At 45.7% G+C, this 144,179-nt stretch overlaps 1 protein-coding gene across 1 annotated transcript; it reads left to right on the top strand.

The window, feature by feature from the left end:
• The first annotated feature begins 63,710 nt into the window (after positions 1-63,710).
• LOC138452555 (fucolectin-4-like) lies at positions 63,711-133,117 on the top strand. Its single transcript, XM_069604996.1, has 4 exons — positions 63,711-63,853; positions 67,216-67,280; positions 103,143-103,440; positions 132,722-133,117. The coding sequence occupies exons 2-4, from the start codon at positions 67,217-67,219 to the stop codon at positions 132,912-132,914; spliced, it is 555 nt and encodes a 184-aa protein (XP_069461097.1). The 5' UTR covers positions 63,711-63,853; position 67,216; the 3' UTR covers positions 132,915-133,117.
• The last annotated feature ends 11,062 nt before the right edge of the window (positions 133,118-144,179 follow it).

The raw sequence follows: 144,179 nt of genomic DNA, 5'->3' as shown, positions 1-144,179 counted from the left end.
CTTGCGCACATGTGTGTAAATTTGGGTTAATGTCCGAAATTGCAAAATCAGTTAAAAAGTGCAAATATTGCCATTTGTGAATGCAAGCCCCCAGGAAGAGCAGATTTGGACAGGGTATACCTCCTGTGATATGTGATGGGTGCATGTAATTTTAAACAAATGTGTACCTGTGCAAATATGTCTTTTTGATCAAATATAGATTGTGTGCAATTTGACACGGGAGTGTCCTCTCTGCAAGCCATTAAATGACATCGCTCTGACACTCCACTCCTTTTCCCCAATCAAGAGAGAAAGGAAAGCTTGACCAATGGGCAATTGAGAGAGGGGCTAGCTAGTGATGCTGCACACACACCCACTTTCAAAACACATAAAAGCAGACAGTCAAGACAGATAGGGACATTCAATTCCATTTGCTGCAACGCGCTCTGCCGGACCACACAACATCCAGAAGATACTAGATTCAACACTTAGACTTTAAAACTCCAAAGAACTTGATTCAGAACTCAAAGCAAGGGCCTAAACCCAGAAACTGAGAACTCTTCTCAGTGGGCCTCAGTATCCAGCAAACCTAACAGCGATAGCAGCATCCAAGAGCCGGGCAGATCAGCGCTGGGTCCAGAGAAAGCTGTGCAGAGAGATCCAGAACCAGAGGCAGAGCAGAGCTGACCCAGACCGCTGTTTGCAGAACCAGAGAGCTGACCCAGACCGCTGTTTGCAGAACCAGAGAGCTGACCCAGACCACTGTGCGCAGAGACCGTCCGTGGCGAGTGAAGAAAACCTGACCAGATCCGTGGCGAGGCCCATTCTATTTCTAAATATATTGTGAGTACCTAGCAGAACTGTGCAGAACCAATCTCTTAGTTAAAATAATATAATTCAATCTATTTTAATCTAACCAGAACTGTCTCCTAGAAGTTGTACCTTGTCATTTTGCAAAACTGTCACTTGTCACTTTGAATTTTAACATTCCAAATCCGAAAAAACTACCTTTATTTAATCGCTCATATCTCCGTGACCGTTTGTCTTAGAGACTTGCAGTAACGTTCCTCTGAAAGCTGGGAATCTTGGCTTTTCAACGAACCTAGAACCGCATTCCTACTCCCTATAGTTCTGCCGCAATCGCAAAAAACGCACTCGCGAATTTGCCACGATTTGCAAATTTCTCCACGTGTGAAAACCGCAGCTTCCTTGCTTTCATTTCCCAAAAATTTGTTTAACCTGCCAATCATTCCTAGAACATTGCTAAAGTAAGCCTGAACTAATTTAAACCAACTAATCATCAACCTGAACCTCCAGAGGGAATTAAAATCAGTTTAGCATATTTTCACTTCATTGCCAGCACATATAAAAGCATTTTGGGCCTGTGTTTTAAACTTCTGTAGTCTAAGCTGCTGGGGTGAACTGAATTACATTTGATTGCATTTCTGAGAACTGTGTGCTTTTCTTCTATTTCCTTGCATTGCATCAAGGGGGGGAGTGCATTGCCAGAGAAAAGTGATTCCATTGTTTTGTTGAAATCATATTGAGTATTTTCTGTATTGCATTTCATTCAACATTGCATCCATCTGAACTTATATAAAGCATTCTCTACCACCTTATTCTTCTGTTCCTATTCACAAGTGTGCTAGTGCCAGACTATCCATTATTGATTACTGATCAGATTAAGTGTGATATCCAATTATTAATTTATTATAAAGTGTGATATATATCTATATTGTTTAAATTCTCAAATAAACCTTTTAACTTGCAAAACAGAACTACTTCTTGGCTCAGTGGGGTCAGGGGGATTCCAAGAGAGGGGTGTTATATAGGGGTAGTCATCCAGAACGCATGAACTGGACATAAAGATATATCAATAAGGGTTTCCATTCAGTATCCCAGACTAGGCATTGACTTAGCTGTAGTGTTGAATTGAATCCTCTTACACTGTCTGGACTGGCCCGCCCAGTCTTGTCTGCTGGACCCGAAGAAGTATTTTCCTGCAAGTGGAGACAGGGATTAACCACCTGTGGGTTTTAGTGATGGCCTCCCAACTGTTCTCGCTCTCCCCCACTAATCACCTCCGATATCCCCTTAGTAAACTCACCTTATGTTTGTAAAAGATGAGCTCTCCATCCTGCGTTTCTTGCAGGGGCGCATAGATACCAATTACTTCACTGGTTTGAAGGCGTTGGGAGAGTTCCGGTAAGTATTGACTCTGAAGTCCCTGGCGGGATTGGTAAGTATCAAGCTCAAAGAGTTCAATGTGCCAGATGTTCACTCTTGTCCCCTTCCTTCCTTAAATTCCAACTGAGTTTGTGAGAAGAAGGTCTCGTAGCTGCTGCTGGCGTTCAGGTAAGAGTCTGTGTTACCCAACGCTGTCCGGTAACTATTGCATGCGTTAACGTGTTGTTTTTCTCCCTCTTTACAGATGTGGCATATGAAAATGTGGAGAGTTATGGAATAATACCGCCGGTGGTAAATCAGGTAAGTCTATGGTGGTAAGAGGTTGTATTTGTTGATTCCCTTGGCTCACCTTGTTTTTTCTTGTGTCCCCTAGGTGCCGGATTACGGCGAAGAAATGATGGAGACAGTGCCGGATCGAAAGATGCTGTGAGAACTGGTGAGTATTGCGCCGTGCTGGAGCTGGTGAAGCAACGCGTGCAGGACTGATGTACTTTCCAGGTCTGGAGATTAAATGGTTCCGGAATTAGGTGAGGAATTTGAAATAAGTTCGTTTTCTAACCGTGTCCTTTTCTTCTTCTTTATTCTAGGAGCTCCGGATTCGAGGCGGGCGTGGCAGAAGACTGGATGCTGGCTGCAGGCACGCGGGCGTGGCAGAAGACTGGATGCTGGCTGCAGGCACTGTGAGCGTCACGCTGCTGGATGCAGAATAACGCGAAGCATGTGCTGCTGTTCGAGTGTGGTTTAAATAGCCTCCAAAGTAGTTCCAGGTAAGAAGTTCCCTAGAGCCCGAGTAAAAAATAGTCCCTGTAACAAAATAGTCCCATCCAGGCCTCATGTAGGCTTGGACTCTTTTGCAGCATGGTCTGCATCAGGTAAGTAAAGTCTATGAGCATGGCGCCTATGGCGCCAGGACTGATTTCTATAATGAGCCTGGCGCCTAAGGCGCGAGGACTGAACCCAGACAGCCCCTAGCCAGGGCTGCTGAGGTTTAAACAAATGTCTGGATGCCTGCTCCCAGAGCTGAGGGCCTTGGTCCTGATGCCCGGGGGTAGGCATCATGACAGCACTCCCCCCCCAGGGCCCCTCCTAAAGTTGTTCTTCCCCCTGGCCCCGGTTTGTCTGGGAAGTTCCGATGGACTCTTTTCACCAACCGAGGTGCATGAACGTGGTCGCTAGGCTCCCATGATCTTTCTTGTGGTCCATAGCCCTTCCAATCGATCAAATAAAAAAGTTTTGATTTAATCATCTTGGAGTCCAGGATATTTTTTACCTCGAATTCAGGTTCTCCATCTATCAAGATGGGGTCAGGTGGTTTGGTTAATCTTGCCCCTGGTTGAACTGGTTTTAGAAGTGAAACATGAAAGACAGGATGAATTCGCATATTAGAGGGTAATTCCAATTTGACGGCCACCGGGTTGATAATGGCCTTAATGGTGTAAGGTCCCAAATATCTAGGATTAAAAGTCTGAGTTCCCTTCAGAGGTATATGTTTTGTAGCCAGCCAAACTTGATCCCCAATCTGGTATTGTGGAGTTTCACTTCTATGTTGATCAGCATTTTTCTTGTATTTCTCTTTTGCTTGTTTCAAATGTTCTGTGGCTTCCTTAAAGGCTTGTGTAATAGTAGAGTGTAAATGACTAACTGCGGGTATTTCTAAGTGCTGAGGCGAATCGAGTTCTGAGGTTCGAGGGTGATGTCCATATATGGTATAAAAAGGGCTTTGTCCGGTTCCTGAATGTACAGAGTTATTGTATGCGTACTCGGAAATCCATAAGATATCTTTCCAATTGCTTTCGGTTTGGTGTAGCTTGCAGCGTAAGTACTGTTCAAGGGTCTGGTTGGTCCTTTCCGTCTGACCATCGTTCTGGGGATGGTGACTTGTTGATAGCCTCATGTCGATTTGTGCCAGTTGACAATATTTCTTCCAAAAATGCGAGATAAATTGACTACCTCGGTCAGAAACCAATACGGAAGGGAATCCGTGTAATCGAACAATGTTTTCGAGGAACTCCTTGGCCAGAATCGAAGCAGAAGGTAACCCCTTTAAAGGAATAAAGTGGGCCATCTTGGAAAAAAGATCCACAATAACTAGGATGGTGCTAAATCCATTACATGGAGGTAGATCTGTAATAAAGTCTAAAGACAAGGTGTGCCATGGTGTAGGTGGAATATCCAAAGGTTGTAAAAGGCCAGTGGGTTTTTTCTTCTGGCTTTTGTTTTTGGCGCAAATGCCACAAGACATCACAAATGACTTTACATCTTTTCGCCAAGTGGGCCACCAGAACTGTCTCTTAATTTTCGCTTCAGTTTTTGCGATACCTGGTTGCCCTTCCATCAGGGTGTCATGGTAATTGGAGATGACTAGTTCTTGTATTTCCTTGTGTGGTAGAAATAGTCGTCCTTGATAGTAAGGTAGGTCATTGACGACTGAGTAGTCCGGGCCTTTCTTTACCCAGTCCTGCAGGGTTGCTGGATCGAAGAGTTGTTGGATTTTTGAATGAATAACTTCTAGTGTCTGTAGAGTAGTTATGCCAAGAATTCTTTGCTCGGGAATTATTGGCACTGGTTTTGGGTTTGCATATGCTTCTCCCATCCCTATTCAGGATAAGGCATCTGCTTTGCCATTTTTGCAGCCTGGTCGATAAGTGATCACGAAATTGAATTCGGCAAAGAACAATGCCCATTGAAGTTGTCGCGATGATTGGGCTTTGGCTGTTTTTAAATACTGCAGGTTCCGGTGATCGGTGATTACGGTAATAGTATGCCTGGCACCAAGAAGATAGTGCCGCCAAGCCTTAAAGGCGGATTTGATGGCTAATAGCTCTTTATCGGTAACCGCATAGTTTAACTCAGGTGCTGAGAACTTTCTGGACCAAAACACTACTGGGTGAAGTTGACCGGTTTTAGGATTCTTCTGGGACAGGACAGCTTCCATGGCTAAACTGGATGCATCAGTTTCTACTATCTATGGAAGCTCAGGGCGTGGATGCTTTAAGACAGGTGCTGATGTGAATTTCGCTTTCAGCTCTTGGATGGCCTTTTCAGCCTCTTTGGTCCACAAGAAGCGTTTGTTTTTTCGCAAAAGTGCTGTGATGGGGTGTACAACATGGGAGAAGTCCGGAATGAATCTGCGGTAGAAATTAGCATATCCGAGCATGCTTTGTACCCCTTTGACTGAACTCGGTGATGGCCACTTGAGAATTGCGTCCACCTTTCGAGAGTCCATTCGGACTCCTTTTGGAGTCAGGATAAATCCAAGAAATTCAACTTCCGTAGCATGAAAAACACATTTTTCCAATTTTGCATATAACTTGTGCTGGCATAGTTTCTCAAGGACTGCACGCACGTGCTTAACATGGTCTGATTCTGAGGAGGAGTACACTAGAATATCATCTATGTATACGACAACACAGACGTCAATGAGTTCACGAAGGACATCGTTCATAAAATACTGGAAGGCTGCTGGTGCATTGCACAACCCGAAGGGCATCACCTGATATTCGAATAATCCGTACTTGATGCGAAAGGCAGTCTTCCATTCGTCGCCTTTCTTGGCACGTACCAGATGATACGCCCCTCGGAGATCTAACTTAGTGTAGATACAAGCATCCTTTACTTGGTCTAGTAATTCGGGGATCAGAGGCAATGAGTATCGGTTTTTTACCGTAATCTGATTTAATGCGCGGTATTCTATGCACGTTCTAAGGTCACCTTTCTTTTTTGGCACTAAGAATAAAGCTGAGGATGCAGGAGACTTGGAAGGACGAATAAAGCCATTAGCAAGGTATTGGTCCAAGTATTGCCGTAGGTGACGATTTTCAGGTTCCGTGAGGGCGTAGATTCTACTGCATGAAGGTTTTGCACCAGGTAGGAGGTTGATTTGACAATCGTATGATCTGTGAGGAGGTCATGTATTGGCCTGTTCTTTTTGAAAAACATCCTGAAATTCTTGGTATTCCTTAGGTAACTGCACGATTGGGTTAACGACTGTAGCCAGGCCTTTGTTCAAAGTTTTCTCCGGGTAACAGGTGTGTGCGCAATCCGGGAAGGTTATTCTCTTCTCTCGCCAATCTATACAAGGATTATGTGTTTCCAACCATGGCATCCCCAGAATTATCTGGAACTGTGGGGCTTTGATTAGATCAAACACAATAGTCTCTCGATGCCCATCTTGACTCAACAGTGTCATCTCTGCAGTGGAATGAGTTACAGGCCCCGAGGCAATCTCAGTTCCATCAACTGTGGTGATGACATACGAAGTGGTCTTTTTGCAAAGAGGTAGATTCATCCTTGACACCAATTCGTGGTCCATACAGTTTCCTACGGCCCCGCTATCTGTGTATGCCCTTACTGCGTGCATACGTGATGGCTGCCTGGGATCAAGTAGGACCATTGGGATGATCAGATGCGAGGTCTGAGTGTCCTTCTTTAAGCTCGGCAAGCTGACCTCTACGCTTGTCGGGCGAGGTTTGTTTCCCGAATCAGACTCTATGTGGCTATCAGCAACTCCTACCACCTTCTTGAGTGGTTTTGTAGGGCAATCCCTTAGAAAATGTCCTGAGGTTCCACAGTACAGACACAACTGCATCTGTCGTCTTCTTTCTCTTTCCTTTTGAGTTAAGGGTCCTTTAACCCCCCCGATCTGCATAGGTTCAGATGCATCTGTTCCTTTGGGGGCAACGTTGGGTTTAACCAATACCCGGATCTCGAACTTAGCTCGATCAGTCTTTCGGTTCTGAAGTCGGTGGTCTAGCTGGACCACTAAGTCTATAAATTCTGTGCAATCCTGAGGTGGGTTCACAACTTGAGCCAAGACATCTTTGAGTTCTCCCCGAAGTCCACGATGAAACAATGTAATTTGTTTTTCCTCCGGCCACCCGGTTTCTACCACCAACCTATTGAAGGTTGCAATATAGGTTAGCAGATCCTGGTTACCTTGTCGTAAGGATAAAAGTTCGTTGTCCAGGGCTTGACCCTGTGAGTGTCTGGCGAATAGTTTTTCCATGCTCCTTCGAAAACCCTGAAAATCCCAGAGAAGAGGATCATCCTGGTTGACTAATGGAATGGACCAATCCGCTGCGCTGCCACTAAGATATGACAATACAAAGGCTACTTTGGCTTGGTCATTTGGAAAGGCTCCCGGTCTGCATAAAAAGTGCAATTGGTTCATAAATACGGCGAACCTTTTGGGGTCCCCAGCAAAGCGTTCGGGTGGAGCTAACGGAATATTTCCTTGTAAAACCACTTGCACAGGATTGCTTGATGAAACGGGGATTGGGTTTCCCCCATATCCAGGTAGGGGCGTTTGCCCAGCTTGGTTTTGCAGTAGTTGCCTAGCCAGATCATCAGTGCGCTCCTTTGAGACAATCAGTTCTCTCCTGAGGGCATTAGTCTCTTGGCGAGCGGCATGTACTTCCGCCCTAAGTTCCCCCAATAATTGGGCCAGTTGGTCGGTTTCTGAGGTTTCCATAACACCCGGGTGGGTATTTGTAGAGAGGCTTCGCGTTCTGTTACGCTCACCTGGACCCCACAGGGGTGTCGATCGGACCCGGACAGCTGCGGTCTCCTTCAACGTGATGCGTAGTGCAAAGATGACTGTCTGGACTGGCCCACCTAGTCTTGTCTGCTGGACCCGAAGAAGTATTTTCCTGCAAGTGGAGACAGGGATTAACCACCTGTGGGTTTTAGTGATGGCCTCCCAACTGTTCTCACTCTCCCCCACTAATCACCTCCGATATCCCCTTAGTAACCTCACCTTTATGTTTGTAAAAGATGAGCTCTCCATCCTGCGTGTCTTGCAGGGGCGCATAGATACCAGTTACTTCACTGGTTTGAAGGCGTTGGGAGAGTTCCGGTAAGTATTGACTCTGAAGTCCCTGGCGGGATTGGTAAGTATCAAGGTCAAAGAGTTCAATGTGCCCGATGTTCACTCTTGTCCCCTTCCTTCCTTAAGTTGCAACTGAGTTTGTGAGAAGAAGGTCTCGTAGCTGCTGCTGGCGTTCAGGTGAGAGTCTGTGTTACCCAACGCTGTCCGGTAACTATTGCATGCGTTAACGTGTTGTTTTTCTCCCTCTTTACAGATGCGGCATATGAAAATGTGGAGAGTTATGGAATAATACCGCCGGTGGTAAATCAGGTAAGTCTATGGTGGTAAGAGGTTGTATTTGTTGATTCCCTTGGCTCACCTTGTTTTTTCTTGTGTCCCCTAGGTGCCGGATTACGGCGAAGAAATGATGGAGACAGTGCAGGATCGAAAGATGCTGTGAGAACTGGTGAGTATGGCGCTGTGCTAGAGCTGGTGAAGCGACGCGTGCAGGACTGATGTACTTTCCAGGTCCGGAGATGAAATGGTTCCGGAATTAGGTGAGGAATTTGAAATAAGTTAGTTTTCTAACCTTGTCCTTTTCTTCTTCTTTATTCTAGGAGCTCCGGATTCGAGGCGGGCGTGGCAGAAGACTGGATGCTGGCTGCAGGCACGGTGAGCGTCACGCTGCTGGATGCAGAATAACGCGAAGCATGTGCTGCTGTTCGAGTGTGGTTTAAATAGCCTCCAAAGTAGTTCCAGGTAAGAAGTTCCCTAGAGCCACGCCCGAGTAAAAAATAGTCCCTGTAACAAAATAGTACCATCCAGGCCTCATGTAGGCTTGGACTCTTTTGCAGCATGGTCTGCAACAGGTAAGTAAAGTCTAAGAGCCTGGCGCCTAAGGCACCAGGACTGAACCCAGACAGCCCCTAGCCGGGGCTGCTGAGGTTTAAACAAATGTCTGGATGCCTGCTCCCAGAGCTGAGGGCCTTGGTCCAGATGCCCGGGGGTAGGCATCATGACACTTGTTTAGTCTCCTTTTGACGGCCTCACATCGGGTTGTAGCTAAACCGAATTCCCCGAAAAAGCGTGGATGGTTTTTTCAATTATTTTCAGTCAAATGGCATTGTTATACAAGGGGCACATTTACAAGAGAGTTCTGTGTAAATGTTGCTTGCCCGTAATAATATACAGGATATTGTTTAGTTTAGCATTACTAGAGCGGAGAAGTGTGGCCAGTCGTTTTTTGACTTTACTGCGGCGTACTTCCATGTTGGTTCAAAGTGTATTGCATTTTAAACCATCTGTTTAATTTGCATAAAACTAGTCACCAAAAAGTGGGAGCGTGTCCAATTGAGCCTTAGATTCGCAAAAAGTGCATGTGGCATGTTTTTTAAAATGATACGCCTTTGTACGGGGCTGGAAGCCGTGTTGCACCTTGAATAGTAGTTTGCAGTGTTCAATTCTTAATGCAAGGTTATTCCTCTGCATGCCGAGCCCAATTTTTCTTTTTCTTTTGTTTTCTTCCTGCACAGACATACCCTGTCAGCTGCCTTAAACCCAGCCCTTGCCACGTGCTGTCTGAACTACCACTGTTTATTGCCTTTATTGTCTATTAAGTATTTATTTCTTATTATTTATGTTTTTCCTTTGCTCCGCACTTTCCACTTCTCCCCCCTTTCCATGCACATTTCCCCTTCCCCTCTCCCACGCACTTGCTCATTCTCAGTGTCATTGGGCCTAGTAAGATCGTTGTTTTTTGTTCTCCCTTGTTCCCCTCCCTTGCCTTGTCGCGCTCTGAAACACTTGTGTACGAGGCCGATGTACATAATTTATCAATATCAATATAGCCTCTCACTGTTAGTCATGAGCTGTTTTCCAAATATCTCAAAAAGGAACCTTCCTTACCATCAGAGTGGAGTGCTTGTCCTATGAGGATTCCTGCGGCGGTCCAAGTCGCGCATGCAGGCAAGCAAAATGGTTGCTAGGCAACGTGCTTTTGTACCCCTCAAAGACCCGGAAGTGTGGTGCTGGGTTTTGAAGAGTGGGGCGCCTGGAGATGTCTGAGCGGCGGCCATCTTTAGGGGTGTGGCGTGCAGGGTGTATATATATAGATGGGGTGGAGTGCAGGAGGTACAAGCCGTTCCTGAAGCCCCTGGACAAAGCCTGATAGCTCAGCGACCACGATACCAGGAATTATGAAGAGCTACAGCTACTACTCTAAGAATAATACAGAGGCCGATGACCTGAACACCCCTCAAAAATACTACAGCCCTGAAAGTCCGCCGGGACCGACGATAGCCGTCGACGGGGAACCTGATGACGCATAGGCTATGGATAAGACATGTGAAAGCCAGCCTGGGATCATGGGCGCTGGTGTAGATGACCCCTACACAGATGCAGACTACGTAGATATGGATGAGAGGAGTCCCAGTATGAGGATCTGGATGTTTTAGACCATCTGTTTGCAGAGGCTGCAATGACCACGGTGTTAGAACTGCCTTTGATGAAGACAAGTTGTTTATGGACATCACTAGCGCCTCTTTGCTCGAAGATGCTGGTTCAGAAACGTGTACTATGGTAAGTAATAAAGTATGACGGAGTGTGGGTGTGTGAAAAACCTGTGAAAACATATGTTCAAGAGTTAAACTTCTTTCTTTTTTGAATTGCAGAAAACGCCAGATAAGCGTGATGGCGTGGTGGGCCTGACCAACGCATTTAACGCTGTCAATTATTATTGCGTGTGCTGTTCAGAAAGGATCGAAAGTTCAGCATTCCCAGACAGTGATATGTGTAAGAAATGCAACATTTTGAAACGTTTTGAAAGTTCTGATGAGGAAGATGATGAAAATATGACCCTTTTGGAGACTGTAATGGTTCAAGCTTTTGCGGCGTCTGTTCTGAAAACATGTTTGAAGCATGACTATTACTAATGGTGTGAAGGGCATACATGTGGACACCCTCAGTAGGATGCTCATGATTGTTTACTCCCGAATTATCAATCTGTAGCAATACGGGCAATATGTCAGATGTTGAAGTCATATAACGTTTATCAGATGCTTAAATGTGTTTATAAAACCATGGGTATGCGTGTACATGCTAGTATGGAGGGGCTACTAACAAAAACAATCCTGGAAATATACACGTGTCGCAAGCCTGAGAAAAAAAATGAAATCTTTACCACTGGCAGGACCTGTGATTTTTAGAAACTATATAGCCCGTTTAATGCAGTGAGACTTTTCTAACCTGTACAGTGTTAGGAGGAGCCATACGGGGTGTCCGGTACTGCAACAGCTTTTTTTTTAAAGTTAAAAATACAATAAACCGGCTCCTTATACGTTTACCTTTGTTTCTAGGGTAACGTTTCCGGAGGACAAGCCGGGCATGTGGAGTGCTACCTGACGCCTGGACGTTTGTGTGGAAAAACTTTTATACACTATGCTGAAAGCGAGAATAGCTGTAAACAGCCCACACCTGTTGTGGCTGTTTGTTATACCGACACTCCGATATGCGCAGGCTTGTGAAAGTGCAATCTGTATAAGGGATATCTGTAACATCAAGATGCCGGCGTGTGATGAATACAGTTCTGTATTCTGATACAATGTGAGATCTTTATACCTGGGTCCTAGAACTGTGTTGCATCACCACGTGGCTGAAATGCATGCAAGATATCTCTGCCTTAAAGGTCGTATTTTACAAGCCTGCAATCTGTATAAGGGATATCTGTAACATCAAGATGCCGGCGTGTGATGAATACAGTTCTGTATTCTGATACATGTGAGATCTTTATACCTGGGTCCTAGAACTGTGTTGCATCACCACGTGGCTGAAATGTATGCAAGATATCTCTGCCTTAGAGGTCGTATTTTACAAGCCTCTGAACTATCTGAACTGTTAAATTCTACGAGTATCTGGTGTCTACAGAGTTGCAGACGGGGCAACCACGTCGATGTGTTTAGCTTGTTTTATAATGCGTCCAATAAAATATCAGCATTTGTAACGGTTCGTCATCCCATACATGTATACTAACCAGTATAAATAAAATAAAACGTCATACACCAACCCTGTGTCTGGTTATTTTTTTGTAGTGCTTCAATGGATAACAACACACGGTCAAGATTGCATAAAAGCTATTATGATAAAAGCAGTGTTGGGATTTATGGGGGTGTTGGTGGTCTTTATCGAAAATTACAGCGTGATAAACACGCCATCACACGTGGATCTGTTAAGACCTGTCTATCTGGTCAGTTGATGTACACTCTCCATAAAAATGCTAGAAAACATTTTAAAAGAAGAATGACCATTCTAGCCCCCAAAGACAATCATTGGCAAGCTGACCTTGTGGATGTTTGTCCTGTTGAAAAGCAGAACGGCGGTCGACGGTACATCCTGACTGTGATTGATGTTTTATCAAAATACGCTTTTGCAGAGGTCTTGAGGGATAAGACTGGTGGCCGCAGTCTTCAAGCATATCTTCAGCAAGGGCCGAGTACCTGTAAAATTACAAACTGATGCTGGTAAGGAGTTTTTAAATAGACCCCTCCAAAACCTTCTGAAACAACACGGCTTGCATCATTTTATAAGACACACACACACACACAGAGGTTAAAGGAGCAGTTGTTGAGCGTTTTAATAGAACCCTGAAAACTAAACTATGGAGATATTTCACAGCCTATAATACGCAACGCTATGTCGATATATTAGACTTGTATCGATGTGTATAATGACAGCTACCACCTGTCTATTAAAATACCTCCCAAGTCTGTAACGTCGAAAAACTCATTATCATTGTGGAGAAACCTGTATGCTGGAAGGCTATCGGAGAAGATCAAGAAAACAACCTTACGCGTCGGGGACCACGTCCGAGTATCCAAGTTAAAAGGTGTCTTTACAAAAGGTTACCATCAATCCTTTACCAATGAAATTTTCAAAGTGGCAAAAGCATCCGTGAAAAATGGGGTATACCAGTTGAATGATTATGCTGGTGAAGTTGTAAGCAGTAATTTCTACACTGAGGAGTTACAAAAGGTGGTTGATGTTCCTCAGCGTCTTCATAGGGTTGACAAAATTATTCATAGTGAAGGTAAGGGGTCTAAGAAGCAGCACCTGGTAAAATGGCACGGATGGCCTGAGAAATTCAACAGTTGGGTCAACGCGGCATCTCTAGAGGATCTAAAAAGCAGAGGCGGTCCCTGAGAAGAAGATGATAATGGAAAACACTGGATTTTATATCACCTTGCCCAGTAACGCCTTTTTTGATATATGCCCCAAAAACGAAATATCGGATTATTCTGTTAAACTGGCTAAACCCGTTAATTTACAAAGTCAGAGGGAAGCGGGGCTGATAGAGATTCAGTATCCCCAGATACTATCAACAAATCGATCACAAGTCTCGAGCGCAATGCAGATATACACCTGTTTCTAAATAACTCCCGACGGAAAGTATTTGTAAGATCGCCCGATCTGACTGTGGAGTTTATATGTAGCGGGAAACTTTCGATGGTGTTGGGGAACGTTCAACATATGAAAAATAATACAAAAAATACGGACAAAACTTGTGCAGATATTGATGGTGGATTTTACAGCCTCATGATCTACAGCGATATAGTACAATACCAAAGGGTTGGTGACTCATACACCCCACTGATGTGAACCGCACAAGTCAAGGGTGAAAATGACGGCATTATTAATATACAATACATGAAGCCTGATTATATTCCTGTTTCTAAGTGTCATTTTGACACCATCAACATACAGATAAGGGACGATCAGGGTGATCTGGTCTCATTTAAATACGGGAAGGTCCTAGTGAAACTACATATGCGCCCTAGATGGGAGAGAGACAATTAGAACATGGTAATCATGAATAATTACGGGGAGCCGTACGCTTATAGGGATTATTACCGCAGACAGGCCGGTTATGGAAATCAGCCCTACTTCCAAGGAGCACCTGTGATGGATGGTGAGGGTCTAGGCAGTATTTTCAGAAGTCTTTTTCGGAGAGCCATGCCCTTCCTGCGCAAAGGGTTTGAATTAGCCCAGCCGCATATGAAATCAGCTGCTACAAACATTGCTAAGGATGTGGTGTCTACTGCAACAATTTCCATCGCAAAAACGTTTCAACCAACCAGCACAAGAGGGTTCTGGCCGGGTTTACGTGGGTGAAAGCCCGGCAAAAAGAAAAAGACGAGCTTCGCTCAGGCGGGGCCCTCCTGAAGCTGCATAAAAAACAAAGATCAACAACTAGATCCGCTCAGAAGAGAAAACGCACGACAAAGAACAGACAGAGCAAGCAAAATAAAAACCGTTCCAGCATCAATATTTTCTAAAAGATGGCCTTTATCCATTGTGCCTCGGGTGAATGTGTGAAATCAGAACTAGACCTGTTTGTCGTACCCCCGACACAGACTAGCATCAAACAGTTTTTTCATGGAAGTTGCGCCCCTAACGGCACTATCGCCATTAGCCCATCGAGTTTTACATATCGCGCTCAACAGAGACGTACCTGGATCTGAATGACACCTTACTCTACCTAACCTGTAGAATAACAAAAGAGGATGGGACAGCTATCTGAGCGGCTGCAAAGGTGGCAACGATTGCCTACCCGGTGGCCACCCTTTTCAACCAGGCGGACATTACTCTAGGTGATCGCATGATTACACAGAGTGACAATATGTACACCTATAGAGCGTGCATAGAAAGCATTCTGAACTATAGCAGTGACACTTTGGATACCCAGCTCACTGCAGGGCTTTTTTTAAAAAGGACACGGCGGGGCATATGGAGGATTATGCTCTAGATGGAAACAACAAGGGCTTTATAAAGAGAGCATTGTATGCGACAGGAAGCAGAAATTTTGATTTACTAGGGCGTCTACACCCGGGTCTGTTTTTCCAGGAGAAACTTATGGTGAATGGTGTTGATCTGAAAATTAAACTCTCTCGAAATAAAGACGCTTTCTGTCTTAACAGTGATGATGCAGAAGCCTACAAGCTGGTAATAGTATCAGCAAGTTTATTCATTAAAAGGGTCAACGTGTCGCCTACGGTCACACTCGCTCATGCTGACGCTCTCCAAGTATCTAACCTGAAATACCCGGTGGAGAGGACATCCTTGAAAATCTTCAGTGTACCAGCGGGCAGTCGTTTTCGCCAGTCACGATAACTTATTCTTGGACAGCTACCTAAAATAATCGTTATTGGTTTTGTGGATAACACCGCTTTTTCAGGGGATTACGCGAGCAATCCTTTTAATTTTAAACATTACAGCATTAACTACGCTGCTCTTTTTAAGGATGGGGTCATCATACCTGCCAAAGCCTACAGCCCAAGTTTTCAACACAAAAATACGATTAGGGAGTATCTTGGACTAGTCTCCATCAGCGGCAAGTAATAAAGAAAATTACTCTGGGTAGTGACTGGCACCCAAGCATCAGACCATGGGCAGCAAAGCAAGTGCACATGCAAGGCCGCCACAAGCTCCAACAATGATTAGAGCCTGGAAGCTGGGGCACAGTGCGACTTCTCCCCAAACTCAAATAATCCTTCTCTGGGTAGGTGTTCCTGAGGGTCACCCTCAAGTGACCAGAGCAAACAAGAGCTAGGGAGGAAACACTCAACAGCGAAATAAGGAGGCACTAACACACACATTCAGTGAAGAGAAGGATGGATTTTGGGCTAATACATTTCATGGTATCTCAAGTACAGTCTTCTTAATATGCCAGACAAGGAGTGCAGCCGCTCTCACTGCCCATGTTGTTAGACATACAATTAATACTTTATGAGCTAGATTTCCCAAAAGGTAGCACACATGGAAGGAGCACAGAGAAGCCAGATTCTCAAAATATAGCACAAATATAAGGAGCACAGAGAATGTGCTCTTTTCGTTTGCAATTTCAAAATGTGCAGGTCACCTTATTCTCAAAGGTGGCTCGCACATTTCTTGGGGGCTAGTCGGAAGCACAAAAGATGCACTGGCCGGCTCCTGTCCATACATCAGTGGAAGAAGAATGCTGCTGACACTAATGGAGGACAGGATTCCATCACCCATTTGGGTGCTGGGCATAAGAATCTGTCGCTATGAAATGTAAACCAAAAATAAAAGCATTTACCTCCCTATTTGGTGACGGGAAATGCAAATATGACAGCCACTGTTTAAACCCTGGCTGTCACACTTGAAGAAAAATGCATGACAGGGTGACAAATGACGAGTGAATAAGCAGTTACAAAGCTATCTACATCATTAAAACAGTTGCCACGAATTTCAAAGCTGCAAACATCATTGGCAGGTTTTCCCAAATTAAAAACAGGTTCCACCATTCTTCCATTGTTTAAGTTTTAAACTGATTTCCAAAGTCAGCCAAATGCTTAATTCTCAATAGGATCAGTTTGGGACATTCTATCATAAGGTGTTTTATTGATTCGATTACCACATTAATCTTGCAGTATCTACATATTGGCCCCATTGCGTCACACTGTCCTCTATTGTTTAGTACCTCTTTTATTGGTAAAATGTTTAACCTCAATCTCATGAATAAATCACTGTACTTGGGGTTTGGAAATTTCGAAAAGGTACATTGGAGCTTGGTTAATAGATCTATGATCCAACTCTAGCTAGAGGGCAGTTTTACATGTTAATCTTTGGGATTGGGTCCCAATCCAATCTAACCTCCTAATCTGAATGTATACTTTTTCTGGATTTGTCACTAGAATGTCCCATGTTGTGTCTAAATTATTCAGCACCTCTCTATAGTCTTGTTTCCAACTATCCAGAAGAGGCTCTCTGTTATTTAAATCTCTATTCTTCAAGATTTCCCAGGGCAAAAGAATATGTGGTTCTGTGCATTTCCAATAGAGTGCCAATGATTTCCTTCTAATGATCGACTCAATGGATTGCAATCCTAGTTTACATTTGATGAACGGGATAGGCACACTATTTGGGAGTCAGAGTACCCTTTTCCAGTAGAAACATTCCATCCTCTCCCAAAATCTACAAGCGACTTCCACTCCATATGTGAGGAATGGAATCACCTTGTGCTTATAGAAGGTAATACTTGGTGGTAGTGAGTACCTCCCATATCTCTTGTGAAAGATTTGCACTTGTGTAGTCAATCGTTTACACATGTTTTATCACTTCTACCCAGTGTTTTTCAACTGCACTAGGATTGATGGAGACTCCCAGATAAGTCATTGATTCTACACACTCCAAGCTTTCCTCACCCACACACCACCTATACTTAGGCCTTCTTATTCCTGACATATTAGATAGTATCATTATTTTGGTTTTCTTAACATTGATCTTAAGACAGTTTTCCTCTAGGTAAAATAGTAGCTGATTCAGCCATCATTGCAGGCCAATTGGTGTTTGGTCAATCAAGATCAAATCATCCACGCACATTATCCACGGGAGCTGTTAACCTTATATCTTTGTTATCCCCATTTGGTTAGCCGCAAGATCTGACAAGTAGAGGTTAAACAGAACAGGGACCAGAGGGCATCCCTGTTTGAGTCATCTTGAGGTTGGAATTTTTTCTGATAGGATACCTTCCATTGACAATTTCACCTGCACTGTTGAGTGGTATACAAGTCCTTGATTGCATCTAGAAGATCTCCTGAGCAATCCCAAGATATTCATTTATCCCAGAGACGTTCGCTGGAGACACTATCAAAGGCCTTTTCAAGGTCTATAAATGCAAGGTATATTTTGGTCTTTGTCTTCATTGCCCTTAATTTCAGAATGTTTAATAAGAAAAGATTAAAGTTGGTACCTACTCCTTTAACAAAGCCAGCTTGCCTATCATCAACATGGCCAGCTCTTTTAGCCCAATAAATTAAGATGTTGCAGTAAGATTGAGGCAAAGATTTTACTCAATGAAGGGCGATCGGGTGATAGTTATTTGGATCACTTCGATCGCCATTCTTGAATACTGGTACAATTATAGCTGTCTTCCATTAGGCTGGGATTTCTCTGGCTAGCAAGTTACAGTTGAATAATGTATAACAGAATTCTGCCCAGTCTTCTGGGTTTTGTTTCAGTATATTAAGACCATACGGGCCAGCTGCTTGTGACACATTCTGTTTTTTATCAGCATTACTATAGCATCCCTATCAAAAAGTCAATAGACCACTTTCTAGATTCGTGCAGTGATTTTCCCTTCGATACTTTTTCTGCTTCTGTAAATAAGGTAGAGAAATGGGCCCCCCACGTATCCTCTCGTATCATCACAGCCTTACTCGCAGGTTTATAAGTGATGTTCTTATTAAGCAATGTCCATAAATCTCTCGTGTTTCTCTTGGCAATTATTTTTAGCAGTAGTTCAGCATCTAACTGCCGTCTCATAGCACTGGTAGAGAGGAGCCAATTGTTATACTGTTGTCTCCTTTTTTTTCATGAGAATCTATTGCCCAACTGTAGATAATTAAGTTTCCTTAATTCAGCTCGATAGGCCCTCTTCATGTCTCTCGGTTATTTATCATAGCAGTGTATTTTTTCTTTTGCTCCTTGTCTAGGCCCCCCATTTCACAAAATCTGAAATCTCATTAGCAACCCACAATACTCCAGACGCTAGTTTTCACTTTATGGATCCTGTTTATAGTGGTCCACCAATTTAGCTACCGATCTGGAAGGAATTCTTAGGCGAGTTCCCATTTGATTTACCTCCACTTGTTGCTTCATTGTATTCTCAGCCCGGTCGAACTTCGCCTACCAAGAAAGGGTCAAAAGATCGTCATCAGTTTTTACCATTGCTGTTACCGTCAAGCGAGTACGTACTATAGCCCGACACAAAAGTAGTCCAAACCCGCTTTCTGATCCCCTCTAGCCCAAGATGGTCTAGCTGGAGTTTCCCCCTCCACCTGGCCATTCATCATATTTATACTTCGGTCATTTAATTCAGTCCCCCAAAGTTTTGCTTACTTAGCCAAGGCATCATGCATTACTGGCACCTCCTTTTTATCTAGACAAGTAATGTTAAGATCCCCACAGATCATGATCCATGGGTCATTTCTTTCAATATATAATTCATCAATTAACTTCATAACAATGTTTACAAATTGCTCATCTCCGATCCTGGCAGGGTTCCAATATGCATAAAATACAATTGTTACCGAGTGGAGGGAAACTGTCATGTCCCTTTAAAGGACAGTCATTTGTGTAAGTGCGTTTGGGTTTTCTTATGTAAGTACTTTTAACCCTTGCCCTATTTTTATCAGGGTTAGTAAGCCAGCAGAGGGTTTTACCAATTTTCCTTTAATAGTGTAGTTGCTGTAAACCTCATATCCGTCAAATATTGGATCAGTGGTTATTAATGGTTATGCACTTCTTTTAGCTGTTACTTAATATGAGCTTGCGCTAATGATCCAGCCAGCCAAGACCGGTCCTGGTTTAAATATGTCTGGCTTTGTTTCCATGGTCTTTTATGACCTTTCTCGGACTGTCATTCTTTCACATGACTGTGATTTTTAATAGTGGTAGTTGGTATTCCTTAGTAGCAGCGAATTCTGGGTTCCTAGTAGGTATAGGCAGGTGGTCCTTTTCAGCAACTGATAGATTTTGGACTTCCTGGGACATCTGAGCAGTATAGGCATATTGTTCTTGGTGCTTAATATACTCTCCCAACACTTGTTTTTGTGGGGGGTCAAGGTTATCTGTAATCTCAAACCCTAGAGGCAAGAGATTCAGTGATGCATCCATGAGGGTATTTTTAATCGGCATTGAAGATAGATGGAGAATCACCCATTCCAATCTGGTTTCATTCTCAAATTGTACGATCTTAATGTTCTCCGACTCGATATTGCGCAATATTGGGGCGTAATGCAACAGCTTTAAGATGTTCTTCTGGTTTAAGATTAACCCATCCTTGGAGGGGAGTATTCTGTCAATTATCACCAATGCCTTGTATATAGGTCTCGAATCCAGAGCCATTCCCATAGCTGATCACAGTGTTAATTCTTTCTTTAACACAAAGGGTAGAGTCTGTCTTTGAAACTATGAATTGCAAGATGGACTTTTAGTGCAGGATGGACGTTCAGTGCAAGATCTTGTCTCTTTTCCTCCATTGTTGGAAGGCATGAGTCGTTTCAATCAGGACTGTATCTCCCCTAGGGCCGTCGGCCCCTCCATACGTGGGCTTTGCTCATCCAGACATATCAGCAGATAGATAGTATCATCATCTGCTTCAAATAGTTTTGACTTCCAAGGACGCAAGTCCATCTTCAAAACCCTCAGAATAGATTGATAGGTCTAGTAGCTGGAATAAGTCTCTATCTTCCATTTCTTGTTCCTGCTGATGGTCTTGGGCAGTTAAAAAAAGGGTAATTGGAGTCTTGGTCACGGTTTTTTGGAGCGCCAATTGTGTCTTTTTCATGGGCTGGGGCATCATTAAATTACAGAGGAATGCACGTGATCCGTTAGATTTGGATGAAGAGATGAATTTATTGCCTCATTCAATTCTATGAAGTGTTGTGAGGCGTCTGGTTTCTTTTTCTCTCCTCTTATCGCTAGGCCATTAGATTCCAGGTCAAGTTTCCCAGTCTCAAACTTCCTATTCTCATTTGTCTGTACTGTTATTGAACTGAGCTTCGGAGCACTTTTCTGTCTAGTTATTTGGATGGTCATCAGGGTAAGTTTCATCAGCCCTGTAGGATGGTTACCGTCCCTTGAATTTAAATTATGTCCTTTCATGGCTCGATCATTTATCTAGGAGTCTCTTTGCTGGTGGGCCCTTGTCCATTTCAATGCTTCGAGGACCGAGGACATCAGAGTAGATTTATCTGTCTCTTCGCCTTGAGTGCGGTCATACAACCAGTTTTGTCACTGGACTGTCAATTCTGCTTCTCTATCAATTCTTTTCTGCGTCACTTCTGAGAATGACTCTAAATATATTAGTTTGGTATGGATCATTGCAAGCAGTCTTGATTGATCCTTTATCGTGTTATTCATTGTTTCACACAATTTAACGTATGGGTTCAGAGTTCAGAGGCCTGCCATTATTCCATTTTGTGTTTGACTTAAGGTAGGAGGCAACATTTGGGGTTCCTTTATCTCCCTGGTAGAGGAAGAACACAGCCTTTTTTGTAGAAATGAAGACGACTGCGACGTTGATGACTGAGAAGTCTGTAAAATATTAGGTCTTCCTGCTCATTGATCATGCTCTTCATCTATCGAGCCCTACCAAGACACATTAGGGTGGTTTAGATCGGGGAGGTAGCTTGGTTGCTCCACATTAGGGAGTACTGGCAAATCTGTCTTTTCCGCATGATAAATTATTTTCGCAGAGGTTGTCATAAGCCCTGGAGGTTGTGATCTTTTCTTTAGCCATGAGCCACTCATCCTTCTTTGCCAGTCCATTGTGGATTTCATGTCCACAATATATCGGATGAGAGCCGGGCCACAATGACAGAATGCTGATCTTCGTGAATAATAAGTGTAGGTGGTTGCACATGCAGTTTTTGGAAGGCTTTATGATCCCGTCCAAAAACTGAATGATAGGGAATCCCTATCTGAGTTGATCCTGATGGTTCCCGGATGTTTATAGTTTCAGTAATCTGAGGAGCCGGATTTACTGCTATTTCCGACAAGATCACTGTTTTTCGAGAGTTGCTAGGTGCCGGCCCATCAGGGTTTGTATCTAGATTAGTCCCGGACGCCGTAATCAGCTTGGTGTTGTTAATCGGCTATTCTGATTTAGCCACCTCTTCAGTATTCCCTATACAGACTACTGGGGGGGAATCATATCCCTCCTGTCTTCAACGGGATTCTTATACTGATGATGTTCAACTATTGTGGAGATAACTATCATATTGGTCTCTAGATGTTGAAAATTGTCTGGCACCTCTCCTCTGTGTGATTTTGTGGACCGACTGTAACTGTAGGAATGGTAAATTCTGTCTGCAATGTCTTGCCTTTCAACAAACAGAATCACAAATTGATTGTTCCCACGTATGTCCAGTGTCTGTACAACTGGTTGTACATTGTAGTGTGTTTTAGACTTATATACCAATCGACCAGGTGTTTCCATCAATGGGTGGCATGCACATGGCAAATTCGATTGAAAAAAATTAACTTTTGGATTTAGGTTGATCAACTTTGCTTAGTCCTTCTTTCCCGGACATTAGCACCATGTCGAAATCACATCCCACCTCACCTTTCTGGAAGGTGCATTTCGTAAACGCCCCCCCCCCTCTCTTCTCATCATCAGCAAAACAAGCCCTTTCCACTTTTTTTTTTAAACTTCTTTTTATTCATTATTGCGTTAACAAAGAATCAAAAAAAAAAAAAAAGGAAGAAAGCAGCAAGTACGAGTCAACACTAACGGCAACATCAACATAAAACTAATACCCTACTCCGACCCCCCCCTGTGGTACAGCACCCAAGGGCCACCTCCTGCGCCCGCCTCCCCCAACCATACTCCTAGCCGTATATGTCCAGTAGTTTAAGTCTCTGCGGGCACCATTGTTCTCTGAAGTCCCCTTTTAAGTATTCCATGGTCTCCCCCCAGTCTGCGTAGAAAGACTCCAATTTGTTATCCGCAGCATAAGAGGCCCACTCCAATGACACAATATCCCACATTTTCCTGCCCTTTCCACTTTTGACGTTGTACCAGCAAATCATGTTGACATCAGCTGGATCCATTGCTTGGGTTGTCGTGGGCTTCCAGTTCCTAATATCAGACACATCAGGAACATTTTTGGTCGAGTCCATTCTTTTAAAGAAATTCTGGGTTTTTCAGTTGGTCCTCGCCATGAAACATGTTCTGCAATTAAAAGGAAGGAAAGAAAGGTAATACACCAATTAAAACTGTATAATTGGAAACATAGTTCTTTTAAAAACAGAAATGTATGCTTACTCAATGTTATCTCCATTCTCAGGAGTTGCTACTTGACCTTCTAATGCATCGTAAAATTGACAGTCATGCTGCCCAGCCAGTGCACCACGCTGCTTCTTTTTTGGTGGGTTCCCTCTGGCTGTCACTGGAAGTGCCTCTATTCTTAATGATCTTAATAAAATGGTTAACACAAAAAAAAAAAGTCAAAGTAAGCGATCAGATAGGGGGCTGTTTAATTCCTCAAGGTCCACTTTGGGCGTTGATTGCTGATCAAATGCCTTGTAAAAAATGAGTAGTAATTATCAGGACATGCACTCATTGACGGGTTAGCAGGTCATGAGCAACTATTTATCTATTGTTACAGTTCATTACAAACTTTACACAAACATACTAAATCCAATACATTAACATAATATTCATAAAATACCTAAAATACATAAAAAGAAGAAAAAGAAAAATATTAAGCAGAGCAAGAAAGATTGAGGCGACTTAATCACAACTGCATTCCGTTTTAGTTCCATACAAATGTCTGCTTTGCTATCCCCAAAGTGTGTTTCAACGCTTTGCCATATACGAAACAAGGCAAGATGTGCCGTGACAGATCAAGGGCCTTATTCACAGAAGCATTTAGAATGGCGCAATCCCATTGGAAAACGCTCTGTGAATTCGGCTCTCAGTGTTTAAGCAGTAAATCCAGAATTCAATCGTCTTAATTGACTTATAATTATACACAACATTTCCAAGAGTGTTCATGTATAACGGTCCCAACCGAGGGCACTCAGTAAAGACATGCCTTGCTGACTCTGCATTTTAATGGCATTTGCAAATCCAGCAATATTTTGCTTCCATAGCGAGAAGCCACCTCGTACCCCATGTCGTTCGCAAAGGTAATTGATTTGCTCTCATCAGGAGGCGTAATGTATTCATTGCTGGGTGAGGACACTGCAAGATATTTAGCGGTTTCAGGAATAAATGGGAGCCCATAGAGACCAGTGGATAATTGCTTAATGTCCTCCAGTGGGAGTAATTATTAATCCAGTCCCATTTTATTAATCTTCGCACAAAGCACCCTTTACAGCTTCAAATGGTTACTCCTGTGAAAAGTATGGAGCACTTATTTCTGAGGGGTTCCACTCCAAGGCCTTCATTGATGGCTGCTTATAACGGACATTTCGGATTAATCTGTGACTTAATAAACAGGATGCCACGTCTCCTCAGTGCAAGTTCCCTTAATGAAGTAACGAAGGCAGATATATTCCATGAAGACTGATCTAGAGAGGCCTGGCATTTTCTGCCAAAAGGCTCCCTCAAGTTTATTGAGCCAACAGAAGTCATGCATTGCTAAAGCTTCCGGCCCATATAGGATACAGGGGCATCAGCATTGTTAGTATAAGCACAGAATCCCATATACAGAGTTAGAGAATTTACATAAAGCTGTCAGTTGCGTAGCTTTCCTTACTTTGGCAGCAATGATCGTAGCATAGTAACTTCCACTGGAAATCTCTAAACCCAGGTATCTATAGTTTTCAGTATATTCAATTACTTCCAATTTTGTCGCCATAACAGGCCTATTCATCTTTTTAGATGTAATCAACATTACTTTTGTTTTGCCCAAATGAATCTTTAGCTTGTTTTCACTAGCATAGCTTTCAAGTTCATTTAACATGCCCTTCATATGTGCAAAAGTCTGACTAAACATAATCAGAACATCTGCATAAAGCATCGAGGAATCCACAGTGGGGCCAATTTTTGGGGGGTGTTTGGCACAAGAGTTGAGGTGCACTAGTCAGTATGCTATGAAGTGATTGAAAAGCAGGGGGGCAAAAAAAATCCCTGCCTTACTCCCCTGTTCACTGAGAAAGAGTCAGAGAGCAAGCCCCCGTTCCCCAATCGAATGCGAGCTGAGGTGTTACTGTGAGAGCAATAACAATGTCTAACAATGTCTAACAACCAGGGTGGGCGACCCATTGTAACCATCTTCCTCCATAAAATGTCCCGATCTATCAAGTCGAATGCGGCTACATAAGTGATGTAGAGTGATATGTTTTGCTTATTGGTGGCTCTCAAAATGAGGGCGTCCAGCATCCTTATGTTATTACTGCTGGTGCCCGGGCGGAAGCCTGTCTGGAAAGGGTGCAACAGATTATGCATTGCCACCTGTGCCTGCAATTCAGCAAGTACATAGGATGCAAACACTTTGCCCGTTCTGTCTAACATAGGAGCCTATAGTTCCCTCGAGAGAGACTGTCCCCTGCCTTGCCCACCGGGACCAGCAAATAGTCTGGTAGTTTACGCTCACTGCACACTTTTGCGAACAGATGTTGTGATAGTTAATACAACCACCGTCAAGCCGTTAGGGCCAGGCGCTCTGGAATTCTTGTGATTTCTAATGCATTCACAGAGGTGTTGCCAATCAAAAGTCATCATGGCCCTTGGTTTCTCATCCTTACTACAATATTCCCTATCTGACAGTGCAGCTTCCGCACAATACATTTTACCCTCAACATAACACTAACAGTCCTGCTCAGCAATTGGATTAATTACATGTATGGCCATGTTACCCCTTGCTAGTGTTAAAATCTGCCAAAGTGTTTTCATTGCATAATGCCTCCATCATTTGTTGCCAATTCAGATTTTGCTTATTAGCTTTATACTTTTTCAGCCAATTTCTGTACCCATTTTTTAGTTTTTTTTAATCGCTGCTACAATATGATTAAATTGACTGATAGCGTTACTCGCTCCCCCTCACCCCCTTATATACCTGTTGAGTTTTCGTTTAGCAGTCTGGATCTCCAGATCATACTGGCGATTCCCTGCTTTTTCGAGGACCCAATTTGGCGGCCATTAATAACTCCTACTTGGAGACAGATTAGTGAGCCAGACTTCCATTTCCACGGCTGCAGATTCAGTCAGATTTAATGGGGCAACAGAGGTAGGTGCATATCGAATGACTGAGCATGCCTTTTGGAAGTTTGCATTCGACCAGATGACGCGATTTCCTGTCTGGTTTAAGTTTGCATCCCCTATTCCCAAATCTCTCCTTCAATACATGTTTTACATGTTTAGGTGTAGGCTAAGCAAGGCGTGATCACTATATTGGTTATCCAACACCTCAAAGTCACACACACTTTCTAGCAAATAATTATTTCCACAGAAGTAGTCTACGTTTGCACACTTAGAGCCCATCTGCCATGTGCATTTGCCAGGAGAGTTGCTTAGTGTTCTGCCATTTAAAAATGTTAGTTCCCAGTCAGATGTAAAGCGGGCCCAATGTATACCCTGTTGATTTCGCTTCTTAGAAGTCATTGTGCTGTTCTGGGCCACGCTCTGGTAATGGCTGATAGCAGAAGTCACACCACAACGTGCGTTAAGGTCCCCAAGGAGCAATAATATGTTATGTTCTTAATACGGGCCCCAATCAGTAATAATCTCATTGACACAGTCGAAAACCTTGCTCTTACTGGCACCTCCCACATGATCATAGATGTTCAGGATTAGCATACAACACTGTGAAACTGCATCACCAGCTATTATCACAGTTTGCAACACATTCCTACAATCCACCTTGGGGTGACCACTCTGAAGCACAAATCCAGACTCACACCAATGATCAGCCCCCCCCCCCCGATGTTCGACCTATTGGTCCCTTTTCTGCCAATTGTTGATATATTGCATATCCGTCCAGACAGTAAGGGGCACACAGCCAAGTTCCGTGCAGTATGACGATTTTAAATTGCAGAAGCCAAGATAAGGAGGGGTCTGTTATAAAATTTCATGTTCACTGGTTCTGTTACTTTGCCCAGTACCCCGCTTGCCCTCTCAAGTATTCCCATAGGGTTCAAGGTTGCAGAGATTATATTTCTTCGTATTTGATGTGGGTTTACCTGCCGTTCTTGCCAATTTGATACTGGGGATACTTTTCACGGGTACACAGTGGGGATAATAGCAAGGGCGTACTTTAGGTAGGAATGACTCGCTTACCTTTTCAGTCGGGCTGAAAGCACCCTGCTCATGAAGATGCACCCCCTTCGGGACCACTGCAGGACCACCTTTGCACCTTGTTCCACGGGTCCATGGGCTTTTAAAGCCCTTTACTGCTGGTAGCAGTCACACGCCCCTCCTCCAAAGTGTGGTAACTGAAAAAGAGTTATTGCATTTTCTAGAACAAAGGAATGTGAAACCGCTGATGTTTCTGAACTAAGTAAAACACTTCATTCCATAGATAATGCAGCATGAACCAAATAACATACCATTTATGTCCAGCAGCAGATGTTTTTCCCTTACTATCACGCACTTGATTGTCAATGCTACAAATAAATAAGAACAACATTAATGTTTACAAAAAATAAATGTCAATTGTTGCTAATTGTTGTTAAGCAGTTATTGTTGCAAAAAACAATGTTTGTCTTACCTTGGCTCAGCTCTTGATATCTTAGCTAGGATCTTTGTTAGAGCACATATATTCTCTTCTGTGAGCATTCGATGATGTTTCTCTGCAGTTGGGAGTGGAGTGTGCGAGGTAGTCTGCAACAATACTCTTCTGTGCAACATTGCAATCTTTTTTGGTTGCCATCTGATACACTTTCCCGGCTTGTTGGCTGGTTACAGATGGTAAATTGTACCTACAAGAATTGTTATCACACTTAAATGACTTCCTCATACTATGACTAATAGATCATGTTGTAATATCACATAATACGCATACATTTAGTGCCAAACTTACTGGTACATACAGTAGACGTCCAAACAGTGGCATACATAAAGTGTTAGTGATCCTGATGAAAACAGGATGTGAAAACACCCCATTTTAACCAGTGATACTTGGAGATCAAGGTGAAATGTGGAGGCTTGGTGGCAGCCACAATATATGGGTTTGCAGTCAACTCCTTTTTTCATGCAACCAATTCAGAAGTCATCCTAGAACTTGTGACTGCCTGTCACTCCAAACAATGGGAGAGATAAAAACATTCTGATATGTATTGGATGATGCTGGTCTGTCTTTTAAGGGGTGTGGGTCTATTTGACCTAAAACATTTGACCTAATCACATTTGATCTAATTTATTTGAACTTTTTTTTTCGGTCTAGAATGCGGGGGTGACCCCCTGCAGCACACGCCGCCCACTTCCCCTCAACCTATTTATTTATTTATTTTTATTTATTTGTTTAGTTTCATAAACATTTTACAAAATAACTGCACTTAAACCAGCTTAACAGTTAAATTGCACATTTTACATGTTTTCACATTATCACACCAATTGCACCTCACATCTCATTGGAAAATCAATCAAATCAAAACAAATTGAAATCAAAACCATTTGACTCATGTCAAATTTTGAATAGTCAATTTCATCACCCAATTCTAAAATTAATTAACACTTTACCTCATATTGAATAATTTAACAATAACTCTCTATAAAACCGTTAAAACTCATAAAATGCATGTTATAACCATTTCAACCTTCGGTTGTTTCATCTCACTTTACACATCGATAATATATGGACTTTATATATTTGGTCTCCACCTTTAATGCCTTAATAGCCGAGGGTAAAGTCTTTTTGATTCTTACCCACAATTGATACAGGGCTATATGTACCCCTTGACACTCTGCATTCAATCAGTATATCCAAAAGGTGTCACCTTTGATCGCCTCATATTCATGTAGAAAAGAGCCCAGGATAGTCATATATTCGACTCCCAAAACAGAACATTCTGTAAGTATGTGTCGGGGAATCTCTAGAATATCAGGCTTCTTGCAGATTCGATAATATCTTTCATTCCGTGGCAATTTATTTGGGCACCAGTCAGCGCCAGCACCGGCAACTGGTTGGTGCGCAATCTCAATCGAAAGAATCTGACTGCCAAATTTGGGCACTTTCTTAAATATTGCTGGGGTTGCAAATACTTATGTGTTACTCCAGCAACATCAATATAGCTGCAAAGTTTTTCCAAATGCACATAATTGTGGCCCCAATCCCAGATTTTAATTATCTTTATAAATATACACCTGAATATCTCATAGGGGGTCTTTTTTAGGATAATCAGGATACCATCCAACAGTCTTGAGTAAAGACTCATCTAGTCTCTCAAAACTATCATTATTACAGGTGTTATTTTCCAATAGTCGAAGTAGTTGACATTGTGGGGTAGAATGTATTTTAGTTGTAAAAGCCCACGCTTCTTCAACATATCACCTTTCAAAGACATCAACCCCCAATTCCAGTTGTATATATTGAACTGGACTAGACAAGTTGAGTCTCCGAATCCTTTTCCAAAATGCCCTTCTACTATGTCTAACCACATGCCCTTCTACTATGCTTCCAGTCCATACAATATAGTAGGACAGAAGCATTGTTTGTAGAGTATTATAATTCCATCAAACCTAAAACCAGCAGGTTCTCTTGCAGATTTTACAATTAGTTGTGTCAATCATATGGCTTTTGCTTTCTTAGCATCTACAATATGTTTGTAGGTTATACTACCACTCACATCAAGCCCAAGGTAAGGATAAGTGTCAACATATTCTACTTTTCCTAGGTAAGTATCAAAACCAGGGCATTTCACCTTTTTTGAGGATATGGCCATTATCTTGGTTTTTCCCATGTTCATTTTAAGTTTGTTCTCAAATGCATAACTGCACAAAGTAGAGAACATACTTTTTGCACCTAAGTCTGTATAATTTAACATGACTAAATCGTCTGCATAAAGTAGACACGGCACAGGAAGCACACCACGTTTTGGGCAGCATCCAATGCTGGGTATTAACTGTTCTGCAATGTCGGCCGTATACAGATTATATAGAAGTGCTGCCAAGGTGCAACCCTGTCGCACTCCTCTATATATCGGTATCAGAGCTGTAGTAGTGCCATCTTCAGATAGTCGCACTTGCGCCTGTGTATCTTGATGCAGGCACTTCAAGATGTTAACCAGCCAGGGGGTACATCCCCATTTTCTGAGTTTACTCCAAAGTCTCTGGCGATCAACACTATCAAACGCAGCTGAAAAGTCAACCTAATCTATACCCTTACCCACCCCCATATTTATAAATTTGACCCAAAAAAGGTCAAACAATTTCATCAAATGTTTTAGGTCAATTATGCTAATACCTTTTAAGGTGCTGCTACATATTGACCACTTACCCCATACATACATACAGACACATGTCACATGCCTGAACTGGGGTTACTCAAACACAAGAGATCCTGATATTGGTACTTACCACTCATGAAACCTGCAGAGATGATTTGATGGATTCTAGAAAGCTTCACTCATTGACAAAATTAAAAAAGTCTCTCTCTCAACACAATCCAATGCTGCTTTTTTTACTCTTTCATCATGCTTGGTCTTAATTTCAGGAAATATTCCTGAAACCAGAAAAGATGAAGGCTCCATCATATCCCTTTCAAATGCCATCAACAATTTCTAACATTATTCAGAGGCCTTTGAATTGCCTGGTGCCCAGCTCTTTAAATCTATAAGAGCTGATGCTGTGTTTATCGTGGCTTTTGCAAACACATTAGTTTATACGTACATGCTTCTCTTCTGAACATAGACAAAATGAAGCCCTCTGTTGTGTTGCCGTTGTGTGCTCCTTCACAGCAGCAATTGCAAACTATGTGCCATCTTCGTCATGATGAGCTCTTCGTTCCATCCATTCTTCAGCCTGCAAAAGTCAGATATGTATAAGGTGTACATGCATTCTTTCATTACTGTGTGCAGCTGGTTCTTTGAGAAATATTTCTGTATGTTCTCCATTCATAGTCCAGATGAGAGTAAGGCATTACGTTTCCAAACATACTGGCTTTTTGTTGCATCACTTTTTTTAAACATATACAACATATAAACTTACTGAGAGGTTCTTCACAACACCTGGTCTCTGTAAATGCCTAAGAAGCAAAATTGCCTCCAAGTAATACAATACCAAGAACTGCTCCTGATAAGTCAAGCCCACGTTGTTGGAGATCTTTTCCTTCACACCCAGTAAGTCGTCCTTCGCTTTATCCAAAACATCGATCCATTCACTGGGGATCGTCTCTTCTCTAAATTCTTTATACCTTACACATATTACAAAATAATATGTCATGAAACAGTGAATTTGTACATAGAAAAATTAATATAAACATTGAATCAGCATCCACTTTGCTATCAAACATTTGAAGATGTCAGTATTTCAAGGCTACAACAGGTCATCTTCTTGGGCCTACACTCATATATATTGTTAACATTCTTTTTCTGATACGCTTCTTATCCGTTATTTTTGCCCTCTTACCTCCTTTGAGTAACTTCTTTTGAAACTCCTTTACTGACTTTCTTTTGCATGCCTTGTAGCACGCATTTGAAATGTTGCACTGAATTGAACATATGTCTGTCTATTTCCTGCACAAACTGCGTTATATTTTTAGTGTCATTTTGACGGTCTGTTGTGATAAACCAGTATCTCTGAGCAGGTTGAAAAAGGCACATGGTCGATCATCACAAAATTAAATGATTATGAAGATTTTCTGGAAAGCCTGTGCAACATTTATGCAGGTATTCAGGTTGATAGGAAATGCTTAGCAAAAGGTAGTTATCTGGATTATCTGGGGTGGGGTCATGAATGTTTATAATTAACCCCTCCTTAAAATGTCTTATACATTGCTGTGCCAAAGCTGGACAAATAACACCTCCACCCATGCATGTGTGACTATTCTGCCCTTCCATAAATCATCTGACTGCCAGGTGTATGAGAGGGAATATTACCTAATTGCAAGAATTTACAAAAAGGTTTGCCAAGCGTGTTTGAAATTATTTTTAAATGTATGTTGTATACATTGTTCTGCTTCTGTGGGGATTTTATTGTAATTGTTAAAGTTCACTAAAATTGATAGTAAAATGTTGCATTACCTTTACAATTGTTGAAAGCCAGATCTTCCTTTAAGTATCTATGGAACCCAATAAGATCACAGTCCAATGGATGTATGTTATAAACCCCAGCTTCTGCAACCCTTTTCCATATGGTGCTCTGCCATTTCTGCTTACTTGGTCTGTTGAATTTAATAATAACTTGCTTAATCATAGTTAGATATTTGTTTAGCATGCATGAATCAGGACAGATTAAAAAGACTGTATGCATACCACATGTGATAACTTACTGTACAGACAAATCGTCAAGGTCCTTTCTGTCTTCTTCTTCTTCAAGATTTCCTGTCTGCATTATTGTGGCAGCAGAATGTTGCACATGTCTGAAATGAATACATACAATAATTAAAGCATTAATTGAGGAATGATCATGGAATATATGAGGCATTTTGCTCATAGGCAAGAGTGGATGCATCAAATGTGCTTCAGGCCAGTGCTCTGTTATGGGCAAATGGCGTATAAAGTAATAGAAACATGACAAATAGAAAAACAGATGGAATAAATGGTGCATGTGAAGATGCAATAGACTGCAAATACAGTTTGGACAGATCAAGCAGTCTAATTGCCAGGCACATTTAATAATCAAATAGTAAGCATATCATCAAGAGCAATTGTGCCTAAGCAGGTTCATTAAACTTACATTGGAAGTGGATCCACAGGTTTTACAGAAATAAAAGATCCATGCATTTCTAGCAAAGAAATAACCTTCCTTCGGTTTTCATCATCAAACAGCCCTCCAAGTGTTTCATATGTATAGATTGGTGTGTGTAAGGACAGCTGTGTAAGGGTCCTAGTTTGTGCTATACCTTCGCTCCCTATTATGCTGGAGATTCGAGTGCGGGCCTTATCTGCTTTCAGCAGGTTAGCCAGTGTGCGCCCCGCCTTGTTTCCCTCCCCATACCGACGTGCTCTGACCGGAGTGATCATGTACAACAATTCCCTGTCCGCTAATTTATTAAATTCTTGTAAGTGGCTATTAATCTCTGCAAGAGTATTGTCCTCGTGCAGGGACGCATATTGGTGTTCCAAATCCCCCAGCCGCTTCTCAACCTCCTCAAGTTCTTTCCGGACCGCCCTCAGTATCTCCGTGGACTTGGAAATCAGGATACCCCTCACCCACACCTTGAATGTTTCCCATAACATTGAGGGACTATCCACCGACCCCCCATTGGTCTCAAAGAAGAATTCAACTTCGGTGTGTAGTTCCCCCGCCACCCCAGGGTCCTTAAATATGTCGGAAGGCATTCTCCATCTCTTGGCCGGGGGTTTAAGGTTCCTTAACGTCATGTCTAACTCTATGGGAGAGTGATCGGATAAGGTGCGTGGAAATATGTCACTCCCAGTAATTTGGTGCAGGAGGGATGCCGACACCAACCAATAGTCAATTCGAGATTCGGAATCATGCACCGAGGAGTAAAATGAATACTGTCGTTTTAGGGGGTGGAGTGTTCTCCAGGCGTCTACCAGCTGTAGCTGTGAGATGATTTGCAGCAGAGTGTTGGCTGCCCTTGAGGGGTTCCTATGTGTGGAGGCTGAACGGTCTAGTTCTGCATCTAGAATAGTATTAAAGTCTCCCCCCCACACTATTCGCTCGCCCCCACACGCACCAAGTTCATGAAGTACATTTATATAATATTCAGGGTCATCTATGTTTGGACCATATGTATTAATGAAAATCATTTCTACCCCATTAATGCTGCCCCAGAGTATAACATAGCGACCCAACAGGTCTATTTTGCTCTTCTCAAGCCGGAACCGAACAGACGGGTGTATCAGGGTCAATACCCCTCTCGCCTGTGAGGAGTATTCCGTGCCATATCTGTGGGTACCCCACCCTTTCAGGAGCTCGGCGTTGACCTTTTGGAGCGCATGTGTTTCGCATATGTGTAGCATAACTATGTGGGGTTGATGGCGAGTAACATAAGCTCCTACTTTCCTTAATTTGATACTATTGTTCAAGCCCTGGACGTTCCAAGTGAATAATTTCAGTCGGAGCCCCCGGGCTGCCTTGACAGAGTTAGCCATATCTGTATTCCCAACGTATATATCTGGCCTCGTTGCCATTCAGGGTTTTTCCATGTGCTGCAATGTCACCACGTTTTTTAATTTGCGAGACTACTTCAAATGAGTCCCAGTTCCCAACTTTTCCCCCCTCCCTCCCATCCCATTCTGACATATGCCATTTTAAACCCCCACCCTTATCATCAACCCCAACTTGACAATGCTGCCCCACAATAAACTGTCCCCGTAACATGTGGAACTTTCCTGAGGGTCGCTGTTTGCAGCAATCTGGCCCGCTCCAGGTCGAGGCTGCCCGCCTAGAAAGCCAATTTTTAAGCTCAGCTCGTCCCCATTACATATCTTCAACTGCAAATAATTTCTCACCACATTGTAGGTGATCAAGTCCTAGACCAGCCTGATCCCACCATTCATCACACAGTCATGAATTCGCATTTTGGCTTGCCCCTCGATCTCCAGTTGGTAATGGAATGGAAGACTCCACATATGACATAGCGTCCGTGGGATTCTCAAAGAAATGCGAACGTCCCCCATGCTGTATTCTCATTTTTGCCATTTCAGATTCGCAGCTGTTTTTTCACCCCTTCATACGATCTCCTCTGCATTTGCACGTTGGTGGAGAAGTCCGGATATATGTGGATTGTGTTCTCCTCATGACGTAGGGTACCTTTTTCTCTCGAAAGCCAGAGTATAGTGTCCCTGTCTCGGTAGTTTAGGAGGCGCGCGATTATGGTTCGGGGCGGGGCGTCTGGTTTCGGGAGCGGTGCTAGGGTACGGTGGGCCCTTTCGATCAGGAAATGATCTGAGAAGGAGTCTGCGCCAAGGATGCCTTTCAACAAGGCCTCAACTTGTCTCTCCATGGAGCCCTTCCCGAACTTTTCTGACACTCCGGATATTGTTTCTCCGGGACCTTGATTCGAGAACCTCGCACTTGGTTTGCGTCTTATGTAGCTCCGTTTGGAGGTGGGCTATATCTCGTCCATGCTTTTGTATTGTGTCTTCATTTACACTTAATCTGTTTTCCGTCTCCGTAATTGTCACGATGCCCGCGCCCGGGGAGCCGGCTCAGGCCCTGCGTCCCCGAAAGCGGACATCAAGTCCCCGGGGAAGGTCCCTGCAACCCCTTATAGGGGCCCTTTGGACAGCGTCCTGGCACCTATGGCGCCAGGCTCATAGAAAACGTCAGTCCTGGCGCCATAGGCGCCAGGCTCATTATGAAAGTGTTTGGGTGCACTTACCTGATGCAGACCATGCTGCAGAACCCCGGCCTCCTTGAGGCCTGAAAGGAACTACTTTACCTGTGGGACTAATTTACCACCCGGGCGTGGTCGGGGAAGGATACATACCTGATTGGAGGAAGGACACATTCTAGGAACTTCTTCCAAGGCTATTTAAACCACACCCGATCAGCCACACGTGCTTCGCGTTGTTCTGCATCTAGCAGCTGGACGCTCACCGTGTCTGCTCCTGCATCTTGACTTCTGCCACACCTGCCAGCATCCTGAATCACCTTCAAAGGAAGGGAACAAGAGAACAGAAGAAGGAAAAGGCCTCACCTGCTAAATCTGCATCCCAGAGACATTTCGCCGACGGTCCTGAAAAGGAAGACATTTATTTTTAAAAGCACATCGCATCGATCGCTGCAGCGCCGCATTCTACTCACCTTTACAGGGCCCCTCCATGTTCAGCAGCGACCATCCGGATTCGCAGTCGCGCCCCCGCGCCTAGGGAGAAAAAGACAAGAACAAAGGTGAGAGAAAGAAGGGAAAAGGGAAGCTAAAACTCCATGTTGGGTCATTCCCTTTTCATTTCGGGTCCGCGCCGCATCCAGGCATTTTCGGACCCCGGCCCCTAAGGGGAAAACAGACATCAGCGTTAATGAGTGAATGAAAAGACATTACCAAAACACTCATTAAAGACTTACCTGATTTCCACAAGGATTTCACTGCTCACCTCGGGTCGGTGCCTGTTCCCCGGCATTCCGTACCCCGGCCCCTATGGGGAAAAAGACACTAGCATTAGAACATTAATGCATGGACACAAGGGGAACCACTTATAGAAAAACTTACCTGGAAGCCAAGCAAGATTGGTTCTCACCCATCCGAAAATCCAGTGACGTAACTGGATACCAACGCGCCCCTGCATCAGAAGCAGGATGGAGAGCTCGTCCTTCCAGACCCTAAGGTGAGACGCTACGGGGAAGCACAGAAGGGTTTTGAGGAGGGTGAGAGGGGTAAGTGGGAGGCCGATTGCATTACCCCGCAGACAGTTAACCCCCTACTATTCTCACCTACAGAAGGATACTTCTGCGAGTCAGACAAGCCAGATCTGGGGCCCGGTCCAGTCCGTCTTCCGAACCCTGCGCATCACCTTAGATGAGGTCACAGCAGCGCAAACCAGGCCAGCGCCTCCGTGGGAGTCAGGTGAGCGTTACAGTAATACGTGAGCTCTCCTTCTCCACTCGTGCTTTAAGGGATCCTATTGTCGCCACTATATCATCTAGTTTAACGTTCACCGCTACGAATCCGTTCTGCACCAGCGTTGTCAGGCGATCAATTGAGTCGTCCCCCTGCCCCACGGATGGTGATGGTTCCCCTCCAGTTGCCCCTTGTGTCTGCGAGCTGGTAAATGTATCCATGGGGCCGATCTTTTTCCCACCTGTCCCCTTCCTCTCGTTGCGGCCCATAGGTCGCGGTTGACCGTTGGGAGCGACTTGCGTTCTCCCACTTGTTATCTCCCCCCGTGCCTTCTCGCTGGGGCTCCGAGATGTCTCCGCTATTACACTTGTACTGGTTTGGACATTGAGGCGTTGATTTTCTATAAATGCTCACACCGTCCCATGCAAATTTCTCATCTCGGCAGGAGTGGGGTTCTGTGTGTGCCTGCGGTTTGCTCCATATGTCATGTCCTAGGCGTGTATTGGCACGAATGGACTGTGTCCTTCCACGTATATAATGTTTATTTATATTATCTAATGGCCCTAGGTACTGCCGTGTTCTATTTCCCGTGATGGTGGGCCGTGGGGGCTGCTCTTGCGTGTTAGGGGTCGTGATACATCAGGCGTGGAGCAGTGTTGTGATTTCCATGCAGCAAGTATTTGCCGTTGCAGCAGCCCAAGCAGTTATAGTGCACCTCTCCACCCGTCCCACACTGTCCCACGGGGCCAGCCGCGTTGCGTGTGTGCTCCAAAGGGGTCAGCGCATCCCAGGGAAGTGAGTTGTTGCACTATTTTTGGCGTTCAAGGCGTTGATTTTCTATAAGTGCTCACACCATCCCGTGCAACTTTCTTGTCTCGGCAGGAGTGGGGTTCTGTGTGTGCCTCTGGTTTATTCTTTATTTTATGTCTCCAGAGTTTATTGGCACGAATGGACTGTGCCCTTTCACGTATATAATGTTTGGTTATAGTATTCCGTGGTCCTAGGTGCAATGTTCTGTTTCCAGTTGCAGTGGGCCGTGTGGGCGGTTTCTGCGTGTCTCTGGGCAGTTAGGAGCTGTGATGCATCAGGTGCGGAGCAATGTTGTGGCGTCCGCACTGCAAGTATTCGCCGATGCAGCAGCGCTATAGCGTACCTCCCCACCCGGCTCGCACTGTTTCTCAGGGCCTGCCGCGTTGCGCGCTTCCTTCACGGGGGCCAGCGTATTCAAGGCAGTGTGTTGTTGCCCTCGCCAGTGCTCGGTGGCCCCGCCGCGCCCGGAGCCCAGAATCCGCAGTACCGGCAACCAGTGCAAGGCCGAGCCGCGGCTCCGGGCGACGACTCCCGGCACAGCAGGGCCGGGCCCGCCGCGTAGTGCTCCTCCCCTGCCCCGCGCCCTCGGCACCTGAGTAAAGATGAGTATGGGTGTCACATTGTGGCTGGGAGCCGAAGCGCTCGTCGCGTAGTGGAGGATCGATGGTGTGCGTCCTATCGCACACCGGAGAGTGAAGAGCGCCTTCTCCTCCTCCGCGTTCTTCAGTCGGAGTATCCGGCGGGCCCCAGGGATCTCCGACTCACGGCCAGGCGCCGTAGCAATCGTAGCTTGAGCTAGTCTAAGCTGGCGCTTCAGCCCAGGCGCGTATTGCAGTCACAGGCTTCTCCCATCTGCGGCCCACAGCGCCACTGCATCCCCGGCGAATGGGTGGATCCGTACGGTCCCGTCGGTCGGATCGGGTCCGCACCAGGAGTCGGCCAATGTTCCCACTGCCTTTTCTCAGCGGATTTAGGTCGTAGCTGACCAGAATTTCTTCTCGTTATGCCCCGGCACCTGGGTGATGTGCAGCGTGGCTTTCCGGCTTTCCATGCAGCCTTAGAACGGATGAATTGTCAAGGATATTTGCGGTGGAGCGGGAGCTCCCAAATTAGGCAGCCATTTTCCTTTTGCGCAACAGCGCCCCCATATTTCATTTTCTTTTTATATAACTTTCTTTCCTTTGATCTCCGCTTGTCACATCTTTCAAAAGTTGATAGCATTTCACAGCAACTTTTGAATGTCGAGTTCCTCTCGCAGGACCATTCTGCTACTCTGTATCCTCTTCTTTTAACATTTGCTCTCTTCATTCGAATTTTATCGGCACCCGCGCAGCCTTCACCTTTCAAATCAGTCACTTTCCCTTGAACATCAACCGGATTTTTGTTGTGCTCGATAACTCACTGGTTGTGCTTTTATCTTTCTTTCGCAGCTCAAGGCCAGTAGCAACGCCTCCTCTGCTCCTCATCAATCTGCCATTCACCTAGGAGGGTTGGGGGCTGTTTCCTGGCACCTTGAAGGTTTCTTTCCTCTGCTTGCTCGGCTCTGCCTTTCGAACACTCACAGCTACCCGAAAGCTTGGCAATCTTGCCTGGCTTTCTCTCAATCCTCTCCGTTGCTGTCAGCCTGCTGGCCTTCCAACTCCCACATCCTGGTTTGCTTCAGACTCAGAAGAGCTGTTCCTTCTCATACCCAGCCTCACACAAAGGGTGTCTGTGCGTGGCACCTTTTATTTTCACAGGGATACTTAATAAATGGCAGGTGTATAATATTAGAGCAAATTGCCTGGCCTCATTACAGGGACAGGGCCAATGCAAGTCAGGGGAGGTAATCCTTCTGTCCTCATTGCTCATCTTCCTTGGTGCAGTACCTTTGTCAAGACAAGGTGCTGAAGAATAATGGGAGTTGTAGTTTCCCATAAAGTAAACAGAGATGGGGGTTAGATGGCTTGTGGAAAAAGGGGATACCATGCCTCACCATAGGATGCTTCTCCCCCACTACCCGAGGACCCTCTACCCAGGTGATTCGCCTTCGCTTGTCCACCCCCAGGGTCGGGATACAAAAGTGATTGCCTTTCCCTGACCACTTGAGTAGGGGATTCCCGGGGACTAGGTTTGCCAAACACCCTCTGGTTTTTCACATTGGTGTATTAATATTACACTTGCATGTTAGTTGTAGGCCTTGTGCATTCTTGCTATTGTGATGAATCTTGTGGAGACCTCACAGAAACCCTGCCTAAAGTCTCCTCCCAGGTGGCCTGGGGAAGGCAGTTGCTACCTGATCCTAGCCTTGGGGGTGGGATTAGCCCGGAGGATCACCTGGGAGGAGAAGGACCCCAGTGGAATGGGATAGCTCAGTTAGGAGGGACGCAGTATTTATCTTCCTCAGTAGGAGAGATTACTATGATGACAGAATATTTAATGGCTTGCTACCTGAGAAAGACTTCTCATTCTTAACCGACCCACTTTGTTGGTAGTGAAAACCATTGTGATCAGCATGAGAAGAATAGATATAGAAAGCGGAGCATTAAAAACCATGTTCACAATAAATATAATTCTTCCTTAAGTCTAAACCAATCATTAATCCTTCCCAAATCCTTCCCTAGAAGTGGGTTTACTAAAAAGAGTGAATTGAGTAAAGTGGAAGACGGTACTTGTGAAATAAATAGAGATCAGAACATTGGGGACTTCAAGTCCCACAATGCCTGAAGTACTGGGACGAGGAAGAGGAACCTAGAGGCCCTAAGCTACAAATTCCAGTCTAGTGTTTCTGATGACCCACACCTATGCTGGACTTTTGAATATATAAGGCCCCCTTAGGTGCAGGCCATTAGAACTAATGGGTGGAGCAGCAGTAGGAGTTGTGAGCAGCAGTTGCAGCGAAGTGAAGACGCTGGAGCCGCTGCCGCTATTATGGAAGCGGAATACGGTCCTCAGAGGGTCTTCAGGGTGGAAACTCTGAAATGCAGAGGTCGCAGCGGGAACCAGTAAACTGACAAGCCGTCTCATAAGAGAGAGAGAGGTAAGTGCAGGAGGAGAAAGGTAGGCTCCTTTCTCAAGCGGTGCGGTAATGTGACCGAGGCTGGCTGGAGTGCTGAAGTCCACAGAAGAAGCAGAGGCAGCGGTTTGAGCGGGCGCATATGGAAGGCACAGTAAGTTTGCCTGAGTTAGGAAACCCTGAAACCCTCCGTAGTCGAACGCTGACCGATAGTGATCATTTTGAATACCAACTGATGAAAGAAGGTTACGTGGGTGATATACTCACTTTGATGGAAACCAAGGTTACAATGTCTGTCGAAGCGAAAAGGGAGCAATATTGCAGCAAGCTAAAACTCTGCATTGCCAAAGTAAACAGGGCAATATTGAAGAAGACCAATAACTACCATTGCCAAAGTAAAGAGGGGGCATTACTTTGGCAAACCTATAGCCCGCATTGGCAATATAATAAGAGAACGTTATTGCTGCAGAATTGTAGCCATTGTTCCCAGAGTGAGGAAGAGGCAATAGATGAGCCACCCACCAACACGCATTGCCTAAGCCATAGAAAGGCAAGTGTGATAAAGAGACCTTGTCATCAGTTGTTTGATGTGGAAGTGGGAGATAAAAAGTGGCAGGAGAGAAGCTTTCCTTGTAAGAAATATCAAGGAAGAGAGGAGTATAACCTGCATTGCCTGGGGCAAGCCAGTTTGTGGAATGAACAGCACCAATGTGTATTGTGATTTTGCAGAAGGAATTGTGAATCTTACATGTTGTTGAGATTAAAAGACTTTACTGAAAGTTGTTAAGCCGACCAAACCACAATGTGCTGTAGAAGTGTTAGGAGTTTTTGTCCTGGCAGGGGAGTATACCAGGACAGGGAACACTAGTGGTAATCCTGGCTGGGTTAGTGGACCAGGAAGAAGATGAAGTTCTGCATTGTGGTTGAAGGTTGAGAAGGAAAGAAAGTGTCAAGACCACTGTTGTGTTTTCTGATTAATGATAAAAATCATCCTGACAAAGACATTTTTATGAATCAAGAAGAATTGTTGAATTGCTCACATTCCAAGAAGTGTTATTTCAGTGTTGATTATCAGTCTGAAGATTGAGACTTTTCTTTTTATGTTGTGGATAATTTGTCAAAAGCTGATTGAAAGACTTTTCGAGCAAGGCGACCTTTAACGAATAGGACTTGGCTACACAAAGAAGGAACTTCCTTGTTTAGAACCTTGAAAATCATGTCTTTGAACCTGGGGAAGTGGAATATATAGGATATAAGTATACAAAGTTATTATGTTCATTTTGAACATAATTGTTATTTCTGGTAAACTTGAAATGCCATATTTCACCTTTATAAGTTTTATATAAATACAAGTGTGAGGGACATATTCCTTTTTATTAGTGTTCTTTTAGTCTTGTTTTGATAGGCAGGGACATCTTCTTTAGGTTAGGGATAATAAGGCTTTAGTTAATAATATGACTTCTTGTGAAAAACCTTTACCGAGTTGTCTGCCTCACATTTCTGACCCCTCACACTACTCGATTTTGCCCAATAACATGTCGATATTTAATAACTGATGTTTTGTAAAGCATAACCCAGTATAAAATGGTTTCAAAATGCCCATTCTTCACTATCAACCACTTGCACATCTGGTAGCTTCTTTATCACCCTGACCGCCTCTGTCCCCATGCAACACATGAGGGTTGAGAATTGTCTTTCATCAGAGAATCTCTCGAAAACCTGCTGTCACATAATAGAACTTAAAGGGATATTCCCAATCCTCCCATGGAACAGGGTGTTCCCCAGGTGTTGCCAGAAACTTGGAAGGTGGTTCAAAATTCTGCATGGTCATATACGTTAGTTAAAACAATCAAAGTGTTAAATGCACCCCAAAAATGTAATAGACAAATACCACCCCACTCCCAGGGCACTCTCCCACAGTCCCCCAGTCTTTACCACCCATGGTGCATAACGGAACAACCTCCCACTGCCACCAAAGGTCCCCAAAAAATAATGTCAACCACAACGCAGAAGGGAGATAGAAAACAACAAGTAAAAAGTACCTGGAGGGAAGATGTCCCGCTGCCACCTTAAGTAAAAGCTGTTGAAATAACACTTTTTCCCAAAGTCCTCCCCACCCCCCAAAAATGCCATCCACACAGCAGGAGGGAGAGGGGAAACAACAATTAACAATGGCTGAAAAGATTTGTGAGACTAAGTCCTAAAAGTACTAGGCAGGACGATGTCCCAAAGCCACCTAAATTTAAAGCTGTTGAAATACACTTCGGGGAAATAATGAATGCCATTGAAAGTCACGCCACAATAGTTCACCTGCGCTCAGTCTAAATGTCTTGCCTGAAGCCAATATGCCTGCTGTGCTTAAATGTTCCGCCTGACCTGAAGGTGTCACTGCAGCTTCCCGACAAAAGGACGTCAGCTGGCAGGGCGTGGTTGTGGTTGTACAATGTATACACGGCCCTGCTGCTATGACACAGCCCTCCTCCACCTCCTTTAGGCCGATAGCTTAATGCACATAACACAATGCGTCCTCTCCCCTGTGAAGCTGACGCACCAATTCCTATTGCCCACACCTTCCGGGATCCGATTTGGGCCTAAGCAATAAAGTGCTGCAGCCCACCTACCAACCCTTGAAGAATATCCAGAAAACTAGGAGGCAGACTGCATTGCTGGCCCTCACCGCACTCGGCTACAACAATCTGGCACAGTAATCTCTCACAGAAGGACACAATCCGGAGCAGCACCACCCCTGCCTTGGTGCCTGCAGGAGATGTGCTTATCAGCCTCAGGGGTCCGCCAGTGGCGAGGTACGCCCACCTCCCGAACCCCGACCCAGGCTCTGACAAAGGGAGGCCTTGAATTGTGGAGGGCTCAACCATGTGTGTTCACCAGCACAAATGCAGAAGCCATGCTGCACCTGAAAACTCACTGCCGGACTGGACCGAAAGTGCGACGGGCACCCTGCACTACACCCACATTGGAACTCCCGGCCACAGTGTCTGACATAGGCCCAACCACGCACCCACAGACCAGATAATACGGTGGGCAGACCGGAGTGAAACGGGACAGTGGAGCTATCCCCGGCCAATGCTCTGATTTCACACTAGTCCTGGTAATCCTCTTTTGTGATGCGGTCTTCCTTCTCCTCCTCACCTTCGTCACCACAAAATTCCATAATGAGGAGGCCGACCATGTAGCTATATATATACGGCCGCTATGGTTAAGTTACTAAACTCATAGGAAGAACACTTTTTCGGTGGCTTATAACTTCGCTCCCCCTGGACGAATCCTCATCAAACTTTGCAGAAAAAGTATATGGGCGGCTCTGAATTTTGGGCGAGGTTCCGTGTGGGAGGGTTACAGGGGGGGTCCCAAACATTTTTTTTCCCCATAGACTGAATGGGGAAAAACTTTGCACATGGCTACAGGTCGAACGGCTGGATGGATTGTCAGCAAATTTGCGCCAGGAGCAGGGACTTGTGCCAGAAAGCAGGCTTTTGTGTGGTCGGTGGAAATCCGACTGGTAAATATTTTGCAAAACACTGAAATGTACGTCCCAAAAAACTTGTGATATCTGGTTTCGCTCCGCGGACCCATTTCCCTTTTTGCTCCGCGGACCAAATTCTCGTTGGCCGGCAGCACGCCGTGCTGTTGGTGAACGTTGGACAAGCCCGGTGGTTGGCTCGACGGAAGCGTGTTGTGCGTCAAAGATGTTGCAAAATGCCGCCATGGTGTATCGGAGGACAGTGGCGTGCCGAAAGGAGTTGAAAAACATAGTGTGCTTGAGTGGCTGGATGGAAGAGGGCGAATCGAAGATATTGGCAATGTTTTCAGCTGCAGGCTATGGCTGCCAGTGGTTATGCCAGTTGTTATGTTGAGTTAGTGCGTTTGCGTCGTATGCTTGTTTGGCTTGGCTTGTTGTGGTTGTGGGTAAGGTGTAGCCTTTTTAGTGCATGGGCACAGGTTGCTACCTTTACCTTGTAGGGAAGAGCCTAGGGTTTGGCCCACAACGGCGCATTGTAATGCGTCTCATGCATGGGAGAGCTGTGAGGTACTTAGCGGTTAGATGTGCGGGCGACTACCTTCAGTGGCGACGCTGTGCCCGCTGACGTAATTATGGATAGTGCATTGGAAATGGCAGAAACAAAATGAGCATGGTGAACCTTTGTACCGGGAAGATATTTTGTGTATCACATGTTTGTGACAAGGACGTTTTATGCCGGTACTGACAGATGCTGCATTGGTGGGTAGCAGTTGCAAAGGGCCTAGCCTGTTGGGGTTATGGGCGGAGGCTGTAGGCCTCCATTTGTACCCAAGAGCATACATGTTGGCCACAACACCTCATACTCAATGTAGTAATGTATGGGAGTACTGTGATAATGGTGTTGCGAATTGCAGACATATGTAGAAAGAGTGGATTGAGTGCAGGTAGACTGCTTTGGGGATGGGCAGTGAGTAGGTGGTAATATGAGGGTATTAGTAGGGAATGTAATTTGGTGTGTTTTGCCTGCAGAGGCGATGTGCTCTGTGTGCATGGATATGGCCGTTGGATGCAACAGTGTGGACACTTGTTGAAAGTAGGTTGCAGAATTTAGCATTGCGTGCGTCCGTTAGTGTACCCACACGTAACGGTAGTTAGGAAAGGTACGTGCACACATAGAAGCATGCACGCGTCTACTATCTTTCAGTGGGTGTGTTGAAGGACTACACTATTGGTTGCATGGGGGAGGCTGCATCCTCGGCCTATGTAGCCTAGAGCCTATGCCTTGGCCATAGGTTTCCTTTTGGGAGGGCAGTTATGTGCAAATATATTGTAGTGGTGGGCCATTGTACAGAGGACTAGTAATTGTTTTGTAATGCAGACAGCCTCCATTGGCGATGGGGGGGCGCATTGGAGATAATATAAGGATATTTGTAGGCACAGTGCTATCTTGTGTTGTGCCTGCAAAACCCCTAATGACTTGTGTGCATGGCTGGGGCTCTTGGACATACAAGATTGACACTGGTTGGAAGTAGGTAATCGACTGTTGCCTTGATTGGATTCATTACTGTACCAATATGTATCTGTGGACAGGAAAGGTAAGCAGTAAGAAAATGTAGATGAGTGACTCCATTGGTTTGCACTGGGTGTGGCAAAGGTGTAGGCTGTTGGCAAGAAAACGGTATGCTGCTACATATGAGAGTACTGAAATGTTGGTATGTGGATTGGGTGTGGTGAAAGACTAGGCTGTTGGGTGCATGGGCGGAGGGCATAGGCCTCCGCCCTTGTACCCAACAGCCTAGGGCTTTGGCATAGCCTTACTTTGGGGAGGGCAGTGAGACATAGGCACATGAATGGAATTTCAACACAGGTACTCACATATACTTTACTGGTGGGCAGTTGTGGAGGCGATTATACATTTTTGGTTAGTGCATTGAGACTGTATTGGGGATGGGGAGTGCATTGGAGACAAGATGAGGAGATTTGCTGTTGGAGTGCTGTGTTGTGTTGTGCCTGTGAAGCCCTTAAAGGCTTCTCGGCATGGCTGGGGAGATGACAGAGTGGCCACTGGTTGGAGAAAGGTCACAGAATGTTGTGATTGGGTTCATTACTGCACCAATATGTACCTGTGGACAGGAACGGTAAGTGCTCACCTGCTGTGCCTGCAACACCCATATTGACTTTTGTGCATGGCTGGGGACCGAGCACATAACAGGGTGGGCACTGGTTGGAATTATGTAACAGAATGGTGCCTTCATTGGGTGCATTACTATAGTAATATGTAACTGTAGACAGGAAAGGTAAGTGGTCATATGGTTCCATGCATGGCTCTATTGTTTTGCATTGGGTGTGGCGAAGGAGTAGGGTGTTGGCAACAAAATCGCAATGCATTGCTACTATGTATGGGAGTACAATCAGATTGGTATGTGGAATGTTATGTTATGTCAGTATATGTTACTTGGCATTTATATAGCGCCTTATGTGTCATTGGTATGACCTCAAAGTGCTGGTTGGTTGAACGCCATCGGGAACCGCAGTTCGAGTCAGTAGAGGGAGCGAGTGTCGTATGGTGCGTGGGCGCACCGGATATGTGTGCAGCTGGTGTGGTTGTAGTATGAGAGCTGCTTCTTAGCGGTAGGTCTGGTGCTGAGGAAATCAGTTGGATGTGTTCAGTCTGGAGGGTGGACACCCAGACCGAGTTCTGGCTGCGTTAGGCCTGAGGCGACGCCTAACCTGGCCGGAATGTGCTCCGCTAGCTGTGTTTTATTAGGATGAGGTGTTCGTGGGGTCGTGTTAGTATGAGAATAGCTAGGCCGAATGTGTCATAGTATAGCTGTGTTCTAGTTGAATGATGGTGTATAGGACAGAGTAAGCGTAGTAGTGTGATATGGTGGTTATCAGTAACATCAGTAACCGTTCCGTCTGCTCCATCCGATCCGTCTGCTCCATCCGTTCCATCCAATCCATCTACTCCATCCCCTCCATCCGTTCCTTCTACTCGATCTGTTCCATCCACTCGGTCCACTCCAGCCACTCCATCCGTTCCATCAGTTCTATCCTTTGCAGTCTCACATCCATTCCACCAACTTCATCCGTTCCATCCATTCCATCCTTTCCATCCACTCCATCCACTCTGTCCGTTCTATCCACTTCATCCGTTCTATCCCCTCGTCTGTTCCATCTCTTATCTGTTCTATCCCCTCGTCTGTTCCATCTCTTATCCGTTCTATCCCCTCGTCTGTTCCATCTCTTATCCGTTCTATTCACTCTGTCCGTTCCATCCCCTTCGTCCATTTCAGCCACTTCGTCCGTTCCGCCCACTCCGTCCGTTCCGCCCACTCCGTCCATTCCACCCTCTCTGTCCCATCCACTTCGTCTGTCTCATCCACTGCAACCGTTCTATCTGTTCCATCCGTTCCAACCTTCATCCGTTCCAACCTTCATCCATTCCACCCACTTCATCTGTTCCACCCCACATTCGACACACCGAAGACTACCTGTCTTTCCACAAATTACTGAAAACGTGGCTCTTCCCTTAAAGAATGGACGCTTAGAGCAAATGAAAGAAACAGCCACAATAAACAGAAATCCAAAGGGACTCGATGGAACTGATAGAAATACTAAAACCGATAGTGTACCTAAAACGGATTGGCGAGTTCCAGTGGGGGCTAAGGCTGAGAATGATGATCCTCCTAACCTGATTGAGTGGGTGTTTGGTATCACTAAAAGGAGGGCAGAGCTTGATCTTAGAGTGTGCAGTGGGTGGTAGGGTTTTAGCTTGTCCTGTAGGTATAGGAGGCCAGTTGCACTGCTCGGTGGGAGATGCATAAGGTTTTGAAAGACACCCTTTGTCCAACTGGGAGAGTTCTGAGAGCTGGAGAGGTGTGGTCTCGTGGGCCAAGTGCTAGAAGCAGTTTGTCTGCAGCGTTTTGTGCTCTTTGTAGTTTAATGAGGTGGTATACTTGGACCCCGAGGTAGAGGGAGTTGGCATAGTCAAGTATCGATATTACAATAGATTGGACAGCAGCGAGTCTGTTGGGAAAGGAGAGGTACGGAAAAATGCGTATCAGAATTTTGGGGTGGTAATTGCAGGATTTAGCGATGGTGTTGATTTGGGAAGAGAGGGTTAGGTCAGAGTCGAGAGTGTATTCAAGGTTTTTTACTGTGGTCAATGTGGTGACTGGACAGCCCAAGGATGATGGCCATGGTAGAGGTTGCGGGAGAAGTGTGGTGTTGCCGCACACCATGATTTTGGTTTTAGTGGTGTTTAATAGGAGGTGGTTTTTGGTCATCCAGCAATCAATGTCAAGGAGGCAGGCTGCGAGGTCGGGCTGACAGTTGGGGTTTGAGTTGAGGATTTTTAGGAGTAATTGGGTGTCATCGGCGTAGTTATAGCACAGGATATTGTGCGGGCAGATTATTCCTGGGAGGGTGGACATATAGAGGTTGAACAGGAGGGCTGATAGGCATGCTCCTTGTGGAACTCCAGTATTGACTAGTTGGGCGGCGGATGCAAAGCTGGAGGGGAGGGTTATTTGTTTCCTATTGTTGAGGAAGGATGCTATCCACTTGAGAGTGGAGGCAGTCGAGGAGGATTGAGTGGTTGATTGTGTTGAAGGCAGCAGAGAGGTCTAGAAGTATTAGTGCAGCGCATCCTGCAGAGTCAGCAGTGATCTTAAGGTCATCCCAGATTGAGGTCAGGGTGGTTTCGGTTCCGTGTCGAGGTCTGAAGCCTGATTGTGCAGGGTCTATGAGATTGTTGGATTCGACAAAGGCATTTAGTTGGGAGCATGCAGTTTGATCGATGAGTTTAGCAAGGAACCTGGTGTTTGAGATGGGGCGGTAGTTTTTGGGGTCCAGTGGGTCGAGGGAATATTTTTTCAGAAGAGGTTTGACATGAGCAGTTTTGAAGGCGTCAGGGAAGACTCCCGAGGAGTCATTTATGATGGTTCTTGCCTACTCTCCTTTGCAGGTGGATAAGAATATTTCTTTGACGATTGAGGCGGGCAGGGGTCTAGGGGGGAGCCAGATGGTTTCAGGGCAGAGAGAAGTTTGAGAAATTGGTCTCTTGATATTGGTGTGAACGAGTCGAAGGTGGGTTGGGTTATAGTTGCTGTGGCAGGTGGTGGGGTGACTGATGTGGCGGGTGGATTACGTGGCGGGGACTTGAGGGCCAGTTTGTTGCTGAGAAAATGTGTTCTATCGAGAGCAGTGCTGTAGAAGTGGAGAGAGAGTGAGTCGCAGAGTGACTGAGATGGGGTCGATTGGGTGGTGGTACAGGTTGGTTTGGTAAATTCAGAAATGATTTTGTGGAGTTCCTTGCTGGGGTTTTCACAGTTGAGAATTTGAGAGCTGTAGTGGACTTTTTTTGCTTTCCAGATTTCGGCTCTGTAGTGGCGATGGTTCTGGGCCAGGGTAGATCTATTCAGGTTAGTTTTATCTTTCTGCCATTTATGTTCGAGGGATTTATACAGTTGTTTTGCAGTCTTCAGTTCAGGTGTAAACCATCTGGAATAAGGGCCACGGCGAGCAGAGGATTGGCAAATGGGGGTGAGCGGGATTAATGAGGAATTGAGCCACGAGTCAAAGGAATCAGTGGTTAAGGGTTCATTACGTGGGGTGGTTGAGGGAGGAGTTTGAAGCAGCGCATTGGCTAGGTCGGGGAGGAATGCACACATATGAAGAAAGAGTACTTTCAGTGTGATGTAGGTCATTTGCAAAATGTATTGGACGCATGCCTTGTGCCGTATTATACTCTTGTAAATATGTAAGTGTACTAAGATCTGCGCCTTTGCAGAATCACTGTGGAGGACATGGTGCAGTTTTCACAGCTGCATTGGTGAGAAAACACACCATTTGCATTAGGAGTGGTGTGTCTGTCAAGAGTCTTTGGCCCATGCAATCAGATGTAAACATATGAAACAGTGTGCGGCAGGTGCGCAGGCGACTACCTTCAGAGGATGGAATTGCATTGGAGTTCATGTAGGCATTTTTGGAAATGCTGTACCATGTTGTGTTGGGAGTGGCATGCGCCTACTGGCGTACATGGATGGCTACGGGGCATTGAGGTAGGAATGTGGACATTGTGTGGAAGTAGGTTTCACAATGTTGCCTTCTATGCTTCAGTTGTGATAGTGATATGTACCTCAAGCGTACACTGTTGGAATTAAGTATGTGTACTGTGGCTGCTCACTGACACAGAATTGTGGAGCACATGTTGCACTTGGTACACCAGTAGAGGGGGCCTGAAGTGACTGCACTTGAATATGGAGTATGTTATTGGCTTTATTGGCGTTCTGTAAGAGGATCCAATTAAATACTACAGCTAAGTCAATGCCTAGTCTGGGGTACGGAATGGAAACCCTTATTGATATATCTTTATGTCCAGTTCATGAAATCTGGACGACTACCCCTATATAACACCCCTCTCTTAGAATCCCCCTGACCCCACTGAGCCAAGAAGTAGTTCTGTTTTGCAAGTTTAAAAGGTTTATTTAAGAAAAATTCAGCAAAATATAGATACCGCACTTTTATAATAAATTAATAATTGATATCGCCCTTAATAAGATAAGCAGTAATCAACAATGGGTAATCTGACACTAATAAACTGATTTGGTTACCCAGGAGTAGTATAGAGGATAAGGTAGCACACTTGTGAATAGGAACAGAAGAATAAGGTGGTAGAGAATGCTTTATATGGTTTCAAATGCAAGGTGGAATCAATGCAATACAGAAAATACTCAATATGATTTCAACAAAACAATGTAATCACTTTTCTCTGGCAATCCACTCCCCCCCCTTATGCAATGCAAGGAAATGGAAGGAAAGCACACGGTTCTCAGAAATGCAATCAAATGTAATTCAGTTCACCCCAGCAAACTTAGAGAAAACAGAAGTTTGAAACACAGGCCCAAAAATGCTTTCAGAGGTGGCAATGAAGTGACAGATGCTAACAATGGTTTTAATTCCCTTTAGGAGGTTCAGGGTGAGTGGTAGCTACTTGGGATGAGTTCAGGATCACTTTAACAATGCTCTAGGAGTAACTAGCAGGTTAAACGAATTTTTAGCAAAGTAAAGCAAGGAAGCTGCTGTTTTCACACGTGGCTGGATTTTTAACCAAATCGCGAATCGCGGCAAAATTCGCGAATGCGTGAATCGCAATTACGGCCAAAGTATAAGGAGTAGCAAGTCGGTTCTAGGTTCGCTGAAAAGCCAAGATTCTAAGCTTTCAGAGAAAAGTTAAAGCCCAAACGGTTCCCGAGATATGAGCGATTTTGTAAAGGTCGTTTTTCGGATTTAAAGTTAAAAGCTCAGAGTGACAAGTGACAGCTTTGCAAATGCAGAATTGACAAGTGACAGTGGTGCAGCTTTGCAAATGACAGGTGGCAGCTAGGAGGCAGTTCTACTTAGGTTAAATAAATTGAATTATATTATTTTAAACTAAGAGCTTTGGTTTTGCCCCATCCTAGCTGTACTCACAATGTATTTGGGAAGATTTGGACCTCGTCACGGATCTGTCAATCAGGCTAGCGGCACTTCACAGCGATCTGGTCTCTGGTTCCGGGTACACGGTCTGCTTCCTGGGTCTCTGGCACTGCTCCTGGATCTCGGGTTCTGTTGATCTGGATACAGCGGCCTCTGGTTCTAGGTCATCTCCCTGGATACAGCGGCCTAGGAATTCAAACAGCTCGCCCGGCTGTGAGTAGCTTGCAATGATCTGAGGCCTGCTGAGAAGAGTTCTCAGTTTGTGGGTTCAGGCCCTTGCTTTAATTTCTAAAGTATAAGTTCTAAGTTCTAGAGTATGTAGCTGGAGTCAGTCTGGATGTTGTGTTGTCCGGCAAAGCGCTCTGCAGCAAATGGATTTTGAAGGTCCTCTCTAGATTTCAGTGGTCCTTTTTATGTGACTTGAAAGTGGGTGTGTGCGCAGCATCACTAGGCCAGCCCCTCTCTCAGCTGAACATTGGTCAAGCTTTTCTCTCTTCATGGATTGGGGGAAGGAAATGTGTGTCATGGTGATGCTGTAGGTTTTATGGTCAGAGGGTGCCTCCCCTGTCAACTTGCACACAAATCTATATTTGACCCAAATACATATTTTCACAGGTACACATTTGTTTAAAATTACATGCACCCATCACACATCACATGAGGTATATTCTGTCCCAAATCTGCTCTTCCTGAGAGCTTGCATTCAAAAATGGCAACTTATTTTCGATTTTAGTGGGCTATGCAACATTGGTTTTCCATCAAAATGTATACACATATACCCAGTCTGTCCATACCTATCTCAGTAAATTCCCATATCCCTAGCTTAAACACATAGTCTGTGGTGTAAATAAATAGCGGGGTTTTGACCCAGAACATCACACAAATTCGAATTTTGACTTCAATTGTAGGCAGAAAAATCACAAGAATTATGGTATCATTTAGATAATTTTGACAAGTCCGCCCCATGAGTTATTCATTTTTCTTACAATTATATTCTGGCCAACAGGGGTGTGTCTTTTCTGGTCACATGGTACAGAAACCAATCTTTCCGCTTTCCTGCCAAGCCAGCTTGTCCTGCCCCTCCCAGCTTCTGCCAAGAGGAAACTATTTTACGGCTCCCGCAATAAACCATCTGCCTGGGTCCTGGAAGGCCCATTGTTTAACCTCCTGCAGTCTGTAGGTGGTCCCCCTAATCCAATTATCAGATAGATGGCATATCCTTTTAGTGTGGGCAGCAGAAGGCAGCTAGGCCTGGGAATGCATCTGTGGATCCAGTTTCAGCCCCTGTCGGGGGTAGCTGTCAGGCAGAATCCAGTTCCTTAAGCCAGGCACCAGCTAATGTCACTTTTAGTTCCACAGTTTTCTGCATTCAAATAAAACTAACAATTTTTACACATGCAGCTAGAATGCTGATTCTAAGTTCAAAACTGTGACATTTCAACAGTGACAAACTATATGACACTCAAAAGTAGGTCACTCAGTCAATTTACATTTCGGTTTTGGTGGTTTTAAATCCAGTTTCAGTTAGGCTGCTGACATGCACAGCTCAGCCAGTTTTGTTATAAACCTTCAAGTCACTTCAGAATATAGCTTTACATTGTATCCACCTCTCAATAAGTCTTTCTTTGGCCTGCTTTGGGTTCATTTATTCAGTTTTACACAAATGTCTGGTGTTGTTCAGTGAGATTTTTGGATATGTTGCCATGTTTGAAAATAGGCATTTTAGCTGGCATTCAGGGAAACAAAGGGTGATTTTAAAGTGCTGTTTTTCCTTGGGCACACATTTCACTCATGGCACCCCGGCCCATCATGCCCGCACTGGTGGGTGGCAAGTTAGGCAACCATTTTGGTGTGTTCACAAACTGCGTGGTTCTCCTGGATTTCGGCGCACATGTAGGCTTTTTGGCCATCTTGGATTTTCTAAGCCCACAGCACCAAATATTGCAGCATGATAGCTTAAATGTGGGTCAGGACACCCAACAGTTCACAGACTGAGCCGATACAATTAATGTACAGTATGGTGTATAGGTCATAATATCGTGTACATTGAGAGCGAAGGAATGTCGTGCAAGATAACACAAGTTAATAATGATTGCACATGTAAAGTGTGCATACTGTACTGTGCAACACACATACATTTCCAGCCGACAACATTACTAATGCCCTTCAATGCAGTCATATACAGGAGGGCAGGCAATCTGACTGTTACCTTTGTGTGGAGTACTTGTTGACATGGGCCACGGAAGCGGTTCGAGCTGTTACTGTGAGCAATTACAATGGGTGCATCGCATCCGTTACCTATGCTTGTGTGTCGTATACACCATTGATGTAGTCATTGGCGTCTGTGACTGTAGTTGTGGACTGTCGTTCCTCACAGCATGCACTCCAGATATTTATTTTATGTGCACGACAAGCGCTGCGCACTTTGTCATATGAATACTTACCTCTGGAAAGGAGCAACATAAACAAAAGCTAAAGCGGAAATGTGCACACACAGTATAGGGCAGCAGAAGATTCCACAGTTTAGTAACACTACAGTGCATGGTTGGAAGTGCTTTATTTTGCCACACACAGTTGGCTGCTTTCACCGCTCTGTTATTTAGTGAAGAAGATCCAGTGAGCAATGGCATCTGGGCACTTTTGTACTTCTGCTTCAGTGTAGGAAAGTGCACACAGGAGTATGTAGTGGTGCTTGTTGGGCTGTGGGGTAGAACACATTTTCTTTCAAGGTAGCGAAGGTAGCATCTGGTTTCTCTGGGATGCCTCACAGAAGAAAGGTTTGCAGGTTGGTTCGTATAGCCGGAACCACAAATGGACAAACGGGCCCATATTGGTCGGCCCAGATAATAACAACAGTGAAGAAATCGCTTATGGGAAACTTCAAATGCTGCGTCCACCAGCCATCTACTGTTATGTGAAAGGTGTGGCTTGCGCAATAAGATGCAACGTATCTGAGCAGAAACAGGAATGAGAGTACATGTAAGTAGGAGGTATTAGTTGCAGCGTACCGGAAAAAAGTTTGCAGGAAGGATAATGTACTGCTAGCTGCCTTGCAGATGGACCATGACCTGTGTGTTAATGCTTAGCGTCATATGTTAACCCACTTGGTGTATGGTTTGTAGGTAGTATAATACCTCTGAACTGACCCTTATCTGGTGTGTGCCACCCGTCATAGACAGTGTTCTCTCATGCGCTAAACTCCATCCGTTCTCTTTAATGGATTCTGAACCCTTTAAACTGAACTATGTGTTCTCCCCCACCCCTGTGGCTTCAGAGTTTGAGAGCAATGTAATACTGTGATTGTACAGCTGCACACACGAAAATGTGTTGGAACCGTTGGAAATAGATGCTGTTTTCATGTGTTCCATTAGTACAAAACTTGACGGTGGTAGCGAGTGTTGTTCGACCCATGCCAATATGTGTCTGTAAAGAAAGTAAAACAACAAGGAACTTAATGGGGTTCACCTCGGATGGCTGCACAATGTAGAAGGTGCTTGGGTAAGAAGTGCATCAAGGAAATGTGAGCTCTACATGTTAGTGTGCAGGTTGACCTCTGCGTGCACCTGTGGCTGTTATAACGTTCAGTACACTGGGGGTGCGTAGACATGGTGAATATGTGAAAGGGCAGAACAGAGAATGTAGCAGTGTACGAGTGCGCAGAAAGTGTGCTGCTTTAGCGGACGGCTTGAGCTCCATTTTCATATTGGCTTGTAAGTCTGCATTTGGAGGGGGTGGGGAAGAATGCCAGGAAATAACAGTTGCAATTTACATAGAATGGTGGAGACATGGCACTGAAACAGCGCTTTTTTACTGTCGTCACAAAGCTCTGTCTAATGTACAAAGAGAAAGTAAATGGTAGAGTGCATTTCTAAATGTGCATATTGAGGAGGACGTTAATAAATGTTACTGGTAATATACAAGTGATGTAAAGGTGTACTTACATAATTTCGGCAACATCCATGCTTCTATTGGGCAGGTGACAACTTGCACTGTCCGCCTTATGGGATCGTTGCAGACTACCTTTGGGGCACATGGACAGAGGAACTGCAATGTAATTTATGTATCTGTTTTTCCTTCAGTTCTATACAATGTGCGACCTTGGAGCTAAATATGGTTCCCCCTCAAGGCTATTTTGTAATAAGCGTGTGTCCTGTTGAAGGAGAGGTATGTTAGGTTTCGATTTCCGGGGATCATGCAGAAAAAAAAAAAGAAAAGGAATCAGCCGACAACGTGTTTCGATTGTAGCATGTATTTAGAAATGTTGGTAGCATGTATTTAGTGGAAAATACTGATACTGTGCTTTGTCTACACGTATTGTTTGTGTGACTGTACTCCTTGGATTGATTGCAAATGAAATTGTGCAACACTCACTGTAGTGCATTTCGTCAATGCTTTTAGTATGGTATGTTCCTTTAGGTCTACAGTGCGGAAGGAAAAACATTTTTTGTGCACTTACAAAGGTACTGGTTGATGTAGGGAAATACGCTATAGTATGTGTGTGCATCAATAGTACATTTCGGCTTTTTCGGATTCACCCATATTAAGTAGGCATTTGCAAGATTTGCAGGTAATCTCTGCTTTGGACTGATGGAAGTATCATTGCATTCCCACCATGACCATTGCTTTCTAATGTATGCAGTATACTGGCCTCCATTGGTGGAGTAACCTGTGTGGTACATTATGGCTACAGTTGTGGAGGTTTTCTCGCCAAGCGATATGTGACCGTGCGTGAAGGCAGTACGTTTGCAGTTGTTTTTAGTACCGTCGGCATTGTATCGTAAGAGCATTCATATCACATATTGATTATGTGAGTGTATATGTAGCATTGAATGATTATCAAAATTGCACGACGTGCACAACATGGTATGGGTTGCTTTTTGCACCAGTTGCTGAAATGGAATGAAGTCATAGTTAGGTATTGGTATGCACACAAAGGATTTGTTAGGAACTTTCTCCTGAATGACATGGTTGAAAGAGTGCATGAATGTTTCTACGTGTAGGAAATGTGAAAGCTTTAATTTATCAGTATGTTTTTTCTTTCCAGTACATTACACAGACCGGAGTAGCGGCCGTGTAGTTATGGTTACGTTGCTAAACTTATAGGAAGACTACTTTTCTGGTGGCTTATAACTTTTCTCCCGCTGGAGGAATCCACACGAAACTTTGGCAAAAAAAGTATATTGGTTGCTCTGAATTTTTTTGCCAACTTTGGTGAGGTTTCCCCTCAGGGGGGGTAAAGTTATAGGGGGGGCAAACATGTTTCTTTCCCATACATTTAATGGGGAAAACGTTGTGCACAGCTACAGGCCAAACGGGTGGACGGATTTGTACCAACTTTGCGGCAGGGGGCTTGGGTGACAAAGCGTGGTTTTGTGTGTTTGGTGGGAATCCGACCAGTACTTTTGTTGCAAACAACTCAAATGTACCTCTTTAAAACTTAGTGATATCTGGGTCCCTCCGCTGACCCATTTCCCATGTTCGCTCTGTGGATCGAAGTGTTATTCACTTGCGGTATGGCGTGCTGTCCGAGAACTTTGGACACAGCGGTGGTTGGCTGGAGGGAAGTGTGCTCTGCGTCAACTTTTTTGAAAAATGCTGCCATGGTGTATCGCAGGACTGTGTGCCGGCGGAAGGCTCTGCAAATTATGCTGTACATCATGCGTTGTCCACAAGAAGGGAGCGAAAGGGTGGGGGAGTGAGAAGTGGTTAATGTGACATAAGTAAATAGGGGGAAGAAGATGGAGGAGTGGCTGCAGTATTAGTGTGTATTGCATCAATTCGCGGGTACCGGGTACCTAGACGGTTGACTGCTTTGTGCGCCTATTAGAAGCAGTTATCGTAACAGGCCGATAGCTTCTGCCGCAACTACTTTGCAGTGACCTCTTTCCCTGGTGAGTGGTGGCAGGTGAATTTTAAAAGGGGAGTGAATTCCACATGGCATAGGCAGGGCGGGAGGGCGAGTGTCTGTGCTATGCAGCTGGATAGCGGCACATAGGCACATGGTGGCATGCATGGGTGCATGAAGTTGTGGGGGGTCTGTTGAACGCTTGCACTATTTGGTACATGGCCGAAGGCCATGCATTCACGAGGCTAGGGCTTCAGCTTACGCACTGGAGCAATGCATGTGTAACCATGCATGTGGTAGAGGAGGGTGCTTGCATAGTGTGGTGTGTGCAGATTGGTTGGGGTAGGGCCAATGTTGCAAACAGTATGTGGGTAGGTTGAGAGTGATACAATACGTTGTGAATGGGAGTGGATACGTCCGTAGTATGTGAATTAAAGTGCACAAGCGTGCCGGAGAAAGTCTTTTATTTGTACATTATGGTAGCTGTTGGATTTCTTTCCTACATAGCTCCATGGCGGTGCGCAGGTTGGGTAGGAGTGTTGGTGGCAGTGCTGTGTATGTGGATTGTTGTAGTTGGTGACATGGTGACATGTATGGTGCCATTACGTTGCGGTGGGTGTATGGAAGGCCTAGACTATTGGGTGCATGGCCACAGGCCATGCACTCAAGAGCCTACAGTTTGAGCACAGACACGGCAGTAATGCATTGTTGACTCTGCTTGGAAAGTGTGTTGTGTGAGGTCGCTTGTAGTATGGCCAATGTTGTGAGCATTTAGTGGTTCGGTTGGCAGTGACACAATAGTGTCAGAGTGTAAGTGGGTAACACAGTAGTATGTGAATGAAAGGGCGTAGGGCTGCCAGACACACTGCAATGTGTGTACATTATGGTGACTGTTGCATTTAACGGTGTGCATATGCATTGCTGTGTGGAGGTTGGCTAGGAATGCTGGTGCCAGTGGTGCATATGCGCATAGTGGTAGTTGGTGAAATGCTGACATGTTGCATTATAGTGCGGGGAATGTGTGCAAGGAGCACATTTACTGCAACAATGCAGGTTTCACAGTGCTTTAGGCACATGGTGGTGCTGTTTGGTGAATGGGTGTGGAGGAAGTTGTGGACGTGCTACAACAGCAGAAGTGATTTGGAAAGGATATATTGTGAGTTCCATGGTTACGGTGATAGTTGCAACATGCTACAGCATTTGGTTTACTCCAGGAGATGGTGCAGTGAGAAGTTGTGTAGTGTGGCCACGGGGTGCTGTGTTTATGTAATGTGAGTATGGAAGAGGGTATGGCTGAGGTGCAGCTTATATGTGCTTGGTTACTCTGCTGTGCGCAGATTTATTGAAGTAGGCCTAATATTATGAAGTTGTTGTGCATAGGTTGGCAGTAACACAATCATTTGTGAATGGCAGTGGGTGGGGGTGGTTCAGGCTGCAGTATGTTTGTGGATTCTGCTATTTGTGATACTTTTTCGTGAATGGATGTTTTATGGCAGCTGGGGAGCAGGTGTAAGTGGATCTAGGTCACCTGGCCTAAACGCCGCCCACCTGGTGCCTTCCTGGTTGTCGCTCTTTTTCACCACTTAGCAAGCCCCGCCCACCTGGTACCTTCCTGCTTGCCGCTCTTTTCCCTACTTAAGGAGTCCTCCAGCCTCTTTTCCTGTGCAGCTGCGGAGCAGGTGTAAGTGTGTTACTACTGACTTCTGCAACTGTATTTGCTCTCCCCTCTTGCTTCTCCACTCTTTTTGACTGCTTACTCTCGGTTCTCTCTTCCCCTCCTCTCTCTCTTTTCCTTTCTCCTCCCCTCCTCCCCTTACTTTCTTCTATGCACCTACTCTATCAGAATTGTCCCTGGACCTAGCATGATAGCAACCTCGTCTGTCTCTCCCCCATCCCCTTACTGTCCCCCCCCCTTCCAGGACTATCTGAAACACTGTCAGGCCTAGTATGATAGTCGCTTGTTTTGTTCCTCCCCTCCCTTTCTGCACCCCTCTCCCTGACCTTTTGTTTCCTCCGGCTCCACCAGAAATGACGTCAGGCCTAGTACGGTAGTCGCCTGTCTGTTTCCATTTCCTTCCCACTCTCCCCCTCCCTTCCTTATCTATGTCTTAGCTCTTGCACTATCTGAAATGTTGTCAGGCCGAATACGATAGTTAATTTCACATCCTTACTGTTCATGGCCTGAAAGAATGTCACTGTATTTTCCCTTGTTCCCTCCCTTGCCTTGAAGCGCTTTGAAACACATTGTGTATAGGCGCTATATAAATAAACTATCATATATCATATCATATATCATGGTGTGGGCGAGTTGGGTAGAAGTGGCACTACGTATGTTACGTTTGTGTACAATGCTAGGTGGCCACATGGTTGCATGCATGGATCCATAGTGGTGTGCTAGTGTGGAAAGGGCTGCAATGTTGTGTGCATGGGCAAAGGTGTGGTGGGTGCGCCTCAGGATCTTTGTGTAGTTTCTGGTGAAGGGGCTTTGCAATCAAACGGAAAGTGTACTGAGAGTGTGTAACATAAATGATTGTGAGCAATGCAGAGGTCTTGTATGTGATTGCTGCATTTGTGTGTGAACATTTGACAGCACCCAGTGGGGGAGTGCTGGAAAAATGCCTGTGCAAAGGGAAGAAGTATTGTGCGTGCGTTACTGGGCCGTGGCGCTCACTGTAGATCGGAAAGTGCACGTGGCACATTCTGCCATTATGAGCATGGTGGACATGGCAATGGAATTGTGGAAAATAGGCAATTAGGTGTGTAGGGTGTGGTGCACAGGAAGGGCCAGTACCAATTCATCACAATACTGTCTCGTGAGTTTGGTGGAGATGGAGAACCCACAGTGCTTATCGTGGGTGATACCTTTGTGTGCCATCTGCAGAGGTGTTGTGTGCAAAGAGGCGTTGCTGCTAATTTGGGGTTGGAAGGAGTGAACACTTTCTGGGGCTGTCAGGGTGACTGCAGTTTTGGCGGGATAGTTCCCCTTTGCAGATATGTGGCCTCCGTCATGCACCGTGACTTTGTAGTCGTGCACTATGGAAGTTTGCACTTGGGGTACATGTCGTGGGGACGTTCAATCTGTGTCCTGAAGAGGTTACTGAATGCAATGATGGGGATTGTTCGTAGAGGCAAGTTTGTTTTCTCATGTGTAATACCAAGAGGAGTATGGGTCCATGACGGTGTACATTGTCCGCAGCCAGAGGTAGGCAGGCGTGTTATAAACAGAATAATGCATGAATTTATGCAGACTGCTGGCATGTTCTCCACCCATTACGAGATCATGATGTCCGAAAATATACAGTGATTCTGTAGAAATGGCATTTATTTCAGCTCCATTGCCAATCCTGTTCTCTTTTACACTGTGCAAGCATTCACCACAATGTGGTACCAATGTGAGGCGAGGGAAACAGAAACGCATGTTAAGGGGAAAAAGCGAACAAAATTGCTTGCAGACACGTTAATTTATATTTTTTTCATGAAAAGGTTGAGCATTATGCGGTACTTTTAGGATTATACATGCCACATTCTGGGTGGCCATGTGAATGTGTGCGCATGGAGGAAGCGCACATAGTTTTAGTAACCTTCGTAGTAGACGTGCTTTGGAATGGCAGGACACTTGTACTGTATATGTGTAACAGAACATTTCAAGCGTTGTCATGGAGTGACAGTGTTGGATGATGGTGGCTTTGATGCGATTGGTGGATGAGTGTGTGCCTATTTACGCGTAAGCCAATAGAGGTAGTGGAGCACAGAAGATAGTGGAAAGGGAAGAAGGACTGCTGCAGCTTTAGAGGGGTGGGGCTGTCGCCCTGCATTGGGAGTCGCACATGCCACAGTGTGCTCTTCTGACGATGCTGCCCACTGGAAATGGAACAATGGCATTTGGCCAATCAGGTACTCAGGGCGTTCATCACAGGAAAGTGCACCAATGGGAAGAAGGACTCCTCCTTCTTTACAGGGCCGCGGCTACCGCGCTACTTGGGGAAAGGCACATGCCACATTCTGCCATTATCACCAGCCTGGGCAATGGAAATGTGACTATGGCATTTGGTCAATCAGGAGTTCATAGTGTACGTGACAGGAAAGAGCACCAATAGAGAGAAGGACTTCTCCTGTGTCACTGCGGCGTGACCCTTGTGCTAGTTCGGCAAACGCATGTGCCAAATTGTGACCCTGTAAGCATGTAGGCCAATGGGAATGTGCCTGTCTGGATTATCCAACTACCTTCTTAGGTTCCGCCTCATAGGAAGGGGCGGTAACAAATTGTTACTGTACTTCGTGCACTTAGACTGGTAGAAATGGAGACACGGAGAGTGCTGCTACTTGGTGATGGCTTTGTGGTATATTTGCACAGCTATGTCCTGAAAAAAAACGTGCTTGGTAATTTCGGGTTGGAAGGAGTGGAGGCAGTGTGGTGCGCTGTCGACGTCTGCAATTTCGGCGTTGTCATTGACATTTGCAAAGAAGTGGTTATTTTCGGGCTGTTTCATGTTGTCGTGCTACACTACGGAGCTTCTCATGTGGGTGCCGCCCCTTCTTCATATGTGGTGCATCAACTGAAGAGATTGTTGAGAGGAGTGAGATGTTTTTTCCCCACTCCGAAAATTGTATTCTCATCTATACCGGCAAGAAAAATTTTGACCTGTTGGGATGGAGCTTCTTCCCACCCAGAGCGCGAAAGGTGTACCATCAATAGGAACATTGATACTTTTGTAAGCAATTCTGGAATGTTTTTCTGCAACAATGACATCATTGGGTGTAGAGATTCGGTTCTCTTCCATCACAATGGCATGTCTTTGTTGGACAATGGCAATACATTGTTCTTGTACAATCTACAACATGCATTGAAGACCTTACTTTAACAATGTGCAGAGTACAGGAAAAGAAAAAACTGTAAAGAAAGCGACAATCCGTTCCATTAACTATTCCACTACCACAACTATGCACCTGTTCTAATGCAGTTTGTTCACTGAGAGAGGGCGGTAGAAGTATGAGCATTAGAAGCATGTCTACATTTTGTTATGATACTGCAATGTTTTTTTGCAAGATTGAGATAAATTTGTTGGGGTGTCGCGTGATGCTGATGTCCCACCAGAACATGGGCGAACCTCGAAGATCCAGGAAGAAAGAACAAGAAGCCGGCACCGACTCGGACTAAGGTGGCAGAGGACAGTGAGCAGGTCGAGCTTCCGGCCCTCCTCTCAAATTAACTGGAAACCGACTCCAGAGTATGTATTTCCTCGCATGAGCCTGCACTGTTGAAGGCGAGCTACGTTTGGACTGAATGCTGCACTTGTTGTTTGTTTTGCTGTGCTAACTTTGTCGGACATTGCCAGTGGATTTCTATTGCATCATCGGCAAGATGCATTGCAGACTTTATTTTATGAATGCGCGTAAGTCCAGCAAAAGAGAAATTTGTACACAAAACCAAAAACCTTTTCCTTATTTATTCCAGTAACAAACCTATGCACCTCTTCCAATGCAGTTTCTTCACTGCGAGAGGGTGGAAGATGTAACAGCAATGGAAGCATCTGTACATTTTTGTATGAAGCTGCAATGTTTTGTGGAAGATTGACATCAATTTGTTGGGATCTCCCGTGACGCTGAAGTCCCGCCAGAACACGGCCAAATCCCGAAGATCCGGGAAGAAAGAGCGCAAAGGCGTCACCGACTCAGACTAAGGTGGCAGAGGAGAGCGAGCCGGTCGAGCTTCCGTGCCACCTCTGAAATCAACTGCAAAACGCCTCCACAGTATGTATTTCATTCCATCACCCTGCACTGTTGAAGGCGAGATACCTTTGGCCTAAATGCTGCACTTGTTTGTTTTGCACTGCTACCTTTGACGGACATTGGCAATGGTAAGAAAAAACAAAGGGAGCGTATAAGTAAGAAAAAGGGAAGCTGAGAAGAAAGAAAAAGGGGAGCTGGTAAGAAAGAAAAAGGGGAGCTGGTAAGAAAGAAAAAGGGAGCTGAGAAGGAAGAAAAAAGGAGACTTGGGATAAAAGAGGCAAGCAAACCTGGGATGAAAGAAAACATGGAAGCTGAGAAGAAAGGGAAAAAGGGGAGTTGTAAATAAAATAAAAAGGGAGATGTGCAGGATGAAAAAGTCAAATGTAGGCCTTGGGCACAGGTCAGTAGTGTAGCCGCCTGGGCTCCTTTGTGACCTGTGTGGTGACATGTGTTTTAAGGCTTGGGAGCATTTGGGAATTTCTCACCATGTGGTAGATACAAATGGAGGGCTGGCACAGCCTTTAGACACAACAGCGTACAATTAACCAATCAAGTTACATACCATGGAGTGATTGTGTGTCCCTCCCTCTCGTTACTGTTTTAACTCTTTCTACTTCTCTGCTCTTTCCCTCTTCTGTGTCAATATATCCTGTCCGGCAGCATATTTGCAGGAATCTTGGTCATTGGTGTGAAAGGGGCACGAGTGAACAGGGTGCCTGACTCCTGAATCAGGACTTTCCATCTTACTGTATTCCCCTTCTTAGTTGCAAGTTACTGGATCAGGCCACCCACTGGCTGGTCACACACCCTCATCCAGCTCCCAAGCATCAAGTGACTCTCATGGAACACTCAACATGGCTGCCAATCAAGAACATGCAGACCTGCCAATCAATCCATCAGCGCTCATACACAGGATACAACAGAGGGACATGTTTTAAAGTAAAAGGATTGTAGAGGTTTTAGTTTAATTCTAATTAACAGTGTAAATATCATGTCACAGGTCAGACAATGAACCTTTTAAAAGAGAAGAATTGCACAACACTAACATTTGAAACCAAACACTTGAGAATGTTGGAATGCCTGTCCTACTGGATAATTATAAATCTTTTTCAAAGGACCTTAAAGGTCTGTTTTCAGGGGGAATTTTTGCAACAAAGGAAGGAAGTTTGGCAAAGTTCCAGTTTCCTGATGAAGTCCCCACCACAGAGTTCAACTATTGTTCTTGGGCAGTGTGTGTTAAGCAAGTGCAGGTTACGATGCACTCATTGGCAGTGTTCTCAGTAGTATTTATGCCAGCACTCAGCATCTAACGAGAGGCGGTATAATCTGCATTAGTAGAACTCTGAAAGGACACCTGAAGTAGAGGCTGGAATTCAACAGCAAGGTAAGAACCTTAAAATAACATATTTGCCTAATAACTATTAGCACCTGGGCCGGGGTGTGCAGCCAGTAAGGTTCTGTGTATCGCGGACTGAAACCGCTAATCTCAGCCCACGTTCCATGGAACCCGCAGGCTGCTTCCTCCACCCCGCACAGCAATCTTCTCCCCACCCTCCCTTCACTTCTGTTTTTTTTTAATATCTCCAAACTCCTTCCCTGGCTCTACTTACATGAATGTTGTGGCAGCGACATCCTAGTGCCCTGGTTAGAATCCCTCGCTTCTCACATGCCTTTAACTCGGGCTGCCGGGCCGTTACCCCTGGTATAGCTCGTTGTTACTAACAACATAGTATAGGACAGGGAGTGTTCATTTCTTTGTGCCAGCATGTGCATGCATGTTGGTACATGTGTCTGAGTGTGGGTTTCTGAACATACCCCTAATAAATCAGGAGTATGTTACTCATAGGAACTTCTTTGTGAATCAGCCCCTTTGTCCTTTCAAAAAAGCTGTCCTCTTCAAATGATTACTATGCTGTTCTCTGCGCCTTATCTCTACAGTTTTGTTTTAACACATATTTTAAAAGCAGGGAAATTCAGGCCTTTTCAACAACATGCATGTACTGGGTTGTCCACAGTGTAAACCTAGCTAAGGAGCAGTGGAGCGATGGGTGATTCATTTGTAGTATGGCGCAGGGCCTTTGATATCGTGAACATGTAGGCGGGGGAGGTGAAGAAGCTTCATTGTCAGCCGGATACCTTAGTGGGTGGCAAGTTCCTTATCATGTGAGTACGACTTCTTTCTTGTAATATGTGCTTTCACTGCCATTCTGAAAAATAAGCTAAGTGGGATTAATTTAGTTTGAGAAGAAATGTTTGCAGAGTCTAGGGGGTGGCATAAAAAGGCATGCTTTTTGCATCTTTCCTTTTAACACTTTGAAGGTGATGTTGCTCCGGTGAGTGATTTGATGGTGGTGACCTAGTATGTTTGCACGCAGGCATAGCCAGGTCCCTGCTGCCACTTTTCTGTCATTTGCAAGACAGAGTGAAAAAGTGCATGGCCTGTCTTTTGCAGTAGGCTGTGCAAAGTGAATAAAAGTTGCTTGGTATGCCAGCATGCCAGGCAGTGTTTACTTTTCATTGTGAGCACTGCTTGCCATGCTCACATTGGTGAACGGTGCTCACAGTTACAATTAGACCCTGCCTGACATGCTCACATGGTTGTACCCTTTTTTATCTTCGGGTCCACCACCTCTGTCTCCTGCACAGTTTGCTCTAATACCACTCTCCTAGCCCTTACAGGCCTCCCCTCACCCCAGCGGTGTCTCATATTTCCTCTTCGTGGAAGATACCCCACTTTCCCCTTTCACTTCTTTCTACACATCCTTTGCCACCTTCCAGACATTTCACTGCTCCTTTGCTTCCTTAAATTCTTCCTCCCCTCTGTTTCACTTTCCTGTATATATTTAGTTATTTACTTATCCATCCCTCATCAATTGTTTCTTTCAATAGCTGTGTATTCTCCTTTCCTTCTTCACTCTTTTGGACTTTTCTCCCACCACTTAAGATAATCCAAATCTCTTCCAACTCTCACAACCTTCGTCAACCCTTTGGCCACTTTCCTCATAACCACAACTGTTCTCCACTTCTCCCCTGTCTCTGCCACTATCTGTACCTTCCTTTCCCCAGCCTACTTGGTCACCCTCCCTTCATCCCACTACGTCTCCTAAAGCCCTACCTGTTAGGTCTGCTTTAACTCCATTTCCTAGGTCCTCCCGCGGCCTTGTGTCTCCTTCTGACCCCAGCATTGTGGGTGTCTCTTCCAGCCATCTGTCCCCTGCTCTCCCCTGGCTCCATGGGCTCTGCTACAGTCTCCCGACTCCTTTCCCGTCTTGTCTTCCTTTCTTTAGCCAGCATCAATGGAGCTATTCCTCCTACCACCACCCACTTAACGTGCCATTGAGGTTTCATAGGTCTTTGTCCCCTCTTTCAGACTCCCTCTGGTGGAATGAGGATCAGGTGTGATGGTTTTGCATGGGGAACTTGAGAATCATAGTTTTCTGGGACTGGATGGAGCTGGACCGCAGCTTTGAGAACCACGTCTGTCATATCGGAGTTCCAACCTCCTTTTATTCTTCAGACTGCTGGCTGACTGTCTTGGGGACATCTTAGTCTAGCTTATGTTACCCTCTTGGTTTACATGGATTCGTGAGCAGCTTCAGCACCTGTTCTAGGGGAGCCGAGTGTGCCAGCGCTACTGGCCCTGCTGGAACAGCGCTCCTCAATTGTCTTAAAGGGGCAGGAGTATTGACGGTTATCATATGAAGAAGTGCCCTTTTGCGACCCGCCATCCACTTACTTGGGAAAAATAGGGCACTTTGTCACACATAGCTTGAGTCAAAAGAAAATTGATCAGGCTTCCGATGCCTATTGGATTTCAAGTAAGATGAAAATACAGCATTCGAGATTTCAATCATTTTTGTAACGTGCAGCAGCAAAGTACATGTTCTAATAGATGGAGGAAGGGCATTACACAACAAATGCTCCTTTAACTTAGCTTCCGATTAGAATACAGAAAGCAGTAAGTTTGCTATCATTGATCCAGATTATTTGAATACATCGGAGCATCTTCACTAGGGCATCTGCCGGAGCTGGCACCGCACTCAAATCTGAATATGTTTCTCCATAGTGAGACGTCACAGCTAAAGAAACATGCTGAAAGATGGTAAGGATTGTGCAATTTTGGGTGTCCTGGAGCTTGTCTAGTAATTTCTTGCTAATATCTGGAGATAATCTGGTACACAGTAGTGTAGAAATTGTGCACTTTCGACATAGCAACAGAATGGACCATTATGATGCGAAGACCAACACTTAACTGGGGTCATGCCCGCATGACATTATATAGAGGCTAATGAATCTGATTTAGAGACCAACTCCACCTTGGGGCAAAAGACAGGGGACTATAAAATTTGAGGCCCGATACTGAACTGATTCCAGAGAAGCCAATGGAAAGAAGCAAGCGCAAAGGGTGGGTACCTTTATCTTGCCGCTATTACGGTAGAACCAATTGTCCTGCATTCAGTGCTGCACAACACATAGGCATTCAACCACACCTCTCACCTCCTCAAAGCCTTCATGCATACTTTATTTGGGCAATGTGTAACTACATGTACAGTGAAAAATGTTGGATAGAATTAGAAACAATGGAGAGTTCTACATTAAACGTTGTCAGATGCCTTTCAGAATGTGTCTAAAATTCCCTTGCTTTGATGCAGTACTGGAATACCCTTTAAAGTTACTGTTTGTTATACCACGGTTACACGCTAATTGTTACTTCAGTGTCTCACTATTGGTCTCCATTTTTTCCAGGATGAACGTTTTACTTGCAGCCTTTGCTTACGCCGTGCTGTCCAGCAGTGCTGCAGGATACCAAGGTAATGTGAGGATCAAAATTAATCGTAACAATTTATATAAACCTTTTGTTGTAACCACTGTCTGCACCTGCACACACAACGGCAGTCCAATGTTCCATAATAATTGGCTGTTACCCCTAACGGTTATTGCTAACTGCTCACTGAGGCAGCGGGACTCGTATGGTGTCTTATACTCAAATAAACTTGTATGTTCATATATATATATATATATATACATACACTTACATGGTCGGTCTCCTCATTATGGCATTTTGTGGCGACGAAGGTGAGGAGGAGAAGGAAGATCCCATCACGGAGGAGGATTTCCAGGACTAGTGTGGAGTCGGAGCGTTGGTCAGGGTAAGCTCCACTGTCACTTGTCACTCAGGTGTGCCCACTGTGTCACTCCAGTCTGCCCACTGTGTTATCTGGTCTGTGGGCGCCTGGTGGGCCTGTGTGAGGCACTGTGGCCAGGAGTTCCAGTGTGGGTGTAGTGCAGGGTGCCCCTCCTACTTTCGGTCCAGTCCGGACGGGGCCATGGTAGTGAGTTTCCAGGCGCAGCGGGGCTCCTGCATTTGTGCTGGTGAACACACGTGGTTGAGCCCTCCACAGTTCAAGGCCTCCCTTTATCGGAGCCTGGGTCGGGAGGTGGGCGAACTGCGCCAGCGGCGGACCCCTGAGGCTGATTAGCACATCTCCTGCAGGCACCAAGTCAGGGGTGGTGCTGCTCCGTATTGTGTCCTTCGCAAGAGATTCCTGTGCCTGATAGTTGCGGCCGTGTCCGGTGAGGGCCAGCATCGCGGTCTGCCTCCTAGTGTTTTGGATATTTTTCATGGGTTGGTCAGCTAGCTGCAGCACTTTGTTGCTGAGGCCCAAGGCGGATCCCGAAGGTGTGGAGCAACAGAAATGGGTGCTTCAGCTTTCCAGGGGAGAGGAAGAAGCATTGTGGATGTACAAATTGAACTCCATCAGCACAGGATTGAGCAAGGCCAAAGCCATGAGCCCGTACAGCTGAGAGCTCCCTATTTGCGTGTTATTCTGACACACGTCTGCAGGATCAATTACAGTCAACCCAAGCCTAGTTCATGCCTTTCCCGGTTTCCCCCCTTCCCAGTGGAAGCCAGATCGGAACTCAGCAGCCACCTTTGTTTCCTTTTGACACTGCCCCCCCAACCTCCAAGCCTGCACATCTGGGACCAGTAATCATACTGCCTCTCCTACCCCGGTAGTTGCTGGCCCCTTAATGCTGCAACCAGCTGTTTTTTCAAAAGGTCATCTCGCCAACCAAGAGCCCTGCATCGAAGCCTCCCTCGGCAATTTCTGTTGTGAACAGGTTTCCATGACAGCCATGGCACCCAACAACGCCTGGGACCCTACTGCACATGCGCCACTCAAACACTCTAGAACCATTTCTGCAACGCGCATGCGCGATCGTGTTTATGTTTCCTCTGTTGTCCCAGCAACGGCTACAGGCATAGATGCGGTCCGCGACCTCTGTGCTGCTGTACTCTGCCGCAAACCTCTCCAGGAGGTAAATATCTTCGCCCTTCTACACCGCCGCACTTACAGAAGCAGTGTTCCATTTCTAAAACTCTGTAATTTTCCTGTTTAGCGGCCTCGGGCACCAGCCACCCTGTGATCCAGGGTGCCTCAGTTTACAGCATGTACTGGGAGCAGGACACAGGTACACTTCTTCTTGGTTTTCCATTTCTGCACTGTGCTGCCCAATTGAAACTGCCGGGAGTGCCGACCAGCTCTCCCAGTTTCAATACTTTTTTACTAAAGCAAGGCATTAGCGCATCGATTACAGCGCCCTCCCTGTTATGTTGCCTCCTTACAGAGACACTCCAGGATAAAGCACACCTTCCCTTTTTGGTCAGCCACTGCGGCCCCGCAGCGATGGCAGCCAGCACAGCAACAACGGCTACATGAAAGCACGTACTGCCACTCAGCTTCCACACCCCGCCAACCCCGGTGCGTTCTTACAAGGTCAGTGGTGCCCCTGCAAGAAAAGTAAGCTGATTTGATTCGCTTCCCTACCCCTTCACAAGCCCTAAATACTCGCCTTCTAGCTTTTCCCACACCTAATACTTCCGTGCTCTTATCCCAGAGAGACACGATCCAAGGCTCAGAAGAAGGCATCCCCAATTGCAGCCGAAACGTCTATGCACACAGTAACTACCTGTCTGCACAGTCCATAAAGCATTGAGGGAATTGTACCCCGACGCAGACCCAGGATTGGTCACTTTTTGTCTGCAGCATGACCTGTCAGGTCACAAAATATGACACACACACAGATCACTGCCCAACACATACAATCATTGCACTATGCTCAATATGCTCAGTTCTGTGTCATAACAGTTGGTTTGTAGTTTCATACTATGTACTAGCACTGAAGTGCAAATATATTTGTGTGCAGTTCATATGTTACACATGATTGTATCACAATTGTATGTTTTGTCTCAAATGTAAAAATGTTAAAGAAAAATAATTGCTAAAAATGGCTAAAAATATAATAGCAGTAAAGGAAGAATAATGCAAGAAAGCAGTTCACCAATGTATTAGTACATGGAAGCAGCAATAAATATGCTTCGGCCAACCTCAGAAGGTCGACTTGCATGAAACTTGGCGCATGGTACATTTTTTACCTGGATAACAGTATCCACCCAACACCACGCTTTTGAAGGGCTTCGTATGGCTGACTCATTCCAGCCACCCTTATAAAGAATTGTTCCATACATGACTTATTGTATGTTCAAGGACTGCTGCTTACGCAACAGAAAAGTGAGTTGCACTCTCCGAAGTCTGAATTATAACCACGAAGCAAAGTCCATTAGGTGACAAAGTATCCTTATTGGTGCTCCATCAACAAAATAGTTTAAAAATCCATATAATATGGTGTTCCCAAAGATACAACCGAAAATTCCACTGTCATTATGCGTTTCGCGACTAGCGCGTCTTTTGTTCAAATGGCCAGCCTGTGAAAATGGGTGTATACTTATAGGATGAGTTAGTGATTCCCAGCCGTGTGGCAACATAATAAGACTCATTTCTAATAATTCACGCTTTCGGCCATGTTACAGTGGCCCTGTTACTAAGACCTTTGGATATGTAAATACTGTCGTAAGTATTGACTTCCCAATAGGTACAATGTAAACACTCCCATCCACATGGGAACAGATGAAATTCCATTTTGATTAACACGCAGTAAATACCCAGTCCATGCTGCAATGTTGACTTTAACATCAAAATACATACGAGCATTGCACGGAATTCCAATCTGCATACGCCTAGTACACTGAGGCTACATGCATTGAAGTCAACGCCTGTTTCCGAATCCACAGCTGTATAAAGCGTCATAAGACCAAGGAAACGGCCAGCAAAAGAATGACTTATTGTATGTTAAACTGTTAAGTGGCAGGACCTCTTTCATTCCTTATCCCAGGGGAGAGGAAGCATTGTGTTATGCACATTAAGGTATCTGCCTAAAGGAGTTGGAGGAGGGCTGTATCGTAGCATCAGGGGCGTGTATACATCGTGCACCCACAACGAGGCTCTGCAAGCTGACTTTCTGTGTTTGGGAAGCTGCAGTGACACCTTCAGGTCAGGCGGAACATTGAAGCTCAGCAGGCCATATTGCCTTCAGGCAAGACATTTAGACTGAGCCCAGGTGAACTATTGTGGCGTGACTTTCAATGGCATTCATGATTTCACCAAAGTGTATTTCAAGAGCTTTTAATTTAGGTGACAGTGGGACATCGTCCTGCCAAGTACTTCTAGAATTTAGTCTCACAAATCTTTTCAGCCATTGTTAATTGTTATTTCCCCTCTCCCTCCTGCAGTGTGGGTGGCATTTTTGGGGGGTGGGGAGGGCTTTGGGACAAAGTGTCATTTCAACAGCTTTTACTTAAGGTGGCAGCAGGACATCATCCCTCCAGGTACTTTCAGGTTGTAGTTCCATATTTACAGCTGTAGTTACTTGTTGTTTTCCATCTCCCTTCTGCGTTGTGGATGACATCATTTTTTTTGTGACCTTTGGTGGCAGTGGGAGGTCGTTCCTGCCTTTTGTGCACCTTAGGTGGTAGAGAATGTGCAAGTGTGGGAGAGTGCCCTGGGAGTGGGGTGGTATTTGTCTATTACATTTTTGGGGGTGCATTTTACACTTTTTTTTATGTTTTACCTAACATATATGGCCATGTAGAATTTGTACCCACCTCCCAAGTTTCTGGCAAGCCCTGGGGAACCGCCTGTTCCATGGGAGGATTGGAAAGATCTCTAAGTTCTATTTTGTGGCATCGGGTTTCGAGAGATTCTCTGATGAAAGAAAATTCTCAACCCTCATGTGTTGCGTGGGGACAGTGGCGGTCAGGGTGATAAAGAAGCTACCAGATGTGCAAGTGGTTGATAGTGAAGAGTGGGGATGGTGATGGGTTGTATGGTCAAGCACTGATGAAGCTGGAGGCTCAGTATGGTAAGCAGGTAAACGTGGTGCTGGAAAGGTACACATTGTTTTCAACGAAGCAAAGGGTTGGTGAAATGGTGGATTCATTTGTGGTTGGTTAACAGGGCTGTTGGCATTAAGTGAGTTTATTTGAGTATACGGGGAGAGAGGCTGAGTACCTCCACGACCGATTAATGATGCACACATCCAATCTCAAAATTCAGGAACAGTTATGGCAGGCAAGAACCCCCCGCCCCCTTACAAAAGGCATTAACTATAGCCAAGGGTATGGAACTAACAAGCAGGTGTTTAAAGGGGGTAAATGCTGAAAGTGGGAAAGGGAGCAAGAATGTTGTAAAGGATAAAGGAGGAGAAATCAAGAGATCAGTGGTGAAGGGGCAAAAGCCAGTGCAGTAAGAAAGTTGAATAGAGCAGGGAACATTAATCAAGGGTCCCAACATGTGATACATAAGGGGAATTGCCCGAGATGTGGGTTTGAGAAGCACACACTTAATCGCAAGGAGTGTCCAGCCATGAGAGGGAATTGCAAGAAGTGTGTCAGAATGGGTAATTTTGACAGATTGTGCAAATTCAACAACACTGTTCCAAAGGGAGCGGCAAGCGTGAAGTGTGTGCTGGAGGAGAAGCAGAATTGGTCTAACAAGATTGTCCACATTGTGGTTGAAGTAGGAGATGATGAAGAGGGACAATATACCCTTCCCAAGGTGGAAATTGTGGTGGCTTGGTGTGCTGTTAAGGCATTGGCGAATTAGGGTTCACCTTACACCCTCATTATGGATGGAAAAATATATGGATAGCTGGGGTGGAAAGAGTCATAAGTTGCACACATCTGATATTCAACCCAAGGCGTATGGGGGAGGTAAGATCGGCATCCGGGGCTTTGTCTGGTGTGAAGTTGCATATAAGGATAGACATATTCATGCCAAAGTGTACGTGGCCACCAAAGGTGATTGTTTGTTGGGGTGGAAACACCAGGGAAAACTTGGTTTAGAAAAGAGTGCAAGTAAAGGTGGTTGGTAAAAACAAGTCTGAAATATTCATGGATGAGGTGGGGAGAAGATTCAGTAACATGTTCCACAAAGGGGTAGGTAGATGACGCAGCTATTGACACAAAATTCAGCTAGTAGAGAATGCTAAGCCATGTGTGTGTATAAGGTGAGGAACCTTCCCTTGGGGGTAAGAGAAAAGGTCAGGTTGGAGCTGGGTGGTCTGTGTGAACAGTGGGTCATCAAACCCATTGAGTGTAGTGAATGGTTATCCCCTATCGTTGTCACTCAACGTCCGGATGGTCGGATAAGGTTATGCGTCGATTTGAGGGATTTGAACCGCAATATACTAGTCAACAGACATCCATTACCCAGAGTTAATGAAATGTTAACTACTATGGAGGAATCAGAGTGGAATTCAATGCTCACCCTTTCGTCAGCTTACCACCAGGTGGATATATACCACACAAGAGCGCTTACAACGTTCATCACGCCTATGGGGGTGTAGCAATTTTAGAGACTGCCCTTTGGTCTGGCCTCAGCATCTACTATTTTTCAGAAGATCATGGAGGATTTATTAGGGAATGTTCCTGGGGTAAGATGCTTCAAGGACGATATCCTAGTGGGAGCAAATTCTGATTTGGAACATGATGTGAAAGTGCATGAGGTTTTGAGAAGACTTGAGGCGTCAGGATTGGCTGTGAAGATGGATAAATGCCAATTTAAAGTCCATCAGAGGTCATTCTTGGGTCACAGATTGTCTAGCAAAGGGTTGGAGAGTAGCCCGAAATGGTTGATGCTGTTTTGTAGATTAGATTGTTGAGATAGGATGAGTTGAGTGGAGGTTATTCCTGGGTTTGCTGGAATTGTAAGCCAAATTTGTTGGAAACTTTTTGACAGTGTTCTGTATTAAAAGACCTGTTGAAAGTGAGGGCAGGGTTTGTATGGGGGAAGAAGGAAGAGGAGGTATTCAGGAGGATGAAACGGGAGGTAGCTAATGCACCCACATTACACAGGTGCGATCCCTCGGCAGAAACAACAATTACTGTGGATGCATGTGCCCCTGGTCTGCATGTGTTTTTGAGTCAGTCAAGAAAAGGTGTGGAGGTGCCAGTAGCGTTTGTGTCGCGTGCCCTCACGGCGACAGAATCTAAGTACTCCACCATTGATCTTGATAGTTTGGCATGCTATTGGCCTTCGAATTACTTCAAAACTGTGTGGAGTATTCCCTATGTCATAAGAAGTGATCATAAGCTTGTGGCACATTTCTTTACCACAAGGGATTCGGGGTTGGCTACTCCAAGGATAGCTAGCTGGTTATCTGCATTGCAGGGATTTAACTTTGTGGTCAAATTCATTCCAGGGCGTTGCAATCCAGTCGCTGATTTTGTCAAGGTCTCCTAGGATGAGGCTGTTAGGGAGAATTCTCCAGAATGGCTAATTTCCCTAACCTCAGCAGCTTTGCTGGATTTCTAGGATTTATTATTTTCACCTGGTAAGAGTGTGAGCCTTTTTTCCCACTCTTACATGTGTTTTGCTGAGTGTGTTTTAAAATTCTTGTGTTCATAGAGTGTGGAGCCCCACCTACTCCATAGGCATCCTATTTTTACTGTGTGTTACACATCACCTTCAGTGCAGTGACACAGGGTTGTCTTTTAGACTTCCCAACTCAGACTCCATTTTCTGGTACTGACTACTGTCTCCCAAACATGTAAAGTTGCCATTGACTTTATTAGTCTCTTTAACATCCACAGACCCAGTGCAAACTATCTTACATAAGGTACTGGAAAGGGTTAATACTTATCCCTTTTTGTCTGTTTCTCTTTGGGCATTGTTTTGCTCCCTTTTCATCAAGACTTGGCTGGTGGCAGTGGTAACTACCCTATTTTTTCTACCGCGGTTATCTTAAATAACCTTGGTATTGTTTTAGCCTATCTTGGTAGCCTCGAACTTAAACCTGCTGGACCACATATGTTTTTATACGGTTCCGGCTGTGTTTATTCACCATTTTTTTTAAAAATGTCTTTCTCGTGTTTTACTGCGCGTGCCACGCCAGGTTTGGTTCCTTTGTTGACCGTCTTTTCGCGGGCTTCTCCGCAGAAGCCCTCCTTAGGCGCCTGAAAGTCTGGGTAGGCAGGATGTGAGGGAGGGGGTTTTAGGACCCCTGCCATGGGTTCCCTTGGTAACCCAAGTCGCACTCCTGTTTGATTGGCTAGGTGACTGTCCCTCCAGGACAGCCACTCTGCTGTGTGATTGACAGCCAGGCTGTGTGAATGGGGGAAAACTGCACAAAAAGCTGGTCTCTGGGATTGAAAAGGCAGAGTCGCAACTGGAACGAAAGAACCGACGAGGAGCTGACAGAAGAGGACCCCTACAATGACTGAACCGCCCGTTGAAGCCCTGCTGCACGTCAGAATCTTCAGACTCCAACACAGAGAAGATCTACCAGGAATCTTCTTCCCCTGAACTGGTGGGACCAACCAGTTTGGCCAAACTGCAAGCCAGGACTCCCTCCTCTGGTCGAATTTACTGTACAGAGCTACAGTGAACCGGATAGCCAGGAAGGTCGGACCCTGCTTCGGTTTTAAGGAGCGTACCTTTTATTCGTTGCTTTGCTCTGCTGCTGGTTTCTTCCCTGGGCAGTGCAGGACCCTCCAGTCTTCCTACTTCATGTCAGTCCGACAGTCGCTTCAGGAACCGTGAGCCTGCAGGACCTGCCAGGAACGTCCGCCTCAGCTACAGCTGCTTCTCCATTTAAAGGTACTGTGCAAATCCGGTTGTTCGTTTCGTCCAGCCGCGGTGAAGGTGTGTGAAACCTTTCGCCAATCCGAGGGCTTGTCCTTCTCTACTCTTTAAACTAACTTTTCTGCCAACCAACTTCGTCCGGAACTCTTGGCAAAGACTTAACCGCGAACTACCCTGAACTGTGTGATCTTGAGCAAAAGACTTTTGTACTATTGACTTTGGCCCTAAGCCTTTTTTATTTGATTCCATCATTGTAGTTCCTCTTTCTAGATTGCCCTGCTTACTTACCTGTTGATTGCTGCTCAATTTGTATCTAACTTTGTCTTTCCCTCCCTTTTTAAATTGTTGGAGTGCCATTTTGCTCACACTTCATTTTTGAGCTTAACTTGTCCAGAATCTATTGGGAGTGGTGTGGTGTATTAAGAGTGTCGTTTTTCAACTGCTTTACTTTAGTGAGATGTTACACAACTGATTTGTAAATAAATGTATGAAACCTTGAGTCAGTGTTTGTTTGAATCATATTAATTGCTGTCCTTTGTGTAACTATTGATACTGCTCACTTGCTCTTGAGATAAGTCTGGCTGCTCAGCCATCGCTACCACTTTACTGTGTAGTACAGGCTTGTACCAAAGGTGAATTTGTACTGTCACTTGTAGTCTTAATTGTGTGTGGTGTTCCCAAAGGGTACTGCATATCATTCTGCCTAACACAGGCCTGCAGAGGTTGAGGCCGATGAGGATTGCACAGGTGATGAATACTGTGGACAGTGCATTCTACAAAGAGATGTGGCTGGAGGGAATCGAAGGAAGCTATAGTCAGAACTGAGCGTGGGTGGCGATCTGGAGAGGAGGTCAATTCATCCTTTTACAAGGTATGGGATGAATCGAGCAGTTCTATGGCGAGGGGTGAAAGGTTGGTTCCTCCAACATCCCTCCAGAGAGAACTGGTTAAGTGTACCCATGGTGGCCATCTGGATAAGAATTTAACTATGCACAGTCTGAGGGCTACGTTTTGGTGGCCTGTTATGAACGTTATGGTGGCTGAGGAGGTGGGGTTTTGAGTCCCTTGTGGTGCTAGTGATAGATCGTTCAAGACACAGAAGATAGAGATTGGAAATGTGGATGTTACAGAGCATGCGTGGGAGAAAGTGGCCATCGATTTTATGGGGCCCAAGAGAATTTTGGGGCAGGAACACAGAGTTTCCATAGTAATGGTGGACTATGCATCAAGATGGTTTGAGGTGGAGTTTGTGTAAAGCATATCTAGTGTGAGGTTGATTTTATGGCAAGTTTGTTTACAAGAGAAGGGTATCCCAACGTTGTCATATTTGATAATAGTGTGCAGTTGGTGTCACGGGAGATGCATGAAAACCTGGATGGGAATGGCATTGAGAATCACTGTACCACTTTATATAATCCCAAGGCCAATGAGTTTGTTGAACGCACCAATGGTATTATTAAAGAAACCCTTCAATTAGCATTCGCTAATGGTCTGGACTGGAAGAAAAGTGTTCAGGAAATTATGAGAGCATTCAGAGACACGCGACATGTGTTAACGGGTGTAACTCCATTTGAGAAGATGGGGGCAGGAAGACGCGTTCAGAGTTTTTCACACATTGACTGGTTGCGGACTGTTAGGTAAGAATTGCTGTGGTAACACTGTGTGAGACTACACAACACTTATCTGATTGGTATTAGGTAACCCACCTTTTGGTATAGGTCTGTACTACACAAGTTGGTAGCGTGACTGAGCAGCCAGGCCTATCTCAAGGAGGGTAAATGTGAGCTGTAGAGCTGTAGCAAAGAAATTCGCAAATAGAAGTAGCCAAGTAACACACTCAAGGTTTCAGTTATAAATAGTTATTGGTTAAACATCAATTTTTAAATAAGCGCTCTTTAAAAAAGCCAATATATGTAACAATCAAATATACTTGAAAATACTTTTCCAGAATCAGCATAAGTTTAGTGGATACTCTTTAGAGATGCTTTTTACACACTTCCTGTACCTGGAGGTGACTTCATTCACAAGGACAGTACTGGCATTTATATATCACTTGTTATACTTTGCAGATTCTGAGGTTGCACAAGGGAAAGATTACAGGAAAGAAAAAGGTTCAACAGGTTCTCAGGGCATTTAAGTATACTCAAATCTTCCAATGAAGTCTAGTTAAGCCTTTCCCAGCAATAGCAGTCTTAAAACAAATTACCACCTATGAGGGACAGAAATATCAAAGTCAATGGACTAGAAGAGTCGGCAGGGAGCCAGAACAGCCAAAGTCAATTGGAGCACAGTCTATGGAGCAGTCACTTCTTAGATAATAAAAGTCATGCACAAAGTTAGAGAGTTTTGTAGAAATCACTTGTAGGGTCACAAGCTGTTACACTTGTGAAAAGCAGAGTTGGAATCAACTCCAACAAAAGTAGCCAATGCAGGACTCAACTAAGAAAAGCACAGATAAATACACTGAGGTAAGTACCTCAAGTCTAAACAGAAGAGCGGTCCAGCTGGATTCTGTCATGTTGCAGCAGTGCAGATCCTGGGATCCTGAGCCTCAGTTGTGGGGAAAAGAGGGAGGACGACTGGAGGGCTCCTGCGGCAGCAATTTGGAGGTCGTCGGCAGCTACGGGCTCTTTTTGGATCAGCGCCACTTCGCAGTTTCAGCGCTCGGTAAATAGCACCACTGCGTATCTCAGATACCAGTTGGGCTTCCTTCACTCCTTGGGTCCTGCACTCTGGTGAGGGGACTCGAGCTCTGGTCGTTCTGCTTCTGGAGGGTCCTTAGGAGATTCCTGGAGCTTCTGGTCGGATTTCATTGCGCTTGCACTCGGTTCTTGCTGCAGCGAAGAAGTACAGCCAACCAGGGAAGATGGTACAGTGGTGTTCGTCTCAGGGTTAGTTGGTCCCGCTAACCCATGGGAAGAAGTTGTCCCTTCCGGAGCGTCTGTCGATCAGAAAAAGGAGTTTAAGCACAGCAGCAATTCAAAGGTCCAGGAGGATGCAGCAAGCTTCATTCAAGGTTTCATCATCGGGTGTTTCTCCCAGTGGTTGACTGTGCCTCTAGTCCCAAAACCCTCACATTTTAAGCAGGTTTCTCCCATTCATGCACAGCTTAGGCTGTCAATCACACAATCAGGACTGGTTGTATTTAGGTATTCCTAGAGACTAAGGACAGGGGAGTTTCAGGAACCTCCCTCACATCCTGTCTTTCCAGACACACTGAAGCTAGAGGCGGGTTTCAGGACTGAAGCCTGCCAAAGGCAAAATGAACAAAGGGCTCAATCCTATCTCAGCGCGCAGAGTAAAACCCAAGAAAGACCTCACAAACAGAAAATGGTGAAAAAAGAAGACCGGGCCATTTTGACAAAATGGTCACCCATGGGTGCTATACTGTTCTGAGGAGTCATTGTGCGGTAGAAAAGCACAATGGTAGGAAAAGTAAACCACTGCCACCAGTCATTTAAAGTTGGGAGGGTAGCATAAAAAATGTTACATGATAATGTAGGATAAGGGGCTACTAGGTAACCCCCCAGCACTCCACATAAGATGGTGTGTGCTGGACCCATAAAGAGAAAAGGTAAGTAAAGTCAATTGCACTTTACTATTCTTGGGAACAGTAGTTCACACAAGAAAAGGTATTTAAACCTTATGAGAAATCTAAAGGATTTCTCTGGGACACTGCACTAAATGTGCTGGGTGTCACCATCAAAAAGTAGATGCCTATGGAGTTTCTCAGACTCCAAAAACTGTGGAAACACATAATCCAAATCGGGTCAAAACACATGAGGTCCAGTCAAATAGTTGGGGGTCTCGAAGGTGTGAGGAATTTAGCACTGAAATGAAAATTCTCCCTAACAAGGAAAAACACATTGGACGTGAGCAAGAGCTTGTGCAAAGGAGGATGGTACGCCTGGGTGATTTGGTATGTATAAAGAAGCCATTTGGTGTGCCGAAAGGCTGCTCCCATTATTTCGTTCCCATCAGGGGGTGAGAGTGGTGTGAGGCAGGCATGATATCACAAGTCAAACACAAAAAGACAAGTTTCAAGAGCGTTATTAAGCTTTGACTGGGGTTAGAGACTTACTAACTGGCCCTATTTCTACAATCGGAGTAGTCTCATCCATCAAAATAAAATAACATAGTCTGCGTCAGTAAGTCAAACAAAATAAAAGGTCTATGTCAGAAACCTATACTTGCCGTCACGCTTCACAGTAACTAAGTGTGGGAAAAAATCTAAGTAAACAAAAAGTGTATAGTAAACGAATGTCAGAATGGCAATGAAGTTGACTCACAACTCCCTTCCCCAAGTTCAAGTCACTGGGGCTCTATGAGAGTTCCTTCACGGTAGATAATATGCACAGTTCAAAAGAGTTCAAATAAGTCTTCCAGGCTTATGCTGCCTTGGCTCAAGGTTAGCTCAATGTATTTCACAGTTCCCTCAGGCTTCCTTTGCCTGTTTCACAAAACACAGTTCCCTCAGGGTCCCCTTGCCTGTTGCACAAAACACAGTTCTCTAAGGCTTACCCTGCCTGTTGCACAAAGCACAGTTCCGGGTGACTCATTCACCCCAGGGCCCTCAGGTTTCTCTCATCCGTGTCTAAGCCTGTCAAAACGTTACCTTCTTCTTTACTTTGTTGTGGGGTTCCCTTCCCCAACCTTCCTGGTTATCACTTCACTTTTCTTGTAGAAGACTTTCGAAAGTGCACAGCTTTTTCTAAGCACTATGCATGGCCACTTCGACCCAGTTTTTTTTTGGTTATCGTATTCCTTTTCGTTTACTCGTGCTCTTCTTGGCACCTTGTGTCAACTTGCTCCCACTAAACAATTCTTCCTTGTATTCTAGATTATCATAGTTCATTGTAAATGGGCCCTCCTGGGCACACGCCATGTTTATTTTCTTTGTTTCTCTATTTTGCTCCCACTTCACTTGTTCCCCTTGGCAGCACCTTTTCCTTTCCTCACGGGAAACTCACTTCATAACTTTATTACAGCACTTTCAAATGGCTGCTCGCCTTTCTGAGGGAGATTACAGTTCACAGAGACTTTCGACAATGCGCTTCTCTAACTACACAGGAACACTCTGGTAATATGTATTTGCGTTTATCAATTACCAACAGGGACGTCATTTCCCCAAAATGCCTGGGGTGGCGGAAGTGACATCACATGACCCTTAACCTTCCATTGACATCACAGGAAGTGATGTCATTTGACCCCCCTCTCCCCAATTGGCACTGGAAGTGATGGCATTTGACCTCACCCTGCAAGTGACATCACAGGAAGTGGCATCACAGGAAGTAGCATCACATAGCATCGTCCCTCAGTACCCTAAGAAAGGTATGGTTACGATATCACTGTAATGTGAAATACATTTCATACAAGAATGAATCCTCAGGTGTACCGTTATCAGTGTGTCAAGGCCCATTTAGCACAGGAAGTGTATAAACGCAAATGCCCTCTTTGTGTGGATCCGCCCTGTTATTTCAATATGACTGCTGAAGGAGATGTTCTTATGGTCGATGGCATCCACAGTCATCATTGATTTTGGAAGTTTAGCATTTTTTTCTGATTTGACAAGTTACCTTCTGGGTTACCTCTCAGTAGGACGTGTTGTGTTGTACTGTTTGCAGTTGTTGCATGGGCTTCATTATTTCTGCAAAAAACATCCTGACGTCTCCGATATTCATCTCCTTCAGAACCTAGAGCTAGGTTTAAAGTGGGTTTGATTAGTGCCTTGGCAAATACTGCTAGCTGATCATGTTCCGACTAATAGAGTGCTCTGTAGAGAGGCTACAGTGATTTCAGGCATGAGGTCCTTTTCCTGCCTGTCCCTTGCAAGGCCGGGCTGTCACCTGCGACAGCCCTGCCAACCCAAGCGATAACTCTTCTCCCCAACCTCTCCAGCAGCCAGGACACAGCAGGTCCCTCTGGGGCTTTCCAAATACACATTACACTGTCTTTGTTACGGGAATGCATTTTAATGGGACTGTATTTATAAGTTAATTCGAGTAACTGTGGTGTTTTACAAGATATTACGTATTGGTGATAAGAACTGCATTCAGGGCATTTTTCGTCTGAAAGCGCACACACACCACCAGTTTGCTAACCAACTATCTTCATTTAGGGAAATTAGGATGGCACACACACCAGTTGTAAACGCTCACTCTTATTCTCATTTGAGCTCGTTTGACACACCAAAAAGGGTTCCCTGTGTTGGAGAATGTCATATTTCCCCCACATTATATGGAGCATTCCATCAATAAAAACATTACCTTTTAACAGATACATTTTGTTAGAAGTCTCAAAAGGTACATTTTTTTTTGCCTTGCACTGAATTGTATTCTGGTATGTGTAGTCTCCTTCTTCTGTACTTGGGTATCCTGCAGTTCACCCTACCTGTAATGGGCAAGGGTAGGATGGTGAGTATGAACCGCTTTCCGCGTTCCCTGCCTGACCAAACTAAACTTGTGGGGAACACTGCCCTGCCAGAAGGTGTCATGACTAAGACTGATACTAACTTCCATTAAGCTCCTGCTGTTTGACTAACAGTCTACAGCGCCTGCATGGAAACGTAATCTGTCCTATGAATTGTGCATGTTTGGAAGCCAAATTTTCCGGCCTCTCTCACCCTGCCCTTTTAGTACACATGCCTCCCCCCCCAGATGATAAATACTGGAGCCGAGCCTGAGTTCTGTCAGTGAGCACGTGCTGTCACACAAATGGGCAGCTTCTTGCACGGTTTGCTGCTTGTGATGCTCACCGTTATTCCACAAAGCTTCAAACAAGAAATGCATTGGGGAAAAATCAATCTTAGATGTCTAGAGAAGAACAACAGATTAGCTCAGAAGAGATCTCATGGTGAGATTCGATTACTGATTACTCTTCATGAAGGTTCATTGAAATCTACATTTAAATGAATTTGTGTTTCCATTGTCTTTGTTCAAAATAAAGACGTAATTGAGATCTGAAAGGAGGTGAGGTTTCAACTTCCACGTGATGCATTTTGCTTGAACCGTCCCCTATTCCCATTTTTCCTATTACTTCTACTGGCCCCCCACAGTAGCATCAATCACGAGAACCTGTTTTGTTTTTTCCCTCACATTCCCGGTGTGTGACTCCAGCCCTGAGCTCCTACCGCATTCCCTGCCATCCATTCTCATTCTGTGACTTCAATCCTAGCATCTGTTACCCCGCCAACATCTTGGTGTGACTTCAGCCCTGGCCACACTCCCCATTCCAGTCCCATCCCCAGGGTGTGCCTCATGTCCTGGCGACCAGCCCACTTACTCCCATTTGTAATGCTCAGTGTATGGCTTGCATGCTTAATTATATGGCCCCAACATCCCCACTCCCAGACCCCAATGTGTGAGTCTATCTGTAATCATGGACCCTTGTTTCTGTGTACCCCTGAGCTCTACCTGAATGATTACACACTCAGATCTTTACACAGCGGCACCTGAGCAGTGGGTGTTACCATGATCTCTCCTCCTGGCACGCCGCCCGATCCATCAGGCATACTACATACACGCACCAACACAGGTGCTGCAGCCGGTCCGCATAGGCCAAGATCTGTACACTTTTACCTATGGAAATGGTTATGGATCGGATAACACTGGCAAACTCGGGTCTAGGCCGTGTGCGACTGGGTCACAGTGCAGGTTCAGAATCAGACACACAACTACATACACGCACCACAGATGGTGGAGTATGGACCGTGTTGCTATTGTGCACCATCCTCATATTACGGAAAGTGTCTGGTGGAGGACGTACATATACATTTCGGGATGGGGGAGATGAATGGTACAAGAGTAGTTTTGACAATAGCCACAGTATGGAGAGTGATGGCAAATTTCCTTCTTCATCCTGTGGTGTTGATTCTAATGGCAATCAAGATTCACAGAAAGGGGCACATGGGGAACTTTCTACTTTTCTGGGCATGATGCGAGGGACATGGGAAGGAGTGCTGGTTACACCACAGGTCGGGTGAGATGGAGACCATCAAAACTATGACTATGATCTTCACTTGTCAGCGTCTTTGTGGACTGCGGGTGGCGGGAAACCCGTCAGAGGTGTTTCCTCGGCCGTCGACGACCTTGACTTTAACCGGCGGGACCAAGTGGTCGACGGTGATGGCAAGGGCGCCCTTTGGTTAATGTTCTTAGGCAAGGTGAAGCAGTGTGGCTCTGGTCGTCGAGCAACACAGCGTCAAGCTGTCCCCGCTTCTGGTCAACACAACTCAATGGGCTTCCAGTGATTACGGAAATACTCCAAACCCTTGACGCTGACCCTTGAGTTGTGGGGCTGCAGTTAGGGGATCCAGCTCACTTCTGGTCCCCTGTAAACCCTTAATCGCCCTTGTTATGACAGTTTTTCTGAAGTCCAGTTAAGGGCCTAGCAAAACCATTCTACTGAGGCATTACAAGACTCCATTCTTAATATAAGGCTGTAACACCTGAGTTCGGGGTAGCGTAGACAGAGCAGCCAGGCTTATGTTAGGAGGGAGAGAGGGCAGTAGATACAGTACAAATGAAATTGTCATACAAATGATCCAAAGAAACACTGAAACACTATGGGGGTCATTCCGAGTTGGGTGGTAAGGGAAAAACGATGCCGGTAAAGGACTACCGGCATCGTTTCCCGTTACGGCCCATTCTGACCCACCAGACCATTATTTACGGTGCCGTAAAGTACGAGGCCGTAAATAGCGGTTTAGTGGTGCGCGCCCGACACGCCATGCCGAAATTAGCGGCATGGCGTAAACCGGAGCTGATCCCAAGTAAAGCGGACATGGAAAAAACGGCCTCCACAAGACCGCAAAGTACCTTACCGCCATGGAGTAAATACCGGCATCGCCGAGAAGGTGTAAAGAACCCTGAGCAGTGTTTCCAAGAGGAACAGGTGCACTCAATCAGCACAGGTGGAGGCAATGTAGTCTGGCACAGCACAAAAGGAGCACACCCACACACCACACCCCCTCCCACAACAAGATGATACCAATTGTAGCAGCATTCCTGGAGCTGGAGGCCCTGCTTGCAAGGCAGCAACTACAACTACAACAACAGCAACAACAACAACCACAGCCCCCACCACAGAGGATGCACAGGAGGAGAAGGAGGGTGAGACAGGCCCAGTATGCCCTACCGGTGCAGCCACCATTACCAAGCCGGCAGCCCCCAATCCCCCGCATCAGAGCCACCCCCTTCAACCTCACACCAGAGCAGATCCACACCCTGTACCGGCTTGACCGGGACACCATTACCACCATAGTGGACCTGATACATGACGATATAGTAAGCCGCATAGAAATCAGCACTGCCATCCCCCCCTCTACTGAAGGTAGTGTCTGTGCTCCACTTCCTTGCCACAGGCACCTACCAGCATACAGTGGGGCACATGCATGGCATTTCACAGCCCATATTTTCCCGGATACTCAACCAAGTGCTGGATGCCCTCCTCAACCACACAAGGGACTACATATCCCTACCCCGGACTCCCCAGGAGATATATGACACCAAAGTTGCCTTCCATGCACTGGCAGGCATGCCAAATTGCATAGGTGCCCTCGACTGCACCCACGTTGAATTGGTGGTCCCGCATGCCATGGAGGTGCCGTATCGCAACCGCAAGCAATACCACTCCATCAACGTCTAGATGGGTTGTAATGCCAGTAAAGCCATCACACATTGCAATGCCCGATACCCCGGATCAACTCATGACTCCTTGGTCCTGCGGAACTCAACACTACCACGCTACATGGAGCGACATGCTGGACGACGTGCCTGGCTGCTTGGTGAGTAACCTGAATGGGCCATGGCAGTGCATTGGGGCTGTGAGTAGGTTGTCTGCATACTCCACCTGGGTGGGAAAGGGGGGGGGATGCATACTCCACCTGGGTGGGAAAGGGGGGGGATATGCATACTCCACCTGGGTGGGAATATTCACGCCAGTGCACGATGTGCACCTCACAGCACACTGTGCCCCAAGGCAAGTGACACGGCACATGACCACATAACCACACAGTGATGAATTCGAGCCGACACCTAACACTACATGACTAACAGGAAACCTGGCCAGATACCACAACACATGCACCACTCATCGGCGGCCCTTACACACCGTAGGGGCATCCTGCACCATGCAGTGCAATAGCACCATGTCGCTGACTCCTGCATCTCAACACACAGGACAGTCATCCCTGGGAGTGCATAGAAGTGAGTCTAACAGGGATCCTACAGCGTGTCACTGGTCCTGCACCCCCATAGGATTGCTGCAAGTCACCATGGTAGGAATCCGTGCAGAATGACGAGTATGCTACCAACTACAGCCAACACCCCCTTTCACCAAGTCTCGCGCAAGACATCAATGAATGCAGTCCAACACTGCTGCATGCATATACGATGCACATGCAACAAGACGTGAGTGCACACCATGACCCATCAGGGAGAAGCTACCCCCTCCATCATTCCATTGCACATGACACATAGCCGGGCCAGTAATGGGGTGACTGTATCCTGGGACATGTGTGTATGGCCAGTAATCACCTGCGGCCATGTAAGACTAGTACAATTCTCCTCCATGAATGCACAAACACTTACCTTCATTCCACTCTCATGCAGGTGATGCTGGCTACCCTTTGAAGCCGTGGCTCATGACCCCGGTCCGCAACCCACAGAACAGGCACGAGGAGGACTACAATAGATCCCATACCCGTACACGGGTGGTGATAGAGCAGACCTTCGGCCTGTTGAAGGCACGATTTTGTTGCCTCAGCCGGTCGGGTGGGGCACTCATCTACAGCCACGAGAAGGTGTCCAAGATCACCATGGCATGTGTAATGCTGCACAACATGTGCATCCGTCGGAACGTGCCACTGCCCCCTGACGTGGAACTGCTACCACCAGATGATGATGAGGGGGAGCAGGAAGGAATGGCAGGACAGCATCACGGTGCCGATGCACAGGAGGGACATTCCGTGCGGCAATCATTGATTGGATAATATTTCTGACTCACAAGTCAGCTGAGGGTGTGAGGATGACAGGACATTGGGCACTGGTTGTGGGGATACATGTACACCATGCACTGTGAGACATTAAAAGACACATGCACAATGATCAATGTCCACTCTGTTTTTTAGGGATGATCAACCAGTGTATTGAATAATAATGTTCAAACGTGTACAACAAAACCTCCACCTTCACCCCCCTCTCCCTCCCCCCCAACTCCCACACACCCTCACCCCCCTCCCCCTTCCCCCCAACTCCCACACACACCCTCACCCCCCTCTTCCTCCCCCCCCAACTCCCACACACACCCTCACCCCCCTTCACCTCCCCACACAACAACCCCGCAATAGTCCCATCAGTGCAACATAGGCCACATGTGTGTGGCAGTATGGTCAATGTGCACTCCCAGAGCCAGGGGGATCCATGTCGTGGCGGCGCAATGTACGCAGTGACCGACGGACAGGGCTGGTCTGCGTGGAGGAGCTTTGGGAGGGTGGTTCCTCCCACTGGGGCTGTGGTCTGGGGGGTGCTGCCTCCAGGGCATCTGCGATCCGGCCCAGCACCTCACAGAGCCGGTTTGTGCTCGCAGTGATCACCTCGCCCAGAGCCTGGAGGTCATTGTGCCACTCCAACCTTGATTCGCGGTTGTCCCAGATGAACTCCTCAATCAGGCCCGTGAGGTGCTGGGAGCGCACTGCATCCATGGCCGATGTGGCCGATGTGCTTGGCAGGCTTGGTATTGAGCCTGCAGCCCTTTCGGGACTTTCTGCAGGGGAAGTGGATCCAGGACAGGCAGGTGGTACTCCTTGGCCTGTGAGCCCTGGGGTGTCACTATCCCCGGAGTCGGTGTGCCACCTGGCTGTATGATGGAGTGTCTGGGCTATGTCCAATGTCATTGGGGTCCTCCACGTTGGCCACGGAAATTGATGTGGGGCTGTATGGCACATCGAGGAGGCACATGGCAGCATTCTCCCCTGCCACACTGGACTCCTCAGAGTGCACCGTGGGGCATGTGTCCGGCGGCACTGCAGGCATGGGTAGGGGTGCGGGTGGGGGTTGTGCACCCTCCATGGGGGTTGCTGGAGCAGGTGGTGTTGCATGTGTTTTCTTCCTGCTTGAGGGTATACGGTGTTCCCTGGCTCTGCCCCTGGAGATACTGGCCCGGGTGGCTTCCTGGTCCTCAATTTCATGCCCGCTGCCTGTGGGGGGGAAGAGTGAGACGGCATGAGCAATGATTTGGGGGTCAGCATTTCTTCAAGCCTATGGTATCACAATGAGATTGCAGCATTTTGTTGACATTTGGGTGGTGAGTGGGACAGTGATCTGGGCGTGGATGGAAAATGCATGCAGATGTCTGGGTCACTCATGTTGGCGGAGTACTGTGGTGACTCACATTGACAGCCTCTTTGTGTGGTATGGCCAATATGGGTTGCAGCCTTGCACCTGACATCAGCCTGGGTCCCACTTGTTCCGGCATGATTTCATTGGGGGGGTTTCCCAAACATGATGTGACAGCTTGCCCAGTCCTTGGCGGTGACTTACATTAGGAATGCATTTACTGTCTTGACTCATGACACTCACCTCCATCAGCGGATGACGGAGCACCGCACTCCATTTCGCCAACCCCTTCTAGGGCTTCTGTGCCCATCATGTCCGCACACATTTCCTCCCAGGGCATCATTTTGATGGGAGAAGCTGGGCCTCCTCCTGTCTCCAGGGCCTGACTTCGGTTAACCGATAGGATGGCCCGCACCCTGAGACGGAGGTCATCCCACCGTTTCCTGCAGTCCTTCGTGGTGCGGGGGGTGTTTCCTACGGCGCTCACCCTCTGTGCAACCAAGTCCCAGATCTCCTTCTTCCTGACGACGGTGGGCCTACGCATGTCACTGCTGAATACTATCTCTGCATGTTCGGGCAGAGTGTCCACCAGTACCTGGAGCTCGTCCTGTGTAAAGCGCTCCTTCCTTATGCGGGCGGCACCCTTTTTCAGTGCTTTCGGCATGATGCTGGTCTCTAATGGCTATTTTTCCGATCCAAATATGCCTCCGGGTCCTGTATGAAGAGGATGGCAATGGATTGTGTTTTTAAAGATGGCCGCCGCGCTCCTTCCCGTTCCTGTGCAATGACGTAATTTCCGTATCCGTTAATTAGCGGTGACCGTAATTTACGGTATCCGTAAATTACGGTCACCGCTAACTACGGACGGCGAAGCTTCGATGGCGATGTTGTTAAGAACGTCTCGCTTCATGCCGGTAAGGGGTTTAACGGGCCCTTTAGCGGTATGCCGCTAGGGAATTTACCGGCATGGCGGAAAGCTCGTGCCCGCGAGGTCGGAATAGCCTGTAAATAGCGGCGTGGTACCAGATCGGACTCGCTCTTTCCGCCATGCCGGTAAAAACCAATACTTACCTCCAACCTCGGAATGACCCCCTATGTATTGTAAAAATAAAGGATTTATTTAAATACAGGTAGGCCCAGATAAATCTAGGGGTTAAGTAAGTACTAACACATTATATGAAATCACAATATAAAACAAAACACTATACTTGAAAGTACACAGACCCAAGTATAGACCTTATTTGGAACACCTAACAGGGAAGTCAAAACCTTGTTATACACATTTAGTATAGGTCAAGCCTATTATTTGGGAGTTATAGACCAATGGTTACTTTTAGATTACTTTTGGTGATACAAGGACAGTAGGCCCTTCCAGTTGTACAGTGACTCTTGGAACAAATCACATAAACAGTCAACTGGACAATATACTTTTGGTGAATAGTGAAACACTTATTCTAGGTGCAGTAAAAACCTATAACTACTTTTGTCATAACACACAGTTATACCAGGTGAGTAAAACCTAAGGATGTAATATACAATTACAGATGCTTTGGAAATCAGGGAACCCCAGATTGAGGTAAGCAATAACTCTGGTAACGTGTTTTGGATGGCACACAGCTAACACAAGGTAAGTAAAACCCACATACTTTAACTTCACAGTGAAGGGGAAAGTAAAACCCAATGTCACACTTTACTGAATAGTTATTCTAGGTAGGCAACAACCTAATGTAGACTTATTAAGGACAGGCTAGCAGCAAGTCAGGGGAAGCAAGACCCAGTTGGGAGACACTCATACAGTTACCCTAACAGGACTAACCTGGTGATACCAACAGTTGGAGGACACTCATACAATTACCCTTCAGGAATAATCTGGTGAAACCAACACATTACTTTTGTAAAGAGGCACAACCTAATCACAGGAGAGTAAAATACCTTCACATCTACTTTCATTTAGACTGGCAAAACAGTGGCTAAGGAAGGAAAGATGTTAACGATACATTTAAGAATAGTGCATCACACATTCAAGATCAGTAAGAACTTTTGTAACTGTTCACTCTGAGAATTACAGTTACCCACCAACTCTTTACAAGTAAGTAAAACACTTGATTTCTTTTCTAGGCAGAAGTCCCAATCCCTTCAAAGTCTTTCCCTTAGAGCATGAGTGTTCTCAGTGGCAGAAGGGGGGTCACTAGGACTAGTGACCAACAGGCAATGTTAGAATAAGTTCTTTAGTAGCAAATGTCAGAGTTCCTTAGGAAAACTGGGCAAACAGGTGAGTACTTTACTTCTAGGGTTAGAAGAGGGTCCAGGGGCTTCACAGAAGACACCCCAGCAGGATTCTAGCATTGGGACTGGGTGCATTCGATGAGGGACCTCCCAATCACAGAAAACACCCCAGGACTGCACAGAAATCCCAACAGGCTTAAGGTACGTATATACCCAAGCCAACACAGTACCTCAGCAATGAAGAAGAGATTGCAGCAGGAGAACTTCAGGGATTGCAGCCAAATACCCGGTCAGTTGATTCCTTGTCCTGGAGACTGAACACAAGACCTCAGAAGGGACTTTGCAGCAGGGATCGATGAAGAAGGCTCTAGGCCAGATTTCTCTTGTGGCTGAATGCGGTTCTGTAGTTTTGGCGCCTTTTCAAGGAGCACAGAAGAAGACAGAAAATCGCGGTTGAATTCTCGTCATTTAAAAGGTCCAGCACTCTTCTGGGGGGACTTTTTGGACTCGATTTGTGTCTCTGGAAATACACCAGGATGTCCGCGAAGTTTCAGCGAGATTCGGAATTCGGAAGACCATGCAGCGCACAGTGGCTGGAGGTCCCAGGGTATTGGGGTATTGCAAGAACGCAAGGTTGCAGCAACCCGTGGGATTGCTCAAAATGCAGGTCGTCTTGAGTCTAGTGGGTCTCACCAGGCTCTGGGTTCGGGTCGTCGTTTTCGGAGACCCCAGGTCGATTGGAAGGAAGGGCTGCAGCAGGCTCCGGTTACACAGCAGGCTCTCCGGTCGCTTAAAATCATTCTTGCCGCTTTTCCTTCGACATCCTCTTCGGTTTTCTGTTCCAGTGGTCGACATGACATCTACTTCCAGGTTTCCAGTATTTGTCAGGAACTACAACACAACCTCTGCATTCTCTCCCCGCATTTTACAAGAAAGGGGCGTCTTATTGTCCAATCAGGACAGCCAGCCCCCCACTGGGATTTGGCCCAGTTGAAGGAAGGCATAAGACAAAAGAGGGGGAAGTTTTGGACTCCTCCCCCACTTCCTGTGCTTACAGACTGACTGGAGCCTGGCGGGGTGTCCAGGGGACTCCCGCCAAAAACAAAACTCAAACAAAGGAATTTCCCACCCTGGATGTCAGGGGAAGGAACAAGAAACGACAAGAAACACTAAAATGGCAGAAAAAGAAGACAGGAGCCATTTTGGTAAAGGTAAAGGTGCACCAAATTAGTAAAAGGTATCACTGCCACCAGCCATTAAAGGTAAGCTTGTCACTGTAACAGAATTGTTACAGTTTAAATGTGAAAGGGGATACATTGTATCTCCCCAGGACTCCACATAAGGTGGGGTGTGCTGGTTTCACAGAATAAAATGTAAAAGGGATCCAAAGTTCCTTTCAACCCATGGGAACTGTAGTTCACTCAAGGTTAGCACAAGAAAGTTAAATGCGGAGCCTCTAGGGCAACCCAGCAACAACAGGCACTTATTGCCAATAAGTTGTTAGACATGATAACTTTAAAAAGACACTATGGAGAGTCTTAAAAATGACACCCATAAAAAGAGTTAAAGATGAAGTGAGTGTGGAAAAAGGTTCCTACTCACTGAGGTATTAATGAAAAATATCCCACTAGAAAAGCAAAAAGTTCTGGAGTTGAACCAGGAAAGGAAGATTTACCAGCTCTGTGGAAATCTTACCTAACAGCAGTAGCTTCATTATAAGCCTGTGGTTGTAAAAATACCTTAGCAGTGAAAACTAACATTAACTCCACACTTTTATTTTGGCTGGCTTGGCTATAGGCACAGTCTGTTTCAAAACCCACCGCTGCCACCAGTGTGATGAATTGGATTCTGATATGGAGGAGTACAAGGATGAGTACGGGTAAAATGGCCCACTCAGCCCTCGCACCTCTACAAACCAAAACACAACACAATTGTAAAGGTAAAACAGACAGTTAAGAGATATACCTCCTTTGCCTTTTGTGGTAATGTAACCCGAGCGAAGGCTATGCTCTTAAGAGTGATGTGATGGTGAACCAGTAGTGACTCAAACAGCACAGTATCACAGTCCACAATAAAGGGAATGTCCAATCAAGGTTCTATATATACTTTAATCCAACACGCCATCTGAAGTAGAACAAATAGAACACACTGTACAAAAACTCCCCCCAAAGGAAGAACAGAAAAGATGCAACAAACTGGAGAAAGTAGCACTCTGAACATAGTTGCCGGGGTGGTAGTTAAATCACTAACTACAAAAAGGATATATCTTGGATAAAACCAGGAGCAATCGTAACATAACAAGTCTCTATGGCCCAAGTGGACCGAGGGGGCAGTTCAAAGTCAACAGTACGTGGTTCAGTTCTTGGTGGGTTGACAGAGTTAGACCCGGTGTCAAATGTAGATGCGAGTGGCTTGAGCTTTGTTCAGCACGTTGGATCATGTGGGAGTGGGTAGGGGGCAGGTCTTCCTTATGTCCTGGATGGCTCCTTCTTTACCTCACGATGAGGGCTTTGGAAAGCACCACTTTCTTAAAGGAAAGTGTGGAGGGTCAGAGGAATGACAGAGGGCATCATTACAAGTGTGGCTTTACAGAAACAAGGGTGCCAGTAAGCTTACTGGCACCCTTGTTTCCGGACCGCCATGGGAATGGGGAGTTACAAAATCCGGCGCATGACTTCCCGCACCACCGGGACTTGCAATGTCCTGGTGGCATCGGGAAGTCAGGCGCCGGATTCAGTGTTATGGGTTGGCGGCAACCCACCGGTCGCACCGGTGGGTTACTGCCAACCTCGTTATGAAGCCCAGAGACTACGTTCAACCATGTTACTGATTTTATTTAACTTAAAAGGGAAAGTAAAGTAACTCCTCACTATCCTTAATATAGGTGTTTTCCCTACCTAACCAAAACTAACTCAGGTGCTTGTCAGTCATCAGTGAGTGTCCAAAATAATGACTGCCCTCTGTCCAACTCTAATCTGCTCGGTCCCTAACACTATTGAAAAAGGACGAAGGTACAGGAGACTCCCTTCTCCTGTACTCTTCCTGTACTCTGCTGTTCAGCAATGGTTACTTTAAAAGTCAATCTTTAAGTAGTTCCTGGTCACTACTTTAATCAGTTCACAAAGTTCCAAAATAGGGTTTCCCAATATTTTGCACTTGACTTTAACCCTTGGCTTTTCCTTCCTGGAAGGCTTTTCCTCCCCCCCTTGGCACAGGGCACTCTTAATGCTTTCCTGGTTTCCTGTCCAGTTTCTCAACTTTTTTTCAACAACACTCTCCTGGCTGGGTGGGTAAACGACACTCTTGATAAACTTCTCAGTTTCTTGACACATCCTCTTGGTATTAAAATATAAAGGTTTCTTCCAAAAAGATTCTCACTAGGTTTATACTCTCCACTGTCACTGGGACGAGTATGATTATGCCAGTGGTGATTCTCACTTAATTCTTCTACTTCAGCATTACTGGGACGAGCATGCTTGAACCAGTAATGATTTACATTGAGATTCCACTTCTCTGGATCACTGTGTCAAGTATGATTGAGCCAGTGATATGCCTTACTTAATTTTCCTACTTCAATATTACTGGTATGAGTATGATTGGACCAGTAATAACTCACTTGACTTTAACTCTTAACATTCACTGTGACAAGTAGGATTCTGACACTCGTTATCTTGGTAATCCCTCCTGGGTCTCTTGCCGTCCCTGTTACTTTTTGTTCTGGGGCTTGGTGTCACCGTGCCTGTTTGCAAGATGAAAATCTTCTTCCTCTTGTCAGGACGGCTTCCTTATTCTCTCCAACTCTTTTGTTTCCTGGGCATCCGCTCCGCTCACAACTACTTTGCTCCTTATGGTTTCTCTCTCTCTGGTCTCTCCTGCTGCCAGCTCACTCGGTGCTTCCCTTGCTCGCCAGCTGGTTGCCTCCCTCGGCACGCAAGACTTCCCGGTTACGCTCAGGTCTCATCACAACGCTGATTTATATCTCCGGTGCTTCTCTCTCTCTTATCCAGCTTTTCCAGTCTATGGCACTCTCGACCAAGTAGTAAAGTATAAGCCACTTGACTTTGACTTTTTCACCTGGTTTTTGAAAAAATGATTAAACCAGTTATTAAATGAAGACTGTCCTGATGAAAGTGGCCTGATTAACACCAGTGCCACTGAAACCGGTCGACGGTGGTTGCTACATACAGAAGGTACAATTTGGCACAATTTGGCCTACCGTGTTCCTTCAGCAACCTTTTTACTTTTCTCACACTCCGCCAAGCTAACTCATCACAGGACGGGGAGTGGGGATTGGTTTGTCTTTGTGTGTTTTTGTGTCTTTTTTTAACCCAAGTCCACCAGGGTTAAACAGACAGTCCAATGGTTACTATATAACCCTTTGGATGTCTGGATCTTTGACCGTGGACGTTCTTTTTTTAACATTCTTTTCTCTTCCAAGTACATTCACAACAAAAGGAAGAGTGTGGTTCAGGACGAACAAGGCTGAATGTATTATAAACATAATTTGACAGTTAATCGCTTTGGTTTCTTTTACTGTCTCTATTATATAAGCGGCACACCAGTGCCACCTAGTATTGACTTTAGACCAGGCAGGGATAGTTAAAAAAATCTCTTTCCTTTCTGTCTTTCATCACAGCCTTGTTCACCATCCCTGACCACAGAGGTCTCTTGGATTTATCATGGTGCTGTAACCTAAATGTGATACAGATGTGTTTTGCCCTATGTTTGTGTTAAAACTACTGTTAAAGTTAGGGCATCTCCCTGTTAACTTGTAACCTATGCCCCCCGCCCCCTGGTTGGTTAATACTTCTCTCTCTCTGCCCAATGTCCCTTCTTTTCTTTTTATTACACTTTACTGAGCTCTCCCCAGCAGAGGATTATAGTCCCCTTTTCCTTTCTGTCGAATGCTCTCAATCACTTGTATATTCTTCCTCACAATATTGTCAACCCTAGACAGATGAGTGATCAGTATTACTCCTTCACTCTTCTTCTTCACAGTATTCTCCATTCCAGACAGGTGAGTAATTGGTATTACTCCTTCACTCTCCTTCTTCAGAGTATTGATGCCAGATAGTTCTACAGGTTGGCTCAGGGGCTTTAAGACACAATAACAAACAGTGGTTTGATATTCTTGGCCCTTCTGAAGCCTGGGTGTTATTGTTGGTCCATGAGTGAGTGTCTCTCGGTGAGGTCCCACTTGCCTCTACCCCTAGGGAGGGTATCGCGTAGCGTGCTCACCTCCCTAGCCTCACAAGGAAAGGCTCCCCCCTTGGCAGAAGTGACTGAATCCTGTGATTTGTCACAACGTCAGGTGAGTTCTTCAGAGCGAATCTGCGGCCTTAAGGGATCCAAGAGGATCTGAAAGAATCTGAAGAAGGGGTGGGTCTTTTAAAAGGCTAAAGTCCCCAGGTGATTGGATTAAAGGTAGCCTGCTTTAGTGGACCAATGCCTGCTCTTGAATGGAGTGGACTTTGCATTTCTGATGTCACACCCAAAGTGCTTTGCTCTAGAGGAAGTGCAGGGGACAGGAAAGGGAGAGAGACAGAGAGAAACAAAATGGTGGAAGTCTCCTTCCATTGATCAGAGCACTCCTGCCTATCATAATCCCACCCTCTTTCCTTCGCACTAAGAACAAAGGCCTCTAGAGATGCAGCACCTTGGCATGAGGCTACTCCTTTTGAATGGGTGTGCTCCTTTGAGGTCTGGGCCCAGGACAACTGCCTGATGTGCAGCTGTCTCGGGACAGAGGATGTTACCTGCCCTGACAAAGAGATCAAAGAGGAGGCCCGGCCCTCCAGGTTCCTGTCCTGCCATCTGGCGGGCTCTGGCATGGGCTCCCTCCTTCCCACAGTCTAGATACTATGACCCCAGAAGCCTGACGCACAGCACGTAGCTCTTTTGTGTGTAACCTTTTGTGCCTTGGCTTCTGGGGCCTTAGATAATATGCAATGTTTACTTAATGCATGCACAGGGTGTAAAATACATTTCTGAAGTCAACGAAACACTGAGAATGCTTACTTTTTCAAAATGTTCAGTGCTGAATGTGGTTATTTGCTGTTTATTACCTCTTTAATTACTGTAATGGCATTCAATTGTTGTTGAGGTGACAAGATAGCAGCATATTTCTGGACCCTGAACAAAACTGGTATCTGACAGGCACTCAATTAATCAGAAATGTAAATGCTCTGTCAAGATAGATATGTGTGAATGCTGGCCCTACAGAAGGTTACTTGTCATCATACCCTGCGACTGGGCTGTAGGTCCATGCCTGCTGAATTGAATTGAAGGGAGGTTAGGAGTGGGGGAAAACGATCCATAAGCAGTCATCCTTATTGATGTTTCCTAGCAGTATATGAGGGGACTGGCCACAATTAATTTCTTGTGTTTGTATGGGAGAGAGTGGAACCAGAAACACATATTGACAAGCAATCACAGACAGCACACACAAGATGACACACAGAAAAGATAACAACCCCTCTCTCTCATTCACACACAAACACACACGCACACACTCACACGCAGTTAGACTGGATGAGAACCACAGAATCACCCAGACACGCACACATGAAGGCCATGAGTCAAGAGAGTATGCTGGATCGTTTTGCTGGGATACAGGGGTGATGTTGCTTTTGTGCAGCTGTCAGGTTTAGCTGTTTGCACACAGAGTGGACCTTCTGACAGGCTTTGGGAATATCAGTGCTGTGTTGATGTTCTCTATCATTGCCTGTGCAAGTGATGTATCCAGCCAGCTATGGCTGGTGCCAAAGTGTGGGCGCCAACATGGATGACGTGGGAATAGGTATGCAAAGGCCCTGCTGCTGCATTAAAGCATGCAGCCTAGAGACCAGAAGTAAGATGTAGTCAAAGCTGGAGCTCATGCAAGTGGCATCTATGTGGGTAAGGCAGAACTTCTTTGTGCTTGCATACTGTAAGGAAGGCATGGTGTCAACAGTAAGACAGACACAAGTGACCACAGTTCAAGGGTGTTTATTGAACTTCAACAATGGTGTGATAAACGCCTATCTAATCCTAAATCTACAGATGGGAGCTAGCTATGACCATCAAATAATAATAACGCAGTCCTAGTGGAGTGGAGTCAAAGTAAAAGGGATTATACTAATAAAAACGATTGCCACTTCTTACCGTTAAATACAAATAGTGTTGGGTAGTGTTCATGAAAAAGAAAGAAGTGTTCACAAAATGATATGTCAGAATGTTCAGGCCATTGGCCTCACTTCCCCACGTTTTCAGCACGGGACAAAGTGGTTAACTCGAGCAAAGCACACACTCTGGATTCTACGGCACAAGGATACAGTTCCATTACCAGCATCAGGGCCTTCTGTGCCCAAGTCTCTTTACTTATCAAAGTCTCTTGATTCAGAGGGCCTGATGTACCAAAACAAAACACAAAGTTCCTTTCCTCTTATAAGTACTCAATTCAAGTGATTCACCCTGAATCCCCCCTCAGCTCGGCTCAGATCCCTCTTTATATCACAACCGTTACTGTGGATCCCCTACTTCTGGGCTCAGATCCCCCTTTTTACAATGTTCACAGAATATTCTTTCTTGGGTGACTCACGGTTCACCCTCAGATCCTTCCTCTTACACAATAGTCTCCCACAGCCAGGCTTGGGCCAATTTCAGTTTGCATTAAATTCCTTTTCCTCAGTTGCCAACCAGTTGGATACCTAACAGAGACCTTCGAATGAGCACCCACGTGGCGCCGGGCCACTCTGACTACGGTATCTTTCTTGGCCTCCAAAGTTCAGTCACTCTTCTGATTTTCAATTATATTTGTGTTGCTCATTACATACTTTTCACACATAGTTCTCTTTAGATTTCTTCATACAATGTTGTTGCTTGCACCTGGTTCTAACACAGGCTGGTCTGGAATCAGTCTCTCTGACTCACCGGCTGTGCTGTCTTTACTGGCGCTGCTTTGTTGTGGGAGCCAAGGACAGTACCACAACGGCAACCGTTCCTCCCCGCCTTGGTTATCGATGCGGGAGAGCCCCGGCTACCTCCGACACAAAATGCAGGTTTCTTCAGCTTTAGTCCCCGGTCTAAGTATTCTTATTTCCCAAGGTTCATGAAAGTAACGGTCTTAAAAGGTCAAAGGCACTTCCCTCCGTTCAACCCTCTCCGGTCTCGCCGTCTTTCTCCTCGTATTAAACTGCCATCTTGTAACTGCTGCTTCCTCGTGTGCTTTGCCTTACTCAGAGTGTGCTTTCGTGCTCCACCTTTTATCCGTGTGGGGAGATGTGATGGAAGTCAGGTGTGAGTAATGATCAGTAATTGCCTGACCTTGCCTGATCATTGTATTGGGACATGTCAGGTATACAGCTCTGGTGTTAGTCCGTTTTAGCTCTGGTGTTAGTCTGTTTTCGCTCACGGTGAGCTGTCCGTGAGAAAGTGTTTATGTCGGAAATGGAGGATGGGGGAGTTCCTAAGTATTCCGGGCTGACGTGCGATCTAAAAATGTGAATAAAATTTAAAAAAATAATAATAATCCTACCTGATAGAAAGGGGAAGAGGTGTTACAGGGAAGGGGATACTGTGTCTCACCATCCGGTGTCCCACTCCCACTTCCCGAAGACTCCCCATCCAGGTGATCCTCCCGCACTGGTCCACCCCCAGGAACTGGATCCAATAGCGATGGCCGTGTCCTGGCCACCTGGATGACAGATCCCCAGGGACTAGCGGGCGAGATACCTTCAGGTTTCTCACAATACCCAAAGTTGCAGAGGCTAGCAGGAAGTCACTGTTAGGCAGAATCCTGTGCAATGCCCTTAGGGACCACTACACACAATTAAGACCACAGGTGGCAATACAAGTTTTACCTTTGGTACAAGCCTGTACTACTATGTCAGAGTGGTAGCAGTGGCAGAGAAGCCAGGCTTATCTCAAGAGTATATGAGCAGTATCAGAGATTACACAAAGGGACCATAATTACTTTGACTCAAGCAAACATTGACTCAAGGTTTCAGGTAGAAAAATATAAGTACATTTATTTTTAAACCATTCGTTATAAACACAACACTTCTATTAAAGTTAAAAACAAAACCACACGTCGAATATACTACAACTAACCAATTCACTTTGTACAGTATGTCTCAAGGTAAGTACCCTGTGTTTGAATGAACCGGGGTTATGAACAAAACACGTTACCGTGAATACGATTGCGATCACTTTTTGACTGTTCGGTCTACTAAATAAACGCGTATCCTCGACATGAAATGCTACCGGGGCAAAAACACATTTAGCACCTGAGATACTCAGAGGGAGATGGAGGCAAAAATCACAGGCAATATTTTGGTTAGGCAGACAGAATCGAGAAACACTCATAGACAAGAGTTCAAAAGTCAAAGGGCCGGAGCCAGGGTCAAGTGACACCGGGGGCCTGTTGCCGAAGATCACACAGTCAGATAGTTCACAATTCAACATAGCCAAGAGTACTTCGATATTGTCAATGTTCGGAAGCAAAGGTTATAAGAAGGAGGGAAGACAAGCCTTGGAAATGAAGAAAAGGGGTTCACCCAGTTTCCTCAAGCAGAACACAGTACCTTATTCCAATGGTGCAGCTGGTGCCCTGGCAGTTGTTCCTGTTGGTTTCCCGCAGACCCACGATTCCTGGAGCTTTGTTTTGAAGGAGGACGTCTTAAGGGGGTCTGCACCACACAGGGATGAAGCCAGCAGCAGCGACAACGAATGAAAGGTGCGCTCCTTAAAAACAGGAGAGGCTCTTCAAATGGCTATCCGGACCACTACAGCTGTGTGCAGCGATTTCGACCAAAGAAGAGGATCCTCTGGCTGTGGAAGATGAGCTGGTTATACCCACCAGGCTCAAGGGAAGAAGACTCCGGACTGGATCTCCTCTTAGTCGTTGAAGGGTAGATAGCTCAGGACTGCAGCAGGGCTCAACCGGGATGGGGTAGTTGCAGCAGCCGTTCTTCTCTCCACTTCTCTTCGGTTCCTTGTAGTTCCAGTGGCGACTCTCTGACTTTTAGCCCAAGAGACCTGCCTTTTATGTGCAAAACCCCCATTCACACAGCCTGGCTGTCAATCACCCAGCAGGGGGGTTGTCCAGCCCGTTGAACCACCGTGGCCAATCAAGACGAAGTGTGACTTGGGTTTCCTAGGATACCCTCTGCAGGGGGTGACTACACCCCTCCCTCACATTCAGCCCACCTAGACACCCAGGCGCCTTGAGGAGGGCTTCTAGGTAGCAGCCCGCCAAAAGACAGTGAACAAAGAAGGCAAACCTAGTTTGCTGCGCAAAGTAAAACACAAGAAGGAGTTTAACAAAAAGAAATGGCGAATAAACCGCACCGGAGCCAAACGAAAAAGGATTTGGTCAAGCGGGTTTAAGTTTGAGGCTAACACAATAGCCTACAATGTTACCACGGTTATATAAGATAACCGTGGTAGAAATTTAGGGTAGATACCACTGCCACCAGCCATGTCTAAATGTTAAAAGAGCGTAACAATGCTCTAGGAGGTACAGATAAAAAGAGTTAAGAGTTAACCCTTCCAGTACTCCATGTAAGACGGGGTGTACTGGATCTGTGGTTAGTTTTGACTAAGTAAAGTTAATGGTAACTTTACCCTTTTCTGGGGGCAGTAGTCACCTCAGAAATGGAGTCGGTGGGAAGTCTGAACGACAACCCTGTGCCACTGCACAGAAGGTGCTGTGTGACACACACAAAAGAAGGGGGCTACTGAAGTGGTGTACTCCAGAGCCCACAATCACAAAAACAGGTAAAAACACATAGCAAAATACAAGTAAGAGTGGTGAAAAGCTCACACTCTTACCAAGTGGAAAAGAAACAACTCCAGAGATCCAGCAAAGCTGCTGAGGGACTCACTAGGTAAGGGAAAATAGCCATGAAATGAGAATTCTCCCTAACAGTCACTCCCACACACCATGCCCCCCTACATTTTAAAATAGTTTATCAAAACACTGGCCCACTCCAATGACATAACCATAACCTAACATGAAAGTTCTCTAATATAACATCACAACACTGTAGCACAGCATAATGCAGCTCAGCATAGCATCACAGTACAACACAATACAGTGCCTCCCATAAGATAAAGAGATCCCATAACATCACATCCCTACTGCATATTCATTCCATCCTGGTAACTCCAAAGGGGCTTGGAGTTGTACACTCAATGTTGCAGCTCCCGCAGACCGCCCGCAGGTCCTTGTAGCAGTTAGGTTGTTGGACTGTGCGCCCCACGTTAACTAGCTGTGAAAATCATTTCAAGTAAATAAATAGTTTAGCCAGGATCAAACAATGTGTGCAACTAGGAAGCTGTATTTATGATCAAGATACCCTAATTCCAGAGAATGTAACCACTGGACTGCAGACTCTAGGCCCGCGCCGGGATTTATCATTAGTAGACCTGCCCAGATGACTTGAGTACACATCGTCTGTAGTATATCTGTTAAGGGCTTTCACAAATTTAAGGATTCTGTTGATACATGCAGCTATTTTACAGAAAGACATTGGGTCTCACTAAGAGTACGGTGGTGTAGTATAAATGTCATTAATTCTGTTACCGCAACGCCGTACTATAGGTTTGCTGGTAAAATGGAGAATTTTCCTCCAGCAAAACCTTACTGCCAAAACATGGCAAAATTGGCAAAATTACCGCCAGCATTAATTCTGCCAAAATTCCCATTGAGTCCAGAAATGAAGTGTTATACCACCTACCACCACTTATAGTCCTGCAGTAAATCCACAGGACCAAGTGGCGGTAACAGTAATTCCGTTTGGTGATATTTTGGTGGATTTATTACTGAACTACTGCCAAACTCATAATGAGGCCCATTGTATATGGCAGAGATGCTGGGGGCACACAGGCAGCATGAATGTGTTTTACAGTGGCACTGCTGGCAAATATTGTGGGTGCAGCATAAAACATTTATTTATTTTAACATTTATACAAGCGTGCAAAGCCTATGGGTATCTAGGCGCTTGTTACATGGGTGCAGAAGTTGCAGAAAACAGGGGGAACAGGTAAAAGGGGCACATTAGTTGAATAGGTGGGGTTTAAGCTTTTTTCTGAAGATGTTGCAGGATGGGTCATTATGCAACAGGGGTGGGAGATCATTTCAGAGGACGGCAGCCTGGATAGGGAAGCTGGCAACTTTTGCGCTTGAATCTCGGGATGAGGAGTTGGTGCGTGTGGGCCTTGCCGGGGAGTGTTTCTTGATTTCTGAGTGAGGTAGGCTGGGGCCTCATTAGACAGGCACCAGTGGGCAATGGACAGGATCTTGAACGTGATTCGGTCCTTAACTGGGAGCCAGTGGGCAGATTTCCTGGCTTCTGAGATTTGGTCAAATTTGCCCATGGGCTACCTTGAGCCGGTTCTTGGTTGAGAAAAAGGGCTTGCTTGAATTAAGGAGCTTGGTGGCGTAGCCAGAAGACGAAGCAATGTGATTGACCTGTCGTGACATACTTAGACATGAATCTAGGTACACGCCGAGAGTTTTTATTGAAGTGGTGATTGGGATGGTGCGGCTTTCAACTGTGAAGACTTTTTTAGGCATGGCTGAGTTTAGACAGGTGGGCCAACGATGAGCAGCTCTGTTTTTTTCGTCGATGAGACAGAGGCTGTGGATAGTTTTGTAGAATGTGTTCACTTTATGAGTGTCCTGGTGGTGGTCGTCAGAGAGGGGGGATGAGAATGTGCGTGTCATCATCGTAATTGGTGTACAAAAATTCGAGATTGTCAGACAGCGGCTTGGTGTACACATTGTACAGTGTGGGGGGGAACCACGAACCTTGGGGTACTCCGCAGGATATGGGCATGGGATGAGCAGCAGCATCACCTGCGAAGTCGCGCAAAGTTCTATTCGCCTGAAAAGAGGCCATCCATTTAGCAGCGTTAGGCGAGAAGTAGGCTGACAACATTTTAGAAATGTTTAATGTTGTGGATGTGTCAATACAGTGTTTTATGCAAAGTTATTAATTTACATTTTTGTAAAGGATTTCTTTTAACCAAAAGCAAAGGTTTATGGTGATGGCAATGTGAATATGGGAACAATACACATGCACTCTTGTTAGTATGGTGTTCCGTTGCTGATCATACTGTGAACGGATCTTTTCTCTTTTTTCAGTAGAAAATGTTGCACTGGGTGGTCGTGCAACTATGTCAAGCAGCCATTCGAGTGCAAGTGTGGGTTACATTGGACATGCCACCAACGCCATCGATGGGAATCAAAATTCAAATTTTCATAAGGGATCCTGCACTCATACAGAAAGAGAAATGTCTCCTTGGTGGAGGGTTGATTTAAGAACACCCCATAAGATTCAGTATGTGACCATTACAAACACAGTATCTGAACCACAACGGATGAACGGAGCGGAACTCCTCATTGGTAACTCCTTGGCAAATAATGGCAACAACAATCCCAGGTAACGACAAAAATGTCACTTAAGCTTGTCCTTAAAAAGTATTTTACAGACAATATAAGAGTGCAATTGCGAGCATACATTTTAGAAAAAAATAAGTTACCTTTAAATTAAGACTTTGCAAGTAACCCCAGTCATTTGAAGGTTGTAGAGCACTTATCTAATTTCACCACCTGCTTCTCAGTTGTGCACCTTCATTTGATTCACAGTTTAACTAATTTGTGAAAGCAAAACTATTCCATGTTATATGACTATCAGAAATCCACTAGTGTGGGGGTGTGTGTGAGATGAAGTTGCATTATTGTGGTTGAAGAATTGGGTGTGAGGGACTCTAGAGGTTTGGAAAGACCACCTGCGACACAATGCCAAACCAGAGAAATGGTATATCGAGGAACCCCCAGGGTCTCTCCCCCACTCCCTAGCCTCTGTTATCAGGCCACCTGCATGCTCTGTGAGTTTGAGAGGTGCTTGAAAAGTAATTACCTCCATGCACGAACGAAGATAAGAGATGTGCACAAGCAAGCATCCCGGAGAGTTGATTGGGAGGGCCAACTTTCCCCATGTGCGCAGGTGTCGCAGAGTATATAGATGCTACAAACAGATCAGAAGGAGAGGATGCCACACACGCAGAATAAAGGACGCCTTGGCAGAATCGGGTGGCAACTGTGACAGGATAGTTCTAAAAAAGGTGGGCCCACAGTTTACAGCATCAGCCCATGGAGCCATGGTCAGCTTAACAAATGCCTGAAAATAAAACACCAAACATGGATTGGGCCGGGGCTTAGCAAGGATAATCAATCTAAAGGTTATGCTTATAAACCACACTCCACTGATGCCATCATTCATATACTCACAAGAAGACACTGTTTAAAAAGGTGCCAGCCTCAGCCCTTGGTGATTAGAGATAGATTGGCAGCATAAAAGAGAGTGAGCAAGCAGTAAGGAAGTGAGATAAGGGAAAGGAAGGCATTGAAGGAAGGCAAGATAAGGATGACGAAGTAATGAGAGAAAAGGATTGTGTGAGAGGAGGCCCTGAGGAAAAAACATTTAGGACAGAGGAATGAGAAAAGTGGAAGGAAGCCTGAGGTGGAAAGTAAAGTCCCCATTTGAAATCCAGTATTGGCCAAGAGGCTGGAATGAGTGTCAAGGGATGGAAGGTCGACCCATGGGGCCAGAGCTGTGGGAAAGCCAGGGTACCAAGGCTAGCACAGCCAAACATTGTGTGTACCGAAGGACAGAGACTAGCAGAGCCAAAACTCAAAGAAACCAACATGTATCAAGTAGGTAGGACAGGCTAGCCAGGACAATAATCCAGAGTTTAAAATCTAGCCAATTGAAAATGGCATCTGCAATTATTCCAAAATGATGTGTGAGGACTGTAGAATTAGAACTGCAGCGTGGCTATTTAGTGTTGGGGACACACCACTGTATCCATGTGAACCGAAGTTTGTATTTGTATTAAGTTTATATAGCTTTACAATATAACAACAAGAATACATAGCATATATAAACCAGAAGCATATTTGCAATCATGAGACAAGCCTTTAAAAAACAGTAAGTAGAACAATTTTCCTAGGATAAAGAACGATGAAGGAGGGTGGAGGAGAGAGGGGGAGATAAGGGAGGAGATGGAATAAGATAGAATTTCAAATGAGCAAGGGAAGTGTGAGAGGGGGGTGAGGGAAAAGTGAAAGGGAAGTGAAGAAGAAAATCAGGACGGGGAAAGGAGAAGAGATTTTAAGGAGGCACGGAAGGAGGAGTAGGAGGTAATGGAGCAGATAGAGAGGGGGAGTTCCAGTGTAGGGGGGCAAAGATACATCAAGTTAACAATACATAAATCGTAGCCCGCACTGTTCAATAACATATAAATGCTAAGACATTCAATTTTAGTCAAAATCAAGATAATGGCATTAATTAGTAGAGTGACATAAGGAAACGTATTGGCTTATGTAGAGGTGCAGATATTTTTTAATGCCTTTAATAATGCCTTACCTTCTTCAGAGTATGTTGATCTCTCTCCTGTAGTACTTCTCAATTAAAAGTCTCCAGTCTTTAAATTGTGATAAACAATAAAACAGTGCAAGCTACTATTGTGCCTACCAATCCTGCAACCCCGATTTGGTATAACTAGAAGCCCAAACAACACAAACAAATTTTCAGTCAAGTGTGTAAACAATTACTCACAAGAGGGATACGTAGTATATCCTTCCTGTTGAAATCATATTATGACCCCCTCCGAAAAAACACGTTAAACTTAAAAAAATATTGTCCAAATCACCACACCCACTTACAACTATGTATGAAAAATAAGGTCAAATAAAGCATATAAATAATAATGTTCCCCCTTATGCTTTCTCACTAGATAATTACCACAAGGATAATTGCCAAATGGACCTGGAAAGCTGCACATTTCGGTAGTAGTAGGACATCTCTGAACTCGCTCTGATCTTAGATCTGTGTGAACAAGAAATTCTCTACTTTTAGAACTCTGTCTGAATGCACATAATGTTTTCTGTAATTTTGATGGTCCTGACTTCAAGATGCAAGATCCCCACATTTTTCAGGATTATACTTTTTATTTTATTAGAAAGGTTTTAATACATATTCACACATACTATGCAATCAGAATGAGTGTTTCTTTTGGGCTGTTTCAATAGTGCCTCACGATTATTACTTGAGGGCCGTTTGAAACATTTTCACACCAATTCCTTTGGGTAGTTTCTTTCTTGTAGTTTCTTCATAATGACTTTGGCATGTCCAACACATTTTTCTTTTTCACTACTATTTGGTGGTAATCTGAAGAAATGTCCGTAAGGTAAATTATCGTTGAGGAATCATGGTTGGATTCGTGATAATCAAGTAGAGAGTTTTTTTGTCATTGGTTTTGAGTAAGGACATACCTAATTGTACCTTCTTTTACATAGATACAAATATCTGCAAATTCTACTGATCTTGACAAAATGAGAGGTAAACATCAATGATGGATTTCTAGTGTTAATTAATCTATAAACTCATGGGCGTTTTCAGTAGAGCCATCCCAGCAAATCTGAAAATCGTCAGTGTAGCACTTCCATTGTAGTACATGTTGAAAACATGTATTATCTACACATATTTTTGAATGTCTCATCGTAGAAGTCATCAATGTTAGGGGTGACTAGGAACCACATAAAAGAACCTCTTATCTGATGATAAAGTTGTTTTTCAAATCGTTAGACATTTTTTGTCAAGTCTGTTCAGTACACCAAATAATGTATTCACTCACATACTTCTCTATTAAGTCCCTGATGGGAGGCTTCTAGAGTGTGTTAAATTACGTCCATAGCCTTTTCTTGTCTGATGCATGTTGAAGGCCAGCCCCCAAATGCTCACACCAGAAAAAATACAACCTGCTAGGCCCAATAAACTCTTGCAAGGATAGCAAGTTTAATTTCTACAAAATAGATGTGCCAGCAAAGGACTCTGCCACCAAGGAACGTTCTGAGCAAAAAGGGTGCAAGCAGAAACTTAAAAGGGGACACAGCGTCATTCATATACAAAACAACCCATGCAGCTGGTTGGTGCGACCCTATACATGGTCAGCCTACTCCATTGGGGACACCAGGCCATTGGTTCCAGCCCCGCCCGCCCATGTTCCATCACGTGGGGTCGGCTGGGCTCATCGTCTCCAGGGAACCAAGGTCAAAGAATCAATTAGATACAATTTCTAACAATACTACTCTATCATTATACAGGGCACCTCGCATGAGCCAGAGGGCTGCCTGCGCGCTTTATAAATGCAAATAAATAAATAAATGAACATAGGCTGATACAGGGAGATTCTTGAGGTCGCTCTGACCCACACACATTTCACTCAACCCAGTCGCGTCGTCCGGCTTCCAAGGCTTCCACCCTCACTTTTTAACTATAATTTATCCCTCCCTGTACCTCGCATTACAAATCATGTCATTATAAAATAAAGGTAGGGTGGCCATTCTCTTAGATCTTTTATGGCTGAGTGGGTTATGGTCTGTGGTCTGGGGTCAGCTGGTATCTTCGGAATTCAGGGATCTTGGGACTGGGGAAGTTGTAGGGGCTATAACTCGTAAATTGGCTGGGTGGGGGTTGGAGGCCTGCTCTGGCCTGTTTGTGATAACACGTGCACCGAGGCGCCTAGCACTGTCTCGTGGCCCTGCAGGGCACATTCTTTCTCGGGATAAACATATTGACAACAGTTTTAGAACCTAGGGGGGTTTCTGTGGAAGTTGGCAGTGTGGGCCTCTCTCATCAATGCTTGGGCCTGTTCAGATTTCCCCTTCAGACTCGAAATAATACTGCATGGCCGTGCAGGCCCCATGCTTCGATTCTGGCTACAAAAATGTCACATCTATATTTAGTATAATATTATCATTGTGTAGGGGCCCTTAGAACTCCCCCCGGTGTATCACAGGTCTTCCAATGGGACTCGCCCTACCCTAAAGCGCCTTCCGGGGGTGGAATGGGGCCATTCCCTTCCCAAAATTGTATATAATGATTCAATGCTTCATGTTATTAATCACTTTTGATTCATCAGATGGAATGCCTTCGGTCATATTGTTGTCTTTCTTATATAATCTCATACTAGGAATAATCTTTTCAGAAACATATCTTCAAATTTAGACAAGGGTTCCTGGGGAGTTCTGGGAATGCTTATGTATTTTTGGAAGAGTATACAAAATTGCTGTTCTGGGGTTGGGTTGTACAAGAAAATACGCTTCCTGATTAGAGAGCCTACCATTGTGTACCTCCTGGTGTAGTCATTATTTTATCATTATACAAAGTTCTGCGGTTGAATCTCTTAGTTGTCATATACATTCTGTTATCTCCACAATCCATCCCCGGCCTTTGTCAAAAAAAACATTTTTCCAGTCAAGTATTAGATCTTTTAAACTGTCTTCCTCCTCTTTTCCAATTTCTTTGTCCATGCCAATTGCCGGATCCCACTGGAGCATTTCAAGAGCCCAGAGCTGCATCTTGTCCAGCGTTTATGGTATCACGTCCAGAGCTGTAGGAGGTTCCTCTAAATCTCACTTTGTGATTACTTTACTGATACTGTGAAAGATCGGGTTTGTATTTCTTATCTGTACATGGGAAGGATATAGATGGTTGAGATTCTTTTTTTAAACCCTTGATCCTATCAGCAGTAGTAAATGTTTTGAATTCTTATCTCTTTTTCTGTTTCTTCCAAGTGTTTCAAAAATTCTGCCAAAGGAAATCATTTTTGTACATCTTCGTCACAAACCTTTAATGTATTTATTACCAGCTGGGTCAACTTCAGTGACTGTACCTATAATTAACATTTGTATATCTATTTTATTTGATTTGTATAGCACTTTTGACAAAAAACAGCTCAATCACAGTTCGTAATACAACTCCCTGCCACACTTATGTGCTATTTGCCCCCATTTTATTCTACAAATAATATTATCAAGGAATAATCTTGGTTCATTCTCATCTATAAGACCTTGCGCTAATGCCTTATTACGTAACTATTCCAACATGATTAAACCATTCAGTTCTGTTCTAATGAGGTGTTCAAGTAGAAGTGTGATCTCATCCCAACCCAAAGAGGATTTACTTGGTTCGTGCTCTCCTTCTGTGGCTAAAATAGAAACCCTGGACGATAGTCCCTCCACATATTCTGCAGAGGATCTAAGGCAACTGTCGGCATTCACAACGAGTAGTGGATGTGTAATGTGGTAGCTTTCTTGCTGAAAGGTCCGAATTCGTTACAGGAAACCCTTCACGACCTACTGGCTGTTACAATAAACACAGCAACTGGAAGGAAAGCCCAATTATACTGAACATAATTGAATGGTGAATACTAACTATACCAAACAAACACAAGAAAACGTCAGTCAAAAGTGTAAACAATTACACATAACAGGGATACTTAGTATGAAAACATCTTCTGAAACCCCCAAAAACATGTTAAACTAAATTGTGTACAAAAAATATTTTATATTCTTAATCACATATATATAGGGGGTGTCTTAAAACAACTGTGTTCACATCACCACCTAAACGCTAAATGTGCAATTCATTTACAACCATTCATGAAAAACAAGGTACTATTAAGCATATAAATAAACCTGTACTCTCTAATATTAAATAACCTAGTGCGACATGTTTAGCCCACAGTGGAGAATAAAGAACACTTGGCAGCAAGAGTGGGAGAGACCAAGTGAAGACAAGGATAGGCTAGTCAGTAATAGGAGGGGTTATTGCCATTCAACCAATAAAGGCCCCCACTTCTCACAAAGTCAGTTCTATACTTGTTCTTTTCACTTAAGGTTCCAATTAGTGCCCCCTCCCAATTGCTTCACAGTACTGGTCCTAAATTCATAGGCACCTCTTTCAGGCGGTAGTTGGAGCGTGTCAGGCTTGTGGTATGGATTTCAGCGGGTTCGCGTAAGCAGGTTCTGTTTGCTGAGAGTAGCTGCATGTTCGGGTTCACAGTGCAGTTTCTAAAGGTTCAGGCTCCTGGATCAGTTTCTGAAGGTGCCGTTTCTTGGGGTCTCAAGAGGAAGTTTTGGTCTTCAGATTTACAGACACGGTAAGGAGATCTGTTTTCAAGTACACCAAGTGCATGGTGGTAGGAAATGCAACCTTTTCTAACAATGGAATCCACATGGCCACCAAGATTCCCACATCTCAAGCCATTTTAGTGTCTTTGTCTCCAAGAATCTAATAGACGATTCCAGGGTCCACCTCAGACCTTTCTGTTGTTTATGAGGCCTTCAATTTCCCTGAGCTGGTCACTGATGACCAGTGCTGATGATCAGGGTCATCCCAGTTCCCTCCCAGTAAGAGGGTTTCTACACCTCTATCCACCAGTTATAACTTGCTTGAAGGTCATGACACAGTGCAAGATGATGCAGAGCTTACGTCATTAGGGACACCCTGTGGAAAAATGATAATGTGCTTGCAACCTGACCCACAGATCTGTGTATTTAAAAACAGTGGCATGCACCTTCTTTCCACTTTTCTGGATTCAGGTGTCCAGGAGTGCTTTTCTCAGGTCAGCAGCGTACCTCAATATTTGTCAAGTGCTAAATAAACTTCGGTAAAAAAGCTACAGGAAGCCCTAAATTTTATGCACAGCTGACCCGCTTCCTCCTTCGAAGCAGAGGGGAGTGAAGGTAGATAGGTAGAACCCTGTGCCGGTAGTTGCAGCAACCTTTAGCCCGTTTTCCACCTTTCAAATGTCGGCTTCTTTGGTGATGTCAAATGTTCAAATGCATGCTTCTAGCACTTAGACACTGTAGCCATCGGCTGGCCTGAGTACAAGGTTAGGGGCATGTCTGCCGAGCTTCTGCTTCTGTTGCAGCTTTAAATGTGAAAATTCCATCTTGCCGCTTTAAAAGTTATGTTCCATCTTGCATCATGCTTCTCCCCCCCCCATGAGCCCTCTTCCTACTCCCTCCCTCTGCCCTCCCCTGTTCCCTGATTGGGCACATGCCCGTGTTATGATTCCTGGGTGATGTGATGGTCATGTGACCACAGTGGACGTGGCTGCAAGAGACCATGTGAGGGGGCCAATAAAAGGGAGAAGGAAAGCCTGTGAAGGGACCACCGCTCTGAGACATCAAACCATACGTGTGCGTCTCCTTCATTGTAATATGTGTGGGGCCTGCATGCTCCGGCTCCCCCCCGCACGACACCACATTAGCGACATGGCAGAAACAGCCCTATCGCAGCCCGTGCCACAGCCCAGTCAGGTAACGCTACGCCGCAGGAACGCCCCAGGCTTCCACAGGCCCACTGACTAACCCGCAGAGTCGCGCATGCTCTGTGCTCCCTCGCCAGGACCACAAGAGCCAGCTGCTCACACTGTGAATACAATCAATGCACCAGCACGCCCCGGCCCGCCACACATTCAATGTCTGGCTACCTCAAATTCACAACCCACGCTGCGGGCCCGCACTAGCCTCAGGTGCCCACAAGAGGTCGCTAGAGCCCTCGCACAACGAGGGAATTTGGGAAAGGAAGTGGGAAACCCTCCATTTCATCCGGAAAGCACATCCAAGCGGGCAGAACCCTCCAGCCACAAGAATCCCACATCCAGAGCCCCTGCAGGAGCCCAGTTGTCCACCCAGCACTACCAGGTCCCGCATAGACCTCCAACATGGCGGTTGACCCCACACATCACCAGCCAGAACCCCAGCCCAAAACCCTGACTCCAGCACATGGCTGGAAATGGAAATTACACACAGCATGTTTATGAAACCCTTTGAGCGGTTTGGCCCCAGAGCTACACTTTGCTGGGAACTATGGATGCAACAGTCCGAACTAAGCCTAAAGTTAAGGAAAGTCACAGATGAAGAAGAAAAAAGGACACTACTAATGCTCAACCTCGGTACAATGGCGCTGAGACTCTTCAACGCCCTCCCGAACAGGGGCATTAGGGATGAATATGATACAGCGAAAGCAGTACTAACATGGAAGTTCAAACCCCAGCTGAGCCCAGATTTGGAACGATTGAAAATGAGCCAAGCAAGGCAGCGCCCTCAAGAAAACATTGACGACTTCCATGGCCGGCCCCTGGGAAATGGCAACTGGATGTGATTTTCCCGATAAAGAGTTTGCAGTCAGACAACAGGTCAGAGGGGGCGCTGTTGCAGATGGCAGCCGCTGTGTGATTCCCGATAAAATTACAACATGTATTGAGGTGGGATTGGCATGAAAAACAGTGAGCAGCTGCGGGAAGGGTGTGGGCACAATTCGCAGAGAAATTAAGTTGGAAAGTGCTGCAGAATGAACGGAACAGACTTACAGCGCAACGCACTGTTGAACTGCAGGAGACCTCCCTTGCCAGAGAGGAGACTGCGGCAGATAGCCGGTGGACCCCCATTGCCGAGGACACTTGCGGGCTTGTGAGCAGGGGCCGTGAAGATGAGAAGTTTACTGGACTGCCTCTAGACAGCTGGATTATCGTGGCGGTCTGAGGCAAAGCCCGCCGCGTTGCAGACACTCCGTGTGCAGGGGGAGGTCTGCGCCTCCCCAGGGCTGCGGACATCCTGCGGAGGGCTGTGGCAACGCCCGCCGCATTGAAGATAAATTGTGTGGGAGTGTCGGTCGACGCCCCCCCTGGGACTGCAAGCACACTGCGGAAGGCTGCAGCAGTGCCCACCGCACCGCCGACAAATTGATAAGTGGAGGAGGCCATAGGCTTGCCTTGGCTGCATATATACCGCGGCGGGCTGTGATAACCCCCACCGCGTCACAGGAGTATTGTGTGGGAGGAAGCAAAGCTGAGTGAACATCGGCCCTACCTGTGCTGCTGGGTCCAACGGAGGCACCACCGATGCCGTAATACACTGAGGGCTGTAACTACAGTCTGCAATAGTGGGCTGTGGATGTTGGCTTGGCAAAGAAACAGAGACGGTGATGGCGCGGGCGAGCCCCACCTCGCAGTGGTTCCTGGTGTGGGCTGACATCCGGGTGCTCCTTCCCACAGAGGCCATACCGGCAGCCGGTGGAGTAGGTGGGTCCTGGCCTACGTTTTCACAGACAAAGGAGTCTGTTCTGACAGATGTGTTCTTCCCCCTCCCGCTCTATTTAACACTGCTCCTTTCCCCCCTATACAGTAGCTATGCCCGTGCCGCAGCACTGAGGTGGAGGGAGTGGGGGACGATGAGCGTTAGTGCTCCTGTGTTGGGAAGCTGTAGACAGGTGGAGCTGACTCTCCAGCAGTAATCTATTGTGCAGTCAAGTTGTGAGATACTGGTTATTGCAGCGAGTGCCCCGGGACCCCAGTGTTCTGTGGTCTCACGTGTGAGTCGCAGGCCCCTCTGGGTGGACGGGCAACGCTCCCATCTCACCTGGAGATGGGTGGTCCTTGGCCAGGAGGTATGGATTGAGCGAAGAAGCATCTTTTTGTGGATTGTTGCTTGCGTGGCTCCCCCTCATTACCGTCACAGGGGCACATTCAGAACGCAGTGTCATGCAGGCCTGGTGAACACAAGGTCAGTGGCCCTGAATAACCCTGAATTAGCGAGGTCACATTGGTAGCTATCAGGACCTGTGCGTCCAGCAATAAGTCGTGTGAGCATGGCGGTGAACATCTGTTGAAGCACAAAGAACTCTTGCACTGGGGACACGAACAGTGTCATCTTTGGGTAGCGTACAACTAATTCGATCATCCCAAGGTCATCTACCCTGCTGAGCAGTAAGTTGGGAGGGCGGACTGGATGACACAGCACTAAAGGTGCCTAACGGTGCTGGCCACAAGAAGAGTGGAACAATGGACAAATATACCAGACCCACCTCGAGGCAAGTGGAGGAGGTGTGTGAGGAGGTGAGCGGTGTAGGGCAGGTGGAGGTGGCGCCCCCGGCGGTACCCGTGGATCTGCAGGGAGTCATGGCCATAATGTAGCAGGGATTTGCCTCCATCAATACCAAGCTTGATGGCATTACCATTAATGTCACTACTATCCGTGCACAGCTTGAAAAGGCCATTCAACGAATTGCAGAACCCGAAACGTGGATCAGCACAGCGGAGTATGCTATAACAGCATTGCAAGGGACAGTGACAGCTATGGCAAAAGATCTGGGCAGTGTCAAAATGGAATGCGAGCACCTGGAGGAGAGATCAAGGTGCAATATTATTTGCATCGTAGGGGTCCCTGAAGATGCCCTGAAAGGCCCTATGGAGACGGCAACAAAAGAACTGCTGAGAGAACTGTTGGGGGACCCTGGCTCGTCTCAAATGTTCATAGTGGAACGAGCGCACAGGGCATTGATGGCGAAACCCAAACCAGGCGATTCCCCCGACCAATAATTGCACGCCTCATGAACTATTGAGACAGGGATTTAGCTTTGAAGGCTGCATGAGAGAAACAGCAGTTAACGATGGGCTCCTGTGTGGTCCGTATATTCCCAGACTGCACACTGGCAGTACAACAAGAGAAGGCACTCATTTGTGGGAGTCAAAAAAATATTGAGGGAATTTAGAATCCCTTACACCATGCTGTACCCTGCTAGACTACATCTACAATACAATAATAATACCTATTTCTTCACGTTCCCCGAGAATGCGGCATCGTTTGTGGAGGCGAACATACCCCAGCCGGATGGGCAAATATTGGAGGCAACCTGATTCTTCCAAAACTACCAGTGTTCCACACCGGAATTATGTAAAGTTAGATGTGTTTATGGTAACGCATGTTAAATCACTATGGTTAAGGCACTAATCTAGCCAAGCGAGACAATATATGAACAGGGATCTCCACTCACCAAGGAAGCAGTCGCCCCCAATGTGAGTGCACGTATTTGTTGGACAGGGTTGGTTGTGGGAGGGTACGGGTAAAGGGCAAAGCAGTGTCAAAGTTTGAGGTACTATGAGGGAGGGGAGGTGGGATTAGGGATGAGTTGGGGGTGTAACAGTTAAAAAATGCATAGGTTAAGCATTGCATATTATGGTTCGGTTGAGAGATGACACAAAGTTGGGTGGATAGTCCGGAAACGCATTGAAAGAGATGGCAGGATGTGACCCGACTGATGTTAAACTATTGAGTCGGAATGTGTGGGGGCATGGCATTCCTATAAATATGCATAAAGTGATGGCATATATAAATAGACAAGGGGCCAAGCTTCTGTTTTTGCAAGAAACACACCTGCTGGAACATCAGGCATGTAAGGTTGCCCCAGGCTAGGGGGATCAGCGTTATTACACTTCATATTCCACTAGAGCACGTGGGCTCATGATCCTGGTGCACCGGTCACTGCCATGCATGCACTATGAGACTGAGTGTAATGACTGTGGCCAATTTGTGATCGTTCATGGGAAAATACTCTTGATAAATGTATATGGCCCAAATGTGGATGACCCAGAATTATATGAGACCTTATTCCAAAAGTGTGGCAGGTACCCTACTGAAATAGTAATTTGTGGTGGTGATTTCAACACGATACTTGATGTACAACTTGACCGCACATCCACCACACCTCGAACCCTAACAAATGCGGCACACGCTATACACAAGCACATCAAGGATCTAGGACTGAAAGATACTTGGCAGGTACTCCATGACATGCAAGGTGCATTTACGTTTTACTCCTCAGTGCATGACATGCACTCGCGTATCGACTATTGGCTGACATCACAAAGGTTAGTAAATTGGGTGACTGAATGTTGCATACTGCCCAGAGCTCTGTCTGATCACTCCCCAGTGTTGCTTTCATTGAGCATACCAGGTGGTGCGCCCCAGCGAATGCAGTGGCGCTTCAAGGCCACATCCCTGATAGATCCAGTCTTCCGGGACAGCATGGCGCAGCACATAGATAGTTATTTTGAAATTACGAAGGATCACTGAGTACACAAGCTATCCTCTGGCAGGCGTTATGAGGGGGGTTGCAATGTCTACTGAGTTTGGGGTACTGCACGACATCAGGACAGAATTAAAGAGGCGCGAGGATGCATTGGCGAAACTGCAGGCAGAATATGTTGAGAACCCATCACCACACATTAGTAAAGATATTAAGGCACAGTTAGCCGAATATCGGGAGGCAGCGGACAGAGAGTTGCGTTACGTCGATAAACCGGCAGCAGCGCGCCGGTACGGGGAGCAGGAGAGACCAGGGAAAGTCCTGGCACACACAGTTTGCAGCGTGAAGGGCAGTACTAACATTCCGTGCATAACCAGGGTGGACGGAACGGTGGTTAACTGAGCAGAAGAAGTGAGCAAGGTGTTTTATGTTTTTTATGCAAACGGTTACTCACCCCAGAGTGTGACTACAGGTGACGAAATAGATAAGTATTTAGCCAAGATACCCACGACCCTTCTGTCGGCAGAAGCTCGGAACGCACTGGAGGAACCAATAACACTGAGCGAGATTAAGGAAGCAATCAAAGGTCTTCCAGGAGGGAAAGCCCCAGGTTCAGAAGGCCTTGGCGTGGAATTCTACAAAGAATTCACAGATGTGTTATCTCCCTGTCTGTTATTGGTGTGGGCAGAGGCACTAGCGTTTGGTGTCTTGCCGAAGTAAATGTGTGAGGCGGTAATCACACTGTTAATAAAACCCGGAAAGGCCCCGGATGACTGTGGGTAGTACCGCTCACTGTCCCTAATAAACACTGACGCCAAAGTATTAGCGAAAATACTAGCTTTTAGACTCAATCCGCTGATGCCCTACATAGTGCATGAGGACCAGGCAGGGTTTGTACAGGGGAGATCGACAGCATCCAATATTTGGTGGTTATATAATATGACGCAAATTCCACAAGATGTAGAGGGGGTTGCTGTATCCCTAGACATGCAGAAAGCATTCGACGCAGTGTACTGGCCCTTCTTGTTCAGGGTCCTATATAAGTATGGGTTCGGACCAAACTTTATAAAATGGGTGCACATTTTATACTTGCATCCGTATGCCAGGGTGTGCATGAATGGGGAGATCTCACCGATATTAGCACTACCAGAAGGCACTAGGCAGGGATGCCCGCTATCCCCCTTACTGTTCGCCCTGGTGATAGTGCCCCTGGCAGATCTTATGAGGTCTCTGCATTCCCTTGCCGGCATTACCATCGCTGGGCGGATAGAGCTCCTAACCCTATTCGCCAATGACATTATGATGTATGTCAGAGATCCTGGGAAATATTTGCAGAGGATACTGGCTGTAGTTCATGAGTTAGGGAAATATTCCGGACTACGCCTGAATAGCAACACGTCGGATGTCTTCCCACTAACAGATAGTACACCTGAACCTAGAAACATGTTCGGGTTGAGATGGGCACATCAGCATATAAAATACCTTGGGGTCGAGATTGCCAGGTCAGCAACCATTGTTCAGTTCCTTAATTATGGCCCGGTGGTCCATGCATTGTGCGCCAAGTTGGAGCGGTGGAACCAGCTCCCCATTTCTTTGATGGAACGGGTGGCGCTAATAAAAATGATTATTCTGCCTAAACTTTTTTTATCTTTTTAGTAATGTGCCTGTATGGCTGGGCAGAGCTTTAATTACTAGAATTACCGGAGCGTGTTCATCGTTCGTATGGAAGGGGCAGATAAGGGTCAGCTGGAAGCGCCTCACATTAGCGTATGCGTGAGGAGGTCTGGCAGCCCCAGACTTCGAGGTCTATAACCTAGCCACTCAGGCATATTATGCATAATGGGTGGATGGAGGGCCTTAAGTATCCCATGTAGAACTTTGCTACACAAGATGGCCGTAGGAACACATGGGAATGTTAACCAACTAGATGCTGTCGGTCACCCAGGACGCATGGTCGAGACTAGTCAGGCACCCCAGGAACACTGTATTGTTCAGCCAAGGCATGCCAATATGGGACACTCCAATCCTGGGCCAAGCGAGGGATGCACTGCTGGCGGCACGCTGGCGCAAGATGGGCATACTGAATATGGGTGACATGTTACACGAAGGAGTATTTGTAACTTGGGATATGATCAAAGAGCATGTAGGTGATACCGCACTCCGGAAGCTTCAATATTGTCCGCTTCGCTCAGCCGCAGTATCAACGTGGCCTGAATTCCCACAGGAGCCACCCTCTCACGAGAGTCTTGATTACATACTGTTCCCAGGGGTAATGAAGAAGTCTGCTTCAGCACTGTAGAAACTAGCACAAATATCCTGGGTGGCACAGACAAGGGATGTCAAAGGGGACTGGGCAAGAGACCTAGGTGTCACCTTCACTGAAACACACTGGTTACAAATATGTAAGCTGACGAGCCAGATATCGTTCAACTCCAGATACAGGATGATACACTATACGATCCTGAACAGAGTACATTTTACCCCAGCCCGCCTAAAGAAGATGTATCCCAATTCGGGGGGCTATGCCCCAGATGCATGGAGGGAAATGCTGATATTGCATATGTTGTGGGCATGAGGGGCATTGTTGGAATATTCGGACAAGGTATGTCGAGCGCCGGAAGAGATGGTGGGCCAGCCCGTAACATGGGATCATACAACATGTATATTGGGATACGTGTATAAATTGAATCCGATGAAACGTAAATTGATAAATATTGGTCTACTATCTGAAACCAACCTCTCGTTGGAGACCATCCTCACCATTGGGCGACAACGCAAGAGGACAGATGAGCACAGGGCAGAAATGGAACAGATGATCAGCCGCCTGCCGGTCGACACTGAAACCCCAAACAATAGCATGACGACCATCAATGCACTGCGGTAGAACAAATCCCAATACGGCCAACAACACAAAGAGGAACCATGCCCAGCATATGGCACCACGTGCTAGAAATGTGGGAAGATAAACCACTGCGTGACTGTATGCCTCAACTCCAGGAGAGCGAGAGAACAACCACCACAAGAAAGAGCCAGAGAATGGAAAGTGACCCATGGTCCAAGAACGCACAACTATTCCGCCCACGGCAACCAGACCAGCGCCCACGGAAACAGTCCACTAGAATACGTGACAGGCCGAGAAGCTGAGCCCGCGCAGTCGAAGGAGACTACGCTGACAGCAGCAGCGATGACGATGACCAATCAAGCAGGGAGCCCTCCCGGAGCCGCACGGACCGCTACCAAAGGTCAAGAAAGAAAAAAGCACATATCATATCGGCAGTCGCGCAAGCCAACGGCCACCAATCGCACAATACCAAATGCATGGTAGCAGTCAGAGAAGATGATGATTGATCCTTTTACCTTTCTATTTCTTTTGAACGGGCAGTGCAGGCAGGCTTTTCCATCCCTGCCGCACTGGCCGCGTTCGCTTTTTCACTCCACAATATCATGGCCGCCCCCAACCAGCCCCTCTGTGATGAGATTCGCGCCCCAGCATGCTCCTGCAGAGCGTCCCCATTGGCTGGTAAGCGACTTATGTGCACTTCTGGGACCGGAGCCGTATGGCGCAGCCGGTGTGGCCTCACAGCAAAGGCCCATATAAAAGGCCTGTTTGCCTGTCTGGGCCTGTTACTTTTCTATTTCTTTTCAACAAGCAGTGCAGGCAGACTTTTCATCCCTGCTGCACTGGCAGCATTCACTTTCTCATTCATTCTGATGTGGTGTGTAGGATCCAGAGCTCCACACCATCATGGCAGCTCCTCAACCAGCCCCTCTGTGATGAGATTTGTGCCCCAGCATGCTTCTGCAGAGCTTCCCCATTGGCTGATAAGCGACTTATATGCACTACTGGGACCGGAGCTGGATGGCACAGCCGGTGTGGCCTCACAGCGAAGGCCCACATAAAAGGCCTGTTTGCCTGTCTTGGCCTGTCCAGGGCTTACAGTGTCTTGGCCTGATTTGTTGTCTTGCTACCCTGGACCTCACCTCTGTCTCTTTCCACCGTAAATTGAGGTGGCGTTCTCTTCATCTCTGCACGAGCAAGCTAAGGAACGTTGGTCCTCCTTCCTGCTGGTTTCTCACCACGCTGCCTGTCATCTTATCTGTGCTACTACCTTTTGGGCTTGTTTCATGGTTCTATCTATTCGCAGCCTCACTGCACATGCATTTGACTTCAATAGATTTGACTTTCACAGCCTGCGCTGCATTTTTCATTTGACCCATATGTAACTAATGGATTTGACTCTCGCAGCCTGCACTGCATTTTGCATTTGACCCATATGTAACTAATGGATTTGACACTCGCAGCCTGTGCTTGTATTTGATTCATATGTAACTTATGGATTTGACTCTTGCAGCCTGCGCTGCACTTGTATTTGACCCATATGTAACTAATGGATTTGACTCTCTCAGCCTGCACTGCATTTTGCATTTGACTCGTATCTAACTAATGGATTTGACACTCTCAGCCTGCACTGCATTTTGCATTTGACCCATATGTAACTAATGTATTTGACTCTTGCAGCCTGCGCTGCACTTGTATTTGACTCATATGTAACTAATGGATTTGACTCTTGCAGCCTGCACTGCATTTTGCATTTGACCCATATGTAACTAATGGATTTGACTCTCGCAGCCTGTGCTTGTATTTGATTTATATGTAACTAATGGATTTGACTCTCGCAGCCTGCGCTGCACTTGTATTTGACCCATATGTAACTAATGGATTTGACTCTCACAGCCTGCGATGTATTTTGCATTTGACCCATATGTAACTAATGGATTTGACTCTCACAGCCTGCGCTGTATTTTGCATTTGACCCATATATAACTAATGGATTTGACTCTCGCAGCCTGCACTGCATTTTGCATTTGACCCTATATGTAACTAATGGATTTGACTCTCACAGCCTGCGCTGCATTTTGCATTTGACCCATATGTAACTAATGGATTTGGCTCTCACAGCCTGCACTGCATTTTGCATTTGACCCATATATAACTAATGGATTTGACTCTCGCAACCTGCACTGCATTTTGCATTTGACCCATATGTAACTAATGCATTTGACTCTCACAGCCTGCGCTGTATTTTGCATTTGACCCATATGTAACTAATGGATTTGACTCTTGCAGCCTGCACTGCATCTTGCATTTGACCCATATGTAACTAATGGATTTGACTCTCGCAGCCTACACTGCATTTCGCATTTGACCCATATGTAACTAATGGATTTGACTCTTGCAGCCTGCGCTGCACTTGTATTTGACCCATATGTAACTAATGGATTTGACTCTCGCAGCCTGCGCTGTATTTTGCATTTGACCCATATGTAACTAATGGATTTGACTCTCACAGCCTGTGCTGTATTTTGCATTTGACCTATATGTAACCACCACTACCGGATGCAAATTCCTTTAAACCACACCGCATTTGCAACTTACTGACACCTTTCTATCGACTTCTATGCTCTGCAGTTTCAGCTGCACCTGAATTTAACATATTATAACCACTGGATGTGACTAATAGCCTATATCTGTACTATGGCAGTAGCCCTCGCAAAATGAGGTGCAGCTCTGCCTTACAGTAACCTAAGCACTAAGACAGTGCTCTGATGCCTGAGGGTTTGGTGCGCTTTATAAATGTCAACAAATAAAATAAAAAAATTAATTGACACCGGCGCCACTGTAAACGTAATGCCAAACACCAAATTTGACGAGCTCCACCCCAGACCGACCCTACGGCGCAAACCCATACAGTTATTCGCTTATGGGTGCAAAAAACCCCTACCAATTATAGGATACTTCAAAACATACCTCACCTATGGTGAAAGGAGCTGCAAAACATGCATTTATGTAGTGTACACCAGAATCGAGATGCTACTCAGCTGACCAACTGCCAAAAAACTACAGCTGATCCTGTTCACATTTGCAATCCACTCCAGAGAAATTGATCACTTACTGTCCAAACACAAGAAGCTATTTCAAGGTATCAGATGCCTGAAAGGGAGAACAGTGAAACTCCACATCGACCCCACAGTGGAACTTAGAGCCGTACGACACTGACGGGTTCCGTTCCACATGAGAGCGGCAGTAGAGTCTGAACTCAACAAGCTGAAAGACCTCAAAATAATTGAAAAGACCACAGGCCCCACCCCATGGGTGTCCCCCATGGTCGTAACAGCAAACCCAAGCAACCGCAAGCTGTATGAATTTGCATTGATATGCGCTTACTCAACGTTGCCATTGGGCGGGAAAGGCATATCATCCCGACGGTGGACAAGCTAATAGTGGACCTAACAGAAGCCACCATGTTCAGCAAGCTGGACCTAAGATCGGGATATCACCAGATCCGCTTAGCGAAGGAGTCGAGATACATTACAACCTTCTCGTCACATCTAGGGCTCAGAAGATACTGCCGGCTCAAATTTGGATTCTCCTCCGCAGCGGTAAGGGGCTTGTCTGCCGAGCTTCTGCTCGTGTTGCAGCTTTAAATGTGAGAAATTCCATCTTGACTCTTTAAAAGTTATTTTCCATCTTGCCGCCTCACAGCTTGCATTAGTCCGGCTCCAGCCCCCCATGAGCCCTCTTCCTGCTCCCTACCTCTCCCCTCCCCGACCCCTGATTGGGCACAGGCCTGTGTTGTGATTCCTGGATGATACTACTACACTGCAGTGGTCAGCGCAGCTTTCTCCATCTGCTGGCCTGAGCACAAGGTTAGGGGCTTGTCTGACGAGCTTCTGCTCGTTTTGCAGCTTTAAATGTGAAAATTCCATCTTGCCACTTTAAAAGTTATTTTCCCTCTTGCTGCCTCGCGGCTTGCATTGGTTACGCTTCCACACCCCCTGGAGCCCTCTTCTGGCTCCCTCCCTCTGCCATGCCCTGACCCCTGATTGGGTACAAGGCCCTCGCTAACTGTTGCACTCAGGGCAGCCTCAATTCCTGTTGCAGCCCCTGCGGTGAAGGGCAGCTCCTGCAGTTGCAGCTCCAGAGCCTGTGTTTGCCGTGGGAGCATGCAGCGCAGTTGTGAACCAGCATCGGCTGACAAGGTAAGAAGGTTGCGGGCAGGAGGAACAGCCATTACTGCTTCCTATTTAACTGTCCCTTCTCTTTTATTACTCCTGTTAGCTAAGTACGCAGTCTGCTGCCCGTCACAGTTGTACGTTATCCATATCCGGCATTAGGTGAAGTGTCGTAGTTAGCTATCTAGGAAAGTCAAATCTGTGTGTTTTTTCATTGGTGCTGTGTTTGAAAATTAGTCGTTTTCCCTCTTCTTTGAAAATCGCATCTGTGTGTTTTTTCATTTCTGCTCCGTTGGAAAATTAGACTTTTCCCTCTATCTAGGAAAGTCAAATCTGTTTTTTTTTCATTTGCTGCTGTGTTTGAAATTTAGTCTTTTCCCTTCTTCTTGCAAAGTCGCATATGTGTGTTTTTGAAAAGTAGTCTTTTCCCCACCATCAAGGAAAGATGAAATCTGTGTGTCTTTTCATTTGCTGCTGGGTTTGAAAATTAGGCTTTCCCCCTCTCTCTTGGAAAGTCAAATCTGTGTGTTTTAGCATTTCTGTTCGGCTTGAAAATTAGTCTTTTCCCATCTTCTTGGAAAGTTGCATCTGTGTGTTTTTTCATTGCTGCTGTGTTGAAAATTAGGCTTTTCCCTCTATCCTTCTATCCAGGATTTGTTCCCTCTACTCAGAAAACTCACCTCCAAGTGTCTTGCTTTTCTGGCAGACTGCCTCTGACATCCTCTTTGTCGTTCCCTCTCTAGACCTTTGGATTCCCCATATGGTCTCTTCCGCTCCCATTAATGGTGGCATTGGGAAGTACTCTTGGCATACTTCCTCTCATCTAGAGCCATCATTAATGTCTACCTAAATGGCACTGTCATGGTTCAGGGATCTGAGTCCAACCTCCACTTTCTTGATAGGCTTCTTCTGTTTTTCATCAACTTCCTCTGTTCTCCTGGCACTCTTCCATCTGCCGCCCCTCTGCCACCACCGACGGGTGTACCACATTCCTGTACCCCTCCTCAGAAGAAAAATTGGCAACCAGCTCCACTTATCTACCCTTAACTCTCGCTCAGACCTCAAACACTGCTCTGACATCTGCCACCTCCACCACAACGTCCTCACTCTAACAGAGACGTGGTACACGGCAAGCTCTGTCACGAGTTTTAACACAGGGCTATAAGATCCTCTCCAAGCCCAAGCCTAATGGGTTTGGGGGCGGAGTGGCCCTGATCTTCCCTGAATGGGTCCCAGCTACTATCATACTGACTCAGTCCTGCTCCTTCAAATGCCTCGTCTGCAGAATTGGTGTCTCTCCTATCCTCTCGCAGACTCTGGCTACCATCTACAGGCCCCCTGGCCTGGTCTCCCTCTTCTGCACAGAGTGGTCTGACCTCACTTCTTCTCTCCTGGGCTCCACCTCCAAGCTCATCCTCCTCACAGACTTCAGTATTCACTTTGACTCCCCTTGATGCATCCTCTGGACTTTTCTGCAACCTCTGTGACTTTCTTCACCTCTCCATACTTCCCTCCGGTCTGACACACTCAGCCGGACACAATTTGGATGCTCTCATCTCTGCAGATATCCCCATCTCCAACCCTCTCACTACTCCTCTCTCCTGGTCTGATTATGTTCTCCTGTCCTCTCACATGGACCTTCTGAATCCCCCGGCTAAGCCCACGCCGGCACTGTCAGTCTACTCTGTCATTCGACCTAGGAAGCAAGTGTCAGTTGCTGCTTTTGCTGCCACCTTCATTCAGCCTCCTACTCTTGCCACTGACTCTCACTCTGACACAGCCCTCACTAACCTTCAACTCTCCATCCCTTCACACTCTGGACATCCTTGAGCCTGTCATGAGGATCCGCATAAATCCTACTTCCAAGCCTAACACCTGGTATGACTCTGACCTAGCCTCTCTGAAAGTGCAGAGCAGTTAAGAGGAAAGTGGCAGGCTTCGAGCACATCCTCTGACAAACTGTCCTGCCACCTGTCCAAAGGCAATACAGACTTGCCATCTGCTCGGAGAAGAGGGCCTATATCCAAGCCTGCATCTCTGGGGATACTAACAATATGGCTGAACTTTTCAAAGTCTGCAAGGAACTCGCCAATCCTATTGCAGTCTCCATTTCTCCTCTGCCTTCCCTGGCCCTCTGCACTGCACTGGCCCCTCACTACATTACTAAAACTCAGGACATCCTGTCCTCACTCTCCTCTTCACCACTCCCTTCTCCTTCACCTGCTCTCAGGTCTCCCTTGGCCCCCAACCCCTTCCCTCCTACTCTCTTCATTCTCTCCCCCATATCACCTGATGAGGTTTCTAGTCTGCTCTATGAAAGTCTCATCCAAACAGGTGCTCACCTGCTCCTCTAGAACTATCAAGGACAACAGTGTCTCCCTTGCTCCTGCCTTGGCAGATTTCTGTAATCACTACTTTGCCACTGGAACCTTCCCGCTACCCCTCAAGCACTCCCTTGTGCACCCTCTCCTCAAAACCCTTCTGCTGATCATTCATGTCCGTCGAACTACCGCCCTATCTCCATTACCACCTTCCTGGCCAAACTCTTGGAGAAGCTGGCCATCCCCCAACCTATCTACCACGCTGTTTCTGTTAGTTTTCTCCACAACCACCAGTCTGGCTTCACAGCTGCTAGAGGCACAGAAACTGCTCTCTAATCTCGATTCCAAATCTCCTTTATTGAAGTTGATAGTTCATTTGTACAGTGCCTATACACACAAGTGTTTCAAAGCGCTTCAAGGCAAGGGAGGGTGCAAGGGAAAATACAATGACATTTGTAAAAGGCCTTGAGACATTAAGAATGTCAAATTAACTATCGTACTAGGCCTGACGACATTTCAGATAGTGCAAGAGCTTTGACAATGATAAGTAGGGGAGGGAGGGGGAGGTAGGAGATGAGACAAACAATGACTATCATACTAGGCCTGACGACATTTTTGGTTGTGCAGGGGAATAAAAAAGGTGAGGGAAGGGGGGGTTTAGGGGAAGGAGAGGAACAAAACAAGCGACTATCGTACTAGGCCTGACGACATTTCTGGTAGTGCAGGGGAATGACAAAAGGTGAGGGAAGGGGGAGGAGATAAACAAAACAAGCGACTATCGTACTAGGCCTGACAACATATCTGGTAGTGCTGGAGATTGACAAAAGATGATGGGATGAGAGGAACAAACAAGCAATCATCATGATAGGTCTGACGACAATTCGGATAGGGTAAGTGCATAGAATATAGTGAGGGGAGAGGAGAGAGGAGAGAGGGAAAAGACAGGGAGAGGAAGAGAAGACAGAGAAGCAGTGAGTATGGTGAAAGAGAGGAAGAAGCAATGCCAGCGAAATACAGTGTTATAGAGCACATAAGCAAGTGGAGAGAGCACATCAAGTTGCAGAGGTCAGTACTGAACACATAATGTTGCAAGAGATCAGCAAGTGCAAGCCAGGATTCATTTCGTAGATGGGCACCATAATTATGTGATGCTTAAGGAAGTCCAGCATGAAAACGACTAGATTCGAGATGGCTAAAAGTCAAATCAAAGCATCAGCAACAAGGCGGTGATGGTGTCACCATCATGTGCTAATACAAACTCCCACAATGGGCAGGAAAGGATTGTTGATGCAGGAGGGGATAGCAGGAGAGGGCTGCCTTGAGGCGGGGGGGACAGCAAGATGAAAGATTTAAGCATACAGGCGGTGGTCAGTCAAAATCTCGAATTCTAAAATATCGAAAAATAAATTCTCGAATTTATTATACCGAAAATAAAAAATCTCGAAAGACAAAATCTCGAATTTTTTCAAGTAATCTCAAATTTATTAACATGAGTAAACATCATATTTTTGACAAAGGTAAGTGAAAATTACACTTTGTTTTCTTTTTATTTTAGTAACAACTTTAACTGTAATTTTGTTTATATATTAGACGAAAAGCATTCTAATTTAACAGTATTTAATATATTTTTATATGTATTATTATAAACTTACATATAGTATATGTTAAACTGATTAAAAATGTTAACATGTAATACATCCCTTTTCCTCTTGATGGCGCTATTGTATCAATAATAACAGTTGTATAGTTTGTCTTTGTTTACTTATTTAAATTCACGTTACGTGTTTCTACGTAAAACGTAAGCGCCATTTTTAAAGTTCATATTCAACTGGTTTCTGCTGCGGTCGCGTCTCCTGCAAGCTGCTCCTGGATTTTCGTGGATTTTTTTCTTTTTTAAATTCGAATGGGTTTTTTTCCACTGGATTTTTTCGGGTTACATTTCCTGGTTTCGTTGGACTTCGCATCTCCAGCATGCTGTTCCTGGATGCTGTTCCTGGTTTTCGCTTCTCCGGCAGGCTGTTCCTGGATGCTGTTCCTGGTTTTTCGTGGATTTCGATTTTATTTTTCCATGGATGGCTTTTTTTTCACTGGATTTATTCGTATTACATGGACTGTGGATTTCTACAGGATTGGCCGGATTTGGTGAAATATGGGTTTACAGTGGATTCACTTGCAGTCGCTGGATTCTGGATTATGGCTACAACGTCTTTTTTTGTTACTGGATTTGCATTGGTTTTTTTGTTTTCATGAGGACTTTCTTGGTTTTTTCTATGGATTTTCCTGGTTATTTTTTCCTGGCTGGCTATTTTGCTTTATTTGGATTTTTTTTGGGTTTCATGGCACAGTGGACTGCAACTTCATCCGAAACGTGAGTTACATTTTTTAACATTTTAAGTTGAACGCTATAGATTCTAAGAAGGTTTCTTGGTTTTGGGGGTCAAAAGCTTCTATTAATTGTATTAGTTTTCCTTCATAGTCTCTGTATATTTTTCTCGTTTGTGTCTGGTTAGTTAAGGATATGGTTTGTGCCAATTTAAACTGTTGGTGGTGTTCTTCTTCTTGCAAGTCGCGTAGAAATTGCCACAAAGTGGGGTTGTTGATGTTAAAATGCTTGTTTAACCTGCTGTGCCATCCCTCCAGGGCGTTATTAGTTCTAGGTGTTTTTTCTAGGGTTGCCTGATAACAATTCCAATAATTTAATGGGTATTTAGGTCGTCTTCTTGTGCCACTTCTTGTCAATTGTCCAATCCATGATTTTTCAAAATAGTCTAATAGATCACTAAATTCTTCTTCATGATTCTTGTAAAATGTACTGTCAATTAAATGTTCATAAAATTCAGTCACATAATCTATTGGTACGAAAGCTAATGCAAAAAGTTTTTTAATATTAATCTGGCAGCAACTGTCCTCAGTGTATTTTGTATTCAGGCCTAATTTCTGCATTTTTCGCCATATACTTTGTGTGAAGTGGAAAAAACATCCCTGAATCCGTGTATTTTCGAAAATTGATTTAAATCCGTTGATTTGCGCAGTCTCGTAATCCATGATTATAGTATTTGGGTTTGCCTCAGGGATCGTTTGTTTTATTTTGGCAAAAACGATTTTGTACGCCTCTTCAGTCTTTTTCGGCATCAATGTATATACAAGTGGAATTGTCTTGCCGTTTATTGTTCCATGAATAGTATAAAACTGGTAGAATGGTTGCGGGCATATTTTAAAAGTTGCGTCACTCTGCCACTTTTCACTGTTCGTCAGATGGTGGAAATTACTTGCAGTTGCGAATATTAATATTTTTTCTTGGTGTAAATCAATTGTTGCTTGGTGAAATATGTCTCCATTTTTATTTGTTTTAAATACATCAGGGATTGTAATGTCCTCAAAAAGCCTTGGTACAGGCGGCATATTTTCTTTTTGTTTTCTCGCTCTGTTTATTGTCCGTTGCATTAACTTTTCACCTGGTAATTGTCCAGCGATATGGACTGGTAAATGGTCACATACTTTTGACACAACCGAACCACTTGTTTCCCCGAGATTTTCTTCTGCCCTTCTTTTCAGCTCCGAGAGGGTTTTTTTTATAATTATATTAGACTGGTCCGGTAGATGATTATGTTCGTTTTTACTGTGCACATTTGTTCCCTCAGTTATTGCGCGAGCCGGGCATGTATTTCTTTTATATTCGGCACATTTCCAGTATATACGCTCATTCTTCTCATATTCCTTATGATAAACGTATCCATTTAGTGTTAGCTGTTTTCCTCCCTTTTGGTTTGTTATAAATTCCATTTCGTACTCTAAAAAAAAAAGAAGAAATGTTTCCTGTCATATATGTCTTCGTAAAATGTTTTTTTTTTTACTGATATTCCACTTCAATGTTTTATAAATATTACCTGTTGTTTTCCGAAGTAAACGCAAGTGTTTTCCCGCAGTACAGCATCAAATGTCGTCCTGTCAGGTAATGACGGTTTGGCATTACCGTTATTCCAATCCTGGTTCCTGAACAAGGTTCTTTACTCTTGTTTTTCACCTATCATTTTAACCAATGCTACACTCGTGATTCTAATACGTTTGTTGACAACACTGTGGGTGGGGGGAGTGGGGGTAGCGGGCTGGCGGGTAAGGGGGTGGTGTACAGGGGGGGGGGTTTGGGGGGGGTGCTCCCCCCCCCCTATCATAAAACGCTAATTTCGTCACTTTGTTTATTTCTATTTATGCATGTTCGTTTTTTTTTTTTTTCGACATTTAAGTATTCGAGATATTGACCCTTTTAATGACATGTATACATTTTCGATATTTTAAATTTCGATATTTTTTTTTCGAGATTTTGGTAGTTCGAGATTTTGTTTTCGGTATTTTGACTATAAACCCATACAGGCATCACATGCATACAAGAGGGGGGGACAGCGAAATACAAGAGGCAGGCAGCGTTACACAACTTGCACAACTTACTGTGCCACGGAGCACCTGTCCTCATCCCAGCACCAGAGAAATTCATGTTGGCGTTGCATGATGATGGTGGGGATGGCCTGTGCGGACAGAGGGAGTAAACACATGGTGCATGTTTACCTGCTGTCTGGGCAGGGGTTTCGGGTCCTGGGTTCTCCTGGTCCAAACAGATCCAAACAGGAATTGCCCTTTTCTTTGTCTGGCCTTTGCTTCGGACGCCCGGGCGAGAGACGCCCTTGATCTAAGAGTTAAGAGCAGGAAGGAAGAGGCAGGGCTAAAAAGGTGGGTGGGGCTTAGGCCAGGTGACCTAGATCCACTTGTACATGCACCCATCTGCAAAGGAAAAGAGGCTGGAGGGCTCCTTAAGTAGGAAAAAAGAGCGGCAGCAAGGAAGGCACCAGGTGGGTGGGGCTTGCTAAGTGGGGAAAAGAGCGGCAACCAGGAAGGCACCAGGTGGCCAGGGCTTAGGCCCGGTGACCTAGATCCACTTGCACCTGCTCCCCTTCTGTTCTCATCCTTCTTGACCTTTCTTCTGCCTTTGATACGGTCAATCACGCCAACCCTATAAATCGGCTCTGTGATACCCTTGGCATCACAGACCTGGCTCTGGACTGGTTGACCTCCCTCCACTCTGACCGGCCTTCCCAGGTCCAACTGGGCCCTTTTCTCTCCTCTATCTCACTCTCCACCTGTGGTGTCACTCAGGGCTCTATTCTCTTGCCTTTGCTTTTCAACGTCTACCTGGTCCATCTAGTCCATTTGATCTCCACTTTCTCTCCTAACTTCTAGTGTTATACGGGTGACACGCAGCGGCTCTCCTTCAAGCTTCCCTCCTCTGCCTCCACCTCTTCCTCTCTTATTCCTGACTGCCTGTCTGCTATTCAGGCTATTCAGGCATGAATATTTTTTCTTGGTGTAAATCAATTGTTGCTTGGTGAAATATGTCTCCATTTTTGCCAACAATCTCTGCCTTAATGCCAGTAAGACGGAGATCCTTCTCATTGGGGCCCAAGCTCCCTCCTTCCCGCCTACACTTTGGCCGCCCTCCATGGGCCTCCTCCCCTTACCCTCATTGTGAGGAAAAACACCTTGGTGTCATCTTCAACTCCTCTCTCTCCTTCTCTCCTCACATCACTGACCTTACCAAGAAGGCCCACTTTCAGCTGCACCTCTTCAGAGGCATTGTCCCTTTTCTCACCTTTGCCCAGAAGCTCAATGTCTCCAGAGCCTGGTCCTCTCTTGGTTGGACTACTGCAAAAGCCTCTTCCTCAACCTGCTTAACTCCTCCTTTCGTCCCCTTCAAATTATCCGGAATAGGACTGCAAGACTTATCCTTGGCCCCAAAGCTCTCTTCCTCAATACCTCCCTGCTAGAGTCCTTTGGTCTTCTAGCTCCTACTCTCTGCAGATCAGATGCTTTTCCAAGCAGAGAGTGGGGGGTAGGTAGATGTCTCTCCTCCGCAGGTTCCTCGCTCTGGAATGGCCTCCCTGCCCCTCTCAGACTTGAGCCGGATCACCTTAAGTTATGGAAGCTTTGTAAGACCCTCCCTTTTTCTTCCTCCCTCCCTGTCCCCCTCCCTTGCTAATGTCCCTCCTCTGCCTCTTGACTGTGCTGCCATCGGGTACATTGCAATCTCCGTAGGGACATACATTGTCTCTGATGAAACCTCCCTTTTCAATCTCCCCTGCTCTGCCTGCCAGGCCACCTTTAATTTCACCAATGGTCCCGTGGTCGTACTCCCAATGCCCTTATAAATGCCAGAGACAGCCTTGAAGTAAGTCTGCCCTCTAACACCACCTCTCGAGCGGGTAAACTGTAGGTATCCCAAACTCTCCTTTCCACTGGACTTTGAGAGCATGTCGCAATTGTAAGTACCAGCAGAACCTGCCTCTAGCCATTTGGAAGTAATTCTGGAGATCATCAAAATATTTTAACTGCCCCACTCTCACTACATCCTCAACTCACTTTATAGCCTTATCCTCTGATGCCCTGATAAAAGACACACCTTTTAGTTCTTTCAGCAAGTCGTTGTCCTATAGGGGTGTGAATCCCCCCACCCTACTCTCCGCCTCAATTCCTGCCATTTCTGAATAACTAACTTGCATGTGGGGGAGGTATGTGTTGCTATCTTATGCAGTGAAGGACATGAACAGGCATTCACCCCTGCTTGCTCTCTATATGCAGATTAATATCTGGCCTGTCCATGTCCACAAAGACCCAGTGGTTAGCAATAACCATATGTCAGAACTAGTAGTGCCCCTTAAGGTCAGAAAGACTGACCAAAACCCCATCCCATACAGATCTATACACAACAGCCCTCTATCCAGCTTATTAAACTCTATATGGCATATCCTGCATAACAAAGGAATCTCGACAAGGCGATTATTTTTTAAAACTACGACTCTACCAATTAAAGAAAGTGGTAATTTAACCTCTTCCAGAAACCACTCAGTAATGGAGACCAGTTCAGTCTAAGAAAATCCGTCCTATTTGTTACTGCAGTAATTTGAGAGATACCAAAATCACACCAGTTCCATTTTCAGTGGCCAATCCACCAGCTCTATTTTCTCCTCTTCCCACCCATGATAGCACACTGATTTAATCCTGAGCGCACTATTATCTCCAAGTTCATTAATTATATCCATGGCCAAGGAACAAGAAGTCTATGTATGAAAGGGAGCGCGCCCACCCAAATGAAAGGAAAACAATCTTATGGATGTGCAACACTTCCACTCATTACAGGGCCTCTAACCTCCATTTCCAGTATGGGATCACTGTCCAAAAATCTAGGACTCCTGATGAACTTTGTTGACAAAGGTCAAGTTTCCATTTCTTCCAGTCAAGAAATTGGTGTGACAAGTCCAATCAGCTTGGAAGGGTTAACAATGGGGACCATCCCTTTAAAGCAGGGATGTCCGGTAAGCTTAAATAGTGAGCATAACAAAGACAAAACATTAGATTACACAGCACCCTGATCTGGCCTTTATAGTGTGCCAATAGCATGAGTAGAAGAACTTTGTCTCCAACAAAGGGTAGCCCTGTGCCAAGAGGTCCATGGAAGAAACTTTGCATTGCTGAGTCATAGTTCACCAATGCTTATCCTTGTGTTATATCAGCCCTTAATGCCTTGAAGCCCTTTTCTGAGTATGCACCGTTTTACATATGCAGTAATCAACCTATCATATGTACTTTCAGCTGTCCCCGCCTCTTTCTCATTCCAGGTGTGCGACTATTTCTTCCATCGCCTCTGGAGCCACAGAGACATTTCAGTGCAATTGGATGGTCGGTCGCTACGTGAACCTCATCATAAGAGGCAGAGAGGAATGGCTGACACCCTGTGAAGTGGAAGTCTATGGAATCCCTGAAGAACCAATATCGTCCTGCACCTGCTGCAGAGAAACCATTCGAACCTAACAGCAAACACATGAAGCTTTATATCGCTACCAAAATGATCAACGAATGTTTACCCAAGAAAACGTTCCTTCATATCCCATTATTAGTGTTTCAGTGTCAGCTGGTTGCAATAAAGGCCATTGATCCCCAAGGAATGATCATGACATACATTGATATCTGTTTAAAACACAGTGTATTCTGCTCTAGATCAATAAAATGCATATTCTCCATTTGTATTTTTTCAGTTTATGGATTATTATTATTGTTTATTATTGAGCACAGACCCAGCTTCGAGAAGCAACGCAGCACTTTGCAGAGGTATACAACATTACAGATGCATAGCCGGAGCGCTTTTCAGAGGTAACAACAGAACAGATATACAGCGTGGGTAGAATACAGAGGGGCACAGAGGAAGGGTGCAGCTCTACCGGGTGGTGGGGAGGAGAGGCACGGGCTTTGTCTAGCGAGTCAGGTGGTGCAAGGGCTGACGTGATGGCCTAGGTGTTGAGGAGGAGAGACTCCTTGAAGAGGTGGGTCTTGAGTTAGTTTCAAAATTGTAGGAGCGTGGGGGCAAGTCTGAGGCTAAAATAACAACAAACAGGGTTTGGCTGTTGTAAGAAAAAAGGGCATGGGCAAGCCGTTGATTTCCTTTGAACCGTTAATAGGATTAGGCGTGATAACACAAAAACTACGGTTTTATAGGAAAAAATTGATTCATAAGTTTCAATGAAACAAAGAACTGGAAGTACAATTTCTCAAACTCGAGTGTAAGGGGTAGAGGGAGAAGGGGAGGGTGGCAGATCCACTAATGTTGATACAGTACTGTCCAGAACTGGGGATTAGATTCTGTAGCTGTCTTGTTGAAGTTGGAAAGACCTGGGACAGGTCAACTGTTCGTATTCCTTTTCATGTGTCAATCTTTAATCTTTCCTGTAGGTCACAGAAAGTAGGAGATTCTTAGAGTTGAAAAAGTGAAAATGCACAGGATAAAAAAGGCTGTGGGGCCATGGGGTAAGAACAGGCTCTTCTAAAAAATGCAAACTCTTTCCATCAGGGTGTGCTCAGGAACCGTTGCTGTCTCACAATATCTTTTTCCTTTTAGTAGAGATATTTGTTGTAGGTCATGAGAGCCCTCATGACCTATGGGGTCGACCGTTTTTAATGGCATACAAAGATAAAGCCATCTTCATCAGGACTGTGATTCCATGTAAAGGATGAATCCAAAAAAGGTCAGAGTGTCTGAACAGGGTCAAGCACCTCCTCTATACACAAAACGTGTGCTGAGGGAGGTCTGTCCCATTGATGGCAGGCAACACAATGCCTTTTTGCATCAGCGAATTTCAAGTCTGCACGTGTCCTGCCTTCTGGTGGTGCGCTGTCCACCGGTGATGCAGAGTTTCTCCAGGTGGTAGCTGAGTGACTTGAGGACGACTGCCTTATAGATGACGCAGCATCTAAAAGAAAAAAAATTAAAAGACTTGAAGGTGATTCGTGCGAGCAGTGGCAGCCAGTGAAGGTCTATAAGGACCAGGGAGATGTGGTCTTATCTGTTTAGACCCTTGATGAGGCATCCAGCAGCGTGTAGGACACTTCTCAGGGGCACAAGGAAGGACGAAGGGAGGCATTCAAGGAGTGCATTGCCCCCATCCAGGTGGGATAGGACCAGTGCTTTAAAGGTGGATCTAAAGCGTCCAGAGGCAGGGCTTGACTTTCTGCAAGAGGGAGAGCTGATACCAAGCTGTCTGTGTTTTCTTAGCTACGTGTGTCTTGAAGGAGAGGTGTGTGTCGATGTGGAACCCGAGGGACTTGGCGCAGGAGGTGAGCTCGGGTGTGAAGCCCTCAGAATTCATGGTTGATAGCCAGGTCTGCATGTCTGGGTGTCCGGTGTTGTCGGTGAGGTGTAGGAATTCAGTCTTGGAGGGGCTGATATCCAAGACTGGATCAGCGAGAGGCAGGTTTTAATCCTATGGATGTCCTTCTTGGAGTCAATCTTGAGGTATACCTGTGTGTTGTTGGCGTATTGGTGGATGTGGATGTGGATGTTGTGTGTGGCTAGGAGGGCTCTCAGCAGCTCCATGTATAGATTGAAAATCGCTGGAGAGAGAGATGGAACCTTGTGGGACTCCACAGGTGATGGCTAGCATTGACAATCTAGAGAAGTCCATCTGAACAAACTGCTGGTGATTGGCAAGGTAGGACTTGAACCAGCATAGGACAAGGTTGTTGAACCCCATGCGCCGATGTCGGTTGTCCGTAAGCGCCGATGTTGGGTGTCCGTAAGCACCTGGTGGTCTACTGGGTCAAAAGCAGCCAAGAGGTCGATTAGAACCAGGAGGCATGAGTGGGCGTCATCAAGGATGTTGAGGGGGATGTCAACCCCCTGTATGGTTGCTGTCTCCATGCTGCATCTGGGTCTGAACCCAGATTGGTAGGGTTGGAGGAGATTGTTGGTGTCGATGTGTTCCTGAAGTTGCGCAGCTACTGCTTTCTCGATGATTTGACCTAGGAAAGTAAGATGGGTGATGGAGGGATAGTTACCTAGGGTGTCAGGATCCAGGGTGGGTGTCATTAGTAGAGGGAGGATTTTTCCTGTTTTTAGGGTTGATGGGAAGGTGCCTTGAGTTAGGGAGCTGTTGATGATCTCCAGGTAGTGATGGAGAGCTTCTGCTGGGAGGGTCTTAAGGGTGGATGCTGGGAGGATGGCGTCTGAATATGATGTGGCTTTGATGGCGGCCAGGGTTTCAACTAGGTCCTCTGTCGAGAGTTTCTTGAAAGTTGTCCAGGGTATGGAGATTTCTCGAGGAGGGATGTGAGGGGGGTCTGTGGATGCAGAGCTGGTGTCTATGTGCTGGCGAATCTTGCTGAATTTGACAATGAATCATGTGTTGATGGCAGTGGATTTTTGATAGTGTGGCATTGCAGGGTCGGGTAGCCGGTGACGTAGTGCTTGATCGCTTTGAAGAGGGCTCTTCTTTTGTTGTTGGCTACTGCTATAAAATTCTGGTAGAAGGAGGCCTTGGCTGTGTTGATTAGTTGTCGGCGGGTTGTTCAGAGTTCCTTGAGGGGCGTCAGGTCGGATGTGGTCTTGGAGCAGCGCCAGGTTTTCTCTTGTTTCCTGATGACTCTTTTGCCAATGTGGAGTTCTTGCATATATATACCAGGGTGCTGACAGTTTCGGTTTGCAGGTGCAGTGTTGCAGAGGTACGTGTCGGTCGATGGAGGCTGAAGTCCAAGTAAGGTGGAGGTTGGCGAGGTCTTCTGTGCGGCCTTCCACCGGTAAGTTCTTGGAAGGACCTGAAGGTTTGTCTGATGGGAGTGCTTGACTGGGGTGGTGTGCAGGATGTTGAAAGTCACGGCTAGGTGGTCAGATCAGACAAGCGGGAGAGGAGAGCTGTAGTGGAGGGAAGAAATGCAGCGATCATTAGGTCATGGATTTTACCTTTCTCGTGTGTTGGGTCTTTCGTGTGCTGTGTTAGGCAGAGTGTGTCGAGAAGGCCAAGGAGAGTGGCCTTGTTGCCTGGGAGGTTGAAGTTGCCTAGGAAGATGTTACTGGCTTGCGTGAGGACATAGTGGTGGCCAGGTCGGTAAAGTCTCTGATGAAAGCTGTGCTGGGTTTGGGTGGTCTGTAGATGAGATAGGTGACTGTGTCTGTCAGGGAGAGCGGGAAGTGGCAAGAGAGGACTTTGAAGGAGCCAATGTTGTTGTGCAGGGCCCCAAGGTCTTGTGGATGATTGCGAGGTCTATGCCTGTCTTGTTGGGCCAGTCTCTGTGTTGGATGCTGTAGCCATCAGGGACAAGGATTTCTAGGATGTGGATGGAGGTAGGTGTCACCCAGGTGTCAGTGTTGAAGATGGCGTCAAGGTTGTGTGTAGTGATGAGGTTGGCGATGTCTACAAGCAGGTCCAACAGGAATTGCCCTTTTCTTCATCTGCCCTTCACTTCAGACACCCTTGATCTAAGAGAAATGGATGATTTCACTTTTTGTAGCCATGAAAATAATGACGCCCTATAACAATTTCTGTAAGATGTTGGCATCACTGTAATTAATACTTGGCCCCTGTCTGTATGCTTCAGGGGCGCATTTGCCTAGGGGGAGATCGAACTCAAATTAAGGAACTGATATTCTGCATAAAGTAAGCAGAATTGTGTAGCATTACAAAAATAATCACTTGTTTTTGGAGGTGTGTGCCTGAAGCATCTGCCTTTCTCGTGCAGTGCGGCTTGACACACGATGCTGCGGCCATTACCGGTCCTTTCCTCTAGGACCATGGACTCCACTCCTCTACATTGTTCTCTGTTTGCTATGTGCCTGTGTGTGCCCACCATCCTGCCGATGTCTCTGGTACCTCAGAGGAGCCCATGGACAGGCATGAGACCTAGAAGCAGGGCTTTGGGCCCAATCCTCCAGCCTGGAGTGGTGGGGTTGAAGAGGTGACGTCGGGGAGGCAGGGGTGAAAGGGAGACAGGGTCCAGGGTGTCCGTTGTGTAGTGCAAGCTTGAAGGAAAGGGCTGGTTACATGTAAGTTTGAAGCTGGGAAAGGCTTGAAGGCATGAATGTATGAATTGGTAAGGAATTGGTAAGGAAAGTACTATCACCCCCTATGCTGCCCCCTTTTCCACCTTACTCCCCTCCCTACTCACTTCCCTTCCAGCCCACATACCGCAAATTCCTTAATCTTTGCCTTGATATTCCTTTGATCACTCTCCGGCCCATGCCTGTGTGTTGGTGGAGAAGCAGGTCATGAGAAGTGGGGTTGGTAATCTTAACTGTAACTGGAAGTAATGTATTAAGGATGAATCAGCAAGTGGAAGGTCCCATTTGGGCCTACTTCCTCTTTGGCGACTAAGCAGACCACAAAAAGGCTGAGAACAGGCTCAAAGTCTACAGGGAAAAATTCAATTCCAGCGCAAAGGGGGGTCTTGTGGGCTTTTTTGGGGGAACTTCAGCTGTTCCCAGTGCTGTAACAGCACTGAATGACACAATGTCCCCAATTCCAATGTTGCAATAACTCTTGGTGATCAGTTCGAGCTTGATGTCCAGAAACAGCCAAACATCCTGCCCCCCAGTGGGAAGCCTTTGGGATGGGGAGAACCAAATCGTCTTCCTTATACTGCTAGTTTCTGCGCTCACGCACTCACACCATCACACAATGCTGAAACTTAGTAAAGCTGATTTTAGAATTAATATAATTCAGGATTTTGCTTTTGGGCAGTAAAGGGCGATAGGGGGGAGTGTGGTCGCTGGTCCAAAGCAACTGGAGCAGACAGTATTACCAGCAAACTGCACAAAAGGAATGCCTTTCAACTATGAAAATCTGAGGAGCTCAGATACAATGGGCATATTTCCTCCCTCGGAAGAAGTGCTCCTACAGAGCTCTCACGAGCCTACAGCAAGTGAGCCCTCTAGTCAAGTGTAAGCCCAGGAGCGACCATTCTGCCTGGAGCATTCCTCTGCCCCTGTATGGCCCACATCTGGGGACAGTATCCCATTGCCAATCCTCAATGTGAGTTGCTTGAAGAGCTGGGGCCTCTGTGCTAATCAGCAGTACATCATGAAGAAGGTGATCGATATATTAAAATTAGCCATGGACAAAACTAACGAAGGGCTAAAACTCCTCAAGGCCGACGTTAGCAGTCTGACAGAGAAGTCTGCAAAACTAGAAGCCCAGGTAGAGGCACAAAACTCAAAAATAAGCAACCTTGCTATATCTCAGCACTCATTAGTGGAGGAAGACAGAAGGCACCCACGTCTGCCCCACTGTCTCCCTAATCCAGCTGTGCAGGAAGTTGGTCCCCAGGCAACTCCTGCAGCCAGGAGGAATAGCCCTCCTTATAGAATGGTTATGCCCGTAAGTGGAAGAGAAGTCCTGAGGGATGATGCATCAAGAAGAGGAGACTGTGGGTCTGCCGTTTCTGATGCAGATCTGTTTATGTCCCCACATAGGGGTTTTCTACTGTCCATCGAACACACCCAGGCACTCGCTTACATTTACCTCCTAGTTGTGGTACTCATGGGGGTGCCCCCGCTAAGACAGGATGAGGTAGAAGGAGCCAACTCGTTGATCTGCAAAGTGGCCCATCATAGTAACGCAATGATGGGGGCACTTTGGGATCCTAGCCAACATATTCTAATGGCTAGAAGCGTGTCATGGGTGGCCAGTCGGACCAAGAAATCTGAGGCAGACTGCATGGTAATCACAAATCACTTGTAGATCACCTGTATGTGGGGAAAACATCTTAAAATCATCTGTGAATTATGATCCTACAGCCAGCTCCCAGATAAAGGCAGTCTCACTAGGATTTTTCTATAACCCCTATGAGGGTGGGAGAGTGTCCCAGCTGACGGAGGGGTGAGTATTCATGCCCACATACAACAACGTATGGTATTCCTTGTGAATGGCATTAGTAGGGACCGGCCAATGAGGGATTCCCATAGAGATCCCAATCCTGTATAATGGATTTCCGCAATGCCGGCTTGGTTGAGTGCTCGATGAAGCCAGAGACAAGTAACGAGATTTACAAGAGTGCCCAAATCAGCAGCCTCCTTTAATTTATTTTATTTTTTATAACATGCTTCATGCCCACTTGTCAGTCTGAAAAACCCAAACCCCTAACCATCGTGTTGCCCCCCCCCCCCCGGGCAAACACGCTCCCCCGGTCTCCAGACAATCTTGGACAATCTCCTATTGGGGGTGTGGATCACTATACCCCCCCTGCATTCGTATCAGAGGCCCTATGTGCACTGTGTAACATACACATATCTTACTTCTATGAAGACAAAACACAAGACACAAGAAAACACCAAGAATCAATTCAATTTATAACAATGGGATACATTTATTTATGATCACACAGCTAAGCATAATGCATAACAATGCAGGCAGTTCTAATGCTATGTCTAATTTGCACCTTTTATACTTCTGGTGCAAAGCTACCATGCAGTATCTATAAGCCTTTCAGGTTCCTAATGTAGGCCTGTGCTGCAAATGTCTAATGTGTGGTTCTAATGCAATCTAATGCAAGCGCCAATCATCCATCACCTTCATGGGCAAATCCACACCATCAATCCCTGTCTGGTTTTCCTCTTCACCCCTATGTGAGTGTCTGTCCTAATCAATCAATTTAGTGTAGGCCAAAACCATACTTCCCATCTGTTGTCTTCCACTCTGTCTTTGCCAGGTCAATCAATCAGTGGCAGGCCTCAAGACTGCCAACTGCCAAGCTCTCTCAAGCTCTCTCTCTGCCTCATCGATCTCATCAAGGCCCATCAGTCTGCTGCACCAAGCACTATCTCCAGCCAACTCTCTCTGTGGCTCTCCCGATCTCTCTGCAGTCCTCGAACTCCCTCGAACTCTCTGGCCAACTCTCTCTTCAGTAACTTCAACTCTCTTTTCAGTAACTCCAACTCTCTCTCTTCAGCCCTCCTGGTTATAGTCCCCAATGACGCACATATCTCTGCAAGAATGTCTCTCTCTCAGCGTTTAGAAAAATGCCTGCCTGTCTGTCTGTGTTATGTGTTCTCTTCAGCCCTCCGGGTTATAGTCCCCAATGACGCACATATCTCTGCTAGAATGTCTCTCTCTCAGCGTTTAGAAAAATGCCTGCCTGTCTGTCTGTGTTATGTGTTATGTGAAAGCACCTCTCTCCTCTCTACCCATGTCATTCCCTTGGCGCAGCCCCCACCTTTGCAGTCTCCGCGAAGCACACCAGCCAAGCTGATAAGCTTCCCTTCTCGGAAAAGAGTCATATTATCTCTCTCTCTCTCTGCCAATGTTTACAAAACAATTCTCCGCACTGAGCCCAGTGGCGCAGGCAACTTCTGCTCCATCAGAATGGATTCAAATGCCAGCCTAATGCTTTCTAACGTTTACAATTTCTCTCACAATGCAAGCGCTAACTACATAATGCCAAACTCATTCTAAGTGACTCAACATACATACATACATACATACATGACAATCTCTAAATGTGTCTCTACAAAGCATAACAATGTGAATGGCTTTATGTGCATTTCAAATATGATAGTGTGTGTGTCATTCCAGGCCTAATTCGTTTCTCTCAGCCTATTTCTAATGCAAACATAAATGCACAGCATATCATGGTGATTAAATATTGTGTCTCTAAAACACTACATGGCACTTGAAATATATGGCACAAGTGTCATTCTATTGCAAATGGCAAAGTGCAAAATGGCAGCATACGTGGCAAGCACTATATGCAAACAGTATCAATCTATAAAAAGACCCTTCATATAACAGGGCCTATCTCTTCACATGCCTAATATGTCAATCTATAAGCAAATTTCAAATGCATACAAAGGTGACAGTCTAATATTGGATAGTGTCTACTTCAGCAATGTACTAATCAGAACTAAACAAAATGCAATAATGGAATGATTCCATAGCAAAGTAATGGTTCTCTAACAGTGAGTCTAATAATGGGTAATGGTTCTTCTACAGAGAGTCTTATGATTTCTAATAATGATAACAATCCCAGGCTCCTCATTTCACCCAATTCCACACACTGGCCACAGACCACACAGAGCTCCTTTATGTTCCGTACAACAACCCCTTGGCTCCCACATAGCGGTCCCATGTTCAGATAGGTTTCAGTGACTAAGTAACATGAATAACATTGACATACTTCAATACCATCATAGGAATCAGGGAACCGATGATTTTTATCTAGAGAGTCAAGCAGCTGTTCGCATTGGTAGCTGGAATATAGCGGGTCTCTCTTCAAAAATGGAGGATCAGGACTTCCTAATGTTTGTAAGAACTCTGCATGTTGTCCTACTATAGGAGACATGAGCTGAATCTGCTCCATGGAAGGATGGTCTTATGTGTGTTTATTCAAGTGCTAAAAGAGCTTCAAGGGGACACAACATGGGGGGGGGTCTTATTTATTGGATTTCAATTAAATTTGGTTACCTCTCCATTAATACTCTTATAAATACCATTGTAACCCTAATAACTAAATTGTAATTTACATGCTATCTTAGCCTAATTTTAATGAATGTTTACAATGCAACGAGAGGTCTGACTGGTATTAAATCTCTTCATAATTTTAGGCAATCGATTGATGACCTTTTAGAAAACAGGGAGGATGAAATAATATTGATTGGTGAGGATTTTAACCTGAAGTTAGGTTTATACAATGATCAGGACCCTTCGAAGAGGACGAGGATGGCACCTTTAACATTCCGTTCATTTTGATATCCTACCCCAGGAGGGAAGGCTGGGGGTGAACTTCTTGGACTAGTTACATGAGAGGGGGCCAAGAACGTTTAATGGGCGAATACCCCTAGATTTCCCATGGAGGCTAAAATATAGGGCAGCTTGCAGAAAAAGTAGCACTATAGACTACTTTATGATATGACTACTTTATGATATGGCTACTTTAAGGGTTGGTCCTTGGTGAAAGACTTGAGGGTGTTTGATCACCCTGAGAGCAATCACAATCCACTGGTAATGTTGTTCATTCTTGGAACAGCTTTAATCCAAACACACTCCAGGGAACCCAGTTCATAGCCAAAGACCAGTAGAGAAGAACAGTCGAGCGCTCAAATCGTCAGCCACTCAATTCCTTCCCAAATGGTGTTGGTTCAAGATTCTAAACCATATCAAAGGCAAGGCCTTATTGTTGGTAAGTGATCTAAGTGAGTTCATTGAATCATATACCAATCTAATGGTCAGTTTGACTCCCCTTCTGTCAAGTGAAACTCTCCCTAGGAGCAGGAATAAGAAGGCTCCTCAAGAGCCAAAAAGGAACTCCTGGTCGAATTAAAGAAGGTAAATTGCGATGAGGTGCTCAGAAAACGTCATTGGCTTCCTGTGGAGAAGCGGACCATAGCTACTCCAGGCAGAAGGTCCACAACACGCGCCTTGCCTCAGGTGAGTTTTCCACACCTGAAACCCCACCAACAGGCATGTCATGTTATTGGGATGTATGCCTCTCCCCGTTGACATTTGCATGGTCTCTAGGCACTCTGACGGGTGGTTAAGGGTTTGTGGGTTTGGTTAGCCAGGTGTTTCTCTGAAAATGAGTGTGTTTTTCCCACAAAGGGCCTTATTTACAAAAATGATTTCAATGGGACTTTCTTATGTTAAAACATTTTAGTAAATCAGCCCCATATAGTTCTATATTATCAGATTTTGGGGAACCGTTCCACTTTTTTTTTTAAATGGCACCCAAGACTCTAGGCCCTGGCCACAACCACCGCAGCATAACACACCCATAGAAACAAACACCTACCAAACATATTCAACATATGGCTTGACATCCCCACCAACCCTATGACACACTCTCTGGTTGACGGCCTAGACGCGATTAACCTCCATACCCACATAAACAGGCCGACTCACTATAAAGGGGACACACTTGATGCCATCTTTAGCTCCCACAACCTGATACATCTTAACCCCCCCACCCCTATCATCTGGTCCGATCACTTCATAGTTTTTCGCCCTTCGCTCACCCAACCCGCTCCCCTTACCCGAACCAGACCCTCCAAATCTACGCAAATGCTGGAAGAAACGAAAAATCCTACCCGCCCTAGCCGATTCACTCCTTCAGTCTCCTACTCCTACCCGCCTACCCAATGAACACCTAACCTCCAACGCCTTTGACTCATGGCTCAACACCTCACTAATCCCGCTCACCCCCTCTTGCAAACCATCAGCTCGCCATGGCCTTTTTCCTAGATGGTTCACACCAGAACTGAAGAAGACCAAACAACTATATAAATCCCTAGAATGCAAATGGCGGAAAGACAAAACAGCTCAAAGCAGATCCACCTTGGCCCGGCACCATCGCCACTACAAGGCCAAAATCCTGAAAGCTAAAAAGCCCATTACAATTCCGAATCCTAAACTGTAAAAACCCCAGCAAAGAACTTCACAAAATCATGGCCGAATTCACCAAACCATCATGTACCACCACCCTTCCCACCCCCTCACAATCACTGTGCGACTCAATCTCTATACACTTTTACACTACAGCTCTCGAAAGAACAAACTCTGTAACCAACAAACTAGCTCTCTTACACACACCACGCAACCCACCCACCCTGCTTGCCATCCCACCACCTGCGAACGCTACCCAACCGACTTTCGACTCCTTCCTTCCAATATCAACTGACCAATTTCTCAAACTTCTCTCTGCCCGCAAACCATCCGGCTCCCCGCTGGACCCCTGGCCAGCCACAACCCTCAAAGAAATGTTCGCATCTACCTGCGCAGGAAAACACGCAAGAACCATTATAAATGACTCCCTCTCCTCAGGAAT

Source organism: Ambystoma mexicanum, chromosome 4p (genome assembly GCF_040938575.1).
Source record: "Ambystoma mexicanum isolate Mex_15411 chromosome 4p, UKY_AmexF1_1, whole genome shotgun sequence".
Lineage (NCBI taxonomy): Eukaryota > Metazoa > Chordata > Amphibia > Caudata > Ambystomatidae > Ambystoma > Ambystoma mexicanum.
This window is presented reverse-complemented; position numbering and strand designations above follow the sequence as displayed.

What these genes read in the sequence shown, in the direction of transcription:
- LOC138452555 (XM_069604996.1), top strand. Translation starts at nt 67,217, where the DNA reads ATGAACGTTTTACTTGCAGCCTTTGCTTACGCCGTGCTGTCCAGCAGT. An exon ending in CAGTGCTGCAGGATACCAAG is followed by an intron (nt 67,281 to 103,142) that starts GTAATGTGAGGA and finishes CTCTTTTTTCAG; the next exon opens with TAGAAAATGTTGCACTGGGT. An exon ending in AATGGCAACAACAATCCCAG is followed by an intron (nt 103,441 to 132,721) that starts GTAACGACAAAA and finishes TTCTCATTCCAG; the next exon opens with GTGTGCGACTATTTCTTCCA.